At 46.4% G+C, this 144179-nt stretch overlaps 2 protein-coding genes across 13 annotated transcripts; one reads left to right on the top strand and one right to left on the bottom strand.

Moving 5' to 3' along the window:
• Positions 1-22882: 22882 nt before the first annotated feature.
• On the bottom strand, positions 22883-111052 carry PUM2 (pumilio RNA binding family member 2). 11 transcript variants are annotated; one of them, XM_072647358.1, is made up of 21 exons: positions 110774-111052; positions 82630-82698; positions 76720-76828; positions 70666-70853; positions 69924-70093; positions 65222-65495; positions 65038-65131; positions 59334-59453; positions 58046-58191; positions 56485-56653; positions 55698-55841; positions 55307-55612; positions 52267-52506; positions 36254-36482; positions 33279-33408; positions 29774-29908; positions 29174-29311; positions 28660-28785; positions 27681-27802; positions 26387-26579; positions 22883-25637 (listed from the first exon to the last, which is right to left on the bottom strand). In XM_072647358.1, the coding sequence occupies exons 2-21, from the start codon at positions 82678-82680 to the stop codon at positions 25506-25508; spliced, it is 3216 nt and encodes a 1071-aa protein (XP_072503459.1). In that variant the 5' UTR covers positions 82681-82698; positions 110774-111052; the 3' UTR covers positions 22883-25505. The 11 variants fall into 11 exon arrangements, with proteins under 11 accessions (XP_072503459.1, XP_072503402.1, XP_072503241.1 ...); XM_072647301.1 differs by having other exon boundaries at positions 29780-29908; positions 36254-36521; XM_072647140.1 differs by having other exon boundaries at positions 36254-36521.
• A 15086-nt stretch (positions 111053-126138) lies between these two features.
• LOC140529335 (b(0,+)-type amino acid transporter 1-like) lies at positions 126139-134854 on the top strand. 2 transcript variants are annotated; one of them, XM_072647952.1, is made up of 6 exons: positions 126139-126914; positions 130410-130543; positions 131666-131795; positions 132066-132202; positions 133198-133285; positions 134415-134854. In XM_072647952.1, the coding sequence occupies exons 1-6, from the start codon at positions 126165-126167 to the stop codon at positions 134646-134648; spliced, it is 1473 nt and encodes a 490-aa protein (XP_072504053.1). In that variant the 5' UTR covers positions 126139-126164; the 3' UTR covers positions 134649-134854. The 2 variants fall into 2 exon arrangements, with proteins under 2 accessions (XP_072504053.1, XP_072504123.1); XM_072648022.1 differs by having other exon boundaries at positions 132066-132190.
• Positions 134855-144179: the final 9325 nt, after the last annotated feature.

The raw sequence follows: 144179 nt of genomic DNA on the forward strand, positions 1-144179 counted from the left end.
GCTGATGAGTCTTACTGATTCCAGACACAGCACCCAGTATATAATAGGTTTAGTTTTTCAATATTTTATTTTTAAGAAAAATATTTTCCTGGTATTTTATATGGAAATAATATTGCAGAAATTTAAGCTGGGGTTGGACTTTCCTTAGACTCTCCTTTAAGGCCATGATCATTCTGAGATGTGCATTGCTGTTTTATATTCTGGGATGCTGAGGATTTGTGGTGGTCCTTCTCGTATACTACTCAGGAGTTTTCAAACACGCCCTTTGGAAGGGAATCTTGGGCCATTGACTCGGGGATTTGGTAGACAGCATTTGGCTGCTGGGAAAAGTACTAAAATCTCTTTGAAAACCCAAAACCAGAAACAAAACCTTCTAATGAAAGAGGCAGCACAAAGGGGAATGGCAGACAGGAAGCAACACTTTGGTCTCGAAAGCTCCAAGGCTTGTCGGTCGGGGAGTCGATTGATTCCATCCAGAAACAATGGCACCGTTGATTGGACCCCAGTTTGTGGCTCCTGAACTGGGGTCAGCGTGGAGTTGGGAGAAAGGGTATTCGTGTGCAAGAGGGAAGAGGGGAAAATAGTTGCGAAGGTGATGGCCAGAGAGCAGGGAGTGAAAGTAGGGTGGCTGGGGCTTGGCTGAAATCATGGTCTGATCGCCCAAAAGGGAAAATTATATTGCAAATAATGTCAAAGATGACCATTTCCAGGAGAATACTGCAATTTAGCAGGAGAAGACAGCAAAGCCACGTCCTGGCCACCCCAAAGACATGGACTTGGGAATTGTTCAGACAAGACACGTTCAGGGTGAATATGAACTATCTCTTTAACAGTCTTGAAGACTTAATATTGCTTCCTGAAAAAGCATGGTCATGATGGGTTATTGTTTCACGTTTAAGCATTTACTCATGCTCTTTCACGTGTCGGTTTGTTTTAAATATTTCTTGTCTTGTGGAGAGAATAAATAGCTGCCCCCTACCTGACATCTGCTTTGTACAATGAGTACCTTTTCCTAAAGGCTCTTGATTAGTCTCTTTTTAGGGGAAACTCTAAGCATAAGTCATACATAAGTTTTATTTAAGAAAATTTTCTTGGAAGGCCATTAAGTTCTAATGAACTAGAGAGTGGGAGGAAAACTGAATTCCCTCTCTGGGGTCAGCCCACCCCCAGATGAATCCAGGCTTGGCTTGAGCTAAAAACCAGTTCAGGCCCTCTCCCCCCCCACTCCCCCAAGCCACCTCCACTCTAAACATCATGGGTAAGAAGAATATACAAAATAAATGCAACATGGAGGTGAGCAAGGAGTGCAGACCAGGTGAGTGGTAAAGCCTGAGCAAAGATTCAGAGACGGGAGATGGACTGTCACATATGGCACAGTGGAGAGATACTATCTCTGAAGTCATATTCTACCTCTGATGTAGGTCACCAGGCCTCACTTTCCTCATCTGTAAAATAAAGGGATGGGACAAGATGATGGGATGACAGCATCGTTCAAATAAGGGCCTGTTCTCCCTAGGTGCCTACTCTCCTGGAGCCATTCCCAACTGGGCCACCCCAGAGTTCCAGTCAGCCCTGTCTGCCCGAGGGCATCTGACTGCTGTCATCCAGGATGACGATGTCTAAGAAGCTGACTCAGCCCCGGGAGCCCAGTGACTAACCGGAGTGGAGACTGAGTACGGACTTTGCTCAGTGTTGGCCCCTTTTCTCCCAGGCATCCTCCACAGAGCTGCCCAATTCACCTTCCTGGGGCACAGGGCTGACCTCTAAACTAGGGTCCAGGACAAAGTACAAATAAAGCAGCTCCCCCAGTGCTAGGGGCCGAGTGCACAAAGAAACAGGACAACTCCCACCCTCAAGGAGTTTACATTTTAACTGGCAAGACAACGTAGACACAAATAGATACGTACATCTCTGTAGAGGAGGAGGAGAGGAAGAGGGGAGGAGGGAGAGGAGGAAGAGGGAGAGAGGGAAGAGGGAGAGGGGGAAGAGGAACTAGCTGCTGGAGAAACCAGAAAAGGGCTAATCTCCTAGGCAGCACTTGAACTAAGTTTTAATGAAAACTAGGGATTCCAATTCAGGCTCCTTTATGTATCTGTTGTTTTCAGCATTTCTTTTCTGACAGGGGCAGCTAGGTGGTGCAGTGGATAGAGCACCAGGGCAGGAGTCAGGAGGACCTGAGTTCAAATCTCACCTCAGACACTCACTAGCTGTATGACTTTGGGTAAGTCACTTAACCCCAGTTGCCTCATCCTGGGTCATCTCCAGGCATCCTGATGAATATCTGGTCACTGGATTCACATGGCTCTGGAGGAGAAGTGAGGCTGGTGACCTGCACAGCCCTCCCTCACTCAAATCAAAGTCAAGTGCAAGTCATGTCATCATTTCTCTGATGGCAACGAAGGATGAACACACCATCTTTTCTGATGGAATGAATAAATAACTGCTCGTTCTAAAATTAACACTTTGTGCAATGAGTACCTTTCTCTAGAAGGCACCCTGCTAATCTCCTTTTAGGGGAGACCCTAGACATGAGTCGTACATAAGCTTTGTTGGAGATTTTCCTTGAAAGATTGGGGTGGGGGCTGAGGGAGAGGGTTCTAGGCATGGAAGACAGTCACAGGAGAGGTCTCAAATGAGAGGTGGAGGGTCTGATGTGGAGAGCAGAGAGGACTAATGTGTAATACGACTAGGACCAGAAGGTGAAGAGGATTCCATGTAGAACAAAGGAGTTTATATTTGATTTCAGAAGTAATTGAGAACCAGTGGAGTTTATTGGGTGCTGGTGAGGAGACATGGGGACATCTGTGGCTTAGGAAAATCACTTTGGAGGCTGCATGGAGAAGGGACTGGAGAGAGGAGAGATTCCAGACAGGGAGGCGCATTAGGAGACTATTGAAATAGTCCAGACAAGAGAGGATGGGGGCCTGAAGATGGTGGTTGTGGAAGCAGAGCAAAAGAGGCACAGGAAAAAGAGTGTGCAGGAGCAAACAGCAAGATTTTGCAACTGACTGGATGTGGAGTGTGAAAGGGACAGAAGAGGGGGGGTGGGAGGGAGAGAGAGAGAGAGAGAGAGAGAGAGAGAGAGAGAGAGAGAGAGAGAGAGAGAGAGAGAGAGAGGAGAGAGAGAGAGAGGAGGTGAGAATGACAATGAGTTACAGAGCAGGTCTTTGAAAGGATGTTGGAGTCCTCAACCATAAGAGGGCTCAGAAGAAAAATGATTTGGGAGGAAAGACCAGATCTATTTTTGACAGGCTGACTTTGAAATGACAATGGATCATTTATCTTCGAGTGGCCAATCGACAGTAACATGGCCCCTATGCCTCTTAGCATGTAGACTTCCTCCTAAATAGGTCTGTTCCAATTGGGGATGAAGCTAGTAATGGTAAGATGTTTCATTTCTTCAAGCTTTAAGTGACCTCACTGCCCCTTCCTCCCGTGGCTCCTGGTTGTACAGTCTGGGTCATGAAGGACAAGGGTGACTCCCCTTAGTAGGAAAAGAGTGTCTCCAACCCTCCAAAACTTCATGCTGGAAAGGACCTTCCTTCCTTTGACAGATGAGGACCTTCCATGAGGACCATGGAGTGACTTAAAGGCAGCTCTCCTATGCCCCCAAGTCATCTTTTCTGTAAGCTAGACTTCCTGCTCCTCAAGGACCTGGAGTCTGGTAGGGGAGCAGACCCCATCAGTTTGCTTGCCTGGTGCCATTTCCCCCTTGGAGAAGCTGGGAAGACTTCCCAGGGAGAAGCATGGTGGCATACATGTGAGGGAAGGGCTGGAGAGCCTGGAGCAAGCACAGGGCTGTTCTGTTCCAGGTAGATCTCGCGGGGAATGGGAGCCTTTCTGATTGGCTGTGGAGGCACTCAAAATTTCATTATTTGGTGACCCCTTCACTTACAGAAGCTGGAGAAAGAAGGCTATGGGTCCCTCTCCCCTCTGAGGAGATGTGCCCCCCATCCCCACAAAATAACCTCTGCATCTGTTTTTTTTTTTCCTTTTAGGTGAAGAGGGTGTAAGCCCCAATCTAGCGAGTCTGGAAAAGACCAGAGGGCTCTTTGGCATCCAGAGGCTAGGGACCAGAGCCAGGACAGTAACAATTTCCTGAGGAGTTCAAAGTGAGCTTTGGAGGTGGTCTTCAGGATCCCACCCCAGTGCTAGCTAGGACCCGTCTTGGAGTCATGCGGCATGTGGACAAAACTTGGAGGGACCAAGGCCCGAAACTGAATTAAGTGGCACTGACTCCCCCTAGAAGCTGCCTAGGGAAGTAGGCGAGCACACACTCCTGTGTTCCTGGGGAAAATGTTTCTACATTTGTTCTTGCTCTATCTTCGAAGTAAATATTCCTTTGTAAAAGCTAAGAATGTTGAGTAGATCAGTGGAAATGAAGGCCAAGTCCCCAGCTGGTGGGCTTGAGCTGATGGTGCTGGAAAATTAGCACCCCAACCCCAGAAGCCAGAGGGGCTGACAGAAGAGCTTGGCTCTGCCTGGGACAGTGAGTCACAGCATGCACTCACACGGCACCATGTGATAACCATCCTGGCTGTCCTCTTCTGGACACACTCCACCTTGTCCATGTCCTTCAGAGCCTGGGCTGCCCAGGGTGGAACACCAGTGGGCTCCAGATGTAGTCTCAGTATGCAAGAGTTCCTTAATCTGGGGCCATGGCCTTATGTGATGACGGTACGTCGGTATAACTGGCTTCCCTGATAATCCTAGGTATTTTATTTTAAGCTTTTAAAAGCATGGTTCTGAGAATGGGCTCGTAGGCTTCACCAGACTGACTCCTCAAGCAATCCATTGCATGGAGTCAAAGGACTCCTGGACAAAGCTCAGGGGGCAAGGAAGAAGCACCTGATTCTTCCTGAAAGCTGGGCTTCTCCTAATGCAATCCCAGATCACATTCGCCTTTCATCTTTTGTCATGGTACAAAAATGCTCCATTATGGTCGCATTGTTCAGCCCAGCCCCAGCTGATAAGGACCTCCTCGTATTCCATTTTTTTCTATTTAATTCCCCCTTCAGAATCAGATGTTGTCTATCTTGCCCTATTCCATTCCCAGGTATGCGCCTTCTGACTCCTTCACGCCTTCTCATCCTCACTTGTTTGCCTGTGTTGTGTGGCTACACCAGTCTGTGTGCATGTGTCTGGGTGTGCGGACATGTGCTCCATTCACATCTACTGGACATGTCTTTCCTGTCTGAAAGGTAATTGGAGATGTGATGCTAAAGGTCAGCAGAGAGCTTGGGGTGGAGAAGGTGGATCTGAGCCATCCACTTAGATGATACTGATAATAGATTAGCCACGAAAGAGAATAAAGATATAGGATGCTAAGAGGGATGGACAGACCAAATAAGGATGGCAGAGATCTGGGCATATTTGTGGGGAAGCAGCCAGCAAATAGGGAGAGATTAAAGATAAATGAGAGTGAGAGAGGGGGCCATCTACTGGAGGAGACGAATGGATGGCATGAGATCTCATGCGTTTAGAAGACGTAGCATTGGCAAGAAGAAGGGGCACCTTATCATGTGAGACAGTGGCAGAAGGCATTAGAATGATAGGAAATGAGAAAGAGGGAAGAAGGAACTCATAGCTAATGGCCTCAATTTTTGGATGTTTCTAGTTCCATTTTACACATTGATCCTAATAGGTTTAGGCATTTTCCTATTATGATTTTTTGAAATATTTCTTCTCGGTTTTTGGTAAGTTTATCAGGGAATTTCATTAATCTTAAGTTATTATCCTTTACCTGTTGTGCAGGTCAGTTGTTTTGTTTTTAATTATCACATATATCGTATTTTAGTCTACAATTGTAGTCTTGATTTTTGCTCTAATATATCATCCTATCTCGTGGAACTACTGATTTCTATTTGGTCTTTTCTAGTTTTCAGGGGCTCCATTTCTGAAGTTAGGCTGGACACTTTCTCTCTGGATTTCTTCTTTCCAGCTCTTTCCTTTAGTGCTTTTATGTCTTGTTTTATTTACTCTAGGCATTCATGCAATCTTTGTAGAAAATGCACTGAGAGAGAGAGAGAGAGGTACAGAAATGCAAAGGAGGCAAGGAAGGAGAACAACAGGGAGAGAGAGGGAGAGGGAGAGAGAGGGAGAGGGAGAGAGAGGGAAGGAGAGGGAGGGAGAGGGAGAGGGAGAGAGAGGGAGAGGGAGAGAGAGGGAGGGAGAGGGAGAGGGAGAGAGAGGGAGGGAGAGAGAGAGGGAGAGGGAGAGAGAGAGAGAAAAAGAGAGAGAGGGAGAGAGAGGGAGAGGGAGAGGGAGAGGGAGAGGGAGAGGGAGAGGGAGAGGGAGGGAGCTTTTCTGAAGTCTCTAGGGAGGGAAATTGGAAATCAGGGCAATGTTGAGACACAGACTCTTGACGTCTGCTCCTTTCCAGAGTCCACTCTCTCTCTCTCTTTGTTTCTTCCTCCTCCCTTTCTCTTCTTTCTGACTGTCCCTCTCCCCCAAACAACAACAACAAAACTGAATGGGGGTCAGCAGAACAGACCCCCACCTTGGCCATTTCAGCGGTGACAGGTACGATGTATCATCAGTCTTCTGGGACTGAGGTAACCACTCACACCTATCATACTGGCTAATATGATAAAAAAGGAAAATGACAAATGTTGGAGGGGATGTGGGAAAACTGGAGCACTAATGCATTGTTGGTAGAGTTGTGGGCTGATCCAATCATTCCAGAGAGCAATTTGGAACCAAGCCCAAAGGGCTATAAAACTGCGCATACCCTTGAATCCAGCAAAACCACTGCTAGGTCTACATCCCAAAGACATAAAAAAGGGCGGGGTGGGAAGGACCTATTTGCACAGAAAATATTTACAGTAGGTCTTTCTGTGATGGCTAAGAATTGGAAATTGAAGGGATGCCCATCAATTGAGGAATGACTGAATACGCTGTGGCATATGATTGTGATGGAATATTAGTGTGATATAACAAATGACAAGCAGGATGGTTTCAGAAAAACTTGGAAAGACTTATGTGAACTTACACAAAATGAAGTGGGCAGAATCAGGAGAACACTGTGTACAGTAACAGCAATATTGTTCAATGAAGAATTGTGAATGACTTAGCTATTCTCAGTAATACAGTGATCCAAGCTCATTCCAAAGGACTCATGCTAAAGCAGACTATCTGCCTCCAGAGAAAGAACTGATATTGTCTAGATACAGACCGAAGTAAGCTACTTTTCACTTTCTTTCATTCCTTTTTTAAATTGAATCTTCTTTTACAAAATTACTAGTATGAAAATGTTTTACATAGTTGAATACATATAACCTATATTGGATAGCTTAGTGTCTCAGGGTGGGAGAAATTTGAAACTGAAAACTTTAAAAAAGTTTTTAAAATTGCTTTTTTGACATATAATTGAGGAAAAAATAGAATATTATATATTAAAAAAGAATACCTAGGTTTAGATCAATATCTCCTACTATATGCCATGATAAGTTCCAGATGGAATCAGGATATACATATAAGTGGTCATATCATAACAAATTAGAGGAATGGGGAAGGAAATATCTTTCCCAAGTATGGGTGGAGAAAAAATTCTTGACCAAAGAACAGAGAGGATCAGAAAAGATAAAACAGAAAAAAAATTTAATACAAAAAATGAAAAGTTTTTGCAAAAACAATTGTTAAAATTAGAAGGAAAACAGTTAACTGGGAAGAAATGTCTGTAGCAAACTTCTCTGACAAAGATCTGAGAGCCGACATAAAGACAAGAAATTGATTCAAATACGTCAGGACATGAATGAGCCTTTCCTAATAGAGATAAGTGGCTAAAGGGCACAAACAAGCAATGCTCCAGAGAAGAAATACAAGCAATTAACAACTGCATTAAAACATACTGAAATCATCATAAAAACATGAAAATAACCATTGTTGTCAGGGGGCCTGCTGGAACGGGGAGGACACTATTGACCAAGCTGTGCCTCACTCCAATTTGGAACTAAACTGAAAAAGGTCCCGCAATACCACAAACAAACTTGAATCCAGGAAGATCAAAGAAAAAGGGGAAAGGAGAGCACGTACACAAATATTTACAGGAGCACTTTTGTTCAGAAAGAACTGGAAAACAGACTTTGAAAGAGCTCACAAATGAGCAACCACAGTCACAGAAGACTGATGATGCATCGTACCTGTCACCGCTGAAATGGCCAAGGTGGGGGTCTGTTCTGCTGACCCCCATTCAGTTTTGTTGTTGTTTGGGGGAGAGGGACAGTCACAAAGAAGAGAAAGGGAGGAGGAAGAAACAAAGAGAGAGAGAGTGGACTCTGGAAAGGGGCAGACGTCAAGAGTCTGTGTGTCAACATTCCCCCGATTTCCAATTTCCCTCCCTAGAGACTTCAGAAAAGCTCCCTCCCTCCCTCTCTGTCTGTCTGTCTGTCTGTCTCTCCCTCCCTCCCTGTCTGTCTCTCTCTCTCCACTCTCCCTCTTGTTCTCCTTCCTTGCCTCCTTTGCATTTCTGTACTTCTCTCTCTCAGTGGATTTTCTGCAAAGATTACATGAATACCTAGAATAAATAAAGCAAGAGGTAAAAGCACTAAAGGAAAGAACTGGAAAGAAAAAATCCAAAGAGAAAGTGACCAGTCAGGAAGCAGGGATGAGGAGAGAGAGTGTTCAGGGGGATATTAGGGTTAGGTTTGCCCATGTGCTCAGAGGGATAACTCACTGATCCGGGAAGACCTTTTTAGGGTTTTCTTACAGCATGCCCAATCTAATGATCTATCCTGTATCTCTTCCTGGTGATGAAAGTGTTTAGCAACATAAATTACTCTGCTAAGGACTGATTTCTTTGCCTTCCAAGAGTTTCATATGTTGTTTTGTTGTCATTTTCTTTTGCAACAGTTCCTACTGCTTATATGTTTATTGATCCATCTATTTTTCAGGATTAAATTTTTCACCTCCATTGAAGTTTGAATTTTATCCATTTATCATAATTACATTGCATCGTGGCCAGTTAAGGTTGGTTACGTTTAATATGTCTACTTTTCTGTATTTGTCTGTGAGGATTTTATGTCCTAATTAATACATGATTTTTCAAAAAAGATACTATCCACTCCTGAGGGATGTGTACATTCCTTTCCAAGCCCATTCCACAATCACAGGGACCTTTCATATTTTGTTGTTGAGTCAGTTTTGGCCAATTCTCCAAGATACTGCAGTAGTTTATGATTTCCTTCTCGGTGGATTGAGGCAGAGGTGGAGTTCCTTGCCCCTACTGTGAGGAAGATGAGTCTTCCTGACTCCAGGCGCAGTGCTCTATGCACTGTGGCACCACCTAGCGGCCTCCTCTATTATAGTTAGCATTCTTAAAATTCTGTTTGTCATTAAATTCTTTCTTTAAAAAAAATTTCCGCATCAATATTCATTAGGGAAATGGGTCTATAGCGTTATATTTTTGCTCTTCTTAGTTAGGTATCAGCATGGATCATAAAAAGAATTTGGTTAAATGCCTTCTTTATCTATTTTTCCAAATATTTAATGTAGTATTGGAATTGTTCAAATGTTTGGTAGAATTCATTTGTGAATCCATTTGGTCTTGGGGGTTTTTTCTTAGAGAACTAATTGACGGCTTGTTCAATTTCTTTTTCTAAGAAATGGTTATTTAAGTATTTTATTTCCTTTTCTGCTTATCTGGGAAATTTTATTTATGTAAATAATCATGGTTGATCTATTTTATTGTTTCTACCCCCACCCCCATAAAAAACAGTCTCTAGTTTTACTTATCAGTTCAATGGTTTTCTTACTTTAAGTTTCATTAATCTCTCCTTAGATTTTTTAGTATTTTCAATGTGGTGTTTAGCTGGGAAATTTTTTCCCCCTAGGGTTGTTTTTTTCACATATCACAATTCATTGATGTGCTCTTTCTCTATTTTATTGCCGTAAGTACTGAGATATAAAATTTCCCATAAACCTTGCTTCCGCTGTATGCCGTACATTTTGGTATGTTTTCTCACTGTTGTCATTCACTTTAATGAACTTAGTTTCTATGATTTGTTCTTTGACTCACTCATTATTTAGGATTAGATTGTTCAGTTAGGATAGTTAGATTTAGTTCAGTTTATATTGTACAATTAATTTTTAATCTATTTTCACTGTCCTTTATTGAATGTAATTTTTATTGTATTATGATCCAAAAAGGATGCATTTCTTATTTCTCCTTTTTTGCACTTTGTTGTGAGGCTTTTATGTCCTAATACATGGTCATTTTTTTTTTTTTGTAGGTGACATGCACCACTGAGAGAAAGGTATATTCCTATTACCACTCAGATCTCTACAGGTGTCTGTTATTTCTAACTTTTCTAAAATTCTATTCATCTCCTTAACTTCTTATTTTTTGGTTAGATTTATCTAGTTCTGAAAGGGGAAAGCTGAGGTCCCCCACAGGTATGGTTTTACTGTTTATTTCCTCCTGAAAGTAATTTAACTTTTCCTTTAGGAATTTGGATGCTATGCCCATTTGGTACATATGTTTAGTATTGATATTGTCTGTGATGATGTTTAGAAAAATAGAGTTTTCCTGCTTCTTCCTTTTAATTAGATCTGTTTCTGCTTTTGTTTTATCTGAGATCACGATTGCTACCAATTATTTTTTTAAAATTTTACTTCAACTGAAGCATAATAGATTCTGCTCTAGTCCCCTTACCTTTCCTCTGTGTATTTGTGCTTCAAATGTATTTCTTATAAATGATGTATCATAAGATTCAGGTTTTTAATCCATTCTGCTGTACACTTCTATTTTATGGATAAGTTCATCCCATTCACATTCACAGTGATGATTATTGCATATTTCCCTCCATCCTATTTTTTCCCATTTAAATTACCCTCTTCTTTTACCTGTTTTGCTTTTGACCACTACCTCCATTCATTTACCCTCCTTTCTATCAGCTCTGCTTTTATCCTGCTCCCCTTCTATTTCCCTGTCGAGTAAGATAGATTTACATAGCCAAATGAGTGTGTGTCATTCCCTCTTTGAGCTAATTCTGATACGAGTAAGGTCCAAGAGTTGCTCACTACCTCCACCTCCATCGTTCCCTTTCCTGTAAAAGTTCTTTTGTGCCTCTTTTTTTGACATGTTGCTCCATTCTACCTCTCCCTTTCCCCTCCTCCCAGCACATCCTTCTTTCTCACCCCGGGGAAGTCACTTTACTGTTTGTTTCCTCATCTGTAAAATGAGCTGAAGAAGGAAATGGCAAACTCTGCAGTTTGGGGCTGGGAACCCTGAAATGCAAGGGTACGGGGGTCTGCCTTGAAAGAATTTGACCACTCAAACCTTCTTTCAGTCAGAGTAATAAGGTTTATTGTATCACCAGTAGAAGTAGGTGGGGATCTAAGAATCTGAACAATTTAATGGGGATAAGATTGGTACTCACACAGAAAAAGACTGAGAAAATCTGGATGGAATCAAGGAATGGAAAGTAGCCCGGGGTGGTCTGGAGGTAACAGAGAAAGGGTCTTAATGGGATTAAGGAGTGTCAAACTAATTAACCAACTAAGGTAGACTAGGGGGTGGGGGCAGATACATCAGGAGAAGACCAGGGACCGGGTTCCTGAAATTTGTAGGAAAATTCAGGGGCAAAGACATGGTGTTTTCCTCTTAGAGATCCAGGTCCCATTCCCCATCAAAACCACTCCAGTATTTTTGCAAAGAAAACTCCAAATGGAGTCATGAAGAGTTGGACATGACTGAAAAATAATGGATATGGCTGAATGACAACACTGAACAAATTGTTATATATTCTATATAATGCTTTTTATGACAAAAGATTAAGTTTGTACAGTACCCCTTATGTACCAGACACTATGCTGGGCATTTTACAGTTATACTATTTAATCCTCACAAGAACCCTAGGAGGCAGGTGCTAATGTTATATCATTTTACAGATGAAAAAACTGAGCAAAGAGAAGGAAAATGATTTGCTTGAGGCCTCCTCAAACGAGCTTTCTTCAAATCCTCCCTGTTTTTCCATTCTTTTTTTCTATATTGATCCTAATGCATTTTTTTCACCAACCTATTTATCCTTCCTTTGTGCAAGTCAAATTAGTGAGGGTTATGAGATGCCAGCTCCCCATGTCCCCCTTTCTAGATTTTATGCTTTCCTTGTGTATCCTAATTATTTGAAATAATAAGATCCTGTCTCTTCCTCATTTCTTCCCTAGTATATTTCTTTTTCCTATTCTTTTCTTTCCATTATTACAACCAAGGAAATTGAAGTCACATGCAGTCCTTGTGTTTGCACATTTCTTTTTTTAAAGTTTCGCCCCCAGTACATGTAAAAGCAATTTTTTAAACATTAGTCGTTTTATTTTTGTTGTGAGTTCCAAATTCTATCCTTCCATTCCTCCCTTTCCAATGACAACAGTTCAGATTTATCTTATGACTTGTATGATGATGAGCAGCATGAGGAAGAGGATATTATTGTGATGATCATGACTCTGGGAACAAAGTCCCCTGCATTGCCCTAAGCCAAAGGGAGCAGAAATAACTCAGCAGTTCAGTGGCGAAGATCATCCCCGAGGGCGGGGAAGACAAATGTTCAGACTGCTGTCTTTTTACATGAGTCTCCATTTGCTCCTCTTTATGGACCGACCTCTCACTGGAGACAAAGTGACCCTTCACAGAATGTCCAATTACTTGCATTCTTTGTATTCTTTATCCTTCCATCACTATCTTATGATTCCTTCTTTAAAACACAACCCCAAATGCCCTTCTCACTTCATCTCTACAAAGTGTCCACAGAGAAGCACATTTAATCTAAGCACATGTGCTTAGATTTTTGAAGAATTAAAAACAGTTTCTCATTTTAAAAAAAGAAATTAGATGTAGTTAGCAGTACTTAACCTGGAGCCAGCAAGGGTTGTATTCTTGAGATGGTAAGCAATGAGATATAGGTTTTATATGTGTGTTTCCACATTTCTTTTTTTTTCTAAAATTTTATTTTATTTGTTTTCAGTGTTCTACAATCACTTCCACATATTTTAGATTTTTCTCCTCCCTCCCCCTTTCCCACCTTCCCTCGCTGAGATGACATGCAATCTTACATAGGTTTTACACATACATTCTTATTAAATACATTTTCACCTTAGTCATGCTGCATAGAAGAATTGAAATGAATGGGAGAAAGCATAAAACAAAACACTGAACACAAGAGAAAATGGTTTGCTTCATTCTGTGATCCAATTCCATAGTTCTTCCTCTGGATGTGGAAGTCATTTTGTCTCAAGAATCCATTGGGAATTTTTTAGGTCTTTCCATTGCTGTGAATGACTAAGTCTACCAGAAAATTTCCTCACACGCTTTGGTTGTTGCTGTGTACAGAGTTCTCCTGGTTCTGCTCCTTTCACTCAGCATCAGTTCATATAAGTCCTTCCAGGTCTCTCTGAAGTCTTCCTGTTCATTATTTCTTATAGCACAATAGTATTCCATTACATTCATATACCACAACTTGTTCAGCCATTCCCCAATTGGTGGGCATCCCTTCAATTTCCAGTTATTGGCCACCACAAAGAGAGCTGCTATACATATTTTTGAACATGTGGGACACTCCCATTTTTATGATCTCCTTGAGATACAATCCTAGAAGTGATATAGCTGGGTCAAAGGGTAGCACATTTTTGTATTTGGGCATAGTTCCAAATGCTCTCCAGAATGGCTGGATCAGCTCACAGCTCCACGAACATGAATTAATGTTCCAACTCTTTCACATCTCCAACATTTATCATCTTCCTGTTTTGTCATGTTAGCCAATCTGATACATGTGATGTGGTATCTCAGGGTTGTTTTGATTTGCATCTCTCTAATCAATAGTGATTTAGAGCATTTTTTCATATAACTATAGATGGCTTTAATTTCTTCCTCTGAAAACTGCCTGTTCATATCCTTTGACCATTTATCAATTGGGGAATGACTTGTATTTGTGTACATTTGACTCAGTTCTCTATATATTTTAGAAATGAGGTCTTTATCACAGACACTAGATGCAAAAATTCTTTCCCAGTTTTCTTCTTCCCTCCTAATCTTGGTTATATTTGGGTTTGTTTGTGCAAAAACTTTTCAATTAATGTAATTAAAACTATACATCTTGCATTTCATAATGTTCTCTACCTCTTATTTGGTCAAAAATTTCTCCATTCTCCATAAATCTGACAAATGCACTATTCCATGCTCTCCTAATTTGTTTATAGTATCAGTCTTTATACATAGATCATGTGTCCATTTGGATTTATTCTTGAGTATGGTGTCAGGGATTGGTCTATGTCCAGTTTCCACCACACTGTTATCCAGTTTTCCCAACAATTTTTGTCAAACAGTGAGTTCTTATCCCAGAAGCTGGGGTCCTTGGGTTTATCAAACAGTAGATTGCTATATTCATTGACTACTGTGTCTTGAGTACCTAGCATATTCCACTGGTCTACCCCTCTATTTCTTAGCCAGTACCAAGTGGTTTTGATGATTGCTGCTTTATAATACAATTTGAGATCTGGTAGGGCTAGGCCACCTTCCCTTGCTATTCTGGATCTTTTGTTTTTCCAGATGAATGTCAATATTTTTTCTAGCTCTAGGAAAATGATTATCTGGTAGTTTGATTGGTATGACACTGAATAAATTAATTTAGGAAGAAGTGCCATTTTTATTATATTAGCTCAGCCTACCCATGAGCAACTGCTGTTTTTTCACTTACTTAGATCTGACTTTATTTGTGCAAAAAATGTTTTATAATTGTGTTCATATAGTTCCTGGGTTTGTTTTGGCAAGTAGACTCCCAGATATTTTATAGTGTCTACTGTAGCTTTAAATGGGATTTCCCTATCTCTTGCTGTTGCGCTTTGTTAGTAATATATAGAAATGCATTTGACTGGGGGTAGAGTCAAGATGGGGGAGTAGAAAGACACATACTCTAGCTCTTCCCCTACAGCCTATAAAATACCTGTAAAGAAAGACTCTCAACAAATTCTAGAGCAGCAGAAGCCACAGAACAACGGAGTGGAGGAGATTTCCAGCCCAGGGCGACCTGGAAAGCCAGTGGGAAAGGTCTGTCACACTGGACATGGAATGGACCACGGCCTCCTGTAGCCATGGCGCTGGGAGGAGCAGGGCCAAAGCAGGCCTCGTGGGCAGAATCCCCAGCAGCAGCGGAGGTTCCCAGATCCCTCAACCCACAAATGCCAGAGGCAGCTTCAAAGGTCAGTGAGAAGGCTTTTTAACCTCCATGACAAGGGAACAGGGTCCTCCCCTAGCCCCAGCCCCAGGTGGCTGCAGCCTGTTGGAGCCTCAGCTTAAAGCTGCTGGGGGAACTGTACAGCTGATCTGAATTTCAGCCATAAGCCAGGCCAGGGAGTAAACTCCTCTCCCTTGACTGTGCCACTGTGGAGGAACTGAGATCTTACAGTTCTCCAAAGTATACCTTACTCTTGACAAAGGACCCAAAAGTCAAGTAACCGGTTGGGAAAATGCCCAAAAAGGGGATAAGACTACAGAAGGTTACTTTCTTGGTGAACAGGTATTCTCTCTCATCCTTTCCTATTAGAAAGAACAATGTTTACCATCAGGGGAAGACATAAAAGTCAAGGCTTCTGCAACCAAAACCTCCAAAATAAACATGCAATGGTCCCAGGCCATGAAAGAGCTCAAAAAGCATTTTGAAAATCAAGTAATAGAAGTGGAGGAAAAATTGGGAAGAGAAATGAGAGTGATGCAAGAAAATCATGAAAAGTGAGTCAACAGCTTGCTAAAGGAGACCCAAAAAAATGCTGAAGAAAATAACACCTTGAAAAATAGGTTAACTCAATTGGCAAAAGAGGTCCAAAAAGCCAATGAGGAAAAGAATGCTTTAAAAAGCAGAATTAGCCAAATGGAAAAGGAAGTTCAAAAGCTCACTGAAGGAAATAGTTCTCTAAAAATTGGAATGGAACAGATGGAAGTTAATGACTATGAGAAATCAAGAAATGACAAAAAACCAAAATAATGAAAAAATGGAAGATAATGTAAAATATCTCACTGTAAAAACAACTGACCTGGAAAATAGATCCAGGAGAGACAATTTAAAAATTATAGGACTACCTGAAAGTCATGATTAAAAAAGAGCCTAGATATCATCTTTCATGAAATTATCAAGGAAAATTGCCCTGATAATCTGGAACCAACAGGCAAGATAAATATTGAAAGAATCCACCAATCACCTCCTGAAAGAGATCCAAAACCAGAAACTTCTAGGAATATTGTAGCCAAATTCCAGAGTTCCCAAGGAGAAAATATTGCAAGCAGCTAGAAAGAAACAATTCGAGTATTGTGGAAGTACAATCCGGATAACACAAGACCTAGCAGCTTCTATGTTAAGAGATCGAAGAGCTTGTAATATGATACTCCAGAAGTCAAAGGAACTAGGATTAAAATCAAGAATCACTTACCCAGCAAAACTGAGAATACTTCGGGGGGGAAAATGGTCATTCAGTAAAACAGAGGACTTTCAAGCATTCTTGATGAAAAGACCAGAACTAAAAAGAAAATTTGACTTTCAAACACAAGAATCAAGAGAAGCATAAAAAGGTAAACAGGAAAGAGAAATCATAAGGGACTTTCTAAAGCTGAACTGTTTACATTCCTACATGGAAAGATAGTATTTGTAACTCTTGAAACTTTTCTCAGTATCTTGGTAATTGGAGGGATTACACACACACACACACACACACACACACACACACACACACACACAGGGAGACAGAGAGTACAGGTGAGTTAAAAAGGAAGGGATCATATCTTAAAAAACAAAATTAAGGGGTGAGAGGAATATATTGGGAGGAGAAAGGGAGAAAAGGAATGGACAAATTATGTCTCATAGAAGAGGCAAGAAAAAGCTTTTCCAATGGAGGGGAAAAGAGGGGAGATGAGAGGGAAAAGGTGAAGTTACTCTCATCACATTTGGCTCCAGGAAGGAATAACACACACACTCAATTTGGCATGAAAATCTATCTTACACTACAGGAAAGTAGGGGAGAAGGGGATAAGCAGGGTGAGGATGGGGGGATGATGGAAGGGAGGGCAAATGGGAGGAGGGAGCAATTAGAAGTAAACACTCTTGGGGATAGAAAAGATCAAAAGAGAATAGAAGAAATGGGGGGCAGGATAGGATGAAGGGAAATATAATCTTACACAACATGACTATTATGGAAATCATTTGCAAAACTACACACATATGGCCTATATTGAATTGTTTGCCTTCTCAATGGGAATGGGTGGGGAGGGAGGAAGTTAGAGAAGTTGGAACTCAAAAGTTTTAGTAACAAGTGTTGAGAATTGTTTTTGCGTATGACTGAGAAATAAGAAATACAGGTAATGGGATACAGAAATTTATCTTGCCCTACAGGACAAGAGAGAAGATAGGGATAAGGGAAGGGAGGGGGTGTTAGAAGGGAGGGCACATTGGAGGAAGGGGCAATCAGAATGCAAGGCGTTTTAGGGTGAGGGAAGGGGAGCGATGGGGAGAAAATTTGGAACTTAAAATTTTGTGGAAATGAATGTTGAAAACTTAAAATTAATTAATTAAAAAAATACATGTGGGTTTATTTTGTAACCTGTAACTTTGCCAAAGTTGTTTATTATTTCAAGTAGCTTTTTAATTGATTCTCTGGGATTTTCTAAGTATATCATCATATCATCTGCAAAGAGTTTCTTCTTGGCCTATTCTAATTCCTTCAGTTTCTTTTTCTTCTCATTGCTAAAGCTAACATTTCTAGTACCATAGAATAACAGTGGTGATAATGGACATCCGTGTTTCACCCCGATCTTATTGTAAATGCATCTAGCTTATCCTCATTGCACATAATGCTTGTTGATGGTTTTAGGTAAATACTGTTTATTATTTTATGGAAAGTTCCATTTATTCCTATGCTCTCCAGTGTTTTCAATAGGAATGGGTGTTGTATTTTGTCAAAAGCTTTTTCTCCATCTATTGAGATAATCGTGGTTTTTGTTAGTTTTGTTGATATGTTCTATAATGCTGAGTTTTCCTAATATTAAACCAGTCCTGCATTCCTGGTATAAATCCCACCTGATCATAATGTATTATTTCTGTGATAAATTACTGTATTCTTTTTTGCTAATATCTTATTTTAAAATTTTGCATCTACATTCATTAAATAAATTGGTTTATAATTTTCTTTCTATTTTGGCTCTTCCTGGTTTAGGTATCAGAACCATATTTGTATCATAAAAAGAATTTGGCATATATATGTACATATATACACATAAAATATATACACATATATACACACATACGTATATGTATGTATGTATGTGTGTATATATGTATATATATATATAGTATTGAAATTAACTGTTGTTTCAATATTTGGTAGAATTCACTTGTAAATCCATCTGACCCTGGAGATTTTTTCCTAAGGGGTTCATTGAAGGCTCACTCAATTTCTTTTTCTGACATGAGATTATTTAAATATTCAAATTCCTCTTCTGTTAATCTGGACAATTTATATTTTTTTAAGTACTCATCCATCTCATTTAGATTGTTGAATTTATGGGCATGCAGTTGGGCAAAGTAATTTCTAATTATTGTTTTAATTTCCTCCTTGTTGGATGTGAGTTCACCCTTTTCATTTTTGATATTGGAAATTTTGGTTTTCCTTTTTTTAATCAAATTGACAAAAAGGTGTATCAATTTTATCAGCTTTTTCATAAAATCAAGTCTTAGTTTTACTTATTAGCTCAACAGTTTTCTTTCATTTCAATTTTTAAATCTCTCCTTTGGTTTTCAGCATTTTTAATTTGATTTTTATTTGGAGATTTTCAATTTGTCCTTTTTCTAGCTTTTTCAACTGCACGCCCAATTCATTGGTCTCCTCTTTCTCTATTTTATCCATGTAGGCATTCAAAGATACGAAACTTCCCCTAGGAACTGCTTTTGCAGTATCCCATAAGATGTGGCAGGTTGTCTCATTATTTTCATTCTCTTGAATGAAGCTGTTGATCGTTTCTATGATTTGTTTAACCCACTCATTCTTCAGGATTAGATTTAGTTTCCAATTCATTTTTGGTTTGTCTTTCCATGGCCTTTTATTATGTATAATTTTTACTGCATTATGATCTGAGGAAGATGCATTGACTACCCCTGTCAAGTTTCTCAATTCCTTTGATTGCATTTCAAAGCTACTAAGTTCTAGTCTTTTCACCAAGACTGCTTGAAAAGCCCCAATTACAAGGGTTCTTAATCTGGGGCCCATGTATTTATTTTTCAAATACTTTGATAATATTTAATAATTGTCTTTATAAGCTGATAATTTTATTCTATACAATAAAAAAAACCAAAACATTTTTCGAAGTAGTCCACATTCCTTATCAGAAGCCCAAAGAAATCCATCACACAAAAAAAGGCTATGAAACAGCCTATTCTATTAAAGATCTATTTTTTCCTTGTAGGATCATATTCAGTTTTGGATGGTAAGTTATTCTTATTTGCAAGCCCTTCTCTACTGTCTTTTGGAATACTGTATTCCAAGGTTTTCTTTCCTTTTCAGCAGTTGCATCATAATCTTATGTGAACATGACAGGCTCCCTGGTTGTTGTAACCTTTCTGGCCAGTTGCAGTACTTGCTTTCACCTTGAAACTCTGGAATTTGGCCCGAGGATTTCTGGGTATCTTCAGTTTGTAGCACGTTTCAGGAGGTGATCATTCATTTCTGCAGTTCTTGTGGCCCTTGTTGCCATGACACCTTCTCCTCCTCAGCAAGGATCAATGGCCTCGTGGGTTCCCTTTAAGCCAGAGTTTCTTTGTTGTGTCTGGCATTTCCTTCTCTTTGTTCCTATTTTCCCTGGTGCGATACTCTCAGCATTCCTAAGCTTTAGGTCTTTTTGCTATGGTTGGTTTGGTTTCCCTTTCCCAGCTTCCACTAGGTTCTGGGTTTCTTGAGGAACTGAATTATACTCTCTGCTGTTTTTTGTTTGTTTATTTTTGGAGACAAGGTGTCCCTCTCTCACCAGGCTGCACGTGCAGTGGCCACTGGAAGACCTAGCCCTATTTCTGACTGGCCCAGACACTTTGTCCTGCTCCATTTCTAGGCAGGTTTGCCCTCCTTAGGGAGCCTGATGGAGCCTGTGAAGGTTTACTACATTGGGGCTGGACTTGCCCTGGCCATACTGTAGCTCAGAATCTCCAAGCTCATCCTTCTACCTCCTTAGCCTCCCCAGTAGCAGGGGTCAATGGTAGCTCCATCCCCTTAACCTTGGCTGCTTCCTAGGCAGGTGGCCCTGGCTGATGGCCAGCTGCAATCGGGGGCCACTCTGTCATAATATTCTTTGGATATCAGCTGCTGCTGGCTTCCTCCTCAGAGCTTCTACTTTCCTCTTCTCCACTCTCAGCTCCAAACACAGCGATCTCTTTCCATTCCTCTTCCTCAGTCACATTCTTTCCTGTCCAACCTCAGAATAAGGATCTTACATCAGAATCCACCTCCACTCATCCCCAATCCTGCTTTGGCTTTTTCATTCTTTAGGAACACTTTACTCCCACCTCCAACAAGTTGGAGTATGGAGAGATCTTAGGTACCTTTATCTCTTTTTCCAGAATAAAACGATAAAGGTAACACTTAGCATCTGTGGAGCACTTTAAGGTTTGCAAAGAGCATTACCCTGTGTCCTTGGAGCTGAGAACAGGAGCTCCAACATTTTGAAGGAAAGCTTGCAAACTGGTCTGCAAGCGAAGCAAAGACCCATGGGGTGTCTGCTCCCCGAGCCTTCCACCCTTCACTCACTCTTGAATTCAGTTTTGGAAACCGGCTGCTTTTTTCCCCGACCAGTTCTACCCTGACCAGTGAGACAAAGGGTTCAGGTGCAGGGCAGGGCAGTGAACACACAGGCCATGCGGGAGCTCCCCACTCTCACTAGTTTTTCACTTCCAACTGTACAGTATACGGCTGCCAGACTAATCTTTATTAAATACCCATCTTCCTTCCTCAGCGACCTCCGGTGGCCCTCCATTGCCTGCGGTGCCTTCCCAAACACCATGGTCCCGTACAATCCTGCCCCCCCCCCCCACCACACTTCTATGGCCGCTCCCCAGGATGTCCTTGTCCCCCCAATGCTCCCTTCCACCTAACGGCTGCCTCCCATGAATGGAATGTTCTCCTCTACCTCCTGGCTGCCCTCTGTGCTCAGTTCACATCATGTCTCTTAATTGAACGTTTTCTCTCCCATTGGAGCATCCACTTACGCACTCGTCTTTCCTTGTACCCCTCCCACCCCCCGCTCCCCGGTGCTGAGGACAGTTCTGGGAACATAAGAGGTACTTAAACCAATGCTTGGACTGACCACCAGAGTGCTCACCAGCATCTTCCCTGGCTGACTACCCCCATCCTTCAAGCAGGAAGAACTCCACACACCAGTTACTGCAGAGCTCACACTTTCATGATCATCAGGAACCAAAGTCCTCCAGTGGAAGGAAGGAAACAAACATGTATGAAACACCTGGTGTGTGCCAGGCATTGTGCTGAAGGCTCTACAACGCCCCCTGTAAGGGAGCAAGTGCCATCGTTGGTCCCATTTCACAGTTGCCTCTGTTGGGCCACCCTCTGAGGAGCTGGGTTGGTCAGGAGTTAAGGGTGAACTTACTGGGTTAGACCCTGAAAGTGGACATGCCCATGACCTGGTGTCCTCCACTCAAGCTGGGGACAGAACTCTGGGAAACTTCCAGGGTACTGGAGGCTCCTTATGACTGAGTCATCCCACCTTTTCTCCCATTTTCAGATCCTTCTCTTTGTTAAGAAAATGATGTCTCCTTCTCTACTCCACCAGTTCCTAGATGTCTGACAGCTCCACAGGGAAAGGAGTGGGTTTGGCTTAAGTCAGAAGCCCATTCTGAAGCCACAAGGGGGTCAGAAGATGGTCCTCCTCCATGGTGAGATGGTCTGTTTTCAGGGACTTGGAGAATCAATCTTTAACTTCAGAGTTGTCCTATGTGGATGCTCAGGCCCAACATACTGGATGAAGCTGATTTACAGCATGAACCATCCACTGATTCTTAAAGAAACAACAAACGACTACCAAACCACTACTTTGCTTTATCCCTAGTTTGACAAAGGCTTTGTACTCAGGGTCCCTCAGGGTCCCCCAAGAGCACACCAGCCCAGACTCAAAGCTGACCTTTCTGAAGTGCAGGAAAATCAGGGGACCGTTGGACATCGGCCAGCCGAGGTCAATGCCATTATTCATTGTACAAAGGGATCAACAGACGCGAGGACAGTGATTTGCCTTGGTCTAATGCTCTTGCCACAATGGGGGCAATCCCAAAAGGGCCTGCCAGGGAGCATCTGCAGAGAGGTGGCCTATCTGTGTGTACAAAAGGCAGAAGCTGTCTGAAGGTCAAGGAGCTGGCCTTGGGCTGGACGCTAAGGTGCACAAAGACACAAATGACCAGATTCTAAAAGGAGGGTGGGAAAACTGCTGAGAGGAGATGGTCTACACAGAGTGATGAGTAATTCTGGGGAAACCTGCAGGAACAAGGCTGGATCAAGGATGGCTTCAGGTAAGAGGCCCCTTTTAGGTGCATAGGTGGGTAGAAGAGCTTTTAACAGCAAGGGGAAGGGAAGCTCTGCTTTGCTGAGAAAGGAATGCTGGCTGAGGGCAGGGATGGAGCATGCTGGAAGAGAGAGGGCACGAGGCTGACCTGGAGACACGCCCATCTCCTGAAAAGTTCGGGGGTGGGTGCAGCTCACAGTAGCCCTTCTGCTTCATCTCCAGGTAAGATGAGACCAAAATAGGAATGATCCATGGTCCCCCCAAAGCAGGGAAATTGCTGTGGATTTGACAAATTAACCACCTTCAGTCAGTGAAAGGCAGCCTGTGTGAAAAGTCAGTCGTATTGGTACCAGATTCAATGAAACCACTTTATTAGTACTGGAGACACAAGGCTCCAGAGGAACTCAGCTGTCCCTCTCCACAAACAACGCCCTCCTCCCCCCCATTACAAAATGATTTACAATGGTTTTCACCCTACCCCCAAGTCCTGGGAAGCCTACAAATGGGCACCTCACAGGGTTAAGTGAAGCATCAATAATTTGCTTTTATCTCCCTAGGGAAAAACACAAGACCAGGTTTATTTCATACAATGTTATTCACACTTTTTCATTTCTAGTTTATACAGAATATACAAATACGTGAATAAAACATTATTCCATATGAACCAAAAGAAGCCAGGACTTATCAGACTAAACAAACTGGTCCATAAACAATGCTCAGGTGCAAAAGTTGAATGGTTCTACCCAAACAAACTTCCCCTTCAGGCCTTACCCTAACTCCCTCCCAGATGAACACAAAGGCATAGGAGGGGGGTGGGGGACAGGAAGCCTCGTTACTAGGTAACAAGGTAATCCTCTGATGTTCCACTGAAGTTTTAACAGGTGTTCACCGAATGGGCCAACATCTGGACCTGAGGGGTCTCAGACGGATTCTTTTCTGTGAACAGACATACCCTGACTATGTCTCTTGTCCTTGGGGAAGGAGAAGCGGCCTACACACAGCGTCCCATGGGGCTCATGATCAAGTCCCAAGAGCTGTGATCAGAGGATAAAACCCCATGAGGAGGCCAGTGTCCCTCCCTAGGACTGGCATGGGTGGAGATGACCAATAAGCTCTGCACTGTGGTGATCGGACTGTGCTCACCCAATGCTCCCTAAGCCAGCACAGAGAGAGGCCAATAAGAACTGGCTGAGTTCTATGTCTTCTTCACAAGTGTACTACTCAAACACGTTCCTGACATCCTCAATCCCTGCTGTCAGTCCAGACTCATGATACACATGATTACAAAGACACTTGTCTACACGCAGGATTGCCCCAGGAGGGCTCCTTCTCCCTTTGACATGATCTAATGACCGCGATGGCACAGAACCGAGAGGGGCTGACAGAAATGTTCATACAAAACACTGACTTCAACAAAATACAGAGCGCTTTCTTTATCTTTCAGAAACGGAATATACAAAGCAAGCTTTTTTTTCCAAAATATTTCCATAGGCAAAGGATTAAAAACGACTTTAATTATACACATATGGTCACAATTCTGCCTTAAAAAGCTCCTTGGGAAATGTACATAAGGCCTCTTGTAAATGTACATCATCTTCGTGTTCCTGTTACAATGTCCAACGTCCAGAGAAAACAAGGGTATTTTACAGGTCTGCTCTGACTTGGGAAGCTCTTCAAAAATACAGGGCTCTGGACTCTTCTGTACAAAGGAAAAAAATCACACCACGTTTGGGAAGGTGGAAGAAGCCTTGGCTTCCACAGTGAGCCACCTTCTCAGCCCAGAACTTTCCTAATAGTTGGATCAATCCAATTCTCAAAATGTGTGCAGTAACAGAACTGACAGCTATGTCATGAAACAAAACTGACATTTCTCACAACACATAAAAGAAATCTGGTTCAGACTTCTGAAACCATATAAAGATAAAACTTTTTAAAAATCACTCTTGATTTGGAGAAATAAATTTACATTATACAACACTATATGTCAGGGCAAAAGGGCTGGGGATCTGAATATACACTAAAATGCAATTTTCTCCCCTCCCCCCCAGGGTTAAACAAATGACATTTACAGCATGAAGGTTTACAAATGTACATCTGTACAGCCAAGAAAAGCTTCAAAGTCTGCGATAAACATCGAACCCAGACCGGCCGTCAAACTGTAAACTGACACCTAAGAGCTACACGCATACAATGCATATATTTATAGGAAGCAGAGAAAGCTCTCTGATTATGTCCTCATGCTTCAGGGCCGCCTCCAGACGCGCAGCTGCCCCTGCCCGCGGCCCGCCTGCCCGCGGAGGGATCAGCATCCATGATTTCACTCGGCCACACTTCCAACCACCACACAGATAAGCAGACACAGCATATCTTCTACGCAGGGCAGTGTCTATAAATAAAACCAGCTTCACAGCACAAGAGGGAAGCCTTCCTCTTCTCAGACCATCCCTGTTCTTGTCCTCACTCAGTTACTGGGTAACAGGCTGTGAATTACCAAAATACAACTTAACTTCCTTGGTTAAATATTAATCATATTTATGCAGGTGATCGTCAGTCTGGTATAAAAGACTTCACAGAAGGGGAAATAAGGACCATTATTCTATATACATTTCTATAAACCTGTTGTGCTATGGGATAGTAGACCTACCAGATTGCAAGCCAGTTTATTAAAAGAATACTGTACTTTTTCCTTTTAAAAACTATTTTTTTGTGACTTTACAAGGTAAAAATTTACAAAATATGTGACAGCTATTTTGGATACAATTACACCATATACAGGCATTCTGTGCTTGGCCAGCAATCCAATCTGATAGGTCTTTAATCGGGGCTGGAGATATTCTCTCGTTCACCCCCCAAAATATACACAAGAACCTTAAAAAATGTACAAAGGGATGAATCAAGTCAATAAATAGGTCTGCTTCACAAAAACTGCCGCCTTCAGAGCTCAGTTGCGTTTTGCTAATTCACCGGAGGTGCGCCCCTACAGCACCCCATTTGGGGGGCCGCCGACAGGCCCCAGCTCTGGGCTGTTTCTCAGGTAGTACTTTTCCAGCTTGACCAGTATGTGCTTCCCGTACGTATACTTGCGCAGAGTAGTGACGTGGGGCCGGATCTGTGGTTGAGAAAGAAACAACTGTCACCGTCCCGGAGCCTTCTCCAGACAGCTGTGATGTCCGGGATGTCCAGCATGAGGGAGCCCTGGGAGAGTCTCATGGTGGGCTGCCTCTGCCCCTCAGGACAACTTAATGAGCGGATGACCCTTGGAGCTCCCCCAGGGCCAAAGCGCTGGAGGCACTGGGGAAAAGCCTTGGCTTTCCAACCTAACTCTGCCCCCAGGGTCCATGAGATCTTTCAGTCTCATCGAGCCCCAGGCTCTTCCTATGGACACAAGCCTAGGTCCCGAGCTGGAAGGAACTTGGCAGGACACGAATCCAACACCTTCGTTCTACAGAGGAGGAAACTGAGGAGCAGAGACGTGAGATCACCTGCTCAGGGTCACACACCTAGTCATGCCTGGGGCTCAGCAGCTCTGCCCTCTCCCCAGGCCTGCTCTTCTCTGCCAGCTTTCCAAGGAAGCTCCCTCAGATGTCTGGCAGCATCACTCAAAGGTCCGGGTGAGGAAAGACATAAAATTACTCATGCAAACCCAGCCCCTCTCTCCCTGCCAGGCACCATCTTCAGCCCTCCTCTCTGGAGTGGGCCCCTCTTTCCAGCCTGGCTGCACATCCCTCCCTGCCAGGCTTACTACAAGCCAGGCCAGAGTCCTACGCAGGGTGGGACGGCCCAAGGCCTGGAGGCTTTGGCACCATCTCATCGCAGGATGCTGTCCTGTCCCCCTGACCCATGGAACCCAGGGCCTACCTTGTGCATGAGGACCTTTCGTTGAGCAGGCTCCGCCATGTCGATCATCTTCTGGACGACATAGTTGGCATACTGGTCCTTCATCATGGTGTATAAGGCACTGTGAGGACCGTCATTCTGGCAGCAGACCTCGTCAATAAGCAGGGCTCGCTCAGCACGAGATGCGTGTGACACACACTTCTCCACAACGTTGCTGACCAAGAGAAGATGGCAGGCAAGGTTACTGTTTGTGAGGCTGATCACGCCACCTCTTGCTTCCTTCCCTGGCCCTCCAAGCCAAGGCTTCCTTTAACAGATAGCTAGCACCATACTCCCTAGCCCTGGGCTTGGCTACCTTCTGGCCAATACCAAGTAGCCCATCCTGGATGGTCGAGAGCAAGTTCCCCAACCCTGGATGTCTCTGATTCTTACAAACACAAAAACAAAAACAGATCTGAAAATAACAGCAGAAACAAATAGCCAATGGAAATGTTCTGAAGTAAATGCCATGCACTACACAGCAAGCTCATCCCAGAAAAGAATCCAGGTTGGGAGGCCACCTGGGCTGCTTTGGTCAGAGGACTTAGAATCCCACGGACGTGCACTCACAGAGGTCTCTCTCACAAAAGAGATCTCTCCACTGAGATTAAATTGCTTTCTCAAATGATGTTATTTCAAAGGGAAAATAATCTGCTTTTGTAAACAAATAATCAGGAATCTCTACTCCCCAGAGCAAGGGATACACCGAATCCCCAGGGAAAGCTTGCCCTGCCCAAAACAAAGGTGCCTGAAAGCCTGGGACTGCAGAACCAGGACCTTCAAAGCCAGCCCGTGAAGCTGCAAGGGAACAGTGCTGGGAGTGTCTCACTGCAGCTCCTGCTCTGCAACTTGGGTTTCCATCCCCCATAGTGATGCGCACAAAACTTGAGCTTTCTGGCTAATGTCGTGCAGTCTTAGGAATCATATTGCCAAAGTACAAAAGCTGACACAAGTCAGTGAGGGCAGGAAGTGCATGTGAGTTGGGCGGCCTTGATCTAGGCCTGCCTCTGGCCCCAGAGCGCAGCAACTTCCCTTAGCCCAGCAGTGCTCTAGCTTTGTGGTCTCAGGACTTCAACATTTATCATAGCAGAAATGAAAATATCTTGAAAATAATTCTACCCTCAGAGACTGCACTTTGAGAATGGGTCTTAGTGAGTCGTACAAGAGCTGTCCATCTCTACGTACAGACACTCCACACTAGGAGCTCCGCTGCCCTACCTGACGAACCCCACGACATGAGGGAGACTTTGGGTACTTGAGAATACTGCAATGATACCTGGCAAATTTGTGCTGGCTGAGGCTCAGGACCTTGCCTCGGATCTCGGACACAATTTTGCTTTTGTCATCAGGGCGGCCGTGTTCCAGAACATGCTGAATAACATAGTTTCCATATTGATCCTAAAAACAGACAGAGTCGCCGATGCCTCAGTCAGGGGTCAGGGCCTGAGGCCCAAAGTCCAAAGCCATCCTGGGCATGGCCCACCCACCTCTCCCATCAACCCCTTCCTTGGGTTGACCCTGCTGGGCCCCACCTAGGTCACCTCCCTGTGAAACCCCTAGAGGAAAGGCCTCCACCCCATCACCCCGTGACTCTTTCCCTCTCTGTCTGCCCCCAGTCCCCCCTGAACCTCAGCAAGGGCATGTCTCCCACCAGCTTCAGAAACCCAGTGTTCCTTCACTAACTTCTGTGCGCCAAGACACAAAGAGTGGCACATGATAGGCCCTGCTGCAAAAAATCTGACACCTTATGGGGGGGAGAGCAGAAACATGCATAAATCAAGTCATTTTAGGGGAGATGGTCAAGGGTCAAGGCAGGTTTCTTGCAGGAGGTGGCTTCTGAACCGAGCCTGGAGGAAGAGCAGGGATCCCAAGGTGTTTACAAACAATAAAGTCACCCCTAGCCCCAGCACTCAGGGAGGGGGCAGGGTGACTTTATTGTTTGTGGACTCAGGCAGCAAAGCTAAGGGGAGAAAAGCACCAGGAAGCCCTGTCTGGAAGGGAATGTGCTCCCTCCTTCCTGGGGGATGGGGAAGGGGCAGTGTGCAGCCCTCCAGGATGTCCCTCCTGGCAGTGTCCCTTGGCCTCAGCCTCCCTGTGCAGTGGCAGGGCCTGCTGGCCAACACCTACCATGCCCAGGGTACAAGTCTTCTTCTCCAGGCCCCTGCTCAAGAACCCTCAGGGGCTCTCTTGGGTTACTCGCCCCTCCCCCAAGGCCTCTCCGCGTGCCCCTGAGGCACCTACGTGGTAGCACCTACTTGGACCAGCTGCTCCGTGTGCTGGTGCAGCTCCTCCAAGACAGGTAGGGTCTGCTCAGCCGTGCAGTGCTCCAGGATGCGCTGGATGACTCGACAGCCGTATGGGTGGGTGGAGAGCACAAACACCTTTAAGCACAGAAGCCAGAACCAAGTTATATTGGGGTATTGGGGGTGACACTGTCCTTAGAAACTGCAAAATGCTTCATCAAGGTGATCTTCAGGACCATCCAGGGAGAGAGGGAGTGTCAGGATCCTCATTTTACAGATGAGGAAACTGAAGCAGGCAGAAGGGTAGCTACATGGTCATGGAGTGTCTGAGGCTAGATTAGAACTCTGATCTCCCTGACTCCAGGCCCAGTGCTCTGGTGGCCTAATGGGCACAGCTGACTGAGTCCCACTACGCTGTGAGAAAAGACAAAGGGAAGGTCCGGGGAAACCAGGGAAGCCTTTTCTGAACAGAGCAGGGTGCACCCCCAAGCACTGGTACAAGCTGCGCCCAGGCTGCAGGTGTTACCTGTCCTTTAAAAGCATCGATGATGAACTGCAAAGCCTGAGGCTGCACACACTCAATGCACTTCTGAACCACGTGGTTCCCATTCTGATCTTTCACGCACTTGAGGACATGGCCATCCAGCTCCTTAACCATCTCGTTCTGTAAAACAGTCACTCATTCACCCCCACACAGCCAAAGGGGCTGATCCCACGAGGCCCAAACACAAGGCCTACGACACTCCAGAGGGCAGTCCCACCCAGGCGAAGGGAGAGCTGGGATAGCCAAATGAATCCAAATGCAATAAAACCCAGATCCCGGTGCATTTTAAACTAAGTCAATCTGCGGCCCTGGGGACCCTCCCATCCAGCTCAGCGGGACCTACATCTTCCTGTATTTGACCCCCAGACCAATGACAATAAACATATCACTACTGACTGACTGGAAGAAAACGCCATGGGAATAAATTGACCCGGCTTCCAGAACTGTAAATGCCGGTGACTGTTCTCATGCCACTTTAGAAGACTGGACAGTTTGTAAAAATCATCTCTTATTAACCGACTTGGGAAAAAAGGACTTTTTAAGGCTATTCAAAGACAATGAAAAGATGGGGTTATGACTTACAATTACCTGCTGGTCAGGGGAAATCGATTCTAATGCTTTCTGAATGACCCGGCAGCCATACATTTGCAAGGCCAGTGGCAGAACATGGCCTCGTATTCGGGTAGCGAGGGCAAGTTTCTGATCCAGGTTCCCAAACTATAAGAAAATAAACGCTCTGTGGCAGTGAAACAGAATCTGGCAGCTTTCCCCAAGCATTTCATCTCAGTGACCCAACGAAGGAGGAGAGGGCCAGTTTTAAAACTGAGAAAACTGAGGAGGCTCCAAGTTGCTAAGGCCAGCTATGCCCAAGATATGCAGTTGATGCTCTCCCGGGAGAGCACCGAGACCTTGCCAGACTGGAGGCTTCACTGAACCAAACCAGCCGCTGCTAAGAACTCAATCTGAATTAATGATCATTTCAAGCACCAAAGGGTAGAAGAGTCAAGAGGGAAAATCAGTTATAGGTCCTCTCTCTTCTTAAATGGGGCAAGTCTGGCAAGAGGACGAGAAAGCCAGCTGCTGGCCCTGCCTGCACTCCTCCCCGTTTGGAGAGGAATGACAGGACAGCCACCTTGGGAAGGATGGGGCTGAGGCTGGGTGGGGATGCACCAGCCAAGAGTATAAAACAGAATAAAGGTCAGGGAACTAAGGATGGAAATCAAGCATGGCTTAGGCCTGTAAAAAGTGTCCACAAGGAGGAAGAAAAAGGAGTCTTAAAGCAAGGTTCAGACCTCTGCTTCAGTAAGGGCATGATGGAACGTTGACAGCAGCAGAGGGAGGCAGAGATTTCAATTCCTTTTTTCTCATCTGTTCCCACGTTTTCACTGACAGAACTCGTGGCCAGCAGGGAGGCGATGGCCACTGTAAGTAAGGAGGCCATCGCCTCTATGGGTCTATCATTCCCATCATGTCTCCTGGCTGGGGATACCCCCCAACATTTGGCTCTGGGCCCCCTTCTCTCTGCCTCAGTCGCTTAAGGGAGTGGTTTAATGGTGACTTTAGCGCAGCTGCCTCACAGATCAACATTAGTTCCCTGACTGCCTCTGGGACTCCTCAACTGGAGGTTATTTATTAGCCTTCCCTCTCCCAGGTTGGTCTTAGCATCACTATCCCCATCCATCACCCTCCCCTCTGCACACCTCTCACATGGGACCCCCTCCCTCCGCTCCCAAGGCCACCATCTTAGTCTGGGCCCCCATCCCCTCATGCTTCCATTACAGCTCTCCAGCCTCAAGTCTTTCTGTGTTCTAGTTCATTTGACATGCAGCTGACAAAGTGACAGACCGCAAGCACAGAGCTGATTGTGCCACTCCCCATTGCGGCTTCCAAGCCCTTCCCCCTTAGTATGCGAGGTCCTGGCCCAGAAGGGTCCCTCCATTCTTTGTGTCCCACTGCCTGGCAGGGGCTACTCCCCTGAGCCTGGGGTGCCAGAAGATTTCATATTGGACCTTGGAGTTTGGGAGCCACTGGAGCTTAGTGAACAGATGGGAAACAAGGTCAAATCAAGGCTTTGGGAAAACCATTCTGTCAGCAAAGCGCAAGATGGACTAGAGTAAGAATGGAGCTGAGATGGGCAGACTCTCCAGCACGCTGGTCCAGGCAGGAAGTCACGGGGTGGTTGTACCAGGGTGGCAGCAATGTGAGGGGAGAGAAAGGGGAGAATGTGAGATATAGAAGATGGAAAGAAAGAGAAGAACTTGACCACTGATTGGATGTGGAGGGGAGGGGGAAGGGGAGAAAGAAAAGCTGAGGGTAATGCTGAGGCTGGAAACATGGGTGACCAGAAGGATGTAAGGAGGAGGGGAGGGCTGTGGGAGAACAAGAATGAGATCAGTTTTAGACATGCTGGTTAAATTGTCTACATCGAGTTGGAAATGCCCAATGACTAAGAATGAAAGTTGAGAAAGAAGCCAAGGCTGGACAATTAGATCTGAGAATCAGCAGCAAACAGATGATAAATGAACCCCCAGGATCCACTAAGATAACCAAGTGAAAAAGTACAGAGAGGGAGAGCCCAGGACAGACCCTTGGGGGTATGCAGATCCAGAAAAAGGTGTTGCAGAAGAACAGCCAGACAGGCAGAAAGAGAATTAAGAGAAAGGTCTGAAAAACCCAGAGAGAAGAAAGAGCCCATCCAGGTGAGAAGGGTCCTTCACCATGTTAGGGCTGAGGAAAGGCCCCAAGCACTCTCCTGCAGGGACGGAAAGGTTGTGCCTGCAAGGCACCAACTTGGGCAGGCCCTATGGGCGACTGTCTCGGCTGCAGAGCTTAGGCTTAGTAACTGACTGGACTGTGTACCTCTCTGAGAACCAACCTGGCTGGGGCTTACTGGCAGTCCTTGAAAAGCATGTCTTTCACTGGAAATCAAAACCCACAAGTAGCTTGGAGAAAAGTGTAGAAAGGTTTTGATTTGTTATCCATGGATGAAATCATAGTAATGAAAATACTTCTGACAGGAAAGTTTGAAATGAATTTATTTACAAGCTGAAATAGCTGTTATGGTTTTGGCTTAAAGGGGGTAGAACTGATTTAAGCAGGAAGCCAGTCATCTTTCTATGCTCCTATCCCCAAGGTCCTCAGGAGCGAAGGCCTATCTGGAACTGTTCATGGGCCTCAGACCGGCTTAACTCCATCACTGAAAAAGAGAAGAGGCTGTAACTCTGTCCCCCATCCCCCGTCCCCACGATTTTAACCTCTGCTTTTCCCAGTCCCATCTGCAACGATCAAAATTTCATCACTAAGACAAGAATGAATAAAAAAGTCAAGAAACAATTCACTGATCAAACTGAGCCCACACAGACGCCTGAGAGGATCACGCTGTGACCGGCATTTCTTTTTGTAAAAATAGATGGACAATCTAGCTATTGAGGAATGTCAAAAACTTTCACCATCTAACAACTAGATGATTTAGAAAGGGTTTCTTCTGTCCTCTCCATTTTAAAGCATCCTTCAAGAGCTAAGTCTGACTCATTTCTGAATGGTTTGCGATCTGTGATGCAGACCACCAACACCCTCTTGCTGCGGTGAGCCAAACCCCTAGACATGACGAGCCCAGTTCTGCTCCTGGCCGCTTAGGCAGGTTCAGTCCAAGAAACAACCCAAGCGGAGTCACCAGCACCGGCCACAAGGGTAAAGAACAAAGCTGGAAAAGGCCAAGAACTCAGCACACACCCCCTCCCCCCACAAAAGGGCAAGGAAGGGGGAAAGGGAAGGGCACAGCTTAGGCAAGGCTCACAGACTTTTGTGATGCTGACATGTGACCCTGACCGATCCAAAGCTAAAGAGGTTTCTGGATACAGGCACATCGTCATCTGCTATGCCTACGTAAAAATTCTTAGGCAAAGACCACCAGAGATGGAGACAGAGATGGGGGGAGGGGAAGAAGACAGACAAAATAAGAAGGTGAGTCCATCAGAAACCAAATGATCCCCTAAAGACTTAGAATCCTTGGGGAATAAGATACAAAGTAAAAACACCCAGAACGCATGGATGGAATCACCACTGCTACAATGGGGCACATGCTTACCTCAAAAAACTTCTGAATCACGTAGTTGCCAAAAACATCCGTCATCAGTTGATAGGCTGCCTGCAGAATCTCATTAAACACCATCTGGCGCTCCGTCGGTGTAGCTCGCTCTAGCTTCTGCTGTATGAATCTACGTGGAACAGAAATTTCAAGGCCATCTGTAGCTAACAGGAAACTGTGATCACTACCAATACCTGTCTTTCTGAGAGGGGTCTCTTAGAATACAATCTGCTCACTCTGAAGGAGGAGCTTCACAGAAAGAAGAGCACACGTGCCTACAGCCACATGGCTAAATAAGAGGCTGAGTTCAGGTCTGAACCCAGGTCCTTTGGTTTTCATGTTACTCCACATATTCAAAGAAACCCAGAACTTCAGAGCCAAAGAGTAAAATTAGTAAACACAAATTCTTCCCTCAACCTCTCTGACAAGTGTCTGTCCTGCCTCTGATTGGAAACCTGCCATGAAGCCCGTGTCTCCCTCCGTTGTCACAATTCTCTCTCCTCGGGGCTAACACTTTGCCCAGTTTCTTCAACCAGTCTTCACATGGGACAAACCTAAGGCCCTTCTGCACCTGGCTTTCCTCTTTATCAAAATGCTCCAGAAATGGTCTGGCCACAGGACAAGATAAAGAGTTGAAAGGAACTCCCCAAAATTCATCTAATCTAACAATGATGAAGAAACCAAGACCTTTTACCCAAATCCAGCCTCACCTCCACTGCATCCTGTCCATATGCCCCGTTCTATAAATCACGTCCTTCATGAGACAGGCAGAGATGGCAGCAGAGTGATCACAAATGTTCCGCAGGTATCATCTCTCATTCAGAGCACTACCTAAGCCTACTGCCTTCATTCTGGATTCCTGACACTGATTTTTTTCAGAAATGAATAACATGAGGCTTATCACTCTGGGTTTGTTTGTTTCTTTCTTTGGCTAAAATCTTGATAAACTATGTCTATGACATTTGTCAATGGAGGCGGCCCAGCCTGTGCGGGCCCTCCATGATCCACCAGGAATCAAAGTCAAATCAATTACTCATCCCATTCTTTCTCCTTAGTGGGTACACTCGACAAGATGAGTCTTTCTCTGGTTCTGTGGTGTCTTTGCCTCCCCCCACTCTTTGTGCTGGTGCTCCAAGGCACAGACCATGACATCCGAGACTCTGTCAGCCTTTCCAGTGTTGCCTTCCTCAGGGCCAGTGTCCAGGTAAAGAGCCAGGCTACATGTTCTTGGCTCCACGGACAATGCTTTGCTTTCCACTAGACCTCCTCCCCCTACCTCAGAAAAGACTGTTTTTATTATTTTACTCTCTGATTTTATCTGTAGATGAATACCTGGAGCTTTACAGTACACTGACTGGATGAAATACAGTAAATATATCCCTGCCCCAAAGAGCTCACATTCTAACAAGGGGGACGTGCATAAAAAGCCCTCTACAAACAAAGCATAAACAGTGTAAATGGAAGGACATCTCAGAAGCATCAGGCAAAGGCAGGACAGAGTGCAGGGAAATGGGCCGAGTCTCCAAGGGAGCCAGAAAGACTGAGCGGGGGGGCTCACACAAGGGCCTCTCACACACGAGGGGCTGCTAGTAGAAAGGTACAGACATACAGGACATGGCTTGTGTACAGCGGAGTCAAGTATAAAAACGACCAGAACACTAGGAAGGGGCCCCCAGTCAGGTTCTGGTCCGCCCAACTCTACAGAGGAACATGCAGGACTGGAATTTCAATGCAGGTCTTTCTACCTGAAATCCAGCCCTTTCTCACCATGCCATGGAGGCTATGAATTCACAAAGTTCAGAAGAGAGACAGAACACAGACTTTATTCAGCTCTTTTCTGACCCAGATGACTTCTTGGTTGTTTTTTGTTTGGGGGGGAGGAGGAAGGAGTCCTCTGAGCCTGATTTCATCTGAGTAAGAAAGCCCAGATGTGACTGACCCCTAAATGTTGATTCAGGGTTTTCTGGGAGACTGAGAGGCTGCTTTGCCCACCCTGTGCTAGAGCCTTCCCATCACCACAGTAAGACACAGTGATGTGGTCTGTGACCTCTGACAACGCAGGACAAGTACCCCCACTGTCAAAGGCAGGTCTTGAACCCAGCCCTATCCAACTCCAAGGTCAATCCTTAGCCTCTGGATCATCATAAATGCACAATCTGGGTAGTAACATGGATCACTATGCAGAAATGGCACCAGCCAATCTCACACATGAACTTGCCTGATTCATACGTATCAACTGAAATGTCACCTTAATTCACCTTTAGGGAAGAAAATTACAGACATGTCTCTGACATTTAGAGGCTGGATGACCTGGGGCTGGGCTGCACCCACACTAGTCTAGAACACAGCCTGCATTTCTTTCTCCTATGCCCATTCCACCCCCTCCAAAAGAAACTAAACCAAACCAGAACAGCCCAACTCTAGGTTTGGCTCCCAGTCTAAATTTTTAAGAGCTCTACTTCAATTATCTGGAGAACATTTTAAATGTCACCCCAAGCCCTAACGTTGACATTTCAGGCCGCCCAATCACTTTCCAGGGCTGTACAGTTACAGTCAGGAATGGGCAGCGGACAGCACTGAGCAAACCAAAGCCACTTCAGCTCCAGCACATATTAATTGGCATTTGTTTCTCATTTTACCTTCAACTTTAGGGTAAATCCTGATCTCCCCAAGCCACTAAAACAAATAAACCCAAGGTAAATGCCAAGGAGGGCATCGAGCTACCAAGAGCAAGGGTAAGCAGACAATATCTCAGGGCAGCTTTGGACCAGGGGCTCTTCATACAATTTCACACATCAGATTTTGGGGGGAGGAATGCAGGCCCATCCTTGGAGAATGCAACAAAAAGGGCGATTTTGGAACCTTCCAAGTCAGATCAAACCAGGGAGCAGAATCTGGGCCTGACCACCCACCTGACTGCTTTGGAGCCTGACACAAGCAAACAAGCACATGTGAGGATGAGCTGAGACACTCACCTGGAGCCGTGCTGGTCTTGGGAAAACTCTACTATGTGCCCCATGAGGTCTCTGAGCTGAAGGTTCGGGAAACGGTTGTTCCGGAAATCTTCTAATAAGCGACTGCGGCCGGAGGGCATGATGTCGGCCCGGCTGTAGCGCAGCCGGGAGGGAGGGAACAGCTGGCTGCTGGAGCTGAAGAGGCTGCACGTGCTGGACGCGCTGCGGTGTTTGGCTTCTGCTCCAGGAGCTGCCGAGATATAACGCCCGCTGCCGTTGGCCAAGCCTCCTACAGCAAAGGGGCTCTCGTCAACTGAGGGTGTCAAAGCATTCCTCAAATACAAGTTTACTGAGAGCAGAGATGCAACGAGCAAATGAACTGCAGGTTAACAGTCCCCAAACTTCATCATGTGTAATAGGTGCAGTCATCAAAAAGGAATACGAAAAGCAAGAGGGAAATGAACTTGCAGAAAATATGCAGAGGCTCCCATTCTAGCCAAATCCCAGCAGCTGAGCTAAAAGTGTGCCTGGCAAAGTCTTGGGGAATGGAAAGTGCCAAGAAGGGCAACAGGGGCTGGGCTAAGTACTCAGGGCAGACAGGATCAGGGACTTGCCTAGGGAGGGTCCAATCCCCGTTCAGCCTGACTTCAGGCCCAGCACTGTGTGCTCTGTGGCTCCCTCTAGTGGCCTGACAAGCAGCTCAAGCTCACAAGCAAGACTTCAAGAGCCCTCCAGTCTCAATGTTCCAGCCCCTTCAGTGTGGAAGCTATTTCTCAGATAGATCCAACACCCCCTTGCATAAAGAAAACAAAGGGGACCAAAATCGCGGTACAGATCAGGCTTCCTTGAGGGAATCAGACAGAATCAGGTCACTGGTGACACTAGTCACTTAAAAAAGAACCCATAGTGGGTGGACACATTAAATGTGAAGGGTTAGTGGCAATAATGAGTTTCTAATCTTAATTCTGAAAAATAGGCTTCTTCTGCAACCTCATACTGTTATGGACATCATACAGACAACGTGATCAACATCAAAAACTCCTCTGGGCAAAGGAATGAACTAAGAAGTGCTAATTTCAGGTCCGTTCAGAACAAAGTTGAATGGCCGTCAGCACTAGGACATCAAAGGGGGAAAAAGCACTTGACAGTGTCCTTTTAAATAAATAAACCTTACAGAAAATGGGAAAATAGGGATTTAGGAGCAGGGTTTATTTTTCTAAGGCCAGATTATGAAAAGTCTGCAGAGAATCTTTCCATCCCCTGGGGACGGGGCAGTCCAGTTAAAACAGACCTATGTGTTCATGTCACCATGACACAAACCATTTCCCTGCTATCCAGTCACATAAAAAAAGCTCGTGTGTCAGGGGCTGCAGAAGGCCACCCCCAGAAGGGCCGGGGAAGAATTTCACCTTCTCCCCTATCACAACCAAAGCATCTTCAAGTCCCCATTTTAAAGCCTATAGAAAGACTCCCATGTTGCTTGGTTCCCTAGGAATCAGCTTGTGATTCTCATCGATGGCCCCCACTGACTAATTTCCTCCCTTTTCCTTCACCCCTGAGAAAGAATCCATACATATTCTATGACCTTCATACTGTTCAAGTCAACTCCCCCCATAACTGCTTCAGCTCTCCTTGGCTCCTGGACTAAATGCAAACAGCTGCTATCCTGCATCCTTCATCCTTCCTTCCAGGAGTGGGTGCTAGATACTCTCTAAGTCACCCCAAAGTATTAGAATCCTCTACTACAATGACCATTTTGAAGATGGAAACCCCGCCCATCATCTCCAATCTACCATTCAGTGTGGTATATGAATACCCTTCTCTCAACTTGCACGATGAACTGAATTCATGCATCACCATACCCCTCTGATGAGGTTTTCTCAGCCAAGCCTCCCACCCTAAGTAGAATTCCCTCTACTGCCTTAGTGAACCTAATTCCCATGAATCCCTTCCCTCAATCCACAGCTTCTCCCACTTAAATCCTTTACTTCCTCTAGAAAGGCAACTGTGGCTCATTTATTTGACTTGGATTTATACACTCAGAGGCCACCAGCAGTATTTTCAGAGCTGTAAGTCACCTTGATGGTCACACAGGAATGGAAAAAGCTGGAGTCCAAGTTCAGTCCAATATCTTCCTTTCTGCATTGAATAAATCAAGGCGAAGAAATAGCTGAAGTGACTTGCTAAAGGCTACACAAGTAGTGTGGTACTGCTGCAGTATGAATCCAGACCCAGTGTTCAAGGTCACGAAGCAAGGTGGTGGCAGAGCTCAGATCTCCCCCAACATCACAGACTCCTGGTACACTAAACACAATTTGCAGAATTCTTCATGGGGATGCTGCTCTGTGGGGGGCATACACGTGCATGCATGCACGCGCACTTCCTATACTATATATGGATGTTTTACTTCTTCAATTAAGGCTACAAATTTCTGGGAGACAGAAGGTATTGTTTCTAATTCACCATTTACATTTTAAGAACCTGTTCATTTTAAAAATTCATTTAATCACATGAAATGATTAAAAAGACAACGCACTAACAACCAAGTACCCACAACTCACTCTCAGGGACGCCTGGGAGGACTTTGTGTGACTTAAGCTCCTACTTTCACTGTGTACCTAAAGGACTGCCTCCAACATGCCCTAAGGCAATTTTTCAAGAAGCCTCCATGCCCCTACTTTTTTCATGAAGTAGACGTGTTTGGGCAAAACTGGCTGTCAGGAACAAACTACATTTCTCCATGGCCATTATAAATAAGACATATGCTCCTATATTAAAAGTCTTAAAAAAGTTCATGGAAAGTTTTACATTAGGGAGATGCTCAAGCAGTTAATGGGCTGGCTTTGTACAATCTCTTCAGGTCCAAGAGAGGATTTTGAGTTGAAAGAGCCATGAAGGGATACTCAACTCTAACTTCATCATTCTACAGACAAAGAAACTGAGATCCAGAAGGGAAAAGGGACTGATTCAAGGCTGTGGTCTTGGATAGAAAAGACTGACCAAGGACAATGCGGAGATTATGAAAACGGGCTGTATGGGACAGAGTGGACGCAAAGGAGCCCCACCTAGCAGACGGCTGATACAGAACAAGACTCTGGAAAAGAGAGGAGGGCTGCCTGCATTCTGGAGTTGATCTGTACCCACACCCAAACTGGAGAAGTCAGGAGGGGGCAGGGACTGAGGATTTGGGGCACAATCTGGGGCTATCAGCATCGAGGATGATGCACAGCAACCTGACAACGGCTCATTTCAGAATTACTCCTCCTCCAATCCTGCCCATGTCCCAGCTCCTCTCTATGGAGGGAAGAGGGAAGGTGGAGGAGGAACAAATGTCTGCTGAGGTGAGGAAGCTTACCATCTAGTCAGGAACAGGACGGGTCGACACATGACTACAAGTCAGCCCAAAGCCCCTGGGTCTCACCTCAAGGAAGTTACCATCTAAGCCAGGGTATACCAAGCACAGACAGGGGAGTGCCAAAAGAGATGCCATGATAAGGCCAGAATCCATCTGTGAGGTGGCATTGACGCCAACCCATCTACCTGTGCGCAAGAAGGGCCATGACAACGCATCCCAAGTGGGCTTGAGAGGCTCGAGGGGGAGGGGCCTCCAACCCCCTCCAACCATCCCAGTGCCCAGGCCCTCTCTTCTCTCTGCTGACCAGCCCCAGATCACCTCTCCTGGACATTCACCACCCATTTCACTCCCCCCCCCCCACGCTCCCCACCCCAAGTCAGCAAGTATGGACAAACTGGCTGCTGTGCTTGGTCCTGGGGATTGCAAGGAATCACACAGTGGCAAAGGCAGAAGTAGAAGAAATGTAAGCTATCTAGAAGGCAGCTTGGGTGGAAGGGTACTAGGCTTCAAGATAGAGAGGGAGCTCTGCTGACCCAGACAGAGGCCAGAGAGGGAAGATCACAGAGCACAGTGGGTTTGTGCAGGGCTTCCCAAGCTTCCCAGAGGTGGAGAAGAATGACCTGGTCAAATCAGAGCATAAGAAACTTACTTTGGTATCATCATGGAGGATGGATTGGGAGGGAGAGTCATGCTGAAAGCAATAATATTGGAGAAAGGAAAAGAGAGCCTGAAGCAGGGAGGAGGATTCATGAAGGGAGAGACAAGGCAAGATGGGAGGTATGTCATGGATACAGAAATGGCAAAGTGTGGCAAGAGCTGGCGGGGTGGGGGAAGAGAGAGAGAGAGAGGGAGGGAGGGAGGGGGAGAGAGAGGGAGGGAGAAATGATTACTGATCTTGTAATCAAGAAGGTGGCAGTTTTCAAAGAGCAGCTTTCATTACCCCTCAAAGTCAATCCTTCCAGTGGCTGCCAACCTTCTTGTTAAAGATTATTTTTTAAGGTCTTGCTTTGGGCTGGAGGTTTCTGTTTGCTTCAGCACCGGAGGAGATGGGATTCCCAAGGGCCTCCAATGCCAGTTTGGGGACCCTGGACCCATTCCCAAATCTCATGGTTGTAGAATTTCAAAGATTCTCTATTAGTCCAACCTACACTGATCAAGAGTGTCAAGCATTGTTCAATGCCCTGGGGACACAAATTTACAGATCAATCAGCCAATTCACAAGTGCATCCTATGTGCCAAGCACTGGGCTAACTGAGAGAGCCACTGCACCACTGGGGAGATATATATTCCTAAAGAAATAAAAACCACCCAGAACAGAGGACTCTGGAAATGCCTGTTGAAGGAGAGAAGCGGTCATGTCAGCCAAGCTCTGAAGGAAAGCCAGAGAGGCCGCACACCAGGCAATGCCTGTCCTTCTATCCTGGAGGCAAGAGGAAAGCCCTGGGAGTGGGTGAGCAGCCAACTTCTCCAACTCGGGTTGTATGGAACCCAAGTGAGGAATATAAAAAGCGTTATTTTCCTACCATGTATACAATCCAGTTATTTCCTTTTGAAAGACCTATGATTGTGACCTCTATTTGGATCTCTGCAGCAAATCTCATCTAAGCGCCAGTTCCTATTCCTTATCAGAATACACCCTCCGACAATGCCTGTCACGCCCCAGTTTGTGCCTGTACAGTTACCAGTGCCCGCTCTCCCTTCTGCCACCTGCAGGGCCATACTTTCTACATGAAGCCTTTCCTGGATCACCTTAGTGGCTAGAATTTCCCTCCCACCACGTGATGATGATTTTGCACTTCTCAGAAGGACATGTTAGTTCCTTAAAGACAATTTCTTTTCATGACCTTGCTTCCCCACTGCCTGTCATATCCCAGGTGTCACAAATCAATGACGAGGAGTAATGGGAGGCACCACAGACACCTCATTCTCTCCCTTCACCACTCTAGCAGTCACTGCTGCCAAGGCTGGTTAATCTGATGACCCAGAATAGCTATGGCCTCCATAGTTCTCTCCCCAAGTTTGGATCCTCATGGTCTCACATGAGGATGACTAGATTGCCTCAAGTCAGGAAGACCTAAATTCAAATCCAGCCTCAGATGTTTACTAGTTTTGTGACTCTGGGCAAGTCACTTACCCTCTGTCTACCTCAGTTTCCTCATCTGTAAAATGGGAAAACTTCCCACACTGTTGTCAGAATCCAATGAGATCGTATTTGTAAAGTACTTAGCAGAGTGCTGGGCATACAGTAGGTGCTATAGAAATGCTAACTATTACTATTATTAATCTCTAGGATAAAATAAAAGATGCTTAGCTAGCACATACAAGATACATCATAAATAGTTCTTAAAGTGGAATGAACTCTTTATCTTTCCATCTCTGAGTACACTGTATGAAGAGATATTCCATAAAGCTTTCACGAGTGAAATGCCTATTTCTGGCTTTCCCTGGTCCAGAAATGTCCTTCACATCTCCCACTCTACTGAAGGGACCGGTGCAGGGCACAGTCTTGGAGCTCTGTGGTCCACTCCACTGTTCGATGCTCCCAACTCATCAAGAACCTAAATGTGTGAATGCTGAGGGGACTGGGGAATCCCCGGTGGGAGCCTTCCCACTAATCAGCCTCCGTCCTCCATCCAGTCTCACTATGTTAACACTTAACAATTTATTTTTATAACCAAGTCACTATTTAAACTTATCAATCACCATAACTACATTAACATTCACAAAGAAACTCCAGATTTAAAACCAGAACAAGGCAAAGGCAGTCTTTAATTTTACTAAAAGAGGTACAAAAAAGGAAACAGAAAACCTCATGCACATGGTCAATACCACCTAAAAGTTCGGGCTCAATTCCCATTAAATCCTGAGGCTCTGGAACTCTCCAAGAAAGATTTTCAACAAGGAGAAGCCTTTCAGGAAACAGTGACACTGCCCTACTGCACCCAATTTCAAAGGCTCTCTTTTAACATTATTCAATTAATGCTGGAGTTTAAAACAACTGGTGAGATGACAAAGGGCAGTGATGAGGAGCCAAAGTTTAGCACAATGCCAGGCTGCAGAAATGCTACTGTTAACATTCTTACAGAAGCAGACTTGAAGGACACAAACATGCCAGAAACTGTTTGGAAAGGAATAATGAAAATGACAGACTCTGGAATGAATTATGAGAGTAAAGATGAGAACAGGAAACTGAATGATGGTACCTGAATTAGGTACGATGCCTGGATGGGTAAAGAGCCCTAACACAGGCCATTGGGGATTTCCACTAAGGCTTAAATAAAAAAGCTGAAATGTTCAGTGTCACAGGCAAAATAGATCTGTCTACCGAAAAAAGAGAAGACAAGCCTAGTCCAAAGAGCCGCTTAGCCAGTCAGCCATTAAATGTGACACCATTCAGATCTCCTTTGTTCCCCAAAAGGTAACAGGGATGGGAGGTGGAAAGAACACTAGATCTGGAGTCAGAAGGCTTGGGTTCAAACACAGCTGCCTGCAATCTAGCCATGCAGAGGAAAGCCATTCGCCTGTGCCATGCCTCCATTTACCTACAAAATGAGGGGTTTGCACAAAATGACTTCTGCAGATTCTAAATTCATGAATGGGAGTTGTCCGCTGTCAAGAGAAAATTTCTCAGCAGTTTAGTTAACAGTGGAATAGGTGATCAAAGCAAGTTACAAAAACCCCTCGTTTTCAAAATCACATACTAAGATTACAACGTCCTACACTGTAAGACAGAAAAATGTGCTCTTGCTTCTCAGTCCAACAACCTAATAACGCTAGGTAAGCTACAACCCTCATTTGGATCTGTGGAGCTGAAAAGGGCAGGGATCTATACCTAGGGGGAGTTGATGCTTTCTATCTCATAGGCTTGAAGCCGTTACAACCTTTGATTTAAAAGAATGTTGCCGGCCCCACAGGCCTGACAGAAAGCAGAGTTTGTGAAGCTAAAGAAGTGCTCTCCATATGAGGCTTAAAATACAAAAATAACCAAAGCATGTGAAACCACAGGTATAAAAACAAGCACAACAACACAACTGCAGCGTCTTAGCAGAAAAGAACAACTCAGGGAGAACTAAAGATCTCCGAGATAAAGAAATCAACTGTCACGGCCACTCCCCAAGGCATACCTGACTGAAACCGATAGATATTCGTTCTTTCTGTAGTCAATCTCACTACAAACCGGCCAAGAAGCCAAACCAAAGGTCACCTTCACGTCTTTAACGGTTTATCGAGACCTTTTTCTGTCAGTCGACCATCCAACAGTGATGGCAGCTGCCAGCCTACATGTGACCCTTCCCATGCTACTCTGTCTTCTCATGGCACAATGAGACTGCATGACTTTCTAAGCAGTGGGTGCCCACACCGTTCTCCATTCCCTCCAAGTTCAGTCCGGACCCCTTTACCCCAGTGGAAGCCAAATGTCAGTTCACTGGCTCCAAAGGTGTGGGAAGGAGCTAATCACTTCACTAAATAATTACAAATTCAAAATATGGGGCAGCGAGGTGGGGCAGCGGAGAGAGCACCAGGGCAGGAGTCAGGGGGACCTGAGCTCAGATCTCCGCTCAGACACTTGACACTCACTAGCTGGGTGACCTTGGGCAAGTCACTGAACCTGAACTGCCTCCTCCTGGGTCCTCTCCAGTCGTCATCTGGTCACTGGATTCTGATGGCTCTGGAGGAGAAGGGAGGCTGGTGACCTGCGCGGCTCTCCCTCACTCAAAACAAAATCAAGTGCAAGTCATGTCATCATTTCTCTCACGGCGTGGTCTTCTTCAGAAATGAAGGATGAACACACAAATTCAAAACAGATGGATCACTTCATAGCCCCAACAATGCATCATCAGAGGGTAGTCTTTACACGATACAGACCAGATGCCAAGTGGGAGGTACAAACTCAGTACTGTTTTCATGTGAGTGATGTGGGGACCATTTTCATGCAATTGTTAAAAGTTAGCAATTCTTGTTTTGAAGATTTCCTTTCCTTTTGGCCCCTTATGCAATTGGCACGGACACACGGCACTATATACCTAAGTGTCACTCTTTGGTCACTGATGTTAGATGCAAAGATTTTGAACAACCTCTTCTGCTGACTTTGGTTAGGCCAAATATAGAAAGTCGGACATGCAGGTAGCCAAAATGATCTCTATTTTTAATGATCCACTCTAAGGTTTGAGGGTTCTAACAGAAGGCCAGTCTGGTCCTCTTCCATTTTTTTTACAAGTGGCGTGGTCTTTCCAACTCAGGGCATGCATCTGTTTTGAAATAAGAGTATTCTAAAATCCCCAATTGCTTTCTGCCAGATACTTTCCCATCAATTTCCAGTTTCCCCACCAATTCCTGTCAACAAAGGATTCTTCACTTGCAAATGACCCCTGTCTTTGACTGTATGTAATCCTCCTGCCCTATCAGCTGCTAGAGAATGGCTCCTGCTCCTCGATATCTAGATAGAGTGGAGATCAGATGCTTGGCAGAGACAGGTGACACAAAGATGCCCCCACCCACCCAAAATGAACATCAGAGGTTTGTGCATGACCAAAACCAATGCAACTAGAATAAGGAAACCTGTCAATCTGAGACAGGGAAAAAATCTTTGCATCAAGTCTCTAACCAACAAGGGTAAAAATCATTCCTCATGGTTGAACACATGATTCCTAAAAGAAGAATTACAAACTACTACCCACCATACAAAAGAATGCTCCCAATCACTAAAAAGAAAGCTGTGAATTCAAACAATCCTGAGGTTTCCACACATATCTGGCAAACAGGCAAAGATGACAAACAACTCGAAAACCCTGCTGGATTGGGGCTGGGAAGATAACTCAGTCCAAATGAGGTGAAAACAGCATGGAAGGAGACAGAGAGAAACCCAGGCCTGGCAGGCTGCCAAGAAGAGAGAGGGAAGGAAGGCCTCAAGGAAAGAGGGAGCCCCTAGCACTTCCGAGAAAGCAGGGAAGTGTGACGGCTGGCTCCCACAGACTCTGCTGGACAAACTGCCAGCCACTCACTGGGGCAAAGTCAAGCTAGCATATCCGTCTTCCATTCGGACCTGAACACCAGACCCAGCCAAGCCTTACCAAGTTAAGCCTCCACCCTGCAGCCCTCCAGCTCATTAATAGTCTTCTAAAAGTATAGGTGGTTTTTGTCCTTCTTTCTTGAAGAAGACCATGATATCAGAAAGGTGAAGCCATGACTTTTAAGCAAACTGGATTTAAATGAGGGAGAGCTGTGCAAAGTCACTAGCCTCACTTACTCTGAGTCCAGTGACAAGATACAGATCAGGATGACTGGAGATGGCCTCGGATGCAGTGGGAGGCCTTAGCCTTTTTAAGCTCTTTCTCAGGTCTCAGTTTGGCTGAGGCAACACCCATTCAGTGATTAAGGTCAAGTAAGAAATGAGATAAAGAATGGCCTCTTTAAAGCAGAGATGTATACAGCGAATGAATAAAAATGTGTACAAGTGGTTTGGAAGAGAGGGCAGTAGCACCCAGAGGTGGGGGAGGGGTGTGTCTGGAAGTTTCATGCCAGAAACAATGCTTAGGCTCTATGTTAAAGGAAAAGAGGGACTCACTGATCCAGAGTTGAGGAGGAAGTTCGCGGCCAGCATGTGGGGGAGCCATGACCAAGGGGAGAGCACTGTATGGGGGAGGTGTGTTAATGTTAATGTCCAACGAGGGCAGAAAGAGAGGTTGGGATCAAGCTGATAGACAAGCTTGCATTTGATTCTAGAGGTAATGGGGCCACCAGAGAGGGAGCCAGACTGTCAGACCTGGAACCACTGTGGAGGAAAAGGCTGCTTGCCCCCACTGTGGGGAGGGAGGAGATACGTAGGCTTGACCAGGAATGGTGCCTGTGGAACTGGAGGGTGAAACAAGGAAGATGTTTTGGAGACAGAGAAGACAACTGAGTGGGTATGTGTGGGAGGTAAAGTGAAGAGTCCAAGGTGATGGTGAGGCAGTATGTCATGGAAAGATGGCAGTGCCTGAAAGAAAGAAGGCAGTGAAGGGAGGTCCATAAGGGAGATGGACTGGGTTTGGTCTCAGACAGCTAGAGTCTGAGTTGTGGTCTGGGGGAAGGGCCTAAGCTCAACGGTATTTGACTCCATTATGTCCCACCATCTTTTCTCCTCCCCCTGGAACTGGTAATCAATCCATGACCCATAAAACACCAGCCTGGTTCCTCTTGAGCATTTTTATCCGTGTAAGCCTGGTGAGTTCCTGCATTTCTTGGAAGTCTGCTCCAAGTCATTCCCCTGGCACAGGCAAGGTAGTGGAGGTAGTGAGTTCTGGTTACAGCCTTTCACAGTCCTTAAAATGGGGCCTGGCTGTAATTTTACTGGGGTGAGAGCAGATGGAAGCCAGCACATAGAGTCAATGAGAAACTCTTAATACAGCTTTTTAATTTTTTTTTTAAATAACCTTGATGGGCTTTAAAAGATTTTCTGTTCAATCAATTTTGTTGGCAATGGGGGTTGGGGGTGGGGAAATCCCTTTCATACTATTATTCAAACAAAGTTTCTGACTGTGGTAATACTGGGAAGGAGAAATTGATTTTTATCTACCGTATGGTCCTGAAAAAAATCATGATTGAAATTGGAAATACAAGTCTAGCGAGTGAGTGAGACAGAGAGATAATCGGTACCTTTGGAGAGAGTGATGAGATCAGAAACCAGACTGCCAAGGGCTCAGGAGCACGTGAGGTGAGAGGAAGAGGCAGAGCCTGGCTAAGCGAGGAGGAAGAGACACAAGCTGATGGCAGGCTCTAACGGAGCGGGGCTTTTTTTTTTTTTTTTTTTGGGAGGATGTGGGAGACTGAGGTCTTTGATTAAAACAGGATCACTAAGAGATCAGGAGAGGCTGAAGGTTTGTGAGATGGAGAGGGGGTGCTTTGTGCTGAGAAAGACAGGAGTGGACAGGCAGGCATATGGAGGGAGGCAGGTCACTTCACTGTTAGAGACAAGCAGGGAAAGGACAGATGAGGGATGGAGTTTTGAAGGAAACAGAATGGGAGACAAGGTAATGCCCAGAAAAGGAAGAGGCTGGATGTTCAGCTAGAGAAAGGAGGGCAGAAAAGGTGTCAAAAGAAGGGTTCTAGCAGCTCCTCTGGGGAGAGAACAGAATGAATTCTGGAGAAGTGAAAAGGCTGCCTCTGTCACAGTGAAAGCCCAGGTGCCTGGACAAGCCAACTTACAATGTGCACAGTCATGAGACTTTTCCCAGCTGCATCCTTGGCTTGGGAGAAGGAACAAAGAGAGAAGAATCCAGGACAGGGCTGGGACATGACAGTCAAGAGTCGAGGACACCTGATGCTGAGAGGACATGGGTATGTGTATACAGACACGGTACATGCTGGAAGGAGTGAAGAAGGAAATGGAAATCCAGAAGGACAGTGCAGAGGAATGACTCTTCCTTCCCAAGCAGAGTGCAAAAGGTGTGGCAGGGGGTACTGAACAGGCCACAGGGAGGTACTTCCAACAGTGGTGAACCAGATGCTAGGGAAGGTTAAGAAATGGAAGAAAGGAAGAGAAAAAGGTCCAAGGCAGAGGGAGGTAAGAGGCAAGCCCAAGTGTGAGGCTTTCTCACACTGATTCTTCTATCTTTCCCAATTTCCACCTGGCACTCTTTTTAGAACCCAAATGAAATCCATCACACAATGTAGCCCAGTACCACCAGCAAATCTGATCAACAGACCACTGGTGTTAATCCAAGCTTGTGATACAAACAGGCTTTCCGATCCCTCACTACATGGACAACATCTGTTTCATAAAATCTACAAAGCAAAAATGTCTAGATTGAGCAGGAGGGAACTGCTTGGGCCTGGAAACTCCAGGTATGGTTCTGCCAGAGAAACTCTGGAATTAGATTAAGGAGTGACCCATAAAATTAACAAGAGCATTACTTATAACTGCCCTTTAAAGTAAAAAATAACCCACCAACTCACTGTGTAAGGCTCAAGAGAGACAATGCTTTCCAACCTAAGGCAAAGGACAAACCCTTGTGTGACTGGCAGAGAAGCCGGGGTGATGGAGAAGGGCCCAGGGACAGCACTGAGGCAGCTCTGTCAGTGCTCTGAGATCAAGCTCTTCGGGGACTGATGTCTCAGGGACTGTTTCCTTCTGTAGTTAGTAAGGAGCTAACAAATGTTTGTTCTTCTTGTTATGTCCCTATGCATCTCGTGTTTTAATTCTCCATTAGCCACATTTGCTATGTCCCACTAACCTTATTTTCCCTACGTTGAGACAAGATGAGTTAGGGGTACAACCCACAGAAAGTCGACCTGAACAAAGGTTTTGCAACAGTTTTCCACCAGTCCATGTCTTGGTTCCTTTCTTTTTGCCCAGAACATAGCAGGTACTTGATGAGCGCTTGCTGCTGTCATCTGATCCCAGGAGGTCACCCCAGCTCAGCCCTGGGGCTCCCCTGGGGTCTCTATGTTTTTGTGTTACTATCACGTTCATCAATGAGCCTACAAGCAGAGTTGGAGGGCCACTGAGAGACATGGTGCCTGCATATCCAGGCTTCAGCTGAAAGTGCATCCCCATCAACAGCCTTCCTTCTCACCAGGAAGGCCTTAAGCCACACCCTTTACTTTGTTCCTCCAGAGAGATGGGTTGTACCTTAAAGTCATGAGCAAGAATTCTTTGCTTCCTGTCTTCCAGACTGGACAATTTCCCCCTTTCTACCATCTTCCCAGATGGTCAACCCAGCGCTAAACCTCAGGGATCTCTGAAGACCTCACACAGCACTAAAACCACTCTGATGTCCTCTCCCCAGGCCAACTATCACCTCGGGTTTCTGTATGACCCAATTCTAGCTTTCTAAAATTCACATTATAGTTTCACACTAACAAAACCACCTTCTGTATATTACTAGGGAAGTAAGAATACCTTATAGTACCCACCAACTAAGCCACGTCCGTCTGAATCCACTGTCTATTAGGTGAACTGGATGGCTAACCAAGGATGGCTACTACCCAAACCAAACCAAACATCTGATGGTGGTTAAAGGCAGATGCACATTTGTATGGTGTAAGGCACTAACACATGAACAAGGAAGTGGGAATCTTTGAAAGTGAAAAGTATTTCCATCTTGATTCAGCTACAAATACCATGTAAATGTTTACCTGCAAACCTTTGGAGAACAATTCCACATTCTGCCAAATTACTGAGATGTACGGTATTTTAGGATTCAGGGGTCTCATTTCCATAGGGAGCTCCCGGGGAGGACTCTCCCTCCATTTTATCAACAATTACTCTCCCACTAAGAGTCTGCCCAGTCTGAGCGTGACCAAGGTGGGGCTGAGGGTAAGTTAATGTTAACCATGAAGGTCTCCTTCCCTCCCTCTTCTCCTCATCTTCCTAGTAGAAGCTGCCTGTGCAAGTAAAAGAGTAGTGGGTTATGAGACCTTCCAGAGCTGGGGAAGACCTGAGAGCGCAGCGACAGGAAGGCATCGAGTGCCAAGTGTGGCGACAAGCTCACCTGCCCTTTCCCCCATGCCTTGTGACAGACCCTTGAAGGCAAAGAAAGACTTCATTTTGGTCTTGGCAACTCCAACAAGTACCTTGGTGCTGGCACAGAGCAGGTGTTTAACAAAGGCATAAGCTGACCAGAGCAGAACATCTCATTATTTTAGAACAAGAATTTCTCAGAGCAATCACTTTCGAAAGGGGTGCCGCTGTTGTGCCCAGGGCACACTGTCTTCCTCCTTCTCACAGAAACTTGGAAATGTTTCATTTACTTCCTCTGCCCAACTCATGAAACCTTCTTAGCAGAGCCAGCCGGCTCAAAGCTCATTTCCTGCAGCTTCTCTGGGCGGCAGCATGCCCATCCTCCTGAGGCAGACAGCTAAGCTCGCTTCAATGGTCCAACTTTGCCAGAGGAGTTAGAACTGGGGTCCCCGGGGAGGATTCTCCAACTGACCATCCCTGTCCAAACTCAGAGAGCACTCTAGTCTCCACCCTGTGTGTGCAGGGATCACTGGCCTTTGAGGGCAGATGGACTGGCCCAGTGAACAGTTCCTTCCCTGGCTGACTCTACCCTCACTGTCTCATGGCAGACGCCTGTCTATTATCAAACCCGACCTCATGGCATATGTCCTGAAAGGAAATCCACAACAGTCATCTGCACCATATGCAAGGCTACTTTGTTACTACGGAGAAGGAAAAGAGAAAGCTGAAGAGAAGCTGCCCCCCAGAACAAAGCCCTTACACCGAACGCGAAAGTGGGGTGGGGTGGGGGGGCCCAGGTCCTGCTCACCACCTTGCTCCTCTGCGAAGTTTACAGTAAAGGGACAAACCCAAGGGAAGCGGCCATTTCCCAGTGGAGCCTCATCACTGAAATGGATCCACTGTTGCTAACCCAAAATCAGCCCGAGCCCAGAACCACAGCTCTTCTCAAGCTCCTCTCTCAGGCCCCATCAAAGCAGAAGGAGGGGGCTCTGCCAAGACCGTAATCAAACAGAGAGAAGGCAGTGACTTCTGGGACAAGCGTGTACCCAAACACTTTTTGGGAAAGAAGGCTTTGGTGGGACCCTGAGAAGAGACTGCTCAGAACACACTTTAAAAAATTTCCAAAACACTCAAATGAGTTTTCACAGCACTCATTGGCAAGATTTTAAAAGTTTTACTTTGAGATGAACAGAAGAAACCAAAGTCATTTCTAATCTCTAACGCTAGAAAAACTGCAAGTCACAAAGACTTCAAGAGATCAAGCTGCATCAATTAACACGGTACATTTTTAACCCACAAGGCAAAGAAAATAAGAGACAGGATAAAAATGCATATTTCAAAGTAAAAATAATAAAAATTTTCTATCAATGAAGGTGCCTGGTTCTTCTGGTGTTAATCATTTTAGGACAGACAATCACAGGCCCTACATGAATACCATTAACATTGAATTATTAAAATTCATTCACAGATTAGTATTGATGTGCGTATCCATGTGGGAGAGAACAAAATGACTATTACCCATTTATGACTGAAGTGCGACTCTGTACCCAAACTGAACAGTCACAAAACTTTTACACACACAAAAGTCTAGGCACCTTGTTTTATTTGAGAGAAATGGGGCATTACACTTCTCTAAGTGTTCTTATCTGTTCAAAGGCCTCAAACTAATGAAACAGGAGCCATGCACCCAAGACTAACAAGACTATGTCCCTTGACTCTGGCAGTCAGGTTGGCACAGAGGGGCCTTGGGGCAAGGAAACCAGTTCCCTTTGCCAACCTCGGCTAAGTTTTTGCCTTCTCACACACAAAAACTTTAGAGATTGGAATTCTCATTTCACTACAACCTAGAAAGCATTTAGTTCTTTAGGAGGTTTGAACACACACACACACACACACACACACACACACACACACACCACACACACACACACTTTCTCTCTCACGCATATACACACAAACACACTCAAAAGTAGAAATGAAAAAAGCACACACACTTTTGCATTTCATCAAAAGAACATGAGATATAAAAAGTTCCTGAACCTAACTGTACATCAGACTCTTATTTTAATATTGAGACAGAAAAGTGAACAATTTTCAAAAGATCACAAAAATTTCTAGAAGCAAAAACAATTCTGAACCTCTTATCCCACATGAAATTGTTTACACACATTATAAACAGCCACACAAACATACACACACACATATACATACAAATAAAAAGGGTTGTTGGTTTTTTACCTAAATGCAAACTGGATGAAGATCCATGTGATGAGAGTGATGGCGGTGGCGTAAGACAATGTCCTGGCGTTTGGCTTGGCAGAGGCATGCCTATTGGGCTTGGAGAGGAGGAAAATCCCAGACTATTGTAAAATGGCGGCCCTACGGGAGGAGCTAGGCTGCTACTAGATCTTTTGTACAATTCAGAGCTAGTAGACAGAGAATCTCTCCTTGTAGCACTACTACTTGCAGAACTGCCAACTGAAGAAGAAATAAAAAAAACCCTAATTACATACAGTGGTAACTGGTGAAACCCTATCCCCAGCTCCTCCTGAGTAATACCAGGAGGGGTCAAAATAAGTAATGGGTAAACATCATTGGGGACAAAATGGTCACTCTACAACTTGTCTGGATTCTCTTAGAAAATTCAGCAGGATGCCAATGCACCCCAAGGAGCGAGAGGCTTGCGGGACCCACGTTACACTTCTGCTGGCTTCCCTCAGAACTGAAGCCTGTCCCATTGGAGCACACGACTTTCTGCGGGCCCGAGGTGACAAGGAACCACGGTCCATTTCATGTCAAAAGGGTTCAATCTGGGAAGTTTCCTTATCTCAGGAAATCAGTCCTGAGAGTTTCCATGTCAATCTTTTCTAGTCACAAAGGAAAGTTATAGTAATCAGAGAGAAAAAATATCAAAAAAGTCTCCTGAAGTCCCAGCTTTGGCTTCTAACCATCATCTGACCTGATGGGAGGTCCGTATTGGCCCGAATACCAGAGGCTTCTTTCTCAAATGTGCATAGCGACTCCTCGTGCCACAGTCCTCCAGGAAGGGGATCATCAGGGATGTACCCCGCTAAGGGCCACCTCGCAGGCCAAAGCCTTCTACTCAAGACACCACTCTGCTGAGTGCCCTTCTCTGGCCCCGTTCCTTATCCTCTGCTCTGCCACCAGGGTCTCAGGCCATTTCAAGGTGCTCCCCTTTGGCCCACTACATCAGCACCCACCTCTCACTCCTCATGTCCAAGAAATCTGGACAAAGTGGACAGGATTGAATTCTCATGTGCTGCACTGAAGCGCAGTCTGCATTCTGACTCTGGGCAAGCCGAGCTGCCAGCACTACAAACTGGGCCTTGGCCTCTTCCCCAATTAGCCCTCTAGATCCAGCCATTCTCAACTAGGACTATGGTCCTGAGGAGATCACCAGCAAGACGGAAGACCAGGAGTCTGTCCAGGGTCAAGAATCCAGCTGCATATTCGGACCAATACGGCAATTCTTTTCAAGACACCTTCAAATGTTCTAGAAAGACCTGGCTTTCCAATGAAAGGTCTCTGAGGGGTGCATCCATACAGAACATAGATTAGAAAGAGAAATGAGCAGAGCACGAGGCAAGCTGCAGATCAAGCTAAGCTAATAAAATACAAGTGTGAAACTTGAACATGCTGGCACAACAAAATAGAAAATTTTAGGAAGGAAAAAGACTCATCGGCCTACTGCATATTAAGCCAAAAAGGGAGTGACTCAACCTTGCTGCCAATCTTTCTTCTAAAAAAACCAACTCATTAATAGTGATATTTGCTTAGGGAAAGATTTCAAATCAAAGATAATCATTTAATAGCAAAATGATAAGCCTTTTTTTAGGAAAAACTAAAAAAATGTACAAGTGAACAGGTGGGGACTAAGAAAGGAGTAGCTCCGCTGGAGCCAGGCTTGGCAAAGCTGTTCATGGCACGGGTCGTACCAACTAAGCCAATTTAAAAGGACACTGTCAAAGTGACTGTTCCAAAGCTGAGTTCCTCTACACACAGCGAGTCCCTGCAGACATCAGGTGCCTCTGACCCAGAGAGCCGCTAACAGCTCTTTCCAAAAGAGGATTGCTTCACGCTAGCTCCCCCACCCGAAGGTCAAAGAAAAGAAAACATTCAAAAATCAGTGAGAAAGTCTTTAACCGCCCAGGGAAACAGGAGAGTGAGTCAGCACAGCTTAATTAAACTATCTCTGAAAATGAGAAGGGCACCCCGAGAGCCGTGACACAAGAGGCCGATGAGGGCGTCTCTCGTCTTGTGTCACAAACAGCTACTCTTTGACAAGACAGGCCCAGAACTTGGGCTCACATGTGATGGGAAAGCTTCTCTCGCAGGGTGTTACTGTGCAGGCTGGAATGGGATCGTTCTGAGCTTAGTGCCACGACTATCCAGTGACCAGGAGGTTCCCCCGGGACCTCCCCCCAGAGCACAGACCAGTAGGCCAAGCCTTAGCTTTCTCAGCTCTATTTCCCAGGGCCAGAACAAGCCCTTAGCCTGAATCAGGGTCCACAATGCCACGAAAGCAGGCCCTTGAACCATCTGTGGGGAAGAACAGACCCAGACAGGGCAGAAAGCCTGAGCAAGGAGGCAGGGCACCCAGTCAGCTCCAGAGATTCCAAGGATTGTTGAAGCTTCAGAAGACGGGCAGTATTTGGTTTGCAAATGTCAAATTTTGTGTGGTTTGAAAAAATAAAAACAGGTCATCAAGGCAAATGATGGAGGGATTTTGCATGGCTTTTCCTAAGCATTAAGGTTTCCTATGGAAACAGGCCAAGAAAAACTTAGGTTAGGACTTCTGCTAGCTTAGCAGTATCCTTGAATGGACTGTTGGGTTTAGAATTGTTAGCCACCAGACTGAATTTCTATAAGAAAAATTAATACAATTACAAACTAGAGAGTCATATGAATTACATGATGAACACATCATTTGTCACCATGTAAAAAATTAGCTGAATGACCTAGCACTCTAAGGAATAAGAAGGGGCTAGCCAATGACATCTAAAAATCAATGGAAAAGGACCATTTCAATGGTCCTTGAAAAATCTGAATAAAAGTTTATCTTTCTAAAGAAATGGCACGTATTTGAAAAAGCTCCAGATTGCTTGAAATATGCTCAAGTTTTTATTCTAAAACCAAGAAAGCAGATTCAATGCACACTGCCTTGTTTTCCTGAACTATCAAGGGAAGAGCCACAATTCTCATTTTTATTTAAAACTGAACCATTAAGAAAGAAACTCAGGCCGCAAAAGCCACTTACCGGATGAGCCGAAGCCACCGAGGGCTGAGCCGAGAGCAGCCCCCAAGGAGCTGCTGCTCCCAAACCCCAGGGACGTGCCTCCAGGCTGGCCTGGCCCATGAGAGAACAAGGAGGTGCTCTGCGAGGTGCTGGTCAGAGAACTGTTCCCATAAAATGAACTGGACTGAAGATTGGTGTTGGGCTGGGGAGGAGGCTGCTGTGGAGCTGGCGGGGGTGGGGGCGGGGGCTGGGTGCCGAGAGGCCGGAAGAGGCCACTGGTGGCTCCCGTCAGACTGCTGGCAGTCCCTCCAGCAGAAGCCGCGGCTGCTGCAAGACACAAGTTTGAAATCCTTGCTCAAGCTGAGTCCTTAAGAAAGAGCTCTGCGAGAAATCCTCTGTCCTCCCAACTTACCAGCCTGCGCTGCTGCCGAGCTAATGAGGACAGGCGTGGAGGCCACGAGGCGGACTGGGGCGCCCAGGCCCGTTCTTGCTCCCGGGCCCACCACTAAGGCACCAGTCTGGTCATAGTAGGCGGTTGGGGCAAGGACTTGGTAGCCTAGAGGTTGGCGGAGACACAGACAAAGGGTCATGCTCAGTATGACCTGATAAAGTATCCGAATGCAAAAGCCACGAGACGGAGCAATGCAGAGACTGGGAAATTCCAGAAGGAACACATCCTACTCAGGGCCCCTGGGGACAGGGGGCAGCTGTTGCCCAGAATGACCACAGGTGGAAGAGCCCCATGAAGGCCCTACACATAAAGCAACCAGAAAAGGCCCTGGGGTAGACCTGGTGCCCTCCCTCTGCTGAGGAAGGAAAGGATACAAAGGGCCACGGCAAGCCAAGGGAGTTCCGCTGCTGTACTCTGTACTCTGTACTGTACTCTGACTTCCAAACTTATCCAAAGATGACCTTTCAGACTGAACATCCTATTGTGCTTTTCTTCTGCACAAAAAAGGAGCACATCCTCTGACTACTCCCTTCACACTCACAGGCTGCCAATCAAAGCCCACCATGCAGACCCCGTGCTACCACGGGGCCCAGCCCAGATGGGCCCAAGCACAACTCCCACATGGGACGTGCTCAAGCACCTACCAGAATGCCCATGAGCATGGGAGCCTTGGGAGAACTCAGGGCAAGGCCTTCTCCCAAAGGAGCAAAAGTAAACTGGAATGAACAAGGCTTGGCCCATCCATTACCTGGCATGCCAGTAGCAAGACTCTGCCCAAAAGCCAGAGCAGGGTTGGCGGCAGCGGCAGCAGCAGCGGCAGCAGCAGCAGCAGCGGCAGCAGCAAGGGATTCTGCTGGCTGCCCCTGTTGAGTCTGGTTGGGAGTGAGAGGACGCTGACTGGCTCCAGCCCGGAGAACCTACAAGAGAGAGACCCAAGAAAGCACATGACCAAACAATTGGGCATGCAAGCTATCTAGGACAACCCACTCTGTTTTATGAGTTTACAGACACTGAGGGAATGAACCCAAGGCCTGGACCTCAGAATAAAAAAAAAAAACATGGAAACAACCAGAGGCTAGGTGTCAAACAGCAGGAGTGGAGGGAGACTGTGTCATATGAAAAGGCCCTCATGAACCAAGATCCAGTTTCTTCCCTCTTTCACATCATTTCAGCAATGTAGAGGCTTAACTCTAACATCTCTTCTTGGCTTTATCCCACAGTTGTCTCTGAAAAACAATTTTCTTCCTCTTAATTACAAAAGTCATTTGGATTTTTACCATCAAGATGGAGTTTGCCGACCAAACTGGAGGCATTTCTAGGAAAAGACAACTCTCTTGCACTGCTGTTCTAGACCAAAATGTTTCCCCAAATGGCCAAAGTTATCTCCAGAGCTCTCATTTTTCAATCCTCTTTCAATTCTGATGTTCTAGACAAAGCTTCAATTGAAGAGCTAATGTGTTTAGGACTGTATCAAGTCCACCGAGCTCCACACAAGTACACAGAACCAAATGGCACATTCACAAATACAACTCATATGAAGGGGATGGAGCCAGAAGCGGGGAACTCCCTGGGAAGCAGCTGCACCCCACAGAAGAACATCCTATGGACTCTAGGTGTGTAGAGAACTGGGCCCCTACAATCAAAGTGGAACAAACAAAACCCTCTGCTTCTAGAGATGGGCTGATCAGGAATGATAAATAAGCCACAATCAAAGGAGAAGCTAGAGATGCTCCTCAGCTGCCAGTAGTAGGTGTAGAAACAACACTGGCTTTCAACAAAAGTCGCAGGGTCACTACCAGCACCCTTCTGATTGGCCCTACAGTGTTAGGCCACTGTAAGTACTCAAGATCTCACTGATTGTTTTCCATAACACAGACCTGGGCTAAGAGCCCCAGACAGTGCTACAGTGATGATCAGAACACAGTGATAATCACACAAACAACTTCCATTATTACTGTTAAATGAGGCCACATCAAAAAGAAACTCCAATCTTAAATGTTATAACTGACATCAAACAGAGCCACCTCACTGTGACAGACAGGTATTTATGCAAAGATATATTACGCACATGCACCATGGACACCTTTGATGGCAGGCCTGTTTTTTCAAAAGATAAAGAACTTTAAGCTAAGAACTACACGTTAATGATAAGCAATGACGTATATCCTGGCCTTGAGGAATCATCTACCAGCTGGTCGACCTATCTACCATGACCCACCCCCTGGTCAGGATGAAGGAGTGGCACAGCTCTTCCCATAGTAAAGACACCGCAGGGAACAGGAGGGAACAAGAATCTAAAGGAGCGCTACCTGCTGCTGTCCCGGAGGTGGCGCCTGGGATGCGGCTTGCTGATTTGCTGCGCTGGTGGCAGCAGCTGCAGCTTGCTGCTGAAATAAATTGGCTGGATACACCCCCCAGGGCACTCCGTAATACTGGGGTGGGACCACGGCAGGACCTACCCAAAACACAGAGGAATGAGAAATTAACTCACTGCCAGCACAGAAATTTAGCCAGCACAAGAGACCGCTCGAGATTTCCAATTATCCCCCTTTTCTCAAAGGGTAAATCTAAGATATCCCTAGGAATAAACCCATTCCTAGAACAGAATATTTCCCCAAACTGCCAAAATTTCTTCCAGCACTCTTCCATTTTTCAATTCTGATGTTCCAGAGAAATTTGGAGCTAAAGTGCTTACTACTGGATAAACTCAAAAGGAGGGTGTGAAGGGCATGCATTAGGAGAAAAAGGGAGGGGGTGCCTGGAGCAAAGAAGGAGCTGCCAGGACTCAGGGAGACTGCAATGGAAGCACTAGGAGGGTTTCCTGTCTGTCGTTATCAAGGGATCCAGGGTCCAGAGTTCAAAGGGAGGTCAATACCCTCTGGGCAAACCCCTCCCGTTCTAGACTGGAGAACAGAGGCTCTAGACAGTGTACTATCCAAGAACACCAAGGTGATGGCAAATTTGCCCAAAGCCTGCTAAACTCATTAGAGTGAATAGTCTATACATTTTTTCATATTAGAACTAGCTTTGCATCCTACAAAAACATGGTGCCAAGATGACCAGCTTCATTAAACATATACATGGCTCTTTTCTCTTTATGCTCTGAGACTGAAACTGTGAATGTGAAACTGATTCACAAAACCAATCAATTAACACAAAATTAGTTCTGCAGAAAAATAGAAACATCTTACGTGATTAAGAAAATGAGGCTAATAACACAAATCAAAACAGTGTACAGCAAAATGCTGTATACACTTCTAAGAAACAGCCTGAGGACTGGCCAGGGCAGTGAGGGGGCGCCACAGACATTTCCTAGTTGTGTGACCCTGGGTGAGTCACTTTACCCTGTTTGCCTTGGGTTCCTCAACTGTAAAATGAGCAGAAGGAAATGACAAACCACTCCAGCATCTCTGCCCAGAAAATTCCACAAGGGATCACAAGGAGTGGGTGTGATTGAAACGACAGAACAACAGCTGCCAGTTGGTTCCAAGGAACAGAATCCTCATGGTCCCTTCAGACCCAAAGCTCCGGAGATCCCCCATTTCCAGGAAGAATGCATGCAAGCAGACATAAGTGAGCAGGCTAGTGGCTCCTTACCTGCTAACGTCGCTGCCAGGCCTGCTGCAGTGTAGGGATCGGTGCCAGGGGGGGCAGCACTAATAATGTAGGGGTTTGGCACAAAAGCGGCTGGAGCGAGGCCTGCTGAGAAGACGCCGGCTGGAGGAGAAAAGGGAGGAAAGTGAACATCACATCTCTTCTCCTAAGAGGACAAACAACATTGGATACTTAATCAAATGGAAAGGGAGGGAGCTGATCCTCACAACTGCCCTGAGAGGCTGGTGCTATCACAACCCCCATTTTCAAGTAAAGAAACTGAGGCAAACAAAGTGTCTGAGGCTGGATTTGACCTCAGGACTTCCTGAGTCCAGACTCAGTGCTCTCTCCACTGCTTCTAAAGCTAGTAGGAGTTCTAGGAAACTCATCCTGCAACATCTGACAAGTGAAAAGGAACTCGGAGACAGGAAGGAATGTCCATAATAACAGGTCCCATGCCCACCAGGCAGTTCCCCCCAGGGAAATGCCCCATGGGGGGTGGCCAGGGCTCAGTCTCATCCCACTTGACACCTGCAGCATCAGGCCTCACCCCCCGCCCCCCACCTCCCTGCAATCCTTAGCCTCTAGCCTCCAGGACACTCTCTGCCTACCTCTTCACATCCCCAAGCCTTGCCCCTCACCGCTTCCAGACCTTCAATTTACTGATGCCCCCAGATGAGTTCCTCCACCCACCTCCACTACCCCCAGAGATGTACCCTCACCCCTGAGTGCTGCCCGTAGAAATGCCCTTCGTCAATTCCCATCTGTTTCCAATCCCCCCCATAACCCCAAGCCCCATCATTCACCTCAACATGACCAACCACTAGCGACACTCCTTCTTTCCCTACCCTCTTCTCCTGAGCCCCTCGCCCCCTGCCTTTGTTCCTGCCAAGGCTTAGCCTTGCATTACTTCCACTGGAGGGACAGCTGGTGTCAAAAGGCTGGCACCAAGAAGAGTCCAATTCAGATGTGGCCTCAGACACTTCCGAGCTGGGTGATCCTGGTCAAGTTACTTCACTTCAGTCTAACTGTGTCCTTGATGGTACAGTAAGAGTATAGTTCTCCCTTGCAGGGTAATTTTAAGGATGAAAGCTCTCAGTAGAGTGTCTGGCACACAGTAGGTGCCTGATAAATGCTTCAGCATGTACCTGGTACTGAACAAAGGTGGAGAAAAACCATCCCGGTAGGATAAATCCTCTACAAATTGGTGCCGGCCCTCACTGCAGTAAGGCAAGCCTGTGACAAGCTCCCTCTCCTCAGTGCTCCCAGGGCTCTCCCTTCCCCAACCATCCCTGGTGAGACCTTTCAAAGACACCTTCTGCCACCATCTCTGACTTCACTGAACTGGCACCAGGATGAGGAGGGTCAGGGCTGGGAAAGAACTTGGGTTTTCCATCTACACTGAACATTTACAAGCGTGTCATCTCACTGGAAACCAACCAAATGCTCTGGGTCACACTGAAAAGGAGGTCCCGGGTGGTATTCTTCCACACCATGGCCATAGTATCAAGCATCCAATGGACAGAGCACTCCTTTCTTGCTGAGCCCACAAAAGCCCAACTGGCTGCAGAGCTCAGAGTCATGTCCCATGACAGCCCCCGGGGACCCTTCTTTAACACAAGAGGACCAGCCATGTCTTGAATCCTCATAGTCGCTCATGAGTAAGGCCCTGGGACCCCTTCTCCTTTGCCTAGGCAGGCCTCACAATTTCTAACCAATTTCTGGTCACCTTCATCATTCATGAATTTACTAATTAATCTGCAAAGGTACTATTAACAGACAGCTCTGGGGATGAAAGCATGTTTCCAGCAGTGAGCATAATGCCAGGACTGTTTCTCCAGTCCCCTTGCACAATTCCCCTGCCAGAGGGTCCATGGATCGTTGTCTATACAGCCAAGACAAGTTTCCCAAACTGGAAGCTCTTGTTTGGGGTTAAGATGTACAAAGAGTAAGACGCTTCTCAACCTGAGTAAGATGATGATGATGATCAGGGAACTGTTGAAAATCTCACCAGTCAACACTTTTGTGGCTTTCCACACACCTAGTTTCTCTGTGGCACCTAATCTGACCTCTGGGTTCATATGGTCACAGGTACTGTTGATTATTTAGGGGCACTGGGAGCCATCACCAAATAGTATCCACTGGGGAAATATAGGGAACGTCCGTTTTGTGAATAAGGGTGAAATGATCAACCATCAAGCATTTATGAAGTACTTTCTGTGTGCCAGACAATAGGCCAGGCTTAAATACAAACAGAAATCAGTAGCCTTAAGGGGATAGAGTGCTAGACTTGCAATTGGTAAAACTTGGGTTCAAATGTGGCCATAGCTTGTGTGACCCTAGAGAAGTCACTTTACTTGTCTACCTCAGTTTCCTCATTTGTAAAATGGGAATAATAGCACCTCCCCCCAGCGGGGCTGTGAGCATCCAAAGAGAAATGTCTGTCAAGAGTTGGGCACAATTTCAAGAGATATGAAAAGGCTAGTTTTATTATTTTTCACATTTCGCTGGAACCAAACAACATATATACAATAGTCTATTTTAAACAATGTTGTGGGTGTGTGTAAACGGGGGTGGGGGTGGGAGTGGTGAAGAATGGTTTGGCCAGAAGCCCTTGAAATGACCTCTGGAGGTAACAACCGGGCACACACAGCTTTGTGGCTCCTCAGGCCCCCCCCACTCACCCAGCTGAGCTCCTTCTCGGCTACCCCACCCTTTCCATCCTGTTCTTCAGCTGCCTCTTAGGTGTTCTCTCCATCCACCTAGAACGTAAGCTGCTTCACTGGCGAATGCTGGAGGCTGTTCTGGAGAACAATGTGCAACTGTGCCCAAAGGCCTAGCAAGCTGTGCACACCCTTGGACCCAGCAACACAACTACTAGGTCTACACCACAAAAAGACCAAAGAAAAGGGAGAAGGATCCATATGTACAGAAATATTTAGAGCAGCTCTTTTGTTGGTGGCTAACAATCAGAAATTAAGGGCATGTTCATCAACTGAGGAACGGCTATCCAAGTTGCACTAATGACTGCAATGGAATATGACTGTGCTATAATGAACGAGGTTTCAGAAAAGCCTGGGAAGACTTGTGAGTCAAATCAGGCAAACAACATATACAACAGATACCATGAAAGACTAAAGAACTCTTACGAAGATGATGAGTGACAAGATTCCAAGAGGCTCCCTCCCTGAAGGGTTCTGAACCAAGACAGCAGAAGGATGTCAGAATGGGAGAGGGAAAGAAGGTGGTTTTTCATTTCAAAATAATTTGAATTATTAAAACAAAGAATTAGGGAGTGAGAGAAAAAAGACCCTAAGTTCCCAGGGCAGCCCCAGCATGCTTCCCTTGGACTCAGGTCAAGGCTCCTGTGTGAAGATGCCCAGCCCCTTTCTGTAAATCACCATCCACAGTTGTGTGACTCTACATGCCTGCTCTATGTACAGGCTACTCATGCTGTTTTGTACTGCAATAAAGTGTATAGTGTTAGCTTAATAATAGCAAATTTCTATTCCTTCAAGGTCTGTAAAACATTTCACGTACATTATCTTATTTGATCTATGTGGTTCTATTATTATACCTATTTTACACATGAGGAAACTGAAAAATAACAGACATTATACAGCTAGTAAGTGTCCAAGGCTGTACGTGACCTGATCCAGGCCCAGCAGCCCACCCGCCGTCTTCGAGTTGTGTCTAATTTAACAGACTCCAAGGACAGAGGAAGCAAACTGCCAAGAGGCAAAGCTTTCTAGTAAGGTCAGCTGTCGCCCTCTCCCGGAACCCTTAAAGCAGGGGCCATGAGCACTCTCCATTCGGGATTAGCAGGGAGGCCTTTTGTGTCTCAGTTTGACTAGGCAAGAACAACGGCTCTGAAATGCTCTCCTTCTCTGATGGGTGAAGGTCATGGAACATTTTTTACACAGAAAGAAACAAGGAATATGAAAACCAACTTGCGTAAACTGGTGCAGGGCCACATCAATAGGAAAACACCATTTGCAGAAATCAGAATTCCCAACTCAGTGCCCAACCTTAGCTCCCCATCTATCTGCAGGCAGACACACACACTCTCAAACACCTGTCTGCCTGTGTCCTCCTCCATCACACCAAGAAATTTAAAGCATGGGCTGCTTTCTGCCTTTCTTTCTGCCTCCAAGGCTAAGCTCAGTGCCTGGTACACAGGAGGTTCTTAATAAAAGTTCTGGACTTGGCTCAGTTCCACAGTCCCCAGCCATCATTCACTGTAATGCCTTGTTCTTGGCAGAAAGCCTTGGATTCCAGGTGGGGAACAAAGCACCCCACTTCAGCCATGGCCAGCAGACTGTTTGGCCTTACCAGATTTGTTACAGGTTGGTTATACTGGGTTGTGGATGGAGACAGGAAAAAAGGTTCCAAGAACTCACTGAGAAGTGATAAAAGCATCAAAAAAACCCACTCGCTGGGGGAGGAGTCCTCATTTCATGCCTCTCCCCTGGGTCCTAAACCAACTGAAACGGAAGGAACGGCCTCAGGAAGAGCAAGCAAAAGGCAAAACAGCCACAGCGGGTGGTAGAACTCAGACTGTTTCTGAGCCAAGAGCTTAATAAGAACATCTGCTTTTGCAAATGCTCTAGTGCTCAGGAGGTAGACTGAAACAGAGAGGGTTCCTGACCAATGTTATGCCCTGGCAACAGCCCTTCTAAAGATATGGGAAGCAAGGACTTCACCCCTTAATGGGCAACATGCCTCATGTGCCTACTCCTCCTCTCCACAGCTCCAGGAAGCTGCAGTTGCAAAGAGCAGGCCTCAGGCCCAGCCCCAAGGAGGAAGCTATCAGGGCTGCTCGAGGCTCCTCCTCCACCTGAGGGAGACATATGGGAGATCTGGCCCTAGGGCCCCCAACTTTCATCCTGCCCCAGGCTCCCAATGCCTGCAAGTTAGAGTACTGGACCAAGAGCTCCTCACAGGCTAAGGGGAATCTGGAGAAAGAGCAGGAACAAGAGCTAAGAAAACAAATTCACAGATCCCCAAGACCTTCTGTCACCTGCAGGAAATGAGCTTCCTTTGTACATCCTGCAGCCAGTGCTCAAAGCCTTAGCCAGATAACATCTCCAATAACTTGCTCTGGGTTGTCTGATCCTACAACCCACGGCCCCACGTTCTCATCTGGCCTTGACAACAACACTAGGTAGAGGGGAGTGACTTGGCCATAGCCACCAAAGAGTCTCGAGTCTCAGACACAGCAGATGATGAGAGTTTACATTTAGAGAGAGCCTACTGTTTGCCAGGGACTGTGCTAAGAGCTTTCCAAAGAGGATCTAGTTTGATCCTCAAGATCAGCCCATCTGACAGATGCAGGAGGCAGCAGTTCAGCTACTGGCCCAGAATCACAGGGCTGGATGACCCCAGGACAGCCTCCAAGCAGTCCCAAGCATGGTGCTGATCCCCATGAGGAGGGTGTTGGTAGCCTGGCTAGGGTCCTCCTCTCCCTGCCCCCATTCCACTGCTCCAGGGTGGCATTACTCTCTAACTCTTCCTAAGTGTATAAAATACCGCTGCTCTTTAGCCACAAGCCTGGCCAATGCCCAGGTCCTGAGGGAAGCATTCCTCAGCCCTGACCTTGTACCAAAAAACAGAAGATGGTCCTCCAGGGGTCTTCTCATAAAACCTTTGCTTGCTTTGCTCAAGAGGACACCCGCCCCCCCCCCACCCCGCTGTGCTCCCCACTCACCGATGTGCGGCTGCTGGGCCGCAGCTAACGCATACTGCTGCTGCTGAGCGGCCGTTAACTGCTGGACGGTTAGTGCACTGGTCCTCTGAAAGAGCTAGGAGACAAAAAGAGGCCCACTTGAGCTTTCCTTGTAGACCTCACCCTCCTTGTAGGCAGCACCAATCATCCTGGTAAGCCGAGTTACCTGCTGTGGCTGAGAGCTGTAGTCAAAGAGGCCAACAGCAGCTCCTGAAGAGTCCATTGGCACCTGGTTTCCAGGATAGTCAAACTGCAAGGAATCCAGGCCCACCTGCTCCATGGCATCCAAAGTCTGGGCTTCAGGGCTGGGGAACTCTTCCACGAGGGGCTTATTAGCTGCAGGATTGGGGAGAGGACCCAGTCCTTCAGGAGGATTTGAATTGGGGCCCAGGCGCTCAGCTACTTCTGTGGGAGAAGCTTGGCGGCTTCCTGGAGTACGACTAAGTAAAGAGAATTAGGCAGGATCAGAGCATGAAAAAGCCCCCAGCAACAAGGGAAAAGGTTACAAATGTCCTAAAGAAACACAGAAGGTCCCAGAAATGCCTCAAATCTAGACAACACAATGTAATAACCCAAGATAGTCAAGGACTGCACAATGTCCATGTTGTTAATTAGAGCCAGAAAGGGAATTTGGCATCATTTGGCTCCAGGGCCTGTGGGACCTAAGGAACCTCAGCCCAGGAATCAGGGTCTCCCAGGGTCTCCAGAAGAGACCAAAGCTGGTGCATGAATGGCCAACTCAAAGCTCCAATGGAACCTCCCATTTCATGGTAAGCTAGAACTACTCACAGTACCTTGGAAGAGGTTCTAAGTTGTTGGCACTGCTGAATTACTCACAGAACCGAGGATTAAGAGTTAAAAGAGAACATGAGGGCCAACTAATCCAAAGTGCTCCCAATCCTGCGGAGTGGGGGTGATTATCCCCAACAGGTGAAGAAATGGAGACAAAGAGAGGCAGGTGATAGAGGCAGTGACAAAGATGGCATGGAATATGTACAAGGCTAAGCACTTTCCAAATAGTATCTCATCAGATCCTCACAACAAGCCTGGCAGGTAAGGTAAGGGCTATTAAACCCTCTTTACACTTGAAACTGAGGGAGACAATAGTGAAAGGACTTGTCCCGACCCACAGCTAAAATTGAACTCAGGCTTTCCTGACTCTCCAGGCCCAGGGCTCTGCACACTGCCCCCAAGCTGTCTCTTGCTACTTTGAAGATAAGAGAGCAAACAAATTATTGTCAACCACAACAGAATGCACTGGAATGGAAATCCAACTCCAGCTTTCATAAGGAAAAAAAGACCCTGAACTTTCATTTTGAAAGAACTTCCAGGAGCGACTCCTCAGGTTTTCTAGGGTCATCATTTGGCCAAGAGACAGAAGGCTCAGCCATCTACACCAAAAACGTGGCTTAACATGTGTCCAGGAGAAAGGTCGGCAGAGAGACGGTGGCTCTTCTGAAGCAAAGCTCTCCACCCCCCAGATCTGGGTCCTTGAACAAAGCAGAAAGAACAAGCTGCCTCCACAGACCCATCCCCTGGGCTTGTTCAGGCATTTCGCCCAAATGATCCTCTTTTGCGTCCAGGGATAAGGAGGATACACACAAGCAGATGCCCCTGACTTTTCTGTGCAAACAGTTTCCAGTATCACACAACGACCTTTCCCCCTGCCAGGCCTCTTCCATAATACTGCTGGAAACTTTGGACACTAAATAAAGAGAGAAAAAACCCATTCCTTCACTTGAACTGCTCCTGTCACTTACAACACTGACCCTGTCCCCACCATGACTTCTGTCTGCCCTCATTCCCACTCTCCAAGCAGAGGCCCTTCCAGAAGCCAAGTCCCAGGGCCCTCCCAGTCAATCAACAAACATTTCCTAAATGCCTACTATGTGCCAGGCACTGTGGCGAGACAGTGTCTGCCCTCATGCTGAAGTACGTACAAACAAGGTAGAGAGAGGATAAACTGAGGAGGGAGAGAACTGAGGCAGGAGAGTGGGAAGCCAGAGCAAAGAGTCCAGTGACACTGAATGAGAAGAAACTAGCAGGCTCTTGGGTGTGATGAGAGCCTGCCCCATGTGGAAATGGCAGTGTCAGGTGAAGAGGGCAGAGAGAAAAAGGTGGGCAAAGGTAGCAACCACGGGGGGACAAGAGGGAACCTGGAGTCCATCAAGACTGGGAGCCAAGAATAGTGAACCTGGGAAGACAGAAAAGCTTTGGGGGAAGAGGATGAGTTGGGCCTTACCAAGTTTAAATCGAGGAGGACAATGAGGTAAGAGAGGATGGGAGACTGGAGGTCACACTGGGCTGGTTAAGACCACCAAGTGAATTCATGGAGAGGAGGAGAAGCCCAGCATAGGGACCTGGGGACACAGGCAGAACCCAAAAGGAAGGAGCTGTCAGATAAAGAGAAGGCCCAGGAAAACCCAGGGAAAAGAAAGGATCCAAGTACGATGGGGTCTGAGAAAACACCATTAGAATTGTCAACCCAGAGAGCCATCCCAAATAATGAGGCTGGAAGGCAGGCTACAGAAAGCGAGGGAGATAGGAAGGGTGAATGAAGCAGACGCACCTACTGGAGATGGCCTTCTCAGGAAACTGGGTCAGTAAAGGGAAGAGAGACATGAAAGTGTGGAGGAGCAGGGAAGCAGCCAGCAGGTAAGGAGGGGCTAAAGACAAATCAGAAGATGATGGGTATGGCAATTTGCTGCATTAGATATGATGGAATGGGGATCACTTGCCAAGTTAAGAGGGGCCTGCCCTTCCGAAGAGGAGGGCCTTCAGACTTCCAGAAAGATCCTGCTGAGGAGGAGAGGAGAGGGAGCTCTCTTCAAAGAGCATCAATATTTTCAGTGAAGTATGAGGCTAGACTCTCAGCTGGGGGACTGGTATGGAGGGGGAGCCATGGGAAGCTTGTGGAGGGATGGAAGGTGACGGTGTGTCACATAGGGACGTGTCCACCTTGCTGACTCAAGTAAGCACGGCTTCATTCAGCAGACTGTGAATGAGAGTGAAAACAGAGGACAGTGAGAGAGATGCAGGCCTGAGGCTTGGCAGGACAAGGTCAGCAAGGAGAAGATAGGAGGTGAACTGGTTCTCCAAAGGGCTGAGATGGGGAAAGGAGGCTGTGGCTAGAGCAGGCCAAGTGGAGGTTGCAGCAAGGACAAAGAACAAGTTACAAGTGGGGTTACAAGGTAGAGGGAGAGGCGGTGTGACAAAAGAATGGGATCAGCATGGCAGAGGTCACAGACAGGGGCATGATGGATCTGTGAGTGGTGGCAAGATCAGGACACGGCCCCCTTGTGGTCCAGATGGAGCAGAGCAAGTGGAGATGAGCTTGTCTGAGGGCAGGCAAGGCCCCAGAGAGGGGGAAGACATCCTAGGATGGCAGTGGACCACAGGGCCCCTTGTTGGGACCTTTAACACCTTGAGTTCTTCTCCAGATACACTGATATCAGGGGCAAGCCTACAAATCGAGCCATAAACAGAAGCCACATTGGGCTCTCGTTCAGGCTAATGCTCAGGCTCATTTCCACGCTGCATAAACAGGAAGAACAGAGCGGAATGGACAAAACCTTCCAAGTCCCACAGGTGAGCCCTGGAGAGCCACCTTTTCCATCTGACCATCAGGATGCTCTGGTCTGTCACCTAGTAACTGAGGCTGAATCCATCTACTTGGTAACATAAAAAATGACAGCACTATTAACACAGAACAGAAAGAGAACACTCGTCCAAGTGCCAAGTACGTCTCTGCAGAAAACCCAAATCACAGTACCCCCCACCAAACACATCTTAATTTGTTTAAAAACGAAAGCTGCCGCCAGGGAGCCGGCCTCTCGTGGCTCCTGCTCAGGCTCTGCCCCTCTCCGTGGTGCTGTTTTTCTTGCTATAGTTAATGTTGTTTTAACACTTCAATTATAAAGACATGGAGTCTTGGCCTGCAGCTGGGAGCGAGTGCCAGGCGCATTTTCCCAGCGTAATCCTGGCCTTTCACTCAAGTGGTTTCTTTTTTCCAAGGGGGCTCACTGGTTTGGGACGCTGTTCTGCACTCAGCCCGGGGGCCGTGTCCGATTTTAAAATCATTCTATGCCAACATCTCCCTCACTACGGCTATCTAAAAGCAACAGCTCTAAACACGAGTCCCTCTGGACATGTGGATAACAGGCTTTGAGACACAATTAATTTAGTATCTGCTTCGAGACAAGCTGATAAACAGGAAATCAATAGGAAGCAATGATTTGTAAAATTTAGAAAATTTGGTGCTCTAAGAACCAAGCCTTGGAAGGGAAAGATCAAGTACATCTGCAGATGACTGGGCCACGTTACTTCCTCAAAGCAACCAAGGGCATTCTTCAGGCTAACTTCCCAGTTTCCACCATCTACTGTCTTCTCGTCATCAAAACCAATACGATCTCCTGCAACAGGGTTGTGGCAGGATCGTTGCTTCTCCGTGGCATTAAGGCTGTCATTTTGTTTTTGGCCAAACTATGAAAGGGATGAGGAAAAGGAGGGGAGGAAGAGGGAGGGAGAGAAGGAAGAGAAGGAGGAGGGAGAGGAAGGGCGAGGAGAAGGGAGGATTCACCACCAGGAGCTCAGACAAGAGGAGGCACTGTTGGGCAGGGGAGAATAAAACGAAACAAATACGAGTTCTCGATCACAGTGCTGTTCATCTGAAATGCTGCCAAAGACCTGCATTTCCCAAGAATTATTCTGAGGATCCAAAGGCTCTGAGAAAACCAACTAGCCTCGCTCCCAAGTAGCCCCGGGCAGTGGTGACCCAGGCAGAATGGGAGGCCCCTGGGAGAGCATCTGAATGAGCCCCACAGCCCAGTAAGGACATGCTTGTCTTCTGGAGAAAGTGAAAATCTTACTTAAAATCTTTGCAATCGGCATCCAGTCCATTTGGCAACCCTCTGCCTTTTATTCTAGAATCCTCCTCATCTCCTTGTTTAAGATCTCTGTCTGTGTCCTCCTCAAGCGGAGAAGCCTGGCCTTTCTCATCTCCTTTCTCAGGTCCATCTGTTTCAGCATCTCTAGGGCCCTGAGGAGAAAGAATCTGTTTGATTCTGAAATTTTAATAGCACACAAAAAAGGCACCATAAGGTGACCTGAGTCTACACTGCAGTGCACAGAAACAACAAATACACTTCAAAGTTGAATGGAATGGTTCCCTTGTTTACCAAAGGCCAGAATTGGAATATAAAACCATCACCATTTATAATGGAAGCGCTAAGGCAACCTTAACTATAGCGGGGCTAGGAAAACACTAACACCACAAGGTAAGCTGACTGCTTCACAGAGAGATTACAAGGTGCCACATTCAAATTGCAATGTGAAGGGCTCCCATACAAGGAATTAAAATTTCATCTTGAAGACTGGTTGAGGAAGTTACTGAGGCTTACACTTTATGTCACAAGGAAGCCCAAATCCCTCCCCAAATGCTCCTCTCTTTCTCCATTTTAGGGTTCCTTAAATAAAAAGGACTGGAGACAAGAACTAGGCATCTTTTGTAAACGTATTCAAGACAGCCAAAAATGAAGAAAACAGAAACAGAACCGAATTTTAGACACAAGCAAAGAACTGAGGTTTTCTTCCAAGCATAGAGGTACTTACAAAAGCTCCTTTCCTAAATCGAGAATCCAATTTATCTGCAGGAGAAGAACTTAATACATATTCTACCATGCTCACGCCAAGACCTCCACTTTCGGATCGAGGAGACAGAATTGCATTTACTTCACTGTTTCCATGAAAACCCTGTCCAGGTCTTCTCTGTACCATAATAGGCTGGGACATCGAATGGTCTGTTTGGAAGAGAAAATAAAATGAAAACTACGTCAACTTCCGAGTTAAACAAAGAGGTTATGAGATAACAGAGGGGAAGAAAGCCCTGCCATAGTTTAGTATAAATACTGTTCAACGTCAGCTGGACGGGAGGATGCTCATTGGACAGGTGCTCAGACAACGAAGGCTCTTTAGAGAAAGCGGCTTAGAAAAAATCCAGCTACAGGGGAAGAGGTTAAAATAGCAGGTAAGATGGAGGCCTAGGGGCCAACCCAGGGGCTCCCAGGCACCTGAGGAAAATAATTCCAAAAAAAGAACAATTAGGACAAGCCAGGGGAAGGGAGAGAGACTGATACCCCCCCAACGGGAGGCAGTCACATCATCACACCTCACACCGTAAGGTGTCAACAAGCCACATTATATTCACCCACAAGATGAACAACTTTTCAAAGACCACTAATTCCAAGCTATCTACCCCACTAGCTAGTTTCTTTTAAGAAAGATTTATAAACAGGCCAATTCCTAGCACTGCAACTTTCCATGCAGATAAAAATGAATCATTTTAACTTGAGCGGTACTTTTAAACTTTTTATTACTACTTTTATTACCACTATAGAAGGGAGAGAGGCAAAGAAGGAAAACATTCTCTGAGTATGCGTGTGTATAAGTTAGCATGGATATAACAAGTCCTGTGTGCCAAGCACTATATTAAGCATTTTACAAAAATTATTTCATTTGACCCTCAACAACCCTAGGAGGTAACTACTACTCGATCCGCATTTTCCAGAAGAGGAAAATGAAGTAGACAAAAATGAAGGAATGTGCCCAGGGCACTAGTACATACTAAGTGTGTGAGGCCTGACTCCAGGCCCATTGCTCCAGTCACTGGGCATCCTAGATGCCAGGGGAAAAAGGATAAAGACGTTTAAGATAAGTGAAAGTATAGACAATGACATAACACAAACTCAGATAGTAACTAAGGCCAAACTTTATTCAAGGAACTTCTGTCACCAAGTTTTATAAATGGTTCCCAACAGAGTGCAAAATCTCAGCTCATTCTCTAGTCAATCTAATCCATAGGAAAATATGTAGCCAGCTAACTAGCTACAGAAATAGAATTATTCACTTAAAAAAGCCAGCTAGTTGGCACAGGCCAGAGCACTGGGTTTGGAATCCAAAAGACCCAAGTTCCAATCCTTCCTCAGGCACTTTCTAGCCGTGCAGTCTTAGCTACATTTCAGAATCTCTCTCTCATCTGTAAAAAGAGGGAGATAGACTGGATGGCCTCTACAGGCTCCTTAGTTCTAGATGTTACATTACTATGCTCCTAAGTACAGTGAAGAGGATATTCTTATTCAGATACTGACCAGGATAGATGGCCAAGATACACTTTCAACTCTGAAATTCTATGACACTAAATTCCAAGTGAAGACGGACCAACTTTTACTTGCTCCTTAATGGCCTGAATCCTGACCAGGGAGGATCCCCTTCTACCCATCTCCTCCAGCAGAATGCCCCCCCTCTCACTTGCCCTCAATCTCTCCCTCCTGCCTATAGATGTGTCTCCCCTAGCCTTGGCCTGCCCATCCCTGCTATCATCCTATTGCTCCTCTGTCTCGATGGTCAAACTCCTCAGCAAGGTCATTCACAATCAGCGCCTCTATTTCCTTTCCATCTCTCCTTAACCTCATTATTCCACCCACGCTGCTCTCTCTTAAAGTTAGTGGTAATCTCTTAGTACCCAGGTCCAGTGGCCTTATCTCTATCCTCACGCTCCTTGGCCTCTCTGCAGCCTCTGCTGGGTATGCTCTCCTCCTGGATTCTTTCTTCTCTCTAGGTTTTCAGGATACGTTCTCTCCTGGTTCTTCTCCTCCCTCTCTGACCACTCCTCCTGTATCTCCTTTGTTGGATCCTCTCCTGACCACACCACACCTTCTAACACTAGGTATCTCTCAGGTTTCCATCCTTGGACCTCTTTTCTTCTCCCTCTGGCCTAGTTCATTTGGGGATTTCATCAGTGGTTGGGGAAAAGGGGACTCAGGGCATGATCAAGTCTCACTGCCAGTGGCCCCTTTACTGATGAAGGACCTGCAATGGGTTCCCCAATGTCCACCTCTATCTTCTCCAAGAGGGGAAAAGGGAGTGCTGAGGAGATGGGAGCTTCAGATGCTGCAAGATGAAGTTTCTGGGGACAATGGAGCAGTCCAGGAACAGCTAGCTGGGAAATGACAGTGGAGTGACAAGGTCAGATAATATACTGAGAGATTCATTTGTCAGCTCAGTGGAAAGCTGACTGGAGAGGGGAGACTGTAGGCATGCAGACTCCCCAGCAGGCTATTACAACAGTCCAGGCATGAAGTCATAAGCGCCTGGACCAAGACAGCGACAGAGTCAGAAGAAAGGAGCATACATGTACTGGGGAGGTTTACAAGGATCACCAAGACTTGACAACTGACTGGATAGTGAGGGCTCAAGGAGGATGCACGAGTCAGGAGATGGACTGACTGGGAGGATGGTGGTCCCCCCAACAGGGGAACTTTGGAAGAAGGAGGGCTGCCTACAGCAGAGGTCCACATCTTAGGCCCCTCAACTTGGAGCTGCAAGTGCTGGCCCATGCTCAGTTCTGACATCCAAACACCTCTGGCTGGCCACGTCTTTTCCCTGGGGAGCCTTCCCCCATCAGAGTGCGAGTGCTCTTGGCAAAGGGACTGTCTCTGCTTTACTTTGTAAGTGCCCAGCACCTACTTTCTGTTCACCCGTTCATTCAAAGTTTCTGATCAAGCCTGGAGAAAACAGCAATTTTCTCTTGACTTTGATAAACTCCATCAATACCCCAACAGAATTAAAAACACCATATAAGATTTTCCAAAATTAAAACTACGCAGTTGTTATCAGAACACGTTACTGCATTTTAAAAAACAAAAATATACAGCTAATGTACGCTGTGAGCGATTATCTAGCACAATGCTGATTTCCCAACTATCCAAACTGAACATAAACAGAAACGTCTAACTGAATGAGAAATGGTTCACTTCCCAAAGCTTTCTACTTAAATACAAGAAACTAAAATGACCACCAACACAGTGAAGGTACCTGGGCCTCAGTGAATTTTCAGAAATAAAATGAAAAGAATCTCAAAATTTATAATATACAGTTTCAAAGAAAAAAACAAAGTAGCCAAAGTTCTGGCAAAGCATGCATTAAATTTACATAAAGAAATAGAGCTTGAATATGAAAAATCTGGTTGAATTCGTGCCTCTAATTTTTCATTCTTTAAATGCAATTCCCATAATTTAATCTTTAATGTCTCTAGGACTCCTTCATTTAGATAAGAATGCCAACTGCTCACACGCACCGACCTAAGGGTGTCACAAGTTGGCTTCCTGACACAAACTACAAATGCCCTGATTTCTGTTAAAAAGGGCATCATCTGCCTCTGAACTGGTCCACTCAGTCAGGCGGAATTATTCAGTGCTTAACGATTGTCTTAAGGAATTTTAGGCTTGAATAATAAAAGACTGAGCCATTTTCACTCCAAAATGTGAAAAGTTTAACAACAACTCCAACATCATATGGATTTAACCGCTATCATGACTCTACAACTCGACTCCGCAAGCGCCGTTCAAAGTAGCGTGGGGCTGCGCTCAATTCTACTCTCAAAGACAAATTCATTCTGGAAATCTAGTCAAATGAGCTGCTTCAAACCTTCCACAGCATCTCCTAGAAAACTCACCACCAAGTAAAATCTCTTTTAACATTCTCCTGTAGAATCAGAAGTCCACGCCCACACACAAACAGTGCAAGGTGGACGCTTCTCCAGCGAGCATTAACTAAGCATCTCTGGATCAAGCTCTGTGCCAGCACACAAACACCACAAGCAAAGTCCCTGTTCTCCAGGAACCTGCGCTGTAGCAGCAAAGGGGAACAAACAGAAACGAATGCATCCAGAGGTATGTGCACAGTCGCGCTCAAATGCGCTCACTTGAGTTTGGTTTGGCTGGCGGGGAGTGGTCAAGAAAAGCTTCCTATGGGAAGGAGGTAGCACTGGAGCTCAGCATTGAAAGACACTAGTGACTGTGTGTTCCAGTCCACTGCAGAAGCCAAGATCCCACAGGCACTGCTGCTGCTAAGGACTGGAGACACAGAAGGCAACACAAGAAGGGCAGTCCCCCTACATGCCTCATTCTTGTACCTTCAGGACTCTTCATCCCGGTGCACACAGCCAAGCCACCCCGGAGCCCAGACCTGCCCAACTGTGTCCACTCCACATCACAGGCCTCAGCAGCTCCTTCCCCTTCTCAAAAACACAACCCATCTGAAGGATAAACATGTGAATGACCACATACGTACAAGCTTGACCTGGTTGTAGACAGGAAATAAACAGAGAGAGAAAGCAAGTCACTCTGAGCTGGGGGGAAGGCCCAGGGCAGGTGAGAGAAGAGCAGCCAAGGAGGAGAAGGTGGGCCAAACTGGGCCTCTCCAGCTGACCAGGGAGCTTCTCAGACAGGAGGAGATATGGCAAGTGAGCCTGATCCTTCAGGAACATGGTCTGGGCAGCTGGGCAATAAGAAATCCTGAGGAAAAACTCGAGCAAGGTGGAGGCCTTCACCTCCGGGGTTTGTACCAAGGTTGACAAGGGGAAGTAGTGGGATGTGAAATATCAGGCAGGAGAAGGCTCCTGCCCTAAGCTGAGAAATGCGCCAACACTGGGAGGGGCTGAAGGTACAAGAATGAGGACTCTAGGGTAACTGTGAGAACAGCAGTGTCCAAATCAATCAGGGAAATTAAAAAGTGGGGTTGGGTGTGGGGCGAGGCAAGTGTGCCAGATTTGGAGTTTGAGATGCCTCTGGGCCCCAGTGCAGCCTGTCCAGAAAAAATTGGACCCACTGGCGCTAATAAGATCACCAAAAAGAGAAATTCCAGAAGAGGAAGTGGGTCCAGAACCCAGAGGACAACCCAGCCAGAAAGGCTGAACAGAAGCATGTGTGGAGGGGGAGGACAACAATGAAGGAGCAGCAGGAAGGCAAGGGGTCAAGTGTCAAATGCTGCAGAGCATGGAGAAGGAGGAAGCCTGGGAAAGGCCACTCAATTCAGAAATTCAGAGTCCTGAAGCCCTTCCAAACTCTCACTGGCACTAGACTTGTTGGGATGAGCTGAGCTCCTCGAAAGGATGAGATAAGAAGGGCTCTGGCAAAAGAGACAAGGAGAGGATGGGACGTGAGGCCAAAGGCTTGGGGGTACAGACTGAGGAGAAGAGCTTCTATTTTCTCAAAGCCACCCCCCATCCACACGAGAGGTAGAGGAGGGGTGCTAGAGAACCCCAAGAGGGAAAGGTTTCCACCAAGTCCACTGGGGGAGACATCACAAACAGATCATGGACCCAGGCAGCGCACAGGGAGGACACTAAGCACAGGAAATCAGAAGAAGCAGACAGCAGAGAGGGAAGGGGACCTCTAATTGCCATGCTAAGGCTGAAAAAGCAGCCTATCCCATTCCCTTTACTCTCAGGAGTTAAAATGCAAACTGAGCTGTTCATTTTTCTCCACAGGGACTCCTCCCCGACCTGGACAATCTCAGAATCCTCCTGGTGTGGTCTGCTCTCACCCATCCCTCCTATCTGAGTAGGGCCTTAGAGGCAGGCAAAGGTCAAGTATGCATGCTGGGGGTGCCCTCCCCTATGGTGAAGTTAGTTTGTCAATATCTTTCAAGTCACAAGGGGGCTGTTAGCTAGGGATCTGGAAAGTGGCAGGTAGGTATGTGCTCTGGAGTTAGACTTAAAACATTAAATCCTCAATAGTAGGAATGTCACTACCACCTTCTTGGTGAGGTCAGCATAAGGAAATGAGGACTAGTGGAGCAGTGAGTCACAGAAAAGTCATCACTTACGAGGAGTACCCCAAGCAGTCTCTCTCCATTCATCGTCCCCAAGAAAGACGCTTTTTTGTCCATCTTTTGTGGAATCATCAGGTTCCCAAAATTTTTTGGTAGGCAAAAGCTATTTTGGAAAGAAAAAAATGATAATATTTAAGCTTTGCTATAAACACCAAGTTTCATCATGCAGGCAAAGGGAAAGCATTTTAATACATTTCATACTTAAAACTACTCTAAGAAAACCTGGGAGGGTACAGTCCACTCATGTGACTTACTCAAAACAGATGCATCAAATTGCTCCTCCTTTGACATAGTGATTCCACATTTAGGGCTTATACTTGAGTCAAGAAGCTAAAAACATTTATTTGTACAAATGTGTTCACAGCACCACTGGTCAGGTATAGGAATGGGAAGCAACACAGACAGACCACAACGAACAGCAGCCAAACACATCAGGGGCACAAGGACATCATGGAGGTTGGCAAAAAAAAAAAAAAAAAAAAGGAAGAGATGATAGATGCAATGAGCCAAGAGCGCCAGACTGAGGGGCTGAAAACCTGGCTTCCAATTGGACGGTGAGGTCTTGGGCCTGGGCACCTCCCTGGGACCTAGCCAAGTCACACACTGTTTCTGAACCGCCTGGGGGGAGGAAAGTTCCCCCCATATCTGCCCACATGGGCCTAGGATCAAGGCTGGATGAGGTGTGGGATAACAGCAATGCCAAAATACAGGGAAGACAACAATGATCTGGTCCAAGTGCATACCAGAAGACCAAAAAGGGAGGTAGAGGAGACAGGGAGGACAAGTTTATTAAAGGGGAAAAAAATGGAGTCTTACTGATCTTTAAAAACCCCTTGAAATCCATGACCATCTATCACTTAGCCATGTGTATGGGGCTGGGGACACAAAAACCAAGCTCCAGCCCCCAAGCCCTCCCAGCACAATGGGATGCCCTTTCCTCTGATGATGCTCAGCGCTCACTTTCCCAAAGAGGAAGTGCACCTTAAGGTGCTACAGAAAATGATGTTTCTTGTTCCACCTGCTCCCCAGTGAATGGGGCCAAGAGAACAGAAGCTGCCCCTCTCCCACCCGAGACGGGAATAACTGACACTCAGAAGCTGGCTCAATCACGGCCACAGAGCTGCCAGGGCCTCTGGCTGGATGTGAACTAAAATCTGAGGCCCCAGTCTACTGGTGTTCTTTGGAGGCTAGGCCACCTTACACAATCCGAACAAATTATGGCAAACATCCAGGGGATACTGGGGACTGGGGTTGAAGGGGTAGGGAAGTGTAGGGGACGGGATGACAAGGAGATGGGACGACAAGGTCAAGGCTAGCTTCATAATCATATTGAGGCATTTTAACTTCTAGGATGGTAAATATCTATAGCTCTGACCCACATACACAAAAACTCTTTGAAAGGTTCTTAATAATTTTAAAGAGTATCAAGGGGCTCTAAGACTACAAAGAGTGAAATTTGCTTATCTAGAACAATCTCCTCATCTATTTCAAAGTTTGATGATTTTTTTCACATGACCCATATTCTTCAAAATATCCTCACTTTCTAGAGATCAATTCCTTACTTTTTTCTTTAAAAAAAAAATAGTTCATAAAAATTAATCAATACCTCACACAGTTGGCTGCATGCAATGTTCTACCCCCATTGTCTCCTCCTTCTGGCGCCCCAGAAGTGAAGGGCCTCTCAAAGGTCACTGAGGGAGGGAAGCCAAGTCTCCACCTCTGGGTCCAGGGTGTCTTTCTCTACCCCCACTCTGCCTCTCCAATATTCTGAGAACACAGTTCTAACTCTTAGAAGCATTCCCTGCCTTTCTTGATTTCTCACATTCTACCCTCCTCTCTCCAGTGTCGTTCTGGGTTTGGACAGTGGCCGTGAGCAGAATCCAACATAGACCTGGACTGGAAACCATCAGTCTTGTTTCTGAGACCTCTCCTGATCATCCCTGTGTGACCACAAGAGAAATCTCCAAGCCTCACTCAGCCCTGCCCGTAAAATGTTCTAATACCATTAATACCTGCCTCCCAGGGTAGACACCACCAGAACCACCCACCCCTGTCCTATCCACAGAAATGGCCTACACATACTCAATCAGTGAACCACAGACATTCGCCTTAGCTAGAACAGAAACTTGAAACACTGCTAATTTTATGGAAGACTGCTCCAGATTCAATGGGGGAAAAGGAAAGAAAGCTTCTCCGCTGGGCTCTGCCCCTAGAAGGCCGAGGCATCCATCAGTTTTCTCCTCTAGTCAGCAAAGCTAAACGCAAAGAAGGGTACCTAAATCCTATAGATTTGAAGCCAGGACACAAGTCATGTATCCCAAATACTAACAGTCTATACCCCTCTATACCCTCACATCTGTCTTTTAACAGCCCTGAAATTAAATAAAAAACTGAAAACACTATAACAAAAATGCCCTTCCCTTGGCACATATGACCTCAAGTAAATTCCTCAATCCAGGATTCTCACAAAAGATGTTTTGGTAAGTCAAATATTTCAATGAACGTTACATTCTTGCTACTAAAGGGAGAAAAAATACGTCCTACACCTTTCTGAAACGGCCTTTGAATTTCAGTCATACACTATTGGCCCCACTGAGGGCAGAGCAACAGGTACTGCCCTTAATGGGCTGGCTTCTTCCTAGAATGGCTTTAACAGGTTCACCTCAATTTCCAAACAATCTACAAGTTTTAGATGCTAAGAGCCAAAAGGGTGCCCAGAAAAGCCCTGCAGAACCCCTCCCATTTTTTTACTTCCACTAACTCATGAGTGATTCACAAAAACCTCAAATTCCTTATTTTAAAAGCCCTGCAGCCCAACTGGCCTATCTCAGCCTAAGTAACCAGTGAAACCCAGCCCTACTGACAACGTGCTCTCTCCAGTCCCTAAAACCCTCCTCCCTGGTGAGCAGATCTGCCTTCATTCAGGAATCTGACTTTCTGACCTTCCAGCAAAACTTGAAAACTATTATGCCAGCCCCTCACCTCCCTGCTTTGGGTGACCATCTCGCCAGCATCCCAGGAAACTTCCTTTGGCTGCTCAGTATCTGTACAAACTCCCTCTGCCAGCTCTGGGTCTAACCAGTCCAGACACCAGCTTTTAGGCCACGTTTCCATTCTATCTTCAAAGACACGGAGCCACTTCCTCCAATTCTCCGCTGACACATGGATGGCATCACCAGCTCTGTCCTCACCCATCACCCTGGAGATCTTGTCCAAGGGAAAGTGAGCTGCTCTGGCACAGCTTGCTCCTGATGAGTCCCACTGATTCCTTCTCTAAGTGCTCACAAAGAAGTTCTCTGAGAAGACAGTCTAGGATTTGGCCAGAAACCCAAGTGGAGCCTACTGGTCTCTACTGTGCCCTTCAGCACCTTGCTAGAACACAGCCTCTGCTTTTGTCCAGCCTTGGGCCACTTCCCTTCCCCCTGCATCTTTCCAAGATGACCACAAGGCACCTACATTCCCTCCCCGTTTCCCCTTCCAGAAAGCCAAGCACTAGTATACGGTATAATAAAGGAAAAGAGGAGAGGCAGAATCAATAAGGGTGGTGCTTCAAGCTAGAGAACCCCACCTCCCCCAAACTCATTCCCTAAGACCTTCAAGTTCAATTCCGGCCCAACTAAGCTATGATCATAGGTGGGAGCTTTTCCCCTATTACCTGCAATAAAAATACACTTCTAGAGGGTCAATCCCTGTACCTGGAGGCAAGTTTAAACGAAGAGGGTGGAGAACTTTGATGCTGAGAAGGCGAAGTCAACAAGGACTTCCCACTTTCTAGGGGCCACTCAGACAAAACATTCCACTAGTCACAAGCTGAAATGGCTAGAGCTCTATGGACAGACTGATGCAAATTCATCCCCACTAATGGAAAAGGAAATTAAAAAAACAAAACCCAAAAGCCAAGTCTGGAGAGATGGTAGCTTCCTAGAGTTATCTATCTCTGGCATTGAAGGAGAGTACATCATCATCATGGTCATCATCAAAAAGGGGTATCCCACACACATGCAGTGCTTTGAACCTTAGATGGGGACAGTTCCAGTTACTTCCTAGAAAGCCAATGTGCTGAGTTAGAGAACAGCAAAATCCCATTTCTGCACAATAGTTCGGACCCAGGTCATTCTATGGAAAAGACCTTTTCATAAAAACAGGAGTTGGAGATTTAAGAAAATAACAAAGAAAAACTTCATGGATGCTGACACTTACTTACTTCAACACTTAAGTTTACAGAGTGGAAGAATTCTGGGGTGGAACAAAAACGCCTCACCTGTCAGAGGGCAGGAGGAGAGGAAGGCTGGTGAGAGACCCCCACAGGCAAAGAAGGAAATCCCTGAAGGTTCCTAGCTGCCTGTGAGACGGGGAAAGACAGAAAGGCTGGTGGGAGACAGATACCCAGAGAAGAAAAGCTGCACAGGTTTCGGAGTCACCTGTCACAGGGGCAGGATTGAGGGGGTCAGATGACGGAAAAAGGAAATTCGACTTTGGACAATAGAAGCTTCTCACAGTGTCTTTTAAACAGCTGAAAGGGAATGAGGCTCTGATGGCTGCAACACCCTGGCTATCAGTTCAAATTACAAACCAGACTATGCTGCAGCCCCTAAACTTCCCAAAAACCTAACTCTTCTATGGAAGAGATTACCAATAAATGGGATTTTGCAGTACCTACATTTCATATAATAACAGAACTGCACCATTTTCCTTGGAAGGAAAGCTGTCCTGCTTCCCTTTCTCAGGTGGTAGTTAGATTGTGGGCAGTGGTTTGCTGAGGAGATGGTTTGACTATCCCTAGATCCTGGGTTTCCCGCTTCTCCCTTTCAAAGAATGTGGCTGGTGTTTGTGTGTAAGATGAATAATGAGCCTGGGCCAGTGGGGAGGCACTAGCTGGGCCCTTAAACTCTGCAGTCAGTCCCCAGTCTGCTGCACCATTGCAAAGTCTTTGCCTCTGCCTCTTTTCTCTGCCTGCCACAATGCCAATGGTGTTCATCAGCAGGGAGACAGGGATGGCTGTGGCGAGGCTATTTAGGGGCCCCTTTCAAGATCATGCCCATGGCTTAGCTATACAGCAGACTCTTTGGCAGATGGTTTGGAGAAGGGAAGGGGATGCTAGGGGCCTGGCCTTGTCCTGCTAGGGAGAAGCTCTCAGTTCTGTCAGATGACTAAGGGTGACATAGTTCTAACAGCAGCACTGCGGGAGATACTTCAGACAACAACATGGAAGCCATTATGACGCTTACCGTCCCCCACAAATGCGAGCATTAAGGAGTGTTAGTTTGAAAGGGGACTGAACGTTCAAATCCTCATGGATACTAACTACCTGTGTGACCTGGCCAAAACAAGGAGTCTCCCTGGGGCCTCAGCGGATTCATGTGTAAAACAGAAATAAAACCTATCATCACTCATTTCATAGAGTCACTGGGAGAATGAAATGACTCAAGATAGGTAAAGCAGTCTGTAAACTTTAAGGTGCTTGGGATTTGGCAGCTCACATTAGGCAGTTCCCCTCTGAGATGTGGGGGTGCTGAGGGGGAGGAGAAAAGGGAAAGCTCAGTAGGCTGCAGGTCACAGGACTAACCTACAAACAGCAGCCTTCAGGAATGGCCCCTGCCAAAGAGCAGAGCAGGCTGGGGCCTGACCTGCAGCTGTCTGCACAAAACCCATCAATCCCAGGGGTTCCCACTCTCCCTGAGCCCCAACTTCTCTGATAAACTCAGTGAATTCCCCAGATGCAAATCATCACATTGAAAACCCAGTAAATGAAAACCTGGGGAGGAGGGGTGGCCTGAGAAGAATACTTTGGGGCACTTTAGAAAACACAATTGTCACTTTCCACATGTCAATAAATTTCTCACTGATATTTCCAGGGACTGAGTCCAAAGTCTTCTGTGAATGTTCGTGTCTGTAAATATTTACCTCTCCCATTCCCCGAGATTCTAATGCAAGAGCTTGAAAATCATGATTCATTTCATCCACAGATCAAACCTGTTGGACAATAAAAAGAAAAGGAAAAAATTAGACTCTTCCTAGAGAAGACCATCTGACCCACTCCACCCCCACCAAAAATACCGAATTTGGTGAGAAACATGGGGCCGAGCGGAGGAACTCACTGGAGCTCTTGCTCACTCTCAGCAGAGGAGGTGTTCATATCCCTGTCAGTCACAGTTCATCATTTTACGTTTAAGACTTCCGAACTCATCATTTCCAACAGAACTGAGGTTTCATTCAGTCCTTTTTTATGCCCATCTATAATACAAATATGCCAACAAAAGTCCAGTGAATAGATCTAGCCCTGTTCTTTATGTTCTGGGCACCTAGAAGGGGGAGGGCTGCTGGGGTTCTGCTTGCCAGTCAGAAATGAGTTCCTGAAACAGAAAAGCAGGCTCTGCCAAGGGTCTAAACAACAGTGTCTCCCTTCTCCCTTAGCTGTCACTTCTTTGTCTACTATTGGTCTCCCTACCTTCCTACCTGCCTGCCTATGAGCTGGGGAGTCAAGGGCCTCCCACCACTGCCTCCAGATGTCTCCCCCTTATTATACACTCCTCCAGTCAACAAAGTATTACCAAGCGGCCCTTGTCTTGTTTCTCTAGGACGGAGAAGGGGTGAATGAGTAGCTGAATCCCTCCTGCTCTCTCCCACCAGGCTCTACAGTTGGCTAAAACCTTCAGCTAGGAGAATTCATTCAATCTTCACAACAAGACTCTGGGAGGAAGGCGTGATGATTCTGACCATTTTGCAGATGAGGGGCTGCCAGCACTGCCCTCCCTACCCAGGCTAAGAACAAACAAGCTCTCCCAAATTCAGCCCACCATCTCTCATCTCCATGGCTTTGCACACGCCTTATGGTCCTCTCTCAGAGATACTGACAGCATTTCAGATACTAGAAGGGAGTCTTGTCTATGCATGCACACACATGTACACACACACATACACACACACACCCTTACAATACAAAACTGATGAAGGAGTGGGGCAAAAGGAGTTCAGCAACTCCACTAGGCCCTGACAGGTGGGCAGAGTTTGAACAAGAAAAGGCTGGGAGGCATCAACCACAAGGGAAAAGGCACCAAAGTTGGACAGAAAATAAAGCTGATAAAAAGGGTCCACTGAAAACAGTGGACACGCTGAGCTCAAGAGCAAAGGACTGGGGGGGCAGAGCCAAGATGGCGGAGTAGAAAGACGCACATACACATAGCTCCGAACCCACAACCCACAGAACGGCTACAGGGGAGTAACTCACGGCGAATTCTGCACCCAGAGGCCACGGAATATTGGAGCAAGGGAGATTTCTGTTCCGGAGGGACCTGCAAACCTCTCGTGGGGGGTCCTTCGCGCTGTGGACTGGGCGCCGGGACTGGGAGCTGAGGGCAGCCCTGCCGCGGCCTCGGCACTGAGAGGAAAAGATCCGAGCGGGCTTCAGGGACGGGATATCCAGCGGGGCCCCACAAGTCCCTCCACCCACAGGTGACGGGGGTTGGTGAGAGAGTCTCTTTGGCAGGTCGAGAGGGGAGTGGGGTGCCCCCATGGCTCGGCCCCCCCCCCCCCCAGATAGAAGCTGAGAGGCGGCTGCAGACAGGGAGCCAAGCGTGCGGGAGCCTGGATCCATTGTGGAAGGTCTGTGCATAAACCCCCTGAGGGAACTGAGCCTGAGAGGCAGCCCTGCCCCAACCGGACCATCTGAACTTAATCTCACACTGAATAGCAGCCCTGCCCCTGCCAAAAGCCCTAAGGCGGGAAGCAGCATTTGAATCCCAGTCTCCAAACGCTGGCTGGGAGGAGCAGGAGGTGAGGTGGGAGTGAGGAGAATATTCAGAGGACAAGTCACTGGCTGGGGAGAATGCCCAGAAAAGGGAAAAGAAATAAAACTATTGAAGGGTACTTTCTTGGAGAAAAGACATTTCCTCCCTTCCTTTCTGATGAGGAAGAACAATGCTTATCATCAGACAAAGACACAGAAATCAAGGATTCTGTGTCCCAGCCCACCCAATGGGCTCAGGCCATGGAAGAGCTCAAAAAGAATTTTGAAAATCAAGTTAGAGAGGTGGAGGAAAAACTGGGAAGAGAAATGAGAGGGATGAAAGAGAAGCATGAAAAGCAGATCAGCTCCCTGCTAAAGGAGAACCAAAAAAATGTTGAAGAAATTAACACCTTGAAAACTAGCCTAACTCAATTGCCAAAAGAGGTTCAAAAAGCCAGTGAGGAGAAGAATGCTTTCAAAAGCAGAATTAGCCAAATGGAAAAGGAGATTCAAAAGCTCACTGAAGAAAATAGTTCTTTCAAAATTGGAATGGCACAGATGGAGGCTAAGGACTTTTTTCAAAACCAAGAAATCACAGAACAAAGATGGAAGAATGGAAAAATGGAAGATAATGTGAAATATCTCATTGGAAAAACAACTGACCTGGAAAATAGATTCAGGAGAGACAATTTAAAAATTTTGGGACTACCTGAAAGCCATGATCAAAAGAAGAGCCTAGACATCATCTTCCATGAAATTATCAAGGAAAACTGCCCTGAGATTCTAGAACCAGAGGGCAAAATAAATATACAAGGAATCCACAGAACACCACCTGAAAGAGATCCAAAAAGAGAAACTCCTAGGAACATTGTGGTCAAATTCCAGAGTTCCCAGGTCAAGGAGAAAATATTGCAAGCAGCTAGAAAGAAACAATTCAAGTATTGTGGAAATACAATCAGGATAACACAAGATCTAGCAGCCTCTACATTAAGGGATTGAAGGGCATGGAATAGGATATTCCAGAAGTCAAAGGAACTAGGACTAAAACCAAGAATCACCTACCCAGCAAAACTGAGTATAATACTTCAGGGGAAAAAATGGTCTTTCAATGAAATAGAGGATTTTCAAATTTTCTTGATGAAAAGACCAGAGCTGAAAAGAAAATTTGACTTTCAAACACAAGAATGAAGAGAACCATGAAAAGGTGAACAGCAAAGAGAAGTCATAAGGGACTTTACTAAAGTTGAACTGTTTACATTCCTACATGGAAAGATCTGTAATTCTTGAAACATTTCGGTATCTGGGTACTGGGTGGGAGTACACACACACACATGCACACACGCACACATACATAAAGACAGAGTGCACAGAGTGAATTGAAGAGGATGGGATCATATCTTAAAAAAAAAATGAAATCAAGCAGTGAGAGAGAAATATATTGGGAGGAGAAAGGGAGAAATTGAATGGAGCAAATTATCTCTCATAAAAGAGGCAAGCAAAAGACTCACTAGTGGAGGGATAATGAGGGGAGGTGAGAGAAAAACATGAAGTCTACTCTCATCACATTCCACTAAAGGAAAGAATAAAATGCACACTCATTTTGGTAGGAAAACCTATCTCACAATACAGGAAAGTGGGGGATAAGGGGACAAGCAGGGTGGGGGGGATGATAGAAGGGAGGGCATGGGGAGGAGAATGCAATTCGAGGTCGACACTCATGGGGAGGGATAGGATCAAAAGAGAATAGAAGTAATGGGGGACAGGATAGGATGGAGGGAAATATAGTTAGTCCTATACAACACAACTATTATGGAAGTCATTTGCAAAACTACACAGATTTGGCCTATATTGAATTGCTTGCTTTCCAAAGGGAAGGGGTGGAGAGGGAGGGAGGTAAAGAAGTTGGAACTCAAAGTGTTAGGATCAACTGTAATATTCTTACCACTAGGAAAAGAAGAAATACAGGTACAGGGGTAAAGAAAGCTATCTGGCCCTACAGGACAAAAGAGAAGATGGAGACAAGGGCAGAGAGGGATGATAGAAGAGAGAGCAGATTGGTCACAGGGGCAATTAGAATGCTTGGGTTTGGGGGGGGAGGGGATAAAAGGGGAGAAAATTTGTAACCCACAATTTTGTGAAAATGAATGTTAAAAGTTAAATTAAAAAAAAAAAAGAGCAAAGGACTGAGACGACCTCGTGAGGGCTTTGATTTGTTCCCTTGCCCCTGGAGTGGGAAGGACTAGGACCACGGAGGGAATGACCAGGAGATCAGCCTGGGAGAGCTCTTCACCAGGTCTGACTAAGGGGAGGTGGGGAAAAAGCAAGGGCCTGAGGCTTTGGTCTCTGACATCCCTCTCAATGCCAATCCTAACTTGACAGGAAGATGGGGCCAGTGCACCGAACCACTAGGAGATGAGAGATACAAGCATGACAATTACAGAAAAGTGATTTGTAACAACATGTTCATTAATAAAAGGAAAATCAAAGTATTTGGATACAGCTTCAGGAAAAGGAAGGTAGGAGTACAGGGAGGCCATCACACATGAAGCTGAAGAGATCACCTAAAGGACACACACAATCTGCAAGGCAACGATCCTCTAGATGGACGGAGGAAAAAGATAATTGAGAAAACCACCCAGGTCTGGTACAGAGCAAGATGTAGTAGTGACCAAGACTTATCAGTCTGGTCGTCTGCATGCATCCTCTAAGGAGGACAGGTGTTCCTAAAGGGAAAGCCTATTCTGGTTAAGAGGACTGACTGCTGGGGCACAAATGGAAAGCTAGTGGGGAAATGAGCAGCACCTCAGAGTCTGTGATGGACAGCAAAGTCAGAGCCCGTGTGACATCCACACCAGACTCTGAGAGAAGAGGCTTCCAAAGATCAGAAATAGGAGCATCTCATGGATGGGAAGGAATGCAAAGCTCCTAAGGATGAAATTCTGAAGAAACAATTCCTGAGGAAGAAAAGGAGAAATTGTCAAAGAAAAATAAAGTGGATACAGGGAAACTCAAATCCACTTGGATTTAAGAGCTACGTAAACAGAGGACTGAAGAAAGGGCAAGTAAAGGAGGATAAATACAGATGCAGGGCACCATCCTACAAAAATATCGTAGCACGGTCACGTAAAGTTTGGAATGCCACTGCAGCTTACAAGGACAACTATGGTCAACAAGAAAGTGGGCAGTCATCGGGTGGGATCAGAGGAGACCAGGAGACAAGCACACTGTCCACACTGGGGGATAAACTGACAAGGGAGAAAGCACAGGGGCTTAACTGGATTTTCTCCCACCCTCCCACTCAAATGACTAATGGAGCTAACAGGTGAGAGAAAAGAAGAGTCGGCAGCCCAAAGTAAACCTTCTCCTTGAGGACTCAAAAGGAATGCCAGGTGATTTAGTGCCTGCAACCTCAGAAAGACTGGGAAGAACAGGAGAGTGAACAGGCAAGACTAGAGAGGAGCCAACAATACCCCAATTTTCCAAAACAGCAAGAAAATGGAGCCAGCAAACTTTAGGTCAGCCACAAGCTAGATACCTATATTACGGGTACATTTAGAGAAAATCCTAAAAAGTGTCCAGTGGATTGTGGGTTCCCACAAGTTCTTCAAGCAAAGACTGCACACCCACTTGTTGAGAAGGGATTCTTAGAGAGCTACAGATCCCTTCCCACCCAGACTGGGATTCTACAATCTCACCAAGGACAACAGTTGACTCCATATAATGTGTAACACCAGTTCCATGAATCAATATAAGATGCAGTGGATGAGGCATGAGTAACTCAGTGGTATTTCCACAGCAGCTGCTTCTAGGCCCTTCCTATAATTCTATTACCCTTTCTATATTATTCTGATGACTAGAAGAAAATGAATTATAATCCCAAATTAAATAGGATGAGATGTTTTTCCAAATAGGAACAGAATTTGAAATAACCAGAATGGGTGATTAAAATGGGGTAAAAAAAAGTCCTTAGAAAAAAAAGCTCTGAAGAATATAAGCTGAACTCATTCACCAACTCTCATCTAATCCACTCACCTTGTTTTACAAAAGTAACTAAAGCTCAGGGAGACTGGGCAGTTAACTCAAGACCATCCAGGTCCATGCATGGCATTTCTGGCCTCCCAATTTCTCTAATACACCCTATGTCTCTCACTGTCCAATTATCCCATTCCAATTTCTTCTATGAAAGAAAACTCTAACAGCACAGGATAGGCCTTAGATGGAAACAGGTTGTGTACAAACCCTGGCAAATATGCAAAGGTAACAAATAAAAATAAAAATGCTAATTCCAAGCATCTGGATTAGAGAGAAATAAGGTTACCAACGGGCAATCATCATCACTTAAGGAGAAGGAATTGGCTACAACATTTAGCAAACCGCCCCAGAGGGATGTGGAGTGTGAAATGATGGCTGAGAACCCAGGGGCCTTAACGCCAACAAGATAAAGACCTTCTATAAAGCCTGGTACGAGGAAGTATCTGCTTTAGGTTCCACATTTAACACAGCTTCAAAACTCAATTTTGCCTTCCACAAAACTGTCCACATAGAAAACTACTTTGCAAAATGCCGCTTGCTGCCTCTCCCCAGAAAGCAGACACGGCAGGGAGTCCTTGGGAGGGATGGAATCGGAAGCAGCAATTTACTACTGACGCCTTGAGTATGTCATGACCTCATCAGCAAGACTGCCTTCTCATGTGTGAGGGTCAAACGAAATAAAGACTGTAAAGCAGTCTGTGGACCTTAAAGCACTGTATAAACACTAGCTGGTATTTAAGCGGGGAGAGAGTACTGACTTCAGGTGCAAATCGGGGGCTTTCTGACTCAAAGTCAGGACCTCGGCCTGCAACGTCACACTGAAAATCAGGAGGAAAAACGAGATGCTGAGCATGAGAAAAGCCATGCGGGGTGGGGGTGGGAAAGGATCTTCATGTAGGGAAAAACATCCTGAACAAATCTAACGGGGGAAATGTAAGAGGACTTTGGTTCCAACATTAACAGCTTCACGAGCCCACGATGCAGGAGGCCGACGGTCAGCACTCCACTTGAAGATGGCAGCTCATCCAAGTGCTTCAGCAGAGCTCCGAGGAGCCAAACTCCCAGGGAAGTTGTGGCCTGGGAGCACTCGCCTTGTCCTGAATGGTCAAGAAGAGTATGAACATGAGGAGGGTGACCAGAACAGGGAAGGAGCTGGGGAGGGTGTACGTTAGAACTACCTGAATGAGTAGGGGATACTTTGTCTGGAAAAGAGGAAGGCATGCAGCATCACTGTCCTTAAATATCTGAAAGGTTTGTGTGGCAGAGATTAAATTGTTCCTGTTTGCTCCCAGAGGGCAGACCTAGGAACAGAGAACAGAAGGGACCAAGGAGCAAAGTTGGGCCTGCTGGAAAGCCTGAGAGCTGTGTCCCTGTGGCCTGGGTTGCCCTGGGAGGTGAGGGGCTCCCCTACACTGAGGATCTTTGCACAGAGCCTAGAGATCAGCTGTCTGCTGTGTGTGGTGGTACTTTCTGAGGTCAGACTAGGAAGCCACCAAGTTCCCTTCCAATTAAATTTTGTAATTCTGTCCAGATTCTTTTACTTTGCCTCTTAAAATCATAAACACCAAATGTGAAGATATAATGGTTAAGTCTAGGGAGGAAGTGTCACTAGTAACTAAAGTAGACTGAAAGTATAATGAAAAATGGAAAATAGCCACGAAAAATTGTTTCTTAAACACATTTGGATTGGTGTATCATGGCCCCTGAAGTATTCTACAGGAATGTAGAAATGACCCTACAACAACAGATGGGAAAAGCCAAGAAGGTCTATGCTAAAGGCATCACAATTTTAAGGGTGCTGTGGGACTAATTCTCAAGGTATCTCCTCAGGGAGGAATGTATAATAGGAACTTGGAAAAAGCACTGGGCCTTAACCCTCACCAAGAGAACATTAAGACAGCCCCATAAAAATTGGAAACTAAGTTACAAAATACATCAAAAGTATTTTGTTACAATTTAAAGAAGCAGATCCTAATTATTGTCTTTTGTACATTACAAGATGCACCTATCAAATCTGGGTGTCAGAAAAGCGTGTCAGAAAGCGTGCGGTGCGTGCATATGTGTGTATAGAGGGGTGAGCATGTGGGGGGATGGGGGATGCATGTGTGTGTGAATGCACGTGTGTGTGTTTTGTAGAAGATGTGTCTGGTAAACATCCCATCTGCTGCAAAAGAGAAAAGCCCTTTCTCTTCACCCCTAGTGCAGCAATGAGTCAAATGAGTCAGTTAACTGACTTCAAAGAAGTAAATGAGGCTCCTTGCCAAGTTGCTGCTGGGCTTTGAAGGGTCTCTGGGGAAAGCCCAAACTTGACCCAGACCCTTTCCTAATGAGCTAGGGGTCAAAGCTAATAGTCAGTAGTCAATAAACATTTATTAAGCACCTGCTATATACCAGGCACCATACATCCCTGGAGATAAACACTCACAAAATAAAAACCAGTTCTAGCCCTGAAGGAGCTTACAACCTTCAGAGAAGACAACACACAAACTTGGGAGGGGGGTGTGGGGAGGTGAGGGGCATGGGGGGGGGGGGGTGCCTTACAAATTCATTACCAGCTGCTATCACTGAGCTGAAGTCAGTAGTCCCTTCTTGGATGTCCATGACCCTCTAGATCTTGAATTGTTTAAGATGGCAAGGACTTAGTGTGCACAGTGTGGCTCTTAATGCTGACTGACTGAGCATTCCAGCTCCACCTTGGCTGTTTTCCAGGGGTGCCCAGGGGTGGATGGGGTGTCCAGAGAGGATCAGCTCTTCTGGGGTGAGGGCTGTTCATCCACCACCTTTACCCAGCTCTCTTCTGTGGCTCCAGGAAGCCGGTGCACGCACAGCAGGCACACTCTGGGAAGCCATCTCTGCAGATGGGCTAATCCAAGATGAGAGCAAGTGACAGATCTCACACCCATCAGTGAGTTAGAGAGGATGTCTACCCCAAGCATGTGAAGATGGCCCCCAGAATGGGTGAATGGGAACAGTCTGTTCCAACAGCCATGAAGGCAGCTGAAGCAGGCACTGTGGAGCCCTCAGAGCTTGGTCAGACATCGAAGTCATCCACTAGATCCTGGGGCATCAGCAGATCATCCAGACTTCACTGGACTTTGATGACTCTGGAGGAGACAGTGAGGTTGACAACTAAGTGCAACTCTGTCTCACTTAAATCCAATTCATGTGCAAGTCAAGACGTCACCCCATGATGTCACAGGGCCTCTTTGAAAATCAACAAGGGACAATAAAGACATGCACATAAAAAGTGGTGATACCAAGTTACACCAGGTATCAAAGATATCCTTTATGAAGGGAGCAGGTAGGATTTCAAAACAGATTAGGCAACGTGAGGCATCAAGGATGTTTAGTCTCTAGTTCCCAAGATGTCCTGTGCAAAGCCCAAAAGGGAAAGGTGGGGGTCATCTGGATGCTTCTATTTACTACAAGAACATCCTAGTGAAATGAATAATCATTTCAAGGAGTTTGGCCTAAAGAGACCTCACTAGAAAAACCAAGTGGGTAAGAATGCCTAGAATATACTGGGATATGCAGTTGTAAGAAAGGCTCCTAACACTGGCCCAGTAGTACCAATGGATAACATGGACGCACAACAAATGATTTCCAGAACTGAAGGAGAGTATGGGCTCTGCTGCCTTTGGGAATTTACCCAATCAATGCTTTTAATTAACCACATTTCTTCCTGCAAAATCAACAACTTGAGTAACAGAATACCACACTCATCCAAAAATTAAAGAATTTCAGGGGGTCATATTAGTAGTCAACACATTATTATATGAAGTACCACCATCAAGGATACTGTCAGAGAAATGTACACATGAAAACAGATACACACCATGTACCTTGGTAGGCCAAGAGAACAAGAAACTGCTGGTAAGAAAAAGCACACAAGACAGGATGCCACACGGCTGTCTCAGTCACAAATTCAGAAATAATGATCCTAGGTTGAAAGGTTTTACATGGACTGCAGTGAAGGTCCTACTGCTTCCACAGAAATCACCTTGGCAAAAGGTCTGAACATCTGTGGGTGGCATTTTCCTTTCCAGGTCCTTGGCTAAACTACTGTAAGATATGTCACTGAACCTCACAGACCCATAAGAGACCTTAAAAATCTAGTCTACCGGTTAAGAGGTAGGCGGAGCCAGCTCCTGGACAAACTCCTCTGGATATCTCTGAAAGGAGAATCTGACCAAACTTTGGAGGTGTGGAATCCAGTGGGTGACAGACTTTGACAGATTCGGAGCCCAGGTTAGACTGGAAGGTCCACGGGAAGGATCTGTTCCACGGGGGTAAGCCCCCAGCGCACAGCGCAGCACAGTCAGCTCAGCAGGGCGGAAGGGACCTGAGAAGCCAGAGAGTGGCGGGCGAAACCAGCGGAGCAGGAGACCAGCCAAACCAAGCCGGTGAGAGCCGCTAAGCGCCAGATATCAGCGCAGCAGCCCTTGAAACCTTCAGCCTGAAGACTAAACTTCGGTAAGTCACCTACTTGAACTTCCGGGAGCCAGGATGGCAGAGTGATCAGTAAATGCTCTCTCCTCCCCCCTGATGACCGTGAAAGAACCATAAAATGTTTCCCCAGATAAATCCTGGATCAGCGGGAACAGCAGAAGGGGGCAAATAGTCTCATAACACCAGAGGCTAGAAAAATAGCAAAGGGGAATTCTTCCTACTGTGGCGGAGGCAATCTGGAAGGACAGAGGACCCAGGGCAGAGAAAATTCGCACTGAGACCCAGGCAAGCCTCAGTGCTGGGAGATGAGCCCCAGGAGGGGTGGGAACACGCATTAGCATCTAGGCATACCCTAGCCCTTCAGGGGAAAAGGGAAGACAATAGGGAAGCTGGGATCACCATCCCCTGACCTTGCCTTTGCCTCAGGTCAGCTGAGGAGATCTCCTGTGACCAGACCACCCCTCCCACACACTTAAAAAGCTAACCCCAGGGTTGATCTGGGAAACAAAAAACAAAAACCTGCTTTTAGCCTCGACACCCATCAGCTCAACACAAAGATCTGTACCTTCTGACTGAAAGAACCAGAAGCTACAACACTCAGCCAACATCATGAATCGGAAAAAGCAGACGAAAAGTGAAAAAACCATAGAATCTTTCTATGGGGATAAGGACCAAGACACAAACACCAAAGAGGTCAGAGCTGAGACTGTACTTCCATCTGAAACCTCAGAAGGGACTATGAATTTCTCGCAAGCTCAACTAGATTACCTGGAACAGCTGAAGAAGGAAATAAAAGAAAAACTGGCCAATGATTTTAAAATTATAAAAAAAGAATTCACTGATGAGAACATCACTCTGAAAAGGAAAATTGAACAAATGGAAAAGGAAGTTCAAAAATTAACTGGAGAGAATAATTCCCTAAAAGGAAGAGTTAATCAAACGGTAAAGGAAACCCAAAACCTAATTGGGAAAATTGATCAAATGGAAAAGGAAACACAAAACCTAACTGGGAAAATTGGTCGAATGGAAAAAGAAGTACAAAAATTAAATGGAGAATATAGCTCCTTAAAGGGAAAAATTGGTCAGATGGAAAAGGAGATGCAAAAGTTAACTGAAGAAAACAATACGATGAAGATTAGAATTGGGCAAGTATAAACTAATGACTCAATGAGACAACAAGAATCAGTCAAACAAAATCTAAAGAATGAAAAGATAGAAGAAAATGTAAAATATTTAATTGGAAAAACAACTGACCTGGAAAATAGATCCAGGAGAGAAAATTTAAGAATTATTGGCCTGCCAGAAACCCATGATGAAGAAAAGAGTCTGGACAATATCTTCCAGGAAATCATCAAGGAAAACTGCCCAGAAGTACTAGACCCAGAGGGCAAAATAGTCATTGAAAGAATCCACCGTTCCCCTCCCGAAAGGGATCCCAAACTCAAAACCCCAAGAAATATCGTTGCCAAATTCCAGAGCTATCAAGTGAAGGAGAAAATACTACAAACAGCCAGAAAGAAACAATTCAAATATCAAGGACACACAGTCAGGATCACACAGGACCTTGCAGCTTCTACATTAAAAGATCGAAAGAATTGGAACCCAATATTCCGTAAGGCAAAGGAGTTGGGACTTCAACCAAGGATCAACTACCCAGCAAAGTTCAGCATAACATTTCAGGCAAGGAGAAAGTCATTCAACGAAATAAGGGATTTCCAGAGCTTCCCGACCAAAACACCAGAACTCAATAGACAATTTGATCTTCAAATGCAGGTCTCCAGAGAATCATAAAAAGGTAAACAGGGGGGAAAAAACAAAAACAAAATCTTGCTACTCAATTAGGGCAAACTGTTTACCTCCCTATAAGGGAAGATGATACCTGTTAATCTTGAGAACTGTGCAGCTATTATGATAAAAGGGATATAGTTAGAGGGAATGGGTATAAAGTAAATGATGTCATGTCAAAAATATGATTTAAGTATGAGAAGGGATTGTAATAGGAGGTGTGAAAAGGGGGAAGCAGAAAATGGCAAATTATATCACAGGAAGAAGTACAAAACTATAGTAGAGGGAAGGAGGGGAGGGAGATGAGCATTGTTTGAGAGGTACTCTCATCTGATTTGTTTAAAGGAGGGAACAATAATCTTAAGTAGATAATCCTAACTAGCTCTATAGGTAGTAGGAGGGAAAGGGGGAAGAAAGGGGAGGGTGGCTAAAAGGGAGGAAAGAAGCAATAAGAGTAAAGGGGAGTAAAAGGGAGGGGGGCTAAAAGAAGGAGGGGAAGGCTGCAGGAGGAGGGGGAGAAAAGTGAATACTATTGAGGAGGGGTAGGGAGACGGGAGAGCTAAAAGCACAAATGGTGGGAAAGAGGTTGGAGGGAAATACACAGATTGTAATCATAACTGTGAATGTGAATGGAATGAACTCTCCCATAAAACGGAGACGGATAGCAGAATGGATTAAAAGCCATAATCCAACAATATGCTGCTTACAAGAAACACATTTGATACGGGGGGATACACATAGGATAAAGGTCAAAGGATGGAGCAGAATATATTGTGCTTCAGCTCATGTAAGAAAGGCAGGAGTAGCAATCCTAATCTCAGACAAAGCAAAAGCAGAAATAGATCTAATCAAAAGGGATAAGGATGGAAACTATATCCTGCTAAAAGGCACCACAGACAATGAAGCAATATCATTACTAAACATGTATGCATCCAAATTCTTAGAGGAGAGGTTGGGGGAGTTGAAGAAAGAAATTGATAGCAAAACTATACTAGTAGGGGACCTCAACCTCCCCCTCTCTGAACTCGATAAATCTAACCTCAAAATAAACAAGAAAGAGGTTAAGGAGGTAAATAAAACTCTGGATAAGGTAGATATGATAGATCTTTGGAGAAAATTAAATGGGAATAGAAAGGAATATACCTTTTTCTCAGCGGTACATGGAACATTTACAAAAACTGACCATGTACTAGGACATAAAAATCTCACAATCCAGTGCAGAAAGGTAGAGATAATCAATGCATCCTTTTCAGATCATAATGTATTAAAAATTACATGTAATAAAAGGCCATGGAAAGAGAAACCAAAAATCAATTGGAAACTAAATAATCTAATTCTAAAGAAGGGTTGGGTTAAAGAAGAAATTATAAAAACAATCAACAATTTCATTCAAGAGAATGACAATAGTGAGACAACATACCAAAACTTATGGGATACTGCAAAAGCAGTTATTAGGGGAAGTTTTATATCTTTGAATGCTTACATAAATAAAATAGAGAAAGAGGAGATCAATGACTTAGGCTTGCAGTTGAAAAAGCTAGAAAAAGAACAAATTGAAAATCCCCAAGTACATACCAAATTAGAAATACTGAAAACCAAAGGAGAGATTAATAAAATTGAAATTAAGAAAACTATTGAATTAATAAATAAAACCAATAGTTGGTTTTATGAAAAAACTAATAAAATTGATAAACCTTTGGTCAATCTGATTAAAAAAAAGAAAGAAGAAAACCAAATTACTAATATTAAAAATGAAAGGGGTGAACTCACCTCCAATGAGGAGGAAATTAAAACAATAATTAGAAACTACTTTGCCCAACTTTATGCCCACAAATTCGATAATCTAAACGAGATGGATGAATATTTTAAAAAATACAAATTGCCCAGATTAACAGAAGAGGAAGTTGAATACTTAAACAACCCCATCTCAGAAAAAGAAATTGAACAAGCCATCAATGAACTCCCTAGGAAAAAATCTCCAGGGCCAGATGGATTCACAAGTGAATTCTATCAAACATTTAAAGAACAGTTAATTCCAATACTACATACACTATTTTTGAAAATTGGGGAAGAAGGAGTCCTCCCAAATTCTTTCTATGATACAAATATGGTTTTGATACCCAAACCAGGAAGAGACAAAACAGAGAAAGAAAATTATAGACCAATTTCCCTAATGAATATAGATGCAAAAATTTTAAATAAGATTTTAGCAAAACAAATACAGCATCTTATCACGAGATTAATACATTATGATCAGGTAGGATTCATACCAGGATTACAGGGCTGGTTCAATATTAGGAAAACTATTAGCATTATCGATCACATCAACAACAAAGCTAACAAAAACCACATGATTATCTCAATAGATGCAGAAAAAGCTTTTGACAAAATACAACACCCATTCCTACTAAAAACACTGGAGAATGTAGGAATAAAGGGAACTTTCCATAAAATAATAAGCAGTATCTATCTAAAACCTTCAGCAAGCATTATATGCAATGGGGATAAGCTAGATGCATTCCCAATAAGATCAGGGGTGAAACAAGGTTGTCCATTATCACCACTATTATTCAATATGGTACTAGAAATGTTAGCTGTAGCAATTAGACAAGATAAAGATATTCAAGGAATAAGAATAGCCAAAGAAGAAACTAAGTTATCACTCTTTGCAGATGATATGATGATTTACCTAGAGAATCCCAGAGATTCAAGTAAAAAATTACTTGAATTAATAAACAACTTTGGCAAAGTTGCAGGGTACAAAATAAACCCACACAAATCTTCTGCATTCCTATATATTAGCAACAAAGTCCAACAGCAAGAGATAGAAAGAGAAATCCCATTTAAAGCTAGGGTAGACAGTATAAAATACTTAGGAGTCTACCTGCCAAAACAAACCCAGGGATTATATGAACACAATTACAAGACACTTTTTGCACAAATAAAGTCAGATTTAAGTAAGTGGAAAAACATTAGTTGCTCATGGGTAGGCCGTGCTAATATAATAAAAATGACAATTCTCCCCAAATTAATATACTTATTTAGTGCCATACCAATTAAACTATCAGACAATTATTTTCTAGAGCTGGATAAAATAATATCAAAATTCATTTGGAAAAACAAAAGGTCCAGAATATCAAACAGACTAATGAAAAGAAATGCTTGGGAAGATGGCCTAGCGCTACCAGACCTCAAACTGTACTATAAAGCAGCAATTATCAAAACCACTTGGTATTGGCTAAGAAACAGAGAGGTAGACAAGTGGAATAGACTTGGCACTCAAGATGCAGTAGGCAAGGAATACAGCAACCTTCTGTTTGATAAACCCAAGGACACCAGCTTCTGGGATAAGAACTCATTGTTTGACAAAAATTGCTGGGAAAACTGGATAACAGTGTGGCGGAAATTAGGCATAGACCCATACCTGACACTGTACACAAGAATAAAGTCCAAATGGGTACATGATTTAGGTATAAAGATTGATACCATGAATAAACTGGAGAAGCAAGGAATAGTGTATTTATCAGATCTATGGAGAAGGGAAGAATTCTTTACTAAAGGAGAGATAGAAAGCATTATGAAATGCAAAATGGATAACTTTGATTACATTAAACTGAAGTTTTTGCACAACCAAACCCAAAGCAACCAAAATCCAGAGGGATGTAGTAAATTGGGAAAGAATTTTTACAGCTAAGCTCGGGGATAAAGGCCTCATTTCTAGAATATATAGAGAACTGACCCAAATGTATAATCATACAAGTCATTCCCCAATTGATAAATGGTCAAAGGATATGAACAGGCAATTTTCAGAGGAAGAAATTAAAGCTATCTATAATCATATGAAAAAATGCTCTAAATCACTATTGATTAGAGAGATGCAAATCAAAACAACTCTGAGGTACCACATCACACCTATAAGATTGGCAAACATGACAGAACAAGAAAATGATAAATGCTGGAGAGGATGTGGGAAAGTTGGAACACTAATTCATTGTTGGTGGAGCTGCGAGTGCATCCAACCATTCTGGAGAGCAATTTGGAGCTATGCCCAAAGGGCTACAAAAATGTGCATACCCTTTGACCCAGCAATATCGCTACTAGGACTATATCCCCAAGAGATCATAAAAATGGGAAAGGGTCCCACATGTACAAAAATATTTATAGCAGCACTCTATGTAGTTGCCAAAAACTGGAAGTCAAGGGGATGTCCATCAATTGGGGGATGTCCATCAATTGGGGAATGGCTGAATAAATTATGGCATATGAATGTAATGGAGTACTATTGTGCCATAAGAAATGATGAACAAGAAGACTTCAGAGAGGCCTGGAAGGACTTATATGACCTGATGCTGAGTGAAAGGAGCAGAACCAGGAGAACTTTGTGCACAGCAACGACCACAGTGTGCGAGAGTTTTTTCTGGTAGACTTGGAAATTCGTAATAATGCAAGAACTTCTTAAAAAAAAAAATCCCAAAGGTGGTTCTCAAGGTAAAATGCCTTCCACACTCAGAGAAAGAAATACGGAAGTCATTTGCAGAATGTAGCAGATCATGTTTGTGTATGTGTATGTGTTTGTGTATCATGTTCTGATTTGTTATACGATTTCTTTCATTTATTTTAGTCTGACTACATAGCATGACTATAGTGAAAATATACTCAATAGGAAAGTATATGTAGAACCTATACAGAATTGTATGCAGTCGTGGGGAGGGAGGGGGGTAGTGGGGGGTAGGTGTGAGGGGGATAAAATCTCAATTGTATGGCAGTGATTGTTAAACATTAAAAAATAAAAAAATAAAAAAAAAAATCTAGTCTACCCCTTTACTTTTGCAGATGAGAAGAAACCTAAGGACAAGAAAAGGAAAATGACAGCTCAGGTAACATGGGGTTTAATAAAAGAAGGACTCCTTCTAGTGAAAGGGCCAGCCATTATAACCACCATAGGGCCCGCCTACAAACTCAGGGAATTCAATCACCAGATCCACAACGTGACTGTCTATAATATTAAAAACCAACACAGCAAACAAAACACGTGCTACAGGGCTTAGAGACAACAAGTAAAAGTCCTAATTTTCAAAAAGGGGAAGGCAGGTCCTTCAAATCAGGGCCTGAGGAGCTCAACGTTAAGTCCTAACTAAATTCTAGAATTCAGAAAAGGTAGGAAAAGCAGCAACGACGAAGAGTCCATGGTCTTATCAAAGGAGAAATTAAATGTGTGTGTGTGTGTGCGTGTGTGTATGTAGCTATCCCTGATCTTTGGGGACAGAAGGATCACAACCTACACAGGCAGTAACGATTCTTGGCCTTTCTACGTTCTGAAGAGCTCTGCAGGGGACAGTGCCAAAGTCTCTCTCCTTCTTTGAATTAATCAGGAAGGGCCTACAGCAAGAAATAGAATACATTACAAAACCTACTGACTATCAACAACTCACTTGGAAGTTAGGAGACACCACACAGCACCAACCACCAGCCTGGCTTTACGAAGCCCTGAGTTCAAACCCTCCCTCGGACACTTCCTAGGTACGTGATCCTATTGAATGAGGACAATCAAAGTAGCTACCTCCCAGGATGGTTGTAAAGAATGAATGAGATAGCATCTGTAAAGCTCTCAACATTGTGTCTGGTACATAGTAGGTCCTATACAAATGTTACCTAACTACTGATCTCAAAAAGGTGGTATAAGGCTTGATGAGATGACAGCTTTGAAATACTTTTGGAACTTCCTAGAGAAGTATTACAGTATCACATTGTGCTTTGTTTCTTAACAGGCTTTCTGGCCCCTATTTTGATAAAGAAATAAGTGACAAAGTATCCAGTCTTGACCTCTGATGATGGAAAGTAAATAAAAATTTGGTTAGGCAGAGCCTTGTCTTCCAAATGTTCTCATTAAGAGAACATTTCCTAAAATACAAACTCTGTGGTCTCTTACAAGCATCAGTAAAAAGCTACCCACAAAGGGAAAAGTTCACCTGGATTCAAGACAAGGTCTTGTTGGTGACTTCTTGGTCAGTATCACAGTGACTGATTGGCTGACATCTTCCCTTGGCCACTTTGAATCAATTCAATGTTTTGTGTCCTGTTATTTGAAAAAGGACCACTGCACAACTTTGGGCAATTAATGAAGACCAATTTGAACCATTCTGTGCTGCCTCGAGTCTTCCTTAAAAATTAGCTTAAAAAAAAAAAGCTGAATCTACAACAAAGTTCAGGTTTGTACTTTTGTTTAAGAAATCTCTGAGGGTAGGAGCTGTATTCTTAACCAAACAAGGCACAGAGGCGATTATCAAAGAAAACTTTGAATATCTGAAACTGAAAAGGTCCTGCACGCACAGGAGATCAGGAGGGAGGCAGCTGACAGAAACAAAATCTCTGATCTAATTTCTTTGACAAGGTTTTGGCATCCAATATAATCAGTGACAGATGTAGATAAAGGACCAAGAGTCATTCCCCAATAATTAAGTAGTCAAAAGATATGAACAAACATTTCTCAGAAGAACAGTGCCAAACTCCTAAAAAGAGAAATGCCAATCAAAATTACCTCATAACCTGTCAAAATTGGCAAAGACGAAGAAAAATGACAACAGTCAATGCAGCAGAACTGGAAAGCATGAAAGAGGGAGAGAGGGGAGGGGGTTAAGTGCCTACTACATGCCAAGTCCTCGCATGTACATTTATTATCTCATTTGAACAACCCTGGAGGTAGGTGCTGTTATGATCCCAACTTTACAGATGAAGAAACTGAGGCAGACAGAAGTGATTTGACCAGGGTTCCACAGTGAGGAAGCCCCTGGGACCAAATCTGAACTCATGTCTTCCTGACTCTCAGCCAGTCACCCAGCTGCCAATGGTGCGTAGTTGGTGGAGCTGAGAATAGGTCCAACCATTTTGGAAATCAATTTGGAATGATGTAAATAAAGTGTCTACAATGTCTATAACTGGACATTCCATTACTGGGCTTCTACCACAAGGAGGACACTGAGAAGAAGAAAAGTCCCTATGTAAGCCAAAATATTTATTCTAACAGCATTTTTTGTGATAGCAAAGACCTGCAAACAAACTAGAAGCCCACTGCCTGGAGAACAGCCAAACAAACTGTGGTACATGAACGTAATGAATGGCAGCATGAACCAAGAAAACAGAGTTAATAACTACAATAATGTAAAGGGAACTCCCTCCATATCAAAAGTATATGCCAATCAACAAATAACTGAAGTACCTTCTCCGTACCAGGCTAAACACTGGGGATACAAAAACACAGGAAGAGAGACAGTCCCTTACCCTTGAGGAACTCACAATCTAATGGGGAAAACAAGGTGCAAACACACATATTCAGATCTAAGGAGGACACAATGAACAGAGGGAAGGCACTGGAATGAAGAGCAGGTGGGAAGGTTTCCCAGAGGAAGCCAGGGAGCTCAGTTGGAGTGGAGGAAGGAGACTGTCCTAGGGATGGCGGACAGCCACAGAGAATGCTCCTAGCTGAAAGATGGAAGGTCTCGTTCATGGCGTCACTGGACATACTAGGGAATAAGGGTGAGAAGACTGGAAAGGGAGAAGGGGGCTAGGTATGCCAACAGAGCACTTTGTAATGGGTCCTGAGGGTGATAGGGAGCCACTGTAGTCTAAGGAGTATGAAGTGACAAGGTCAGATCTGTACTTTAGGAAAATCACTTTGGTGGTGGCTGAATGGAGGATGCACAGGAGAGGGAAGAGTCTAGAGGCAAGCAGATCCCCCACCCCTCCTACCCAGCAGCTACTGTAATAGTCCAGGCCTGAAGTGGTAAGGGTCAGCATCAGAGGAGAGAGGGAGCCATGTTGGAGATGACCCAACAGTGAAATTGACCAGAGATGTAGCAGAGGGGAAATCAACAGGCTCGAGCAGCATAAGATCTAGGGAGTGAGAAAGAAGGAGAAGTGCAAGGTGACTCCTGGGTTGGGAGCCTGAGGGACTGGGAGGATGGTGTTGCCTTCTCCAGTAACAGGTAAGGGCGTAGGGGGAGGAGAGAGAAGATCATTACTTCTGTTTCTATTGGACATCTAGTTTGAGATGTCCAAAAGGCAGTTGGAGATGAGAGACTGGCAGTGGGCAGAGAGACTAAGGCAGGATTGAGAGATGTGAAAATCATGAAGACAGAGGGTCATTAAATCCATGGGAACTGATGCGATCACCAAGTGAAGGAGAGGGACCAAGGACAAAGCCCTGAGGGACACCTCTGCTTAGAGGGCTCTGGGAGAAGATCCAGCAAAAGAAAATAGGGAAGGAGTAGTCAGATAGTTAGGGAAACTGGGGGCAAGGGGAAAGTCCCAAAGACCTAGAGAGGAGAAGGTATCAAGGAGGAGTGATCCACAGTGTCAAAAACTACAGAGAATGAGGACTGAGAAAAGGCCACTGGACAGGGGGCAGCTGAGTGATCACTGATAACTCGAGAGAGAGCAGTTTGGGCAGAATGATAAGGTTGGAAACTGGACTGTAAGAGTAAAGAAGAGAGAGTGGTGAAAGTGGAGGCACCTAGTATAGACTTGGCCTTTTTTAAGGTGTTTAGCTACAAAGGGCAAAAGAGACATTGGATAGTTTGGGAAGATGGAAAGATCAAGCACAGTTCCCACAAGGAGTGAGGTAAGACCCTCCTTACCCCTTGCAAAAATGGGAGGTCCTCAAATGTTCCCAGACTTTTATGATCATTTCCCCCTCCCCATTTTTTTTTGTCTTTTAAAAATGCTATGTGTTGTATGAGTTGGCTCTCTGGGAAGAGGGAAGGGATACAGCAAATGATAATATATAAGCACATAAGTAAAAACTTATCTAAAAAACATTTGGTAAATTGACTTCTCACTGAATTGTTCTTCTCTTATATATCTGTACCAAGAGCTATGATGTGTACATTTAAACACTGTTTTAAAAAATAAAAATTCAATTTAAACATTAAAAAAATATTAAAAGAATATTGCACCTAATGACAATCACAGAATTGCAGCTCACAGGGTCATAGATTCTTCCTTCAGGAAACCCAACTTATCTATTTAAAAGTATTTCCATGACAACCTCCTCAGAACAGATCAAGCAGTCTTTTCTTGAAGACCAAAGGGGAGCGCCCCGCAGAGGACATTTCTGTGACATCCAGCCATAACTTCTGCCCTCTCTGTGACCACATAACCCTGCTCCTTCCCAGACTATCTCTCCCATCCTCCCTCTGCTGAGTCTTCAATCCCTCCCTATCCTCTATCCTTCCTTACATGCCTAACCTTCCTCCATCCTTAAAAAAACACTTCTCGAAATTGAAGCTATCTACAGTCATGTAAAAAAATGCTCTAAATCACTACTGATCAGAGAAATGCAAACTAAAACAATGCTGAGGTACCACTTCAGATCTATCAGATTGGCTAAAATAATGGAAAATGATAAATACTGACGATGAGAAAAACTGCAACACTGACGCATTGCTGGTGGAGTTGTGAGCTGATCTAATCATCTTGGAGAGCAATGTGGACCTACACCCAAAGGGCTATAAAACTCCGTATACTCTTTGATCCAGCAATACCACTGCTAGGTCTATGTCCCAAAGAAATCATAAAAAAGGGGAAAGGACTCAAATATACAAAAATACTTATAGCAGCTCTTTTTGTGGTGGCCAAGAACTGGAAATTGAGGGGCTCATTTCAAGAAAGGCTGAACAAGTTGTTGTATGTGAAGGTAATGGAATACTACTGTGCTATGAGAAATGGCGAGGAGGCAGATTTCAGAAAAGGCTGGAAAGACGTACATGCAGGGTGAAGTGAGCAGAACCAGGAGAACATTGTACCCAGTCACAGCAGCATTGTATGATGATCCACTATGACAGCCTTAGCTCTTCTCAGGAATACAATGATGCAGGACAGCTCGAAGACTCCTGGAGGAAAATGCTGCCCCCATCCAGAGAAGGAGCTATGGAGTCTGAATGCAGACCAAAGCCGGCTATTCTCACCTGTTTTTGTTTTTCATGGTTTTTCCCTTTGGTTCGGATTCTTCCTTCACAATGACTGATGTGGCAATATGTTTAAAACAACTGTACTCTATGGCCTAGATCAGATTGCTGCCGTCTTGGGAAGGGTAAGAGAAAAAACTGGCAACTCAAAATCTTCTGAAGGTGAGTGTTCAAAACTGTCTGTCCATGTAACTGGAAGACAAAACCTCACTGGTCTAGGCCTCCCCTCCTGTATCTGCACTCCTTTTTCAAACCAAACTTCTAAAGAATCTCTATCTAACTCCTCCCCTCTCACTCACTGAAACCCCTGCAATCTGGTTTCTAAGCCCTTCAGGCAACTGAAGCAGGTTTTCTCCAATATTACAAATAGCCTTAATTACAAAATCTTAAAATGAAGATGACTCAGATCTCCAGCCCCAGTCTCTCCCTAGACCTTCAGTCTGGCAATACCCATTGACTATTTAAAAATGGACATCCCAGGAACAATATACACTTAAAATGCCTAAACTCTCAACATTTCTGTTCCCCCTAGATCTTTTTCAGGTGAACTGTGACCTAAACGAGGCTCCTAAATCTCACTCTCTTGATGCTAACTTTTTGAACTAAGTAAAAAGAAGTCCCGTTCCGCCCCCCCCCACCCCCACCCCCTGCAGCAACTCAGAGGCGAGTACAGGGCTCTCCCACCTTAGAATGTCACGAATCTCAAGTGACTCCTCTCAGGTCTGGCCAGACAACAATTTCTGAAAGCATCTACATGTACCTAACATTGTTTCACCCACAAGGTCACCCAGAGGGCTTCCCAGACTTATCGCTGCAATCTAAGAAAACTGCCAAGTCAGGAACCTCCAGGCCCCAAAGGTTCTGGGACCCACCTGGCCCCTCTCCACATCTGCAAAATAGGAACGAAAACATTCGTGGTACTTCTCTCAAGGTTCAAATGAGACCAAATCTTAAAAACTCTACAGAAATGTCAGCGTAATGAGAATCTCCTCAGAACTTCACCCAGAATCCACGGCCAACCCATCTATTACACACCAGCGGGTGGAAGAATGCTGCCTCCCAGTGAAATTCTCCTTAGTAAGAAGAGCTCAGAGCTCACTACGTGCCAAGCACTTACATGTGAGGCCAAATTTGAATTCAGGTCTTCCCAGCCCAGGCCAGGTGTTCTCTTCACAGCCACCAGATGGAAATATCTGCAAGACCACACAAGGGCTTTTTCTGTGACTCAAATGGCAGGTTAATCACACAAGATCTCTTCTGTGATGGGACAGATTTCCTTCCTCTCCTATCTTACAGTAACTTGAGATAATGTCCCTCCAAACAAAGCAGTGACCCGCAGGATCTTAGTAGTGACCAAGTGAGAAGTAGTAAACCAACTTTCCATCTCACCTTTCAAAAGTTCCTTGTCCCAGCTGCCCTACGAGAGCTAAAGATGTGTGTCCTGAGCCCCTTTCAAATCAATACGAACTCCAGAAAACCCAAGGTGGAGTTTTGGCGAACTGAGCAAAGGTAAACCTTACCAACCATGTGAGGTGGTGCCCAGGCTACAGAATATTGGAGAAGGGGAAGAAAAGAAATACTGAGCGCCTCTGATGTGAGGCCACTGAGCCAGACGCGAATATCCCCTTTGATCATGAGATGGTATCATAACAAGGCAACAGGAAAAGTAAAGCAGTGAAGAGCTCAAGGGGAGGGTAAGGCCCTTTCACAGCTCTGGTAACAGAATTCTTAACCAAAAAGGTTAGTGTAGACAAATGAAGATGAAATGAAACAAACAGGGGAGGGAAATGTGTATGAAGTATTTTGGATATGCAAAATATTGACACAATATTTAAGAGTTATTTCCTAATATATGTAATCAAAGGATATGAAAAATTTTCAAAATTGCAGGCGACAAATGACCATTTAAAAGTATATTCCAAATCCTTATGTACAAGAAAATCTAATTAAAACAAGTCTGAAGTCTGGCCTCATACTCCCCAAACCAAGAGAAATGACAATAATTACCAATAGTCACCATTAGAGGGGAGGGATAGCACAGAGAGACACCAAGAAATACATCATTGCTGGAACTGTGAATTGGTCCAAATATTCTGGAAATCAATTGGAAATGATGCAAATTAAGTGACTAATCTCTGGCCCCAAAGATATCACTTTTGGGTGTACTCCAAGAAGTGCAACTCAGAAGTAATTACTCCACAATACAGATACGATACCCTGTGGGAACAAAAAAACCTGTAAACCAAGTAAATGCTGATCAATTTAAAAATTGTTTTGAAAAACCCACTCATACAAAGAAACATAATATTGTTATGCTATAAGAAATTACAAATATGAGGAACTCAGAGAAACAGATGAACACATGTGAGCACTGTGAAATAAACAAAGGAACCAGATACTCAAATTACAAAAAATGCAAATGAAAAGTCACTAAAAGGAAGGTAGCAGAAAAGCCAAAAATGATCCCAGAGAAGGGATAAGGAAATAGAAGGCCAGGGAATGGGGGGAGGGAGAGTAGAGGGCAGGCTGCCCCTTATCACCTCCCTCCCACAGTCCATCAAACTGGCCTGCCTGCAGGTCCCTGTGCAAGGCATTCTGGGATTGCTGCTGCTCAGCCCTAGAGACGCTGCCCTCTCCTTCCAAGCTTGGCTCCAGTGCGCAAGGAAGTGGCAGAGGGCATACATGGAAGGTCCCTACCCCAGTAAACTCCTCTATAGACACTTTGTGCTTTCTTATATACGTTTATGTTGTACCTCCCTCCCCCACGTAAGCTCCTTGAGGGCAGCACTGGGCTTTTTGGTCATCTGTGCCTAGCATGGTACGCAGCAATATAATACACAGTTATTAAGTTTCTACTCTGCCAGCAACTGGGGATAGAAATAAGAAAAAGATACCCCTGCCTGCCCTCAAGAAGCTTACCATCTGAAGGGGGAACACAACATGGGAAAGGAAGTTGAAAAGGGGGAGGGGAGGGGGGGATGGTGGAGTGGAAACCAAATAAAGAGGAGGCGGGTGGCGCTGAGTTGAAGGGAGAGTCTGGGAGGCATTTGTGCTCCTCCTCCAATCAGAGGGGCCAAAAAAGCAAAGGGGCCCGGTGGAAGGAGGAATCCTAAAGCTCAAGTCATGTGATGAGTTTCCCGTGGGTGGGGTGGGGGTGGGGAGGGAGTTCAAACCCAAGCAGTGCAGCAGATGAAATGGAGCAAGCCCAGGGCAGAGATGCTGCAATCTGCCAATATACACCCAGCCCTTTCCGGTCCTCTCCCAATGGATGTCCCACAGGCACCTCACACTCTGCCTGTCCCAAATACGCTGTATCACACTTTCCTCAAGAGCTCCCCTCTGATCATCAAGGTCACCACAGAGCCAAGCTAAGGCAGAATCTTGTCACTTCTACCTTCACCCTCTCTTTGACGTCCCCTCCTCTGCACTCCCACAGCCACCACCCCAGCTCACCTGGTAGTTCAGAGGTGCCACAGGGCAAAGCTCCAGACTTGGCCTCAGACACTTACCAGCTGTGTGACCCTCAGCAAGTCACTCCAACTTGGCCTCAGCTTACTCATCTGTAAAATGGGGGCGATGACAACACCTGCCTCCAAGGTTGTTGGGAGGACCAAGTGAGGCAATATTTACATAAAGTACTTAGTGCATTGCCTGGCACATATTTGTCATGGCTGTTCAGTCATTTCAGTCACGTCTGACTCTCTGTGATCCTTTTTGGGGTTTTCTTATCAACAATCCTGGAATGGTTTGCCATTTTCTTCTCTAGCTCAATTGACAGACAAGTAAACTGAGGCAAACATGGTGAAGTGACTTGCCCAGGGTCACACAGCTAATAAAGGTCTGAGGCCAGATAGGAACTCCAGAAGTTGGCCTTCCTGACTCCAGGCTGGGCGCTGTATCCACTGTACTACTGAATATTCCTATAGAAATGTTAACTATTATCACAATCATTAGCCCAAAGGCTTGGTGCTTCTCACCTACACAATTGTGACAGCCTTTTCATGGGCCTCCCTACCTCAAGTTTCTCGCCATGGCTTCCTAAGCTGCCAAAATGATTTTCCTAAGGTATGGAGTCTCACTGCAACTTCAATTTAAACTCCAGTGACTTTTATCCTTCAGCATCAAATACAAAAGTTCTCCCTTAGGCATTTAAAGCTGTCCAGGATGTGATCCCTTCTTCCTTCCAGGCCTTCCTGACCTCCACGTGTGGAATGCATAGCCTTGCCCCTCATGGCAGTCTCCTTTCCCTGGCTTCCTTCAAACTCTCACTCTGGAGCCCACGTACCACATCCTCCACTCGCCACTCTGAGGAAGGGTGTTTTTGTATTTAGGGTTAGCCTCCACAAACAGAACGTGCATTTTTTTTAATACAATGCACGGTGAATTAATGTATATTATCTCCCAGCTTCCAGTGCCCAACAAGAACAAACATTTAGATGCAGTTCACAGGGAGAACAGCAAATGAAACAGGCTAGAAAAGCAGCCACACTTGGAAGTGCAGCAGCAGGAACAGCCTGCAGGTTTTTGACAGAAGCCAGAGACCATCAGTGGTCACCTTCTCGGTGGTCACCCTCTGGCCCCCATGAGCAAGGTGTCCAGCAAACAGACAGACCCCGGTGGCCTCAGCTCCCGCCGCCTCCCAGGGCTCTGCACACCCTCAGGCTCCACACAGCGCCTCACTACTGGCCATGGGGCCACCTGAAAAGGCCCAGAGAAGATACCGAGCTCCGCAAGGATTCCTCCACCCAGAGCGGGGGAAGGAGGGAAGGTGAGCATCGGAGCAGCAGGGCGGTACGGAGGAGCGCGGACGGGGACGGACGGACGGACGGACAGGTGGTCCGGCTCCCACCACGGCTTCCCAGACTAAAGGAAAGCTCGGGACTCTCCTTTGTTTTGCCGGACCGCTCCCAGGAGGCGCGCTGCCTCCGGACCGGCCCAAAGCCCTCACCGTCACAGCTGCGAGAGGGACGGGCACAGCGACAGCCCGGACCAGCCCCTGACCCCTCCCGGACCGACGGCCCCCCCGCGTCTGACACGGACCGTCCGCAACATGTGCGCTCAGGCGCGTTTCAAAAGGAAGCTTTCTCCTGGGCGCCGAGCCGGACTTCCTCGTCTGCTTGGTCCAGGCGGGCCTCCGGGCCAAGCGTGGGGAGAACGGAGGAGAGCGGGGCACGGCGGGGGGCCGGGGGCGGGGAGCAGGGACGGCGGGGGGCAGGCACGGCGGGGGGCCGGGGGCAGGCACGTCGGGGGGCCGGGGGCAGGCACGGAGGGGGAGCGGGGGGCGGGGGGCAGGCACGACGGGGGGCCAGGGGGCGGGGGGCAGGCACGGCGGGGGGCGGGGGTCAGGCACGGAGGGGGAGCGGGGGGCGGGGGGCAGGCACGGCGGGGGGGCGGGGGGCAGGCACGAAGGGGGGCCAGGGGGCGGGGGGCAGGCACGACGGGGGGCCAGGGGGCGGGGGGGCAGGCACGACGGGGGGCCGGCACGGCGGGGGGCCGGGGGCAGGCACGGGCGCCAGCCGCCCGCCGCTGCCTTCCTCCGGGCCACACGGCTCCCTCACTCTGCCCACGAAGGCTGGCGAAGGGACCCCCCACCTCGGGTCACGTGCCAGTCACCCCCGGACCCCACTTCGGGCGGCCGAAAGACAAGGAAGCCCCGGCCCGCGCGGACCCCCGGGCAGGCCCCCCTCACTCCATCCCAGTCCTCTCCGGGACCGAACGCCCCCTGCGGACAGTTGGGGAAACTGAGGCCCGGAGGGGCCGGGCCGCCCAAGGTCACCAGGCCCCGCCTGCCGCCGGCGGACCTCAGTTGCCCCCATCACCAAACACAAAAGCCGCGGGGCCGGGGGAGGGGCGGTCGGGGCCTCGGTTTCCCCGTCCGTACGGCCTGGCCGCGCCCCCTTCCCCTCTTTCCCTCAGCCCCCCGCCGAGCGGCGGGCCCCCAAGCGCGCATGCGCTACAAGCAGCCCGCGCCCCCCCGCCGAGCGGGCCCCCGAGGGGGGGAGGGGCGCCACGCCGGGCAGAACGCGCGTTGGGAGGGGAGGCGCGGCCGCGCGTGGGGAGGCCGGCCTGGAAGCCGCGCGCGGGGGGCACTTACGGGGCGGCCTCCGCGGCCCGAGACACCGACCGACCGTTGGGCCCGCGGCTGCTCCTGGTCGTCGGGCGGCGGCGGCGTCTCCTCGGCGTCCTTCGGCCTCCGCCTCCTCCTCCGCCTCCTCCTCCGGCCCGTGCCCGTGCCCGTCCCCGTGTCCGCCGCCTCCGCCGCCCCCGAAGCGCCGGGGCCCGACCGTGAGAGACACACAGGGTGCACTCACAACAACATGGCCGCCGCCGCCGCCGCCGCCCCGGCCGCGCGCCCGACGCCGAGGACGCCAACGCGCGCGCCGCCGACGCGCGAGGCACCCTGGGAGTGCCTGCGGCCCGGAGCCCCTGGGAGCGCGCACGCTCTCTCGGGCGCCCGGCGGCAGGGCGCGCGCACGCACGCACGCAAGTCCCTCCCTCCTCTCCTGCAGCCCTCCCGGACGCGGGCAGCCTTCTCTGCCCCTCCCATTGGCTGGAGGCGGTGGCGGCTGCGCGCGCATCCCGCAGGGCTCGCAAGGGAGGGGAAAGGAGAGAGGAACGCGAGGGAGGCCGGCCTCAGGGGGAGGGGCCGCTTCCCAATCGCCCCTCCCCCACTTCCTGCCGAGCCCCTCATTGTTCTGGTCCCGCGTGGGCCGCCCTCTCCCCTTCTCCCCCCCCCCCCCTCTCCCGCACTGTCCCCGGCCCCCGCGCGCTCCGTGCCCGCGCCCGCGCCCGCAGCGGGGCGAGGGGCAGGGCGGCACGAGCCGGGGGGCTTGGGCTCCGCCTGCCTCAGTTTCCCTTCTGGGGAGGGGCAGCCTCGCCCCCTTCCTGCTTTCTCCTCGGGCGGCAGGACCTGGTGAGAGCCAGTGTCCTGGATGGGGGCTCCTTCCCCTGCAGCAGCGACCCGCGACCCCCTGCCGGGCAGCAGTGACCCCCCCCCCCCCAGCCCCGCCGGGCAGCAGTGACCCCGGGCCGGGCAGCAGCGACCCCCAGCCCCGCCGGGCAGCAGTGACCCCCCCCCCCCCCCCGCCGGGCAGCAGCGATGCACGGCTGGGCCAGCAGCGACCCCCTGCCGGGCAGTAGTGACCCCCCCCCCCCCCCCGCCCGGCAGCAGCGATGCACGGCTGGGCAGCAGCGACCCCCTGCCGGGGCAGCAGTGACCCCCCCCCCCCCAGCCCCCGCCGGGCAGCAGCGACCCCCTGCCGGGCAGTAGTGACCCCCCCCCCCCCGCCGGGCAGCAGCGATGCACGGCTGGGCAGCAGCGACCCCCCTGCCGGGCAGCAGTGACCCCCCCCCCCAGCCCCGCCGGGCAGCAGCGACCCCCTGCCGGGCAGTAGTGACCCCCCCCCCCCCCGCCGGGCAGCAGCGATGCACGGCTGGGCAGCAGCGACCCCCTGCCGGGCAGTAGTGACACCCCCCCCCCCGCCGGGCAGCAGCGATGCACGGTTGGGCAGCAGCGACTCCCCTGCCGGGCAGCAGCGACCCCCCTGCCGGGCAGTAGTGACCACCCCCCCCGCCGGGGGCAGCAGTGACCCCCGGGCCGGGCAGCAGTGACCCCCCTGCCGGGCAGCAGTGACCCCCCCCCCAGCCCCGCCGGGCAGCAGCGACCCCCTGCCGGGCAGCAGCGTGACCCCCAGCCCCGCCGGGCAGCAGCGACGCCCAGCTGGGCAGCAGCGACCCCCAGCCCCGCCGGGCAGCAGTGACCCCGGGGCCGGGCAGTAGTGACCACCCCCCGCCGGGCAGCAGCGACCCCCTGCCGGGCAGTAGTGACCACCCCCCCACCCCACCCCCCGCCGGGCAGCAGGCGGCCTCATGCCGGTCCTGGCTGCCCAGCGTTCTTGGGGCAGCCTTCTCTGGGGGAAGGGAAGGGGCCATGGAGCGCCTGCTGTGCCCCCAGCTCTGCGGTGAGCCCTGTGCCCTTATTTTACACTAGCATTTACCCAGAGCTTGCTAAAGCGCTCGGCGCAACCCTGGGAGACCCGTGCTCTTATGTCCCCATTTGACAGATGAGGAAGCTGAGGCATACAGAGCACCGTGACTTGCCCAAGGTCACACAGCTAGTGCCTGTAGGAGACTGGGCTTCCCCACCTCTGTCTGCTGCACTGCCCAGCTGCTTAGTTGGGGTGGTGGATGCCTGCAACGCATGCCCCACTTCCCTTTTTATAAAATATATATATATGCATATACAGTGTATAATATAAAGTATTAAGGCATAAGGTAGTTAAGACTGCCCTTGCCTAGAAGGTCCCAGTGTCTCAAACGTTGGCGCTGCTCGCTTATGCCCTGCTCTGTGGCCAGCCCTCTGGGGTTTCCTTGGCAAAGAGAGGAGTAGTTTGCCCCTTATCTGGGCTTAAATTCCAAAGAAATCATGTCCTTGATCTCATTCTTTTCCAAGCCCCAATCAGTTCTACTATAAGGCAAACAAGGAAAGGATCCCCCTGAAAACTTCAAACCTCCATTCTTGGAGCTGACCTCCAAGAGTGAGTGGGAACGTCCTTTAATTCAGCTGAGAAGTATCTCCTTGGGTACAACTTTGGCGAGAGCGAAAAGGAATTTGTAGAAAGGGAATGTCCACTTGTTAACTGAAAGAGACATCTCTTAATTAAGTCTAGGTTTCAGACTAAATTGAGGAAAATGAAGCTTTGGTACACCTGGACTCGTCCTAGGTTTTCCTAGAACGTATCATATATGCCTCCCAACATCAGCATTTTTAAAATTCTGTTTTGTGAAAATCCTAAAACTGAACTTTGTACCTCAGGACTGCATCATTGGAGGATTTTGCCTTTTATTTCTTGACGGCTATGGCTTGAGTCAAAGACAGATTTTCAGTTAACAATGACAGCTCGCCCTTGAGGTCTTTCTCAGCAGGGATGCTTGAGTTTATGTAACTATATATCCATGGATGGACGACAGAGTTGTGTCAAACAGGCCGAGTGCTGAGTTTTTCTTCCACACAGCACAGGAATCTGGTAGGAAAATCAAGCAGCAGGAATTGCGGCTTCCTTCACTAGGGAGAGGCTTCTTAACCACAGCACTCTCCAGCCAATAGCAGAAGCAGCTTTTCATGGTGTGAAAAGGCTGATCTGACTCTAGCAGATCCCAGCAGGTCCCCCAGCAGATCGTAGACCAAGTGTTAAGTGGCCTTAATGAGAGCTGGATAGTTGCAGACTATCAGAAGAGCTTGACCATGGCTTCGGGAGGAAACACCAGTAGCCCCTTCCTATGTTTCCACCGTGTGTGTGTGTGTGTGTGTGTGTGTGTGTGTGTGTCTGTGTCTGTGTCTGTGTCTGTGTGTGTGTCTGTGTGTGTGTGTGTCCCATGTGAGAGCTCTGTGCAGGGGCTCTCTTCTCAATGACTGAATGTACGAATTTGAGTCAGAGGAAGCACAAAACTTAGGAGGGAAATGTTCTTTTGTAAGTTTTTTACTAGTTTCTGCATTAGATGCCTGATCTGTACTGTATGGCATCCTCCTGACTACTGAAAATGAACTTGTTATTTGTGCTTTCGTGGCCTTTCTCCTTGTTAGCCAGTGACTCATGCTGGTGGCTCTGACCTCCCAGTCTAGGGCATTGCTGCTGGATGGACTCCGCCTTGACAAAGAGTCCAAGGGCTGGATCCAGCCTAACTTTTGCAGAGGCAGCTCAGTGGGCAGGACTTAGAGTCAAGAAAACCTGAGTTCAAATGCCACCCCGGATACTAGCCAGTAAGTCTGCCTGCCTCCGCTTGCTCCTCCATAAAATGGGGATGACAGTAGCGCCTGCCTCCCAGAGTTGTTGTGAGGGTCGGATGAGAAGCTTAGCGCAGTGCCTGCAGGTGGGGAGCGCTCAGAAATGTTGGCTGTTGGTATTACTGCCACACAGGCTGAGGTGACAGCCTGTCCTGATTTAACTGCTACTTCCCAGCTCAGCCACCTGCATCTCTTTGCTATTGTTCAGTCGTGTCTAGCTCTTTGGGACCACATTTGGAGTTTTCTTGGCAAAGATCCTGGAGGGGTTTGCCATGTCCTTCTTCAGCCCATTTTACAGATGAGGAAATGGAGTCAGACAGGGTGAGGTGACTTGCCCAGGGTCACACTGCTGGGAAGTGTCTGAGGCTGGATTTGAACTCAGGTCTTCCAGACTCCAGGGCTGGCATTCTATCCACTGTGCCACATATATATCTGAGACTGATGAAGACCAGAGATGGGTCTTGAGAGTGGCAAGGCCAAGGCATGAGTGTAGCTCCCACGCCCTGTCCTGTCTGACTACCACTCAGAAGAGCTTCGGGCAGGTGAGCACTTACCCTCTGGGCCTCGCTGACAGCAGGGCTTTCAGGGCAGAGAGGCAGGAGCAGCCCCACCTCAGGCCACATCCTTCCCCTGAACACTGCCACTTGGACTCCCATGGAGAAGATGGTTCAGGTCCAAAGAAAGGAAGCCTGGTGGGTCTGGAAGTGCCCAGAGGCCTGGACTGGCAGCATCTGCCTTCCAAGAGCTCCTGATCCACCAGAGATCTGGCAACAGTTCCTCTCTGCCATAAGTCGCAGGCTTCAGAGAAGCCTCCAAGAACATTCTGGACTCAGACTTCTGTTCTTCCTCTCACCCTTTAGGCCACAGGGCTAAGTCTGCCCCTCAATCTCCACACAAAGTGTTTGCTGTCAGAAGTTGAGGAATGGGCAGGAGATGCTGCACACCTCGATCATCCTTGGATTAGTCTTGAAACTGGACCACCAGGCCTGGGGGTAACCAAAACTGAGGGCAGCCTCAGTTAGGACTGTCCAGGCATGACACTGCCCACCCTGGTCACTGCTGCCTGTGTCCAGGTGTGACACTGCCCACCCTGGCCACCACTGCCTGCAGGCCAAACTGAATACATTCACTCCTTCCCCAGGCTGCCTAGTGTAGGAGTCTCAATGGCTCCTGCCCATACGCACAGTATTCCTCTGAGAAAACCTTTACTTGATGCTTCCATCCCCCAGTCCCTATCATCCCAGGTCTTTTCTGTTCTTTTGGCTAAACTGCAAAAGGTGCCTCCACTTCCCCTCTTCTCAGTCTTCTTAACCCCTGACAATCTGACTTCTGACCTCATCACTCACTGTACCTGCCCTGCTCTCACCAGAGTGACTTCCATGATCTCCCATTCTGCAGCTTCTGACACTCTCTTTTCTCTAGATATTTGGTATACCTTCTCTCCTTCCTGGTTCTCCTCCCACTGAGATCTGACTGCCCCTTTCTGGATCCTCCTCCAGAATCCTCCTCTAACCATAGGTGTCCTCCAGGGGCCTTGCTTCTCTTCTCCCTCTGTACTACTTCCCTTGATGAGCTCATTAGCATCTCCGTGCTGATGATTCTCAGATCTACCTTTTCTGCCCCAAAAGCTCTGCAAACCTCCAATTTCTCATCTCCAACTGCCCTTCAGATATCTTGAGCTAAATATCCAGTAACCTGAAATTCAGTGTGTCCCAAATTGAACTCTGCTTCCCATCCCTACCTTCACCTTCCATACTACAGTAGAGGATAATGCCTCCACCTCAGTCTCCCAGGTTTGAAGCCTCGGAGGCATTTTCAAGTTTTCACTATTTCTCAACCCTCTGGGCTGTCTGTAGTCATTCTGATCAGTATCTGGCCACTGGACCAGATGGCTCTGGAGGAGAAAGTGAGGCAGGAGACTTTGTACAGCCCTCTCTCACTCAAATCAAAGTCAACTGCAAGTCATGTCACCATCTCCCTGATGTCATGGAAGGACAAAGCACACAGGCACACAATCTCTCAGCCACCATATCCAGTCTGCTTCCAGGGCCTCTCTACTTCACCTTTGCAACATCTCTCAAATGTGCAACTTCCTCAATCATAAACACTAAGCGTCTACTATGTAGAAGGCACTGTACTAAGCTCTAGGGACACGGAGAGGCAAAAGACAGTTTCTGCTCTCAAAGAGCTTACAAGCTAACACAAAAATATGTGCAAAGCAAGCTGTATACAGAATAGACAGGATATAATTCACAGAGGGAAGGGCAGTTAGGTGGTGCAGTGCAAGGAGAACAGGGCCTGGAGTCAGAAAGACATCTTCCTGTGCTCACTGGCCTCAAACACTTAGTAGCTGTGTGACCCTGGGCAAGTCACTTCACCCTGTTTGTCTCAGTTTCTTCATCTGTAAAATGAGCTGGAGAAGGAAATGACAAACCACTCCAACATCTCTGCCAAGAAAACCCTAAATGGGGTTACAGAGTCAGGCACAACTGAAAAATGACTCAACAACAAACAGGAGAGGCACTAGAATGAAGGGTTAGAGAAGGCTTCCAGTGAAAGAGAGACTTTTGGTCAGGCTTAAACCAAGGAATTCAGCAATCAAAGCTTTGGAGGGAGAGCATTCCAGGCATAGGAAACAGCCAGAGAAATGCCAGAGGAGGTGGGGGTGGGCAAGCAAAGGAAAGGGAAGGAAAGAAGAAGAGAGAGAGGGAGACAGAGAGAGAGGGAGAGCGCCTCTATGAAGATGTAAGAATGGGGAGGCAACAATTAGCCCCACTCCGTTTAACAGAGAACACTTCTTGCTCCAGTCAATCAGAACTAAGTGTGGGCAAGGCCTGAATACCTTCTGGAGTCAAAGACCTTCCAATTAGCCCAGATAGGAAGTGTTAAGCTTCCACAACCGGAAGTGGGGTTGGCATCCTCCACCTCTCTGCCCCCTGGTTTTCCTGGCTTCCTTCAAGTCCCAACTAAAATCCCAGCTTCTCCAAGCCATCTCCCTCTCTTAATCATATGCAATCCATCCTGTATATAACATTGCTTCGGTCCTATCTCCCTGTCACACAGTGAGCTCTTCAAGGGCAAACATTATCTTTTGCCTCTTTTTGTATCCTGAGTGTTTAGTACCATGCCTGACATATAGTAGGTGCTTAATAAATGCTTTTTGACTGTTTTGGAAAAAAATCAGAAGGTGCTGGACACAGAAAACATGACTGAGCATCACCCAGAAAGAAACAGATTCTATGTTAACAGACAAGGGATAACGTGAAAATGATATGAGAGTTATTCCTGAGCTCCATTGTCTGCACACAGCCAGACTACTGACTTGTTAGAGAAAAGATCAGAACAGTCCAAAGTCAGAGAGAGAGGGGAAAGAGAGAGACAGAGAGAGAGAAAGGGAGAGAGAGACAAAGAGAGACAGAGACAGAGAGAGAGAAAGGGAGAGAGAGACAAAGAGAGGCAGAGACAGAGACAGAGACAGAGAGGAGAGAGAGACAGAGAGACAGGAGAAAGACACAGAGAGAGAGAAAGAAAGAGAGAGAGGAGAGACAGACAGAGAGGAGAGAGAGAGAGAGAGAGAGAGAGAAAGAAGAGAGGCAGAGAGAGAGAGAGAGAGAGAGAGAGAAGAGAGGCAGAGAGAGAGAGAGAGAAAGAGAGAGAGGGCTTGCAAATGAAGCAACTCACTCCTAACGTAGGCAAACATGTTACAGATCAAGAGAGAGACCGGAATGAAGGGAAGGTCTTACCCAAACACTATGATGATTTCAATAATTTTCAACTGTGTAAATGAATTTTCAGAATAATTAAACCTAAGGAATTCCTTAGTCATCACTAACTTGACAAGGGAAGACATTTCACAACAATTTATTTGAAGCATATTTTTGTGGGGGCAACAAAAACTTTACAAAAATTATTTGATCCTGGGAGGGAGGTGCTAGCATTATCCTAATTTTATGGTTGAGGAAACTAAGGCAAACAAGTTAAGTAAACCTCCCTCCCTTCATTGCAGAATGATGGGGGACCTTGAATGTAGGGGGAAAGGGAAAGGAATAAGCATATAGCACCTACTATGTGCCTGCACATAGTAAGTACTGTGTAGATGGGTGTAGAACATTCCATGTACTGGAATCACAGTCATTTGTCATAGTTTTCTGACAAGCTTTTTCCTTCATCTTTGTCACCAAAGATGACTCTCCAGGCAGGGGACTGGGGTGGGGGGGAGGGATCCATTCCAAAATGAAGGTCATATCCAAACAAAGACATCACTGTGAGTAAGAAAAACTATCTCCAGGTCTTCTGAAGGTTGCTGCAAGAGCCTGAGCAGCATCCTGTGATGGAACACAGCAGAGGTCAGACCAGAGTTTGGCAAGAGACCCAAGGCAAGTCATTCAAAGGGTGTTTGAAGATGAAAATGGAAGAAATAGAGGCAAATGGGAAAGAGGGGAGAAAACCTTACAAAGACCAACTTCCTTTCACCATCTGGGCCTATGGAGCGTCATAGGCTGGGCTCTTCATAGAGAGGAGACTTTCAAGCTGTTGTTACAATATCAAGGTAAGTCACTGAAGTTACAGCAACCCAAGGGGTCGTAGTTGTGGACATTTCTAATGAGGACACCAGTGTCTCTCAGATTGAGGCTAAGGACAGCAGAAAGAGGCAGAGACCACTTGGCCCCCTGGCCAGGTGTCCCTTAATTGGCCCTTCCGCTGTGGCGATATAGGAGAGAAGGCCGGAGAGCCTGGTGGGGCCTCGAGCTGGGGCAGCAGGGGAGTCTGGGCAGTTTTTCCCACCCATGAATCCGTGCTTCTATTCTTTGGCACTACTGGACCAGATCTTGGGTTTGGGTCTCAGATTCCCTTCAGCTGCATGTCTAGGCCTTGCAAGCCTTTCCCTAGGAGGTGGGGCCTGTCTGTTCCAGAAAATATAGGCTTTTGGGGGCAGATATCAGGGGACAAGGTAGCTCTGGACAGGATGGGGGCCCAAGTCCCTGGGGGGGAGGGGTTCAAACCAGGGTCATTGCTTTCTAGGTGGAAGGAATATCAAGGAGGTCAAATCTGGCCTCAGACACTTACCAGATGTGTGACCCTGTATAAGTCACTTAACTCCAATTGTCCCCCAGAAAAGGTGGGAGGAATATAAGAGAGGGCCACACAGTTACCTCCTTTGGACCCTTCATGCTTTCCGTGGTCCCAAGGCTTCGCTGATGTCGGTTCTTGGCACTACCCTCATCCCCACTGTAAGAGATGAATTGAATTTATGTTTCCACAGAAAATATGTAATATCTGTAATACCAGTGATAATCATTTAATATCATTTTGATTCTCAATAAGAGCCAGAGCCTGAATTAATCAACCAGAAGAACCTGGACCTAACAGTCTCTTTGTGTTCTGTGTTAACTCAGAGAAGACCTCTTCCTGTGTCAACAAGGCCAGACGGGGCTGGCTTAAAAACACTTTCTTCTGTCTCTGACCATTAAGGGTAAGACCCTTAAATCAAGACACTATCTCGAATTGTGGGACTTCTCTCATATCTTAATATTTTATGGACACATACTATGTTATGGCACATTAATGGTAAAGAAAACACAGATATCCTGGATCAGAATTTCAATCGACACTTGGTCAATTCTCTTATCTTACTGTATTTACCACCTATCCAATTAAGATATTACTAGCTTGTGTGCCTCTTTAACTAGACTTCCAGGTTGACACCAGAAAGTTTGTACATCAATTAAGGGAATTCCTTTAAAAGGATTTCTATTGTGTCATTCTGTAAAGAAGATGAAGAATGTGACAGGAGTGTAGACCCATGTGAAGTAGGGTTGGGTGAACCCTGGAATGCTGGTCAATGGGAGGCAGGAGGGAAATTCAAATTGAAAGCGGGGCATATAAACCTTGCATTTGTCTGAAGCAAGTGTAGTAGTGTGTTAGGAAGGACCCATTCATTCATTCATTCATTCAGGAATGAATATAAAAATTAGTAAAACCTTTCCTGACTTCACAATGGATGCTGTTCTTTTTAGAGTGAGTATGTTTCTCACACCACCCACCCCTGGCATATCACGACACCTTTGTGGCTCTTCCTCCTGTGTATATCCTAAGAGTTAGCTCACAGGAACAGGCTGTCTAGATCAACTCTGTCTTTCTACAGATGAGGAAACTGTGGTTCAAGACCATGTGCCCCTAGGAATCTCCCACTTAGGACTTTAAAAAAAATCTGCTCTCTCTCTGTCTCACCCCAGTCACACAGGACCTGAAGAATGTATTCTACAACCTTTCTCACATGGATTATCAACAGTCATATGGTGTGTGTCTCATGTGACACAGCTGTGATGGCAGCTGGCCATAATTCATAAACATGCTATTTCACCAGAATATTAGTGCTATAAAGATGACCCTTGATGCCAAGAAGCGGCTTGGGGCACCCCAAAAGGACACCACTCACTTTCGACAAGACAACCCAGCCTTCTCTCTGTTCTGCTTCTTTGGGAGCTCTGTGGCTTTGTCAAGTATCTTTGACCAAGTTAGAGATACCCCCACCAAATATCTGAGCTGTAGCACCTCCCTGGCCATTTATTCCAACCCATATCTGACCGAGAACTCTTCAATATCACCAACAAGTGGTTGTCCAATCTGGGAAGACCTCCAGTATGGAGGCATCTGGTGTGCTATTGCCGATCACAAGCCTTCATCTGTCCCTTTCTGTCTGCCCGTTGCTGGCTTCCAGAGCCTTGGTGGTGGGTGCCTCACAGGGCGCTTCCGAGTCACCCTCTCCTTCACAGATCAAGTCAAGAGAGCTTAGGGTTGACCGTCCCTCCAGGGGGGAGGAGGGAGGGGCTTGTGTTTATGTATCTAATCCTAAACAGCTCCTGGCATGGTCCTGGAACTGAAAAAAGCCTTGCATTTCCCTCCCCCCCCCCTTTTTTTTTAACAGTGACTTTTAACAAAGTTGGCGCTAGACGGATTGCTCTAAAGTAAACATTCTTTTCACATTCTCTGACATCCCAGAGGTGTCTTAGCAAGGCTGCAGCCAGCTGCGTGTTGGACGGCACCAGTGGCGTCTAGCTTCTGGGAATTTATGAAACAATATATTTCATAGAAAGAGTTACTAGAACTTAGAACTAAAAGCGATGCTCTCACCCACCCTCCCGTCGTATGGATGAGAGGACTGAGGCCCATAGAAAGAAAAGGATTTGCCCAAAGTCACACCCGCGATAATTAGTGGCAGAGCTAGAAGCAGGCGTATGGCGAGCTCACTCCAGATCTGGCCTTGTCACCTCAACGTCCATCTGTCCATCTCTCTTTTCCCTTCTTGGAGGGAAATCATGTCCCAGACTTAAAAACATCCCAGAGAGGAAGCCGGCTCAAGACTGGCGGAGCGATCCCTTAGCCTTTAGCATCTCCAAGAAATGAGCCACTGTGGCCTCTCGGCCAATCACGAGCTTCTCGGCGCAGTTCTGGGGCAGCCCCCACGCAGCCCTCCGGCTCGGCGGCTTGCAGGGACGCGATTGCAAGGTGGGAGAGGCTGGATTATTAAAGCTGTTGTTGGAAGTGGGGTGCCCGCAGGGGAGGCAGCAGACCAGTTTGGCAGGAATGAGAATGGTGCCGGAGCAAGGCAGGAGAATAAAGGAGAAGCTGGTCTGCAGACCTCCCTCCCCCCTCAGCGGGAGAGTGGACAGGACAGCGCCACAAACACTGGGCTGGCGACCGGGAGGGCATGAAGTCTCGGGGGAGTCTGAGGAAAGCAGCCGGAAGGGCGGACCACACACATAGGGCAATGCAAACCAGTCTGCCAAGGAAGCGCCTGGGGTGCGGTGGACACAGTCCAGGGTGGAGAGCCAAAGGATCTGGGTTCGAGTCCTACGGTTCCTAGCTTCGTGCCTGCGTGTAAGGCAACGGTTACATTTTAGCTTGTTTCCCTGTCTTCCGAATGAAGACGTGAGACCCTTGGAGGGCATCTATTCTGGGGCCAGCAGGTGGAGCAGTGGATGGTGTGATGGCATGCCTCGTCTGGAATCAGGACCAAGAATCCTCAGACACTTACTAGCTGTGTGACCCTTCTTTGCTTCAGTTTCCTCATCTGTCAAATGAGCTGGAGAAGGAACTGGCAAACCACTCCAGTATCTTTGCTTTGAGGCTTATCAAACATTTCCCTCATCACAGCTTTGGGATGTGGGTAGTTTCTCCACCTTACTGGCCCACGGTCACACAGTCAAAAAGCCAAGTCAGCAAGCATTGACTGAGCACCTATTGTGTGCCAGGCACTGGGCTAAGTGCTAGGGACAGGGATACAAAGAAAGCAAAGTAGTCCCTACCCTGAAGAAGCTTCAGAGCTAAAGGACTGCTCCCAATTAGAAATTGTCAGACCCAGAACTTGAACTCGGGTCTTCTGTCGCCATACAGCAGTTCTGTCCACTCCACAACAAAATAGAAAGGTGCTGTCCACCAGTTCCATCCCCAAAGAAGAGGAGATTCCACCTGAATCAAAGGAAGAATGTCCTAGAAACAGTGCTGTCCATCTATGGTAAGGACTGTCTCAGCAAGTAGTGAGCTCCCTGTCACAGGAGGTCTCAAGCAAAGGCTGTATGATCATCATTACAACGATACCAACATTTAGCCTGGCCTTGAGGTTTGCCATGTGTTGTCATGGGTGGCCGCTTATGTGAAGTCATTTAAGGACCTTCTGTTCTGAATGAACAAATGGCCCCCAGGCGCCTGTCAAGTCTGGGTTCTGTGAGATAAGCACAAAGATAGCACTGCGTTGAACGGCTGAAAGGCTGGAGTAATCATTAAAAGAGAGGAAGATGACAAGGGCGTCAGAATTTCTTGTTTATAATCTCTTATTATTAGAGATAATTTTAGTTACTCCACCAGAGGGATCAAGGTGGCAGGAATGTGAATTCAAACCCACCCTCGAGCACTTCTTAACTGTGCAGCAAGTCTGCCTCGGTTTCCTCATCTGTCAAATTTGCCTACCAGTGCTATTGTGAGAATCAGATGAGATATTTGTCAAGCAATGAGCACAGCACCTGGCACACAGTAGGACTATAGAAGTGTTTATTCCCTTCCTTCCATCTAGAAGTTTAGAAAGCCCCTTATATACATTTTCTCATTTGAGCCTCACAGGGATGTCACAAAGTTGAGTATCCTCATTTTATAGAAGGGGTAACTACTAAAGGTGTTCAGGTAAATGTGTAATAACTAGCATTCCAAAGCAAAAATATAAGTGGACACACTAAATTTAATCCACATTAACACCACCTTAAGTCTAGACAGTCTACCAATCAATGCAGCCCTGATTTGTTGATTTGGTTGATATCAGAGGTGCCAATGCTCTCCCTGAAATCTCACCCCTGACTCTGAGCCCTAGAGAGTCTAAGTGATTCCACAGCTGGAAAACATCCAAGGTTCAGGCTACATCCCCTGGACCACATAAAGCCCTGGCAGCTCCCTCCTGATGCCAGGTCTCCAACCAGCAGCTTCCTTCTCATCTCTTGATCTCTTCCTGCTCTCTTTCATCACTGGACCTTTGCCCTTGCTAGCCCCCATACCAGGAATGCCAGTCAGAGGTGTCACCTTTCTCTGACCCCCTTGGTCGAACTCACCTCTTCCTCCCTCATTTCAGGGCTGCTTGCATCCCAGCCCTCACCAATCTGTTATCTCCTTGGGAGGTAGTTGGTGTCCTCTCTTGGGGACAGACTGAGAGATGAGCCAGCCACCCTCAACCAGGGTAAGAACAAGGAGGCACTTAAAGAACGAATATTGGCTTAGTTTGCCCAATTCACTCCATTTTTCCAGTTGGTTGACAAGGGAGAGGAATGTCTAGGCAAGAGAGCCAAGGCCTCAGGGGTGGGTAACAACAGCCAACTGAAGAGGGATTAGGAGGGCTCTGGCTCTGTTTGGCCCCAGAGGCAGAAATATGAATAGGCAAATTAAAGAAAAGCTTTCTAACCTTCTCTCCCAAAGGAAATAGGCTTTCCGGGTCAGAAGGCTGAGCTGGAAGAGCCACTGAGTCAAACCCCTCCCTATTACAGAGGAAGATGAGGTCTAAGGGACTGGGCCATCAGAGGGGGATTTTAACTCAGGTCCTCTGACTCTAGGCTTTTCCCACTCTACATGGGGTCTGCCTCAAGCAGAGGGTAGATCATTACTTGCCAGGGGTGAAGAAAAGGGGAATCTTCTTCAAGTGTGGGTGGCTATGGATGCCCCTGCCACCTGTCACCATGTTCTGGGACCCTGACTGTTTGAGCCAACCCATAAAGTGAGGGGTGAAGGACACACTAGATGGGACTTTGAAGTGAGGGTCATTCTTTTCCTTGGATATAACTCTACGGGGAGTCTGGTGTCCCAGCAGAGGGTCTGCCTACACCCAGGCCAGGGTTCTCCCCCATCTCCAAGGACTCTCTTTCCTCATCACAGATTCCTTCTCCACCATTATCTCCTTTGTGTCCAAACTGTTCCAAGGGGGCTGAGGAGGCCAAAGTCCCAGGTTCAGGGACCGTCATTGGGGATCAGGTGTGTGTGCCCCCCCAGCCTCATCATAATTATCCCTTGGATAATAGCTCTGTTTGTACCCTCTTTCCTCCCCCCATTCTAAATTTGCCCCAGGTGCTAGACTTTCTGGTTCTATCTCAGCAGACAGAGGGTTAGGATTAGATGACACTAGTTCAAGAGTCCTCAACCTGGGGTTCATGGGCAGATTTCAAAGGGTCTATGAACTTCCATGAGAAAAAATTCCATCTTTATTTTCACTGTTCCAACTGAAAGTTAGCTGTTTCCTTCAGTTGTGCCTACAAGCCACAAAGGATGGTTTTGAGAAGGGACCTGTAAACTTCACCAGAGTGGAATCCAAAACACAAAAAGATTGAGAATCCCTGATCTGGGCCAATCCCCTCATTTTCAAAAGGAGGAAACTGAGGCAGAAGGAGGCCAGGGGACTTGCTCCTCTGCAGCATCTGTCTGTCCCCAGATGCTACCCCCACCCTGGTGCAGGCCCCCATCATCTCACCTGGCCTGCGACAACAGCTTGTCTTGGGTCTCCCCTCTCTCCAGTCCATCCTCCAGCCACCAAAGTGATTTTTTTAAAGACCATGTCACTCCTCTTCTCAATAAACCCCACTGGCTCCCTGTGACCTCCCTGCTAGGAGCTCTTCAGTCCAGTGAGCCTGGCCTCCCAGCTGTCACATGATCAAGCCCCTCCATCTCTGGACCCCAACATTCTCTCATTTGCCCCCCAAGTCTGGATCACTCTCCTCACTCCTCCGACTCCTGATCTCTCTGACTTCCTTTAAGTTCTCACTACAAGCCCACCTTCTGCAGAAAACCTGCCCAACCCTGTTCATTTCAGCACCTCCCCTCTGTTAATTATTCTCTATTTTTACTGGATTTAGCTTGTGTGGATGTATTTGTGTGCATGCTGTCTCCCCCATTAACGTGTAAACTCCTCCCCAGAGTGTAGCATGCACTTAGTAAATGTCTGCTGAATGCTAGCCAAGAGCTGAGACCAGATTCACACTCAGTTCCTTGCCTCCAAATGCCTAACCTTTCACACTGGGCACCCCTGTCCCAAGTGAAGTCAAGGGCGCTTCTCTTCCGGGCCCTTTGCCCGTTGGCTAAACTCCAGCAGTAATCATTAACTCAGCCCAGATTCAGGTTCAGTGTCTGCCCCTCGCTGCCCACAACACCTGCTGGCAGCACCTCAGAGACAATGAGGGAAGAGCAGGAAAGACCGCCATTGCCTGGGGATGCTCAGCCCGCGGAGCTGCGGCTGCGGCTCCGGCTCCGGAGGGAGCTGGGGCTGGCCAGCTCTGTGTCTCTGATCTCAGGCTGCATGATCGGCGGCGGGATCTTCATGAATCCTCAGCATGTCCTCTACCACATGGGGAGCCCTGGGGGCAGCCTGCTCATCTGGGCTGCCTGTGGCCTCCTGGCCACCCTGGGAGCCCTGAGCTATGCGGAGCTGGGCACACTCATCACCGAGTCCGGCGGAGACTATGTCTACATCCTCAGGACCTTGGGCTCCCTCCCCGCCTTCCTGGTGATTTACGTGTCCACCCTGTTGGTCAGACCTGCCGCGACTGCCGCCATGTCATTGACCTTTGCAGAGTACGTGGTGGCTCCCTTCTACCCCGGCTGCTCCGTGCTGCCCATGGTTCTGGTCAAATGTGTGGCCGCCGCCTGCATCCTGATCCTCGCCTTGGTCAACTGCTGGAGCGTGAGGCTGGCCACTGGACTCATGAACCTGTGCACCATAGCCAAGGTGTTGGCTCTGTTGGTCATTATTAGTGGAGGGCTCTGGGTCCTGGTCCAGGGTCACAAGGCGGAGACCCTCCAGAACGCGTTCGTGGGCACCACCCAGCAGCTGGGAAGCATCAGCATCGCCTTCTACCAGGGCCTCTGGTCTTTCAGTGGATGGAACAATTTGAATTTGGTGACGGAAGAGCTCCAGAACGCAGATGTGAGTGCCCTAACCCTTCCTCCCTCTTTCCCTCAGCAGTCTTGATTCATATCTGGGGACCAGGAGCCATGAACCAGAAGAAATAGGGCTGGGTAGGAGTTGGCCTATTCTGTTTGAACCCCAGGGTAGCCTCATCTTACCTCAGGTTTCTGGACTCTGAGACCCCCTCCCCCAAGCTATTCACTTAATTCTACAGTCCTGTCGGAAGTGGGCTGGGCACTGAGAGGGGTATTCAGGAGCCAATTCGGCCACCATCTGAGCACCTGCTGTGTGCATGGACCAGTCCTTGGAGCTAAGGTCACAGAGCTAAAAAAAGCATTCTAACAGAAAGTAGTGGGGTGCACTTTAAAGTTTGCGAAGCATTTTATGTCATCTTACTTAAGAGGTTCAGAAAAATTAACTGGTTTTGACCAAGGGCCCATAGCTGGCAGGGCTTCAAACAGGGAGCTCCCTGAAGCCTGGCCCACCATTCTGTACCCCACATCTTACTTCCACAAAATGGCCAGCTGTCTGACTCTCGGGAGCTCACGGTCTCCTCTGGGGAGATTGCACAGATAAAGAGGCTATGGGTTGGGGGTGGGGAGGCTTGAGAGCTGCTTCCAAGAGCTCCAGGACAAGGGGTGGGGGAGGGTCTTCTCCTTTGCTGCTGGGATATCGGGAATGCTTCCTCAGAGATCAGTCAGTCAGTCAACAAGCCATGAGGACTGCAGGGGCATAGTGCTAAATGCTCAGGGCCTTGGATGCTCTGGGAGCTCTTATCCTAAACAGAACCCAGAAGACTATTGCAACATCACAGAGATGAGGAGGGATTGGATGGCCCACAGGAGGACAATCTGTGCCACTGGGCATGAGTGGGAGAAGAGGAGATGACCGGTCAATGGTAACTTGGTCTGGAGTATTCAGGAGGAGAAGGAGAGCAGAGGCAGACAGATTGGGAAGGTGTGGAGGGCACAGGGTGGCAGGCTGAGGAGCTGAAGCAAGACCCCTTCCAAATCGAAATGCCAAATAATTTTAAAAAGCCATCCAAGCAGTGGACCAGGAGAATCCAGGAGGGAAAAAGAGGAGACCTGAAGGAAGTTTCTGCCTCTGTAACTGAAGCCTTAGGCATGCTGAGGAGGGTCGCAGGAGGGGTGAGAATGAGGAAGGGTCCCCTGCCTCCTGCTAGCTCCCCTAGGGTTCCCTGGCTCGGGGCTGGAGGCTGGCTGGGAGGGGGCCAGCCCTGCAGCCCTCCCATGCCCCACTGCCAGGGCAGAAGCTTGCTGGGTAGAGGCTAGGTAGAGCCTGCTGGGGAGACAGACTGCCAGGGGTGAGCCCTGGGACCAGCCTCTTCCTCTCCCCAGACTTCAGTTTCCTCCTCAGTGAGTTGGAACACTAATACTTCCTGAACCCGTCTCTTAGGAGAAGGCTTGGAAGAGGGGGGAGGGGGGGGGAGGGGGACCTGGGAGGTGAGGATGACTTAAGAGCCCTCAGTGGGGACAGTTTTCTCTGGGATAGACACCTCACCTGCAAAGCAGACCTCTACCCCTAACTCAGGAGCTTTAAAGTTTCACCTGCTTTATTTCTGTTTCCCCATCACTTCCTTAAGTCTAGACAAGAAAACAGTGATAAAGCAAGCCCTGTTTGGTTCTTTGCCAGTTTTCAAGGTGTAAATGTTTGTATTGAAATTTTAACAACTGGCTCTCTCAAACAGCTGACTTCAGGACATATCTTGCCCTGGTACTTCCTGTCTTGTCCAACATCCCTTCTTTTCCTTTTCTCTTTTCCCCTTCTTTTTCCCTTTCCCTTCCTCTCCCCTGCCCTTCCTCTGCCCTCTACCTGACACTGCCTCGAATCCAAGGCTGTCTGTCATCAGATAAGCTCACATCCCTCTCACCAGCACACACACATACACACGTGCACATACACATGCATAAACACACACACAGCCCCATTCTCTGTCCTAAGCAGAGTTGAGAGCTGTTGAACCACAGGGTCACTGAGGCAGGTTAGAAAGTCCGAGGGTCCACTGTGCTGAAAGTCTAAGGTTCAGTTGAGTTCTATGAGCATTGATTGAATACCTCTCCCTGGGAGCTGCAGCACACTGCCAGAGGAGATAAAGGACTGGCTTAGCAACCTCACTTTGTAGAACGCTACAGAGGCCCCAGATGGTTTCCTCACTCCCATCACTACTGGAAGCTCTTTTACAGAATCTCAGAATCTGACAGCAGGAAGTTACCCTGATATCTGATCCTATGGCCCCCAGTTAGTCCAGCGTACACAGGAAGGAAGGAAGGAAGGAAGGAAGGAAGGAAGGAAGGAAGGAAGGAAGGAAGGAAGGAAGGAAGGAAGGAAGGGAGGGACGGAGGGGAAAAGAAAGAGGGAGGGAAGGAGGAGGGAGGAATCCCCATTCTGACTTCCCTAGTAGGAGGTTATTGAGCCTGGGCTCAGCACTTCTGAGGTACTCACTGGTGTCCCCAGGCCACCCATCCTACTTTGGGGCAACTCTTGTGGTCAGGGCACTCTTTCTGACTTACAGCCTCAAATGGCCTCTTTGCATCTTCCCCCCAAAGGCTCCCGGTCTTGCCCCTCCAAGGCCAAGCAGAACCAGGCTAATGCCCTTCAGTAGGAGAGCTTGCAGGTACCTGAGGACAGCTGTGTCCACCTACTGTCCACCCCCACCCCCGCCAGGGTGACTCTCCACTCCTCCAGCTGCTACCCAGCTGGCCTCTGGGCCCCTCCTGAGCCTGGCTGCCCTCCTCTGCTGGACCATCTCCAGCTTATCAATGTCCTTTCTGAGCAATAGTGCCCAGAACTGATGGCCACCCTCCAGATAAGGGACAAGAAGAGCCCAAGTCAGTGAGACTCCCTGGCTCCTTCCTGGAAGCTGCCATTCTCTCTTGCTACAGTTTCCTAGGGCCCAGGGGAGGCCTAAAGATATGATAGAAATATTAGGTTCTTCTCCTCCTCTTCTCTCCCCTTCCTTCCTCTTCTCTCTCTCTCGCTTCTCCTTCTTCTTCTTCTTCTCCTTCTTCTTCTTCTTCTTCTCCTTCTTCTCCTCCTCCTCCTCCTCTTTCTTCTTCTTCTTCTTCTTCTTCTTCTTCTTTTTCTTCTTCTTCTTCTTCTCCTTCTTCTCCTCCTCCTCCTCCTCTTTCTTCTTCTTCTTCTTCTTCTTCTTCTTCTTCTTCTTCTTCTTCTCTCCTCCTTTCCCCATCCCATCTCATAAAGGCCCCCAAGCTTACCCTCACTCAGCCCTTTCTGAAGGCTCATCCTGATCCCCTGCTCATATCCCTAGTTCCCTGTTCCTGGCTGTGTCTAAACAGCTGGATTCTAAGACCCCCCTCCCCACCCCAGGGCAGGCAGGGGCCGTGGCTGTATCACCTCTGTCCACAGCAAGTAGGGGCTTTACCCCTGGCAGACAAAGAAGAAAATGCTTGCATCCTGAGAATCCACCCTGAGGGTGGGAGGTAAGAGGTGGGAGGAGGGCACCTGAGTCCCTTTTCATGTTTCCCTCTACAGAAGAACCTGGTGCGGGCTGTAGTGATCTCCATCCCCCTGGTCACTGGCCTCTACATACTCGTAAACTTGAGCTACATGGTGATTATGAGTCCCAGTGACATCCGGGACTCCAGCGCTCTGGCCATCACCTGGGGGTGAGCAGCAGCTACAGTGTGTTCCTTGTGGGAAATCTCCCAGGCTGGGTAGAAAGAAAAATGTGGGTTCCTATAACGTTTGAGTACTGACAAAGCCCAATCACCGTTACTCCTACTTTTCAGATGTAGAAACTGAGCCCAGAGAAGGAAAAGCCTCTTCCCCTGATATCCCTCCCACTTAAAAAATGAGAGTCAAATGCCTTCATTGTCCCAACATGATCTCCAAGGTTTTTTCTTGGGATCTTCTCTTTGTATAGTATCCCAAGTATAGACTGGGAATAGGTCATGTTCAACCATCACAGAGAAGGAAAGTGACCAGTCCCAGGTTACCCAGTTGGCAAGTGAGTAAGGTAGGATTAAAACCCAAGTCCTCTGATCCTGGAGCCAACCATCCTCTCCTGTTCTCTAATGTCCATTTGTGGCCAGTCATTCCCCCTGCTAGTTCCCCTTACCATCCATGCACTTGGACCAGATATGTCCAGCCACCTCCCGTGCCTCCCATAAGTCAGCCTGTTGGGGAGGGGGTCAGGGCGGATTCCAGATGGAAGTGCAAATGGCAGCCAGCCCTGGCCTTGGACACCTCTTAGCCTTAGTTTCCCCCTCCTTAAATGGAGATAGTAATCCTGGCACTCCTTCCTTCACAGACTTGTAATGAAAATCTTCAGAAAAATAGTCCCAAGCCCCGGGCTCCCCAGTCCCCTGCAATCTCTGTCCTGAAGTGTTTCACTGGCCCCTACAATGGAGCCATTAGGGGGCACCATAGTGCAAACCCCTGAAGTCCAGAAGACAGCTTCAGACTCTTCCTAGCTGTGTGACCTTGGGCAAATCACTTCATTCTTGTTGCCTCAGTTTCTCATCTATATAATGAGCTGGAGAAGGAAAATGCAAACCTTTCCAGTATCTCTGCCAAAGAAACCCCCAGTGGGGTCACATGACTGAAATCACTGAACAACCCCTGCCATAGGCCCAGATCTGCCCTACCCACTGGCAGGACTCTGAGGATCCAGAAATGGTTCCTGCCCCAGGGGTTATGCTTTGCTTGGGTAGAGAGCAAGTCAGGGAAAGAGAAGGAACAGATCCAAGTCCCATGATGGTCCTTTTCTTCCCTTTGCATTTTTTCAGGAATCAAATCCTGGGAGATTGGGCCTGGCTGGTGCCAGTGTCAGTGGCTCTCTCCACATTTGGGTCAGTAAATGGAGCATTCTTCAGCGGGAGCCGCGTGTGTTATGTCGCCGCCAGGGAGGGGCACATGGTAAGGAAGGACCCCACTGTTTGGCTCATGGGCGTCTTCCTGTGCCTGCAATGAGCTCCCAGGCCCCAGTATTCTGGCTCTGGCTGGAAGAAGACACTCACTGCCCAGGTGGGCCCAACCCCAATCCTCTGAGTCAGGCAGGAATGGTTCAGGAGTTTCTGTGCTGGCCAAGAGGAAGCCTGGATACTCCTTCTATCCCCTATGACTGTTCTCCCAGAAGGTCCCTGCCAGTGTCTCTAACCACCCTCTTCCTTGTGCTGTGACCACAAGCCAGGGATCCTGTCCATGGCCCACGTCAAGCATCTCACCCCTTCTCCAGCTCTGACGTTCACATCAGCAGTGGCCCTGATCATGATCATCCCTGGAAACTTCAGTAGCATCGTCAACTTTTGCAGGCAAGGGCAAAGGTCCTGCTACTCCCACCATGGGGGTGGGAGTGGGGGTGGGGAAGGTGAGAAGGCAAAGCTGGAGGAGCACTGGAGACACCTTTCCTCTGACAGAGCAGGAAAGAAGGGAGAGGACTGATCCGAAGTCATAGAATGCTTGAGATTTGGCCACAAGTCTCTGACACCCAGTGCATTGTCCCCTTCCTTTGCCACTGGGCTGTGGGTCAAAGAGGAGAGATCATCAAATGCCGACTTCTCAATTTGGGATGACCAAAACATCTTTCTTAGGATGAGTCGAGTTAGCAAATAGAAGGCTAAGTGTTTTATAGCTGGGCTCCAAAGATCAGCCTTCTCATCACAAGATGGCAGAGGGGTGGGGTGGGGTGGGGTGGGGGAGGAGGAGTGGGGGGAGGGCACGTGCTGTGGTGCAGCAATTTCTCTGAAAAAGATCTCTGGGTTTTAGTGGACTGTGAGCTCAAAGTGAGTCACCCGCATTTGTCAAAAGATGGAATACAATCCCGAGTCGTCTGTAGTGAGGAGCAGTTTCTAGGCATGAGGAGGGGAAGACTCCTGGTGACTTCAGTGTGGGGGGCTTTCCTGGACTGGCTGGATGCTGCTGCTTCTGTGGCTGCTGACCATCCCAGCCGGGGCAGAGGTAGCAGCCCCTGACATTTCATGGAGCTTTACTTTGAGCGTTGTCTCACTTGACCCTCCCAACCGTAGAGAAGGCCCTAGTATTATCCCTGTCTTACAGTGAAGGGACAGGAGGTGAAGAGTCTCCCCTGGGATCACAGAGCTCTGCAGGACCCAAGCCCAGGTCTCCCTGACTCCACAGCCCTAGAGATAGTGTCTCCTATCCCTTCTCTACCTGGCACTCTAGTGGAGTTGGCTACAGGAAAAATGGCCTTGGAATCTGCCAGTAGGCTGGTCCTGACACATCGTCAGTCCTAGCTCCTTCCCTCTCTGACCATGGGCCTTATTCAAGGCAGGGAATAAGCTGGTGTGTTCTTTTTTAGCTTTATTTTATGGATGATTCATGGAACTACCATCAGCTGCCTCCTTTATCTGAAAGTTAAGAAGAAAGACTTGCCAAGATCGTACAAGGTAAACTGAGTCAGCACTTACCATGTGCAAAAAGACACCCAGATGCTACCGTCAAGGAGCTCACATTCTAATGAGGCAGAAACAGGAAGGTGCTGGGGTGGAGACCTTGTAGGGAGGCCCAGGGAGTCAGGAGCAGAGCCGGGAGAGAAATGAAGGATGGCTGTCCTGGGGCCTTCCTCAGAGTGGAGGCTCACCACAGGGAGAAGCGGGATAGCGTTGAGGACCCTTTGGTTTACATCCTCCTCCTGCTCTGCCTCATTTGGTTGATAGCTGTCAACTTGGTGGGATCTCCCGATGCCTTCTGTCTTAGGGGTCACAGGTTGGAGAGCTCACCAGGAATGAACAGGGTCTGAGCCCAAGAGAGGACTGAGTAGGCAAAGGGAAGAGCTCAGGTGAGAGGACTTCCAATTCTGCTGAGATTTCAGGAGCCTGGAAGCCAGAGCTAGGCCAGCTTCCTTGGTGGGGGCTATTGGGTTTGCAGTCATAGCTCTCCATAGATTCTAGAGTTGGACTGGATCTTAAAGACCTATGATCAGCCTGTCATGATAAGAAGCAAGCTGACCTAGGATTCAGGAGAAACCTAAGGTCAGCAAGACAGATGGTGGGGCAGTTATTTTGGGAAAAGCTCCTGTAACCAATGAGTGTCAAAGTCAATCCAACAGTCAACAAACTTATCAAGCAGCTGCTATGGCCAGGAGCTGAGCTCTAGGCTGTCACCCTTCTCCTCATCAGTCTGGGTCAGCTCAGGGGAGGACTTCTTTCTCTGATCTCCTCCCCTTCCTCTCCTACCTCTCCTGATCTGGGAGGGAGAGGACACACCCAGCCTGCAGAACCCACCGCTCTAGAGATGACAATCCAGTCTCTGTTTGTGAAGAAAAGGAGGTTGTATCTGCATTTGTCTCTTGTGAGATCTATTGGGTCCTTAGCAAAGTAAAATACAATCAATGGAAATTCCCCAAAATAACATTAGAAGTCCTGGGAAGCCATTGGATGTAGTGAAATGACATTAGATAGGAAGTCTTCTCCACTTCCTGTTTCCATGTCTGTGAAATGGGAGCAGGGCTGATGATAGCCAGAGCGCTCCTCCGGCTCTGGAATGACCAGGTGTCTGTGTCTTCTTCCACCGCAGGTCCCCATCATCATCCCAGTCATTGTGCTGCTGGCCTCCATCTATCTGGTGCTGGCGCCCATCATTGACCAACCCCAGATGGAATTCCTTTACGTCTTCCTGTTCATGCTCAGTGGCCTCGTGGTTTATTTCCCCATCATTTACTTCGGATACCAGCCCTCACTCTTGCAGGAGATCACAGTACAGCTCCAGCTCTTCCTAGAAGTGGCTCCAACCATGAAGAACGTGGACTGATGGCCTCTGGGCCACCCTTCAGATCTTACCATGTGTCTTGAGCCAATGCTTTTATTTTTTTATTGTGAACTTAATGACTAGCAACAGTTTGATACACAAAGAATAGAAAAGAAAACTGTGTATGAACAGTCTTTTGTTACATATAGTTTGGGGTTTGTGTGTGTGTGTGTGTGTGTGTGTGTACATATTAAATACTGCCAACAAAACTTCCCTGCTCATCCCCGCCTGACCTTACTTCTGCTCTCTTCAACATATATTTTTAAAAGTGACATTGATGGTTTTCTACATTTTCTTCTTCTGTTGCATCATGGCGATTGCCCATCAAATGACCCTTCACTCCTTCACCCCTCATGGCATCATCACAAAGCACATAGGCTCTAGTACCCCTCTCCTAATGCCGCCTAGTCAAATCCTTAGAGTAAAGCTGACTAGCTCTCCCCTCAGGAGGAGGGGGCAGGGGCAGGAATGTCTGGGACTACCCATTGAACTCCCACAGAACTATCATGTTCCCCACAAACTGAGGAAAAAGAAAGCAAAATATTGGAGTGACATGGGACTACCCATTGAATACCAAAATGTCAGCTTCTAAAATAGCATGAATCGTGTCAAGAAAGGGGGAGCCCAGTGCTCCCCAACCTCTGCCATAGCTCTAGATCTAATGTCCTATCATCTTACAGTGATGGTAAACCAGTTTAGGAAGAAAGACCCAGGCTGGATAGAGAGACCTGAGAGTCATCTGCACAGATCCCAAGTCAGCAAGCATTTATTAAACATGTAATGTCTTCAGACTCTGTACTAAGCACTGGGGATACAAAGAAAGGAAAAGGCAAAATAAAACAAACCAATCCCTGCCCTCAAGGATTTTATAATGTAATAAGGGAGACAACATGCAGATAGCTATGAACAAACAAGCTATGGACAAGATAAATTGGAGATAATCAACGGAGGGAAGGCCCTCCTTGCGCCACTCCCTCCCAAAGCAGTCTATTACCAATTTAGGTATTTCCCATGATAAGCAAGTTTTTCCTTACAAGCAGCCAAACTTCACCTCTCTCCAGCTTCCCCTTTCTTTTATCTGAAACATAAGATCATAGATGTTGAGCTGGAAGAGACCTTGAAGGACATGAAGTCCAGTCCCATTACTTTACTGAGGAGGAAACTGAGACTGATAAATTGACTTGATCAAAGTCACATGTAGTGTTAGAGGCAAGATATGAAGGCGGGTCCTCCAGCTCCAGAGCCCTGGGTCCTCTACACTGTGCCATTCTATTCTTTGAAGCCAAGTCAAACCAACAATAAAATACTTAAAGACCGCATCACATCCTCCAGTCTTTTCTTCTCTGGCCTGAACATTCCAATTGCGATCAATAAGCTCCATAAGCATTCACTCAGTGCTTAATACAGTGCCAGGCACTAGGTATGCTGAGGCCAAAAATGAAGCAATCCCTGCCCTCAGAGGGCTTACAATTCCTTCAGCTCACCTGACTCATCATCATTAACTCAAGGTCCCCCCATCTCTGTGTTCCGCTCCCCCTTCTGGGCACCCTCTTCTGAGCATTCCTCCTTTCTAATCTGTGGGTCCACAACTGAACACAATCCCCAGCTGTGGCTAGGCCATCAGTCACTGGGACTTCCATCTCCCTACTCTCTCTGACACACTCCAAGATCCAATGACCTCCACATTGCACTATGGATATCTCCTAAGCTTCTAGGGTAGTCCCCTAAGTCCCCCAGATTTTTTGAGCACAGATGACTGTCTGGCTAACAATCCTTCTTTATACCACTGGAATTGACTTTTTAGATCCAAGTGTTAGACTTCACATTTGTGTCTGTGGCAATTTTTCTTGTTCAGTTTGACCCAAGGTTTTAGAGTGCCAAGGACCTCAGGAAACAAACATTCAATTCAGTTAATATTTATTTAGCAGCTACCGGTGGCCAGGTCCAGTGCTCATCCTAGGACTATCCAGACAAAGAAAACAAACCAATCAACAAAAATGAAACAGGCCCTGCCCTCATGGAGTTTACTTCTCATGAACTGGGAGAATGTCTCAAAGCCCAGGACACCATCTGCACCACCAAGGAATCACTGGAAGACTTTTACATCAGACCAGAATACCCTGAGGGGGATGATGTGCCCATCTGCTCCTTCCCATTTCCCATATGAAGGCAGCTCCATGCCAAGTGCTGGGTATATTTTCCCTGGGAGGTTCCATCTACAAGCAGGAATTTGGTTGCCCAGAATGAGAGCCAATAGTGTAGTAAAATGTTGGCTCCTTCACCGTCGTCTCTTCTCTAAGAATGTTCCAGGTCATCTGTCCACAGTAATACATAGATCAAGCAGCTTGATTTTTTTCTATAAGTGCTCATACCTTGGGTCCTAGGAGTTGTAGAAGACAGAGTTCTACACTTAGACAGGAAGACCTGAGTTCAAATCTTGCCTTACTAGCTGTGGGGTCCTGAGCTAATTTTCTTAGACTATTTTTTTCATCTATAAAGTGAGAAGAGCTGGATTTAATACCCTCTAAGACTCCTTCTAGCTCTAAGTCTATGATTGTGATGGGGACTCTTCACTTCTGATGGACATTTGCCTTCCCTTCTGATCCTCACTCCCTGCTATGGGAGTGAGAAGGAATCTGAGTCCAGATTGGGACTCTGGCTTCCAGTCTTCAATCCTGAATCGTTCACAACTTCAACATAGTCAACTTAAGTCCTATGAGTGGACAAAAAGAAGATGAACCTAGGAAGCCTCAGGTTCAAAATTCATCTCTGTCTCACTCCAACCCCTGAATGACCTGGAGGGTCATCAACACTGAGCCTCCTCACCTCTCCTGGGTCATAAGTTTCCGTCGGACTGTGTGGGAGGGTGTGGCTATGTAGAAAGGACAGCACTGGAGAGATCCCACCCCTCCCTGCCCCCTTTACCTGTCACCCACCCTCTCCAGTTCTTTCCCACGGGGTTACTTATTAATCACACTTATCTGCTGTCGTGTCTCCTCCCAGCTTCTGCAACAGCTTGGCCTTAACTGAACCTGAGAGAGAATTTCTGAACTAGTAAGGACCTTGGAGGAGGAGGGGACTGCTAAAGACTGTCCAGACTCCCAACCCCCACCCTGAAGTCACTGGACCACATAGAGTGGGAGTGGAGCACTTTCCTAGGTTTCTAGTGTAACTCTTCTTAGGCTAAACCTCTTTTGAAGTTCGCATTCAATTCAAGAAGTACTCAGCACCCACTGTATACAAGACATTGCGCAGGCACTAGGCAAGTTAGAACACAAGCATTTGTTAAGCACTACTGAGTATCAAGTCTTGCTCATCTTCACTTGTCCATCCTGGGGGACTGGATCAGGGTTAGGGTGCACCCTCACGCTGGGGGCCTTTTGTGGAATGTTGATCTTCTTGCATTGGCAGAAGCTGAGTGGGGTATCAGCTCTTTCTGTGACCAGCTCACCTTCATTTTTGTACAGTCATAGAATCCTAAACCTAGAACTAGAAGAGACTCCAGATGTCATCTACTCCAACCTCCTTGTTTTACAGAGGGGGAAACTGAGGCCCAGGGATGTTAAGAGACTCAACCACAGTCACACGCTTGAGGCAGAATTTGAACCCAGGTCCAGTACTCATTTCCCTTCAATTTTTAAACATTTTAATTTAAAATTTGAGTTCCAAATTCTATCCCTCCCTCCCTACCTCCCTTAGATGGTAAACAATCAGATATAGGTTACACATGTGTAATTGTGTAAAACATTTCCATATTAGTCATTTTGTAGAAGAAAATTCATACAGAAAAATAAAGAAAGTGAAAAATAGCATGCTTCAGTGTGTATTCAGACAATGCCAGTTCTTTCTCTGGAGATGGATAATATGTTTCATCATTAGTTCTTTGATATTGTCTTGGATCATTGTATCACTGAGAATAGCTAAGTCACAGTTGATCATTGTTACAATGTTTCTGTTATTATGTACAACGTTCTTCTGGTTCTGTTGACTTCACTCTGCATTCAGTCATGGAAGTCTTTCCTGGTTTTTCTGAAATCATCCTGCTTGTCATTTCGTACAGCATAGTAATATCCCAGGATAATCATATGCCACAGCTTGTTCAGTTATTACCCAATTGATGGGCATCCCTTTGATTTCCTATTCTTAGCCACCACAAAAAGAGCTGCTATAAATATTTTGCACAACTAGGTCTTTTTCTATGTCTTTGGGATAGAGATTCAACAGTGGTATTTTTGGATCAAAGGGTATGCACAGTTTTATAGCCCTTTGGGCATAGTTCCAAATGGCTTTAGGAATGTTTGTTTCAGTTCACAACTCCACCAACATTGAGATGATCAGTATCCCAGTTTTCCCAAATCTCCTCCAACATCTGTTTTTTTTGTCATATTAGTCACTCCGATAGGCATGAAGTGGTACCTCAGAGTCATTTTAATTTGCATTTCTCTGATCAATACTGATTTAGATAATTTTTTCTTATGACTATAGATAGCTTTAATCTCTTCATCTGAAAACTGCCTGTTCATATCCTTTGAACCACTTATCAATTGGGGAATGATTTGTATTCTTGTACATTTGACTCGGTTCTCTATATATTTGAGAAATGAAGCCTGTATCAGAGATACTTGTGGTAAAAAAATTTTTTCCCAGAAAACATATAATTTCCTTATTATTTTGGTTGTATTGGTTTTATTTGTGCAAAAACATTTAAATTTAATATAATCAAAATGATCTCTTTCACGTTGTGTGATCCTATATCTTCTTTGGTCCTATATTCTTCCCTTCTCTATAAATCTGACAGATAAACTATTTCCATGCTCTCTTCATTTACTTATGGTATCACCCTTTATGTGCAAATCATGTACCCATTTTACCTTATCTTGGTATATAGTGGGAGATATTGGTCTTTACCTAGTTTCTTCCATACTGTTTTCCAGTTTTCCCAGCAGTTTTTGTCAAATGATGGGTTTTTGCACTCCAAAAGCTTGGATCTTTGAGTTTACTATATACTAGATTACTATGGTCATTTACTATAATGTAATTTGTACCTAATTTATGCCACTGGTCCACCACTCTATTTCTTAGCCAGTATTGATTTATAATGGTCTGATGAGAACACTATGGAAGTGTTCAGTCCATCTCTCTAAGATCATATCCTTATCACTAATCAACGTGGCTCCTTTGGCACTGAGTAGTTGAGATACACCATAGGTCTTTGGCCCATAAATAGCCTTCAGGGCATCATAAAAGCACGTTGGGTTGTTATTATCAGCATAAAACTGAATTTCATCTGCCTTCTTGCTGAGCCAAGAATCCTGCATCTCTCCAAGCTTTGTTTGTACTTTACTTTTGATGGAATCAGCTTGAGATCTGGTATGGCTAAACCATCTTCTTTTACATTCCCCCCCCCCCCATTAATTCCCTTGATATCCTTGAGTTTTTATTCTTCCAGATGAATTTTATTATTTTTTCTAGCTCTATAAAATAATTTTTTGATAGTTTGATAATTTTTTGATAGTTTGATTGCATAAATAGAACAAGTTAGGTCGAATTTTCATTTTTATCACATTGGCTCAGCCTACCCATGAGCAATTAATATGTTTCCAATTGTTTAAATCTGATTTTATTAATTTGAAAAGTATTTCATAATTGTGTTCATATAGTTCCTGGATTTGTTTTGACAGGTAGACCCCCAAGTATTTTACATTGTCTATAGTTATTTTAAATGGAATTTCTCTTTCTATCATTTGCTGCTGTATTTTGTTGGCAGTTGTGTGTGTTCGTCTTTTGTTGCCGAAGAAGACCATGCCATCAGAGAAATGATGACAGGACTTGCACTTGACTTTGTTTTGAGTGAGGGAGGGCTGTGCAGGTCACTAGCCTCACTTCTTCTCCAGAGCTATCTGAATCCAGTGACCAGATATTCATCAGGATGACTGGAGATGACTCAGGCAATTGAGGCAATTGGGGTGAAGTGACTTGCCCAAGGTCCCACAGCTAATGAGTGTCAAGTGTCTGAGGTGAGATTTGAATTCAGGTCCTCCTGATTTCTGCACTGGTGCTCTATGCACTGCACCACCTAGCTGCCTCTACTTTGTTGGCAATATATAGAAGTGCTGATGATTTATGTAGACTTATTTTGTGTCCTACAATAATTTCAAATAGTTTTTAGTTGATTCTCTGGGGTTTCCTAAGTACATCATATTTTGTGCAAAGAGTGATATTTTGGTTTCCTCATTGTCTATTCTAATTCCTTTGATTTCTTTTTCTCTTATCGCTGACATTTCTAGTTAACATTTCTAGTACAATATTAAACAATGGAGGTGATAATGGACATCCTTGCTTTACCCTGATTTATCCCCATTACAAATAATGCTTACTGATGGTTTTAGATAAATATTACTTATCATTTTAAGGTAAGCTGCATTTATTCCTATGCTCTTTAGTGATTTTAACAGAAATTGGTGCTGTATTCTGTCTAAGGCTTTTCCTGCATCTATTGAGATAATCATATGATTTCTGTTGGGTTTGTTATTGATATGGTCAACTATGCTGACAGTTTTCCTAACACTGAACCAGCCCCAGTACTCTTTCAACTGTTCCCCATTGCCTTTGGTGACCTCTTGTTCTCAGTTTCATTGAAGTATGCCTTCACCTTTCCATGGTCCTTTGGAGATATTCAGCATTAATTTTTCAGACCATGGTTTTCAGGCCTGACAGGCACATCTCAAGGAGATGGGGTTCAATGGCAAATGTAAAAATTGGACCTAAACTTCAGAGAGCGAATGTCCTCTTCACACACACAGACAAGTAAAGGCATTAAGCTTGCCTGCCTAAAGCTACTTTGAGGACAGGGGGAATTAGGAAAGGCTTCTCAGAGGACATAGCACTGGTGTGAACCTTGAAGAAAGCCAAGGATTCTAAGAGGCGGCCCAAGAAGAAAGCACACCTGGCAAAGGGGACACAGAGGCAGAAAGCCTAGTGCCAAATTTGGGGTCTGGCATGGTCTCCTCAGTGGGAGATGACAGCATAGTAGAGTGGGAAGGCTTCTGTTTCTAGAGTGAAAGGACCTGGGATTCTGAAAGGATGGCGGAGTAGGTCAGAAAACTTTGAGCTCTCCTAATTTCCTCCCCCCTCCACACCCAAAAGGATGGAATATTGCTTCAAAGTGATTATAGAGCAGAAGAAACAAACACAAATTGAGATAAAGCAGTTGCGCTCCTAAGGCAACTTGAGAAGAACCCAGGAAAGATGACCTCCAGGGGCAGAGGTTCAGCCTGAGTGAAGCATAAACACCTCCAGGCCAACTCTGCAGAATCAACAAACAACAAACCCTAGGGACATGAGAATTGAGAGGCATCCTCAAACTCAAGAACTTTTACCTCACTGATAGTGTGGGGGTCAGTCTCATAGTGTGGGGATCAAAAGGCTGAGTAGGAGCAGAGTGAAGGACCTTACGGTGTACAGGGCTGTCAGGCACAGCTGTGCTGATTAGATGCCTTCTGAGGCTGCAGTTTCAGGGGAGAGGGAGCTAGCACATGTCTAATATATGTGCTTGCAGAGGGGTACTTGTAGGAGAGCAGAGTCCCTGGTTTCAGTTCCAGGGCAGAGAGGACAGCTGTAGTTTGGGACTGAGGGAAGTGAGATCACTTGTGGGACAGTCTGGCTGGGGGCCCTTGCCCTGGCTTAGGGGTAGAGAGGAGTGTCTGAGGTTGAGTCTGGGGACAGAACTTAGAAAATAACATTAAGAAAGTATTGAGATCTGAGGCATCATTCTCCAAACCTTGGAACTAGAAATTGACTATAGTAACCTGCTAAAAATAAATAACACAAAATAAAAATAAATAAGGAAAGGAAAAAGTATACAATCACAGATAGTAACTGTGGGTATAGAGAAGATCTGAGTTCATATTCAAAGGAAGACAGTGAAATTTTAAAAGTCATTCCTTTTTTCAATGAGAAATGTCAAATGGTTCCAAACACAAAGCGAGTTCTTGGAAGAACTTAAAAAAGAAAAAAAAACTTTAAAAAGCAGTTGAGAGATTAAGGAAAAATTAGAGGACAATCCAAGAAAATCAAGAAAATTATGAAAATTATGAAAGTCAGCAAAGTGGAACTAGAGAAACAAAAACTTGAAGGAGAAAATAATTCCTTCAAAACTAGAATTAGGCAAGGGGAAACTAATGACATTACAAGACACCAAGAGATAATAAAAGAAAAAAGAATGAAAAAATAGAAGAGACTGTGAAACATCTCATCAGAAGAACAACTGATGCGGAAAACAGATCGAGGAAAGACAATATAAAAATAGTCAGAACACCTGAAAGTTACAATCAGAAAAAGAATCTTAATACAACATCACAAGAAATTATTAAGGAAAATGGCCCTGAAGTTCTAGAACAAGTTTGTAAAGCAGAAATAGAAAAAATCCATGAATTCCCACCTAAAAGAGATCCCAGGAGAAAAACTTACAGGAATGTCATAGCCAAGTTTCAAAACTTCCAGGTTAAGGAGAAAATATTGCAAGCAACAAGAGGGAAAAAAAAACCAATTTAAATATTTTGGAGTTGCAATAACGATTACCCAAGACCAGCAGCAACTACATTGAAGAATTGTGGGTCTTGGAACACTATATTTTGTAGAGCAAAAGACCTGGGATTATGACCAAGGATAATTTATCCAGCAAAATTTTTTAAAAAAAGGATACTTAATGAACGGAAAGATTTCCATGTATTTGTGACAAAAAGAATGGAACTTAATGGAAAATTTGATATATAAGGTCCAGGAGAAATATAAACATTAGAGACCAATTATAAGGCACTCAGTAAGGTCAAACTGTTTACTTCTTGCGTGGGAAAATGTTATCAGTCATCTCATGATGGTCATCATTATTGGGGTAGTTTGAAAGAAAAGCTTGGACTGAGTTGTGTAAGATGGGGTGATTCTAAAAATTAAACTTGTGGAGAGGGAGATAAAAAGAAGCAATTATCTCATCCAAATGAGGCATGAAAGGAAGAACTGATATATAAGAAATAAGTGGACATAGAGGGCTGGTAGTACAGGAACCTTATTCTCATCAGAAATGAATTAATGAGGGAACAATATATACATCTAGAAGAGTATAAAAGTCTTCTAAATTTAGAAAGAAATAAAAGGGAAAGGAGATAGGATAAGGGAGAGATATTTAGAAAGGTATATAGATTAAGAATTAGGAGATTAGGGTATCCCTTTTAGAAAGAGGTAGATTGAGGTGGAGGGTGGGGAGAGAGGTTTAAAGGAAGGACTTTTAGAGGAGTGAGTATATTAAGGACTAGAAGTGCAAGATAGTGGGTAGAAGTAAATGACAAGTGAGGAGGGATAGGGTAAATAAGACAAGAAAGATAGTGAGGGAAAATAGTATGGAGGGAAATATACAACAAGTAACTATGACTTAGAATGTAAATGGACTGAATTTGCCTATAAAATGAAAATGGATAGGAGAATGGACTAAAAATCTGAATTCAACAATATGTTGCTTTCAGGAAACACATTAAAAAT

The sequence above is a fragment of the Notamacropus eugenii genome, chromosome 1, assembly GCF_028372415.1.
Source record: "Notamacropus eugenii isolate mMacEug1 chromosome 1, mMacEug1.pri_v2, whole genome shotgun sequence".
Lineage (NCBI taxonomy): Eukaryota > Metazoa > Chordata > Mammalia > Diprotodontia > Macropodidae > Notamacropus > Notamacropus eugenii.

Excerpts from the sequence above, each read along its gene's own strand:
- PUM2 (XM_072647140.1), bottom strand. The coding sequence starts at position 82,680 with ATGAATCATGATTTTCAAGCTCTTGCATTAGAATCTCGGGGAATGGGA. Across the intron at positions 56,654-58,045 it reads CACCTCCGGGACAGCAGCAG|GTTCTCCGGGCTGGAGCCAG; the intron begins GTAGCGCTCCTT and ends TCTCTCTTGTAG. Across the intron at positions 55,613-55,697 it reads CTCGGCAGCAGCGCAGGCTG|CAGCCGCGGCTTCTGCTGGA; the intron begins GTAAGTTGGGAG and ends TGTGTCTTGCAG.
- LOC140529335 (XM_072647952.1), top strand. The coding sequence starts at position 126,165 with ATGAGGGAAGAGCAGGAAAGACCGCCATTGCCTGGGGATGCTCAGCCC. Across the intron at positions 132,203-133,197 it reads TTTTGCAGGCAAGGGCAAAG|CTTTATTTTATGGATGATTC; the intron begins GTCCTGCTACTC and ends GTTCTTTTTTAG. Across the intron at positions 133,286-134,414 it reads ACTTGCCAAGATCGTACAAG|GTCCCCATCATCATCCCAGT; the intron begins GTAAACTGAGTC and ends CTTCCACCGCAG.